The sequence below is a fragment of the Magnolia sinica genome, chromosome 15 (assembly GCF_029962835.1).
Source record: "Magnolia sinica isolate HGM2019 chromosome 15, MsV1, whole genome shotgun sequence".
NCBI classification, from domain to species: Eukaryota; Viridiplantae; Streptophyta; class Magnoliopsida; order Magnoliales; family Magnoliaceae; genus Magnolia; species Magnolia sinica.
In genome coordinates, this window is record NC_080587.1 from 67847727 (window position 1) to 67991905 (window position 144179).

The 144179-nt window shown below is 38.4% G+C and overlaps 3 protein-coding genes across 8 annotated transcripts in view; 2 read left to right on the forward strand and 1 right to left on the reverse strand.

The window, feature by feature from the left end:
* Positions 1–32541: 32541 nt before the first annotated feature.
* On the reverse strand, positions 32542–52725 carry LOC131227540 (uncharacterized). The gene is made up of 8 exons (XM_058223340.1): positions 52524–52725; positions 50392–50494; positions 44264–44343; positions 40657–40986; positions 39852–39928; positions 38852–38894; positions 38640–38708; positions 32542–33218 (listed from the first exon to the last, which is right to left on the reverse strand). Exons 1-8 carry the CDS (start codon positions 52575–52577, stop codon positions 33192–33194), a joined length of 783 nt encoding a protein of 260 aa, XP_058079323.1. The 5' UTR covers positions 52578–52725; the 3' UTR covers positions 32542–33191.
* A 5658-nt stretch (positions 52726–58383) lies between these two features.
* LOC131227803 (cyclin-J18) lies at positions 58384–94375 on the forward strand. 5 transcript variants are annotated; one of them, XM_058223627.1, is made up of 9 exons: positions 58384–58630; positions 58781–58857; positions 65943–66057; positions 66135–66233; positions 67604–67621; positions 67684–67754; positions 69292–69418; positions 69744–69804; positions 94105–94375. In XM_058223627.1, the coding sequence occupies exons 1-9, from the start codon at positions 58556–58558 to the stop codon at positions 94218–94220; spliced, it is 759 nt and encodes a 252-aa protein (XP_058079610.1). In that variant the 5' UTR covers positions 58384–58555; the 3' UTR covers positions 94221–94375. The 5 variants fall into 5 exon arrangements, with proteins under 5 accessions (XP_058079610.1, XP_058079611.1, XP_058079607.1 ...); XM_058223628.1 differs by having other exon boundaries at positions 94100–94373; XM_058223624.1 differs by lacking the exon at positions 94105–94375 and having other exon boundaries at positions 69744–70858.
* Positions 94376–129594: 35219 nt separating this feature from the next.
* LOC131226690 (65-kDa microtubule-associated protein 6) overlaps positions 129595–144179 on the forward strand; it is an 18055-nt gene continuing 3470 nt past the window's right edge. Inside the window, exons 1-12 of one of the 2 annotated variants that reach the window (XM_058222320.1) lie at positions 129595–130094; positions 131411–131614; positions 133010–133270; positions 134059–134274; positions 134372–134527; positions 135154–135313; positions 135450–135601; positions 136153–136240; positions 136362–136435; positions 136565–136639; positions 136722–137078; positions 137976–138395. In XM_058222320.1, the coding sequence (XP_058078303.1) occupies positions 130023–130094; positions 131411–131614; positions 133010–133270; positions 134059–134274; positions 134372–134527; positions 135154–135313; positions 135450–135601; positions 136153–136240; positions 136362–136435; positions 136565–136639; positions 136722–137060 (1797 nt within the window). In that variant the 5' untranslated portion in view covers positions 129595–130022 and the 3' untranslated portion in view covers positions 137061–137078; positions 137976–138395. Of the gene's footprint in view, positions 130095–131410; positions 131615–133009; positions 133271–134058; positions 134275–134371; positions 134528–135153; positions 135314–135449; positions 135602–136152; positions 136241–136361; positions 136436–136564; positions 136640–136721; positions 137079–137975; positions 138396–144179 lie in introns of those variants that run through there. The other variant, XM_058222319.1, reaches the window with a different exon arrangement.

Sequence of the window (144179 nt, forward strand, 5' to 3'; positions counted from 1 at the left end):
AAAATCCCAAAAAGAGAAGAAAAAGAAAAATGTGTTAGACCACTACACTAGTCTGATCTCCTGCTAATGGTTCAGATGAATCGTTCTAGACCACAACGCTAGTCTACTCTTCATGCAATGGTTCAGATGAACCTTGCTGTCTTGCTGGAGTATCTGGCATGTAAGAAAGGAATTTCATGTGTATGTTCAGAGTGTGTTTGAGATGGTTTGGAAACTCATCCAGGCCCAGTATATATATAGGCTATGGTAGCGGGGAGTAATGGTCCAGGGAATTTAATCCAAATGACCGTTTCTGGCTGTTGGGAGAAACTAGCCGTTAATGGTAGTTTCTGACTGTTCTGTATGTGTTATAACAACTGTTGCATGCTGACCGTTGTGAGATATTGGCTAGCCGTTTTTAATTATTGGGCTAACCACATGTAGTAGTTTCTGCATGGTCAGTAATCAATTGCATGAGGAGTTACATCTCCCTGCAACAGCTCTATTTCCAAACTCTATATAAGCCAAGGGACCTTATTCAGTCCTCTACACATCCAGCCACTCACAATAGCTCTCTTTCGCACCGCGACTCGCACTCGTCTCGCGCCAGTTGGCGAAGGAGCGACCCTCTGCGATACAATGCGGAAGTGCAAAGTGCAAAATGTGCTACTAGCACCTCTATAGTCACACTGCCTCACATGCCCACGCCCTCAGATCGGGCCTGAGCGTGGACGCAATCCCAATGCATCACAGTCCAAGTGAGTAAACATAATAGCACTCCACCTTTCTCAGATAACCACAAAACTTTTCTTCTCTTTTTCCAATGTGTGACTATTCCTGAAACACTAAAAAATGGATTTTTGCAAACCATTTTATAATATATATATATATATATATATAATATTTTTAATTTAAAATATATTAAAATCAATATATTACAACAATCTTTCGTTTCATTTTCTTTTAAATATGGATGGTATTCTTAAACGTTGAATAATTAAATCGTTAAGAGAGCTGGTCTCCCGCAAGCAAGACCACAAATGGCTTTGCATGTGAGCAAGATGGAGATGAGTTCACGTGGGCCCTACTATCATGTGTTTGTGAAATCCACTTCAACAGTTAGACGTATCTGACTATGCTAGGTCCAACCCAAGACTCAAAAATCAGCCACATCCGCAAATCAGGTGGGCCACATCAGTAACCCTTCGACTTAGATTGACCCATTGGTCTCAAGTACGGTCAGGATTCATCCAAGTCAAGAGTCAACTGCCCGACTCACCCAAATTGTAGGGGAAAAGGATTGGCTAGTGGTCCGTGTTCTGTGGGCCCCACCATGATGTATGTGTTTCATCCATGCCGTCCATCCATTCTTCCAGATCTATTAATGGTATGAACCCAAAAAATGAGGTTGATCCAAATCTCAAGTGGACCGCGCTGTGTTGATTGAATGGCCGCCAAAGTTTTGGATCAAGCTGATATATATTTTTTCACTTCATCCAAGTCTGTATGACCTAATCAACAGGTTAGATTTCAAATAATTATTAGAGTGGGCCCTAGGAGGTTTTTAATGGTGGACATTCAATCACTACTGTTTTCCCATGGTGTGGTCCACTTGAGATTTATATCTACCTCATTTTTGGGCTCATGCACTAAAATTATCTTTCAAAATGAATGGACGGCGTGGATAAAACAATACATCATGATGGGGCCCACGTAGCAACGACCACTAGTCACTGGCTGAAGGCAGTGTCATTAGCCAAACCGCGTCCACTTGTAGGTGACTCAGGACATAGCATCAGATCACATCCAGCCTTCAGGACTCGTCCTGTCCTTAAAACCATGGCTAGGCCCATCATATCAACAGTTTGAATTATCAAAATTGGTCCAAATCCAATGTATCATATTCTTACAATTAGTGGAGCAAACGTCATATGATATTGTACAATTTAAGAAAACTGTGACATATATTCTTATTATAAATCGCGACAGACAAAAATTATAATTTACCCTCTCTTTTATTTCTAAATTATTGCGTAAATTATTAAAAAATAGATATTATAATTTTATTTTATTTTATTTTTTGTAATTAAAATGGTCGTTACTGCTTGTTTAGTTAACTATCAAGATATATTAATGTTATAAAATTAGAGGTTTTAATTTCACACGCGTGAGGAGCCTTATTTGTCCATGTAGGTACAGGTGCCAATACGAAACACGTGTGAGAGATCTCAGCTTTCTGACTGGTTGTAAGTAATGATCATTAGATCTACCGCGTACAAAAATGGGGCAGTTTCATACGTTAGCTTCTGCACACGCATAAAAACTTTTTCTAGCCATCCATTTTTATTTGTAGGCTGTGGCCCACCTAAGTTGTGGAATGGCTTGATTTTTAGGTGAGAAGATCTAAATAATGCAGCCCACTTGATGGAGAGCTCAGATCTTGTACATATGTTTTAGATTGGCACATGTGCCTGCGTGCGTGTGGATTTACATCCTAGAACCTGTAATCTGATAAAATCATACCCTCTTACTGGAATCAAATTACAAAAAATTAAATTCCTCTGTCATGACGTGGCCCAAGCTGTATAGGGCTCATTGTGTTTATGTGTTTATCCATACGAGGGCATGGGCTCAAAAATTATATAGATCCAAAGCTTAAGTGGACCACACCACCGAAAGCAGTGGGGTTAAAAGCCCACCGTTGAAAATAAAAGTTTTGGATCAAGTTTATATTTGTGTTTTGCTATCATCCAGGTCAGTGCAGCCTTATGAATTGGTTGTATGGCAAATAAAACACCATAGTGAGACCTAAGAAATTTTCAAGGGTGGGAATTCAATCATAGCTGTTTTTTGCGTGTGGGTTCACTTGAGCTTTGAGATATGCAGTTATGAAAATTATTTGATTAAAAATATTTTAAATAAAAAAATTATATATAAAATGGGTTAGGTGGCTAGGTTTGAAATTGAGGAGTGCTGTGGTAAGAGATCTCTCTACCTTATGTAGGATTTGTAGAGCGGTTAAAGAGGCATGGTGTAACTGCTTATGTAGTAATTAGTCATACCATGTAGAAATTGTTGCATATGACTAGCCCAACAATCAAAAATAGCTAGTCACTGTGTCTAAATAGCTAGCCACCATGTCTAAACAGCTAGCATGTAGCTAGTCTTACCCATGCAAAACGGTCAGAAACTGCCAAAAAATGGCTAGTTTCTCATTAACAGTAACAAATGATCCATTGTATTTATGACTCTAAACTAAAACATTCAACTACCCTTGCCTATATAAACAGATCTTGACTGGTTTATTCCATCATCACAAACAATCAATTCATTCTATTATATGAACCAACAAGCTCCAAGTATTCTTTGATCAAGCCAGTGGGTTCAATACGAATCTGAGCCAGCCATTACTAGAGCTGGGCATTTTATACCCGAACCGGTGGATCCGACCCGATCAGACCTGATCCAACCCGATTCGAACAGAACCGATGGTCAAGATTGGTCAGGATCGAGTAGCATAATCCAGATCCAAATTATTTTTGGGTCGAATCCAGGTAGGCCCTGCTCCGAACTGACCCGATCCGATTGGAACCGATTTGGACCGGCCCGATCCGGACCGTTTGCAATTTCTAAGTGCCTGTGTATAATCCATCAAACTCCACCAGAGTATTAAACTTGCTCATAACTGCAACCCACGCTATAGCGGTTTTGAACAAAACAATGGGTTGGAAAAGCGATTTTAAGTTTCCTGTTTGAAAATTCAGACGTATTCGGTGTTTCTGCTTGGAAACTGGTCCAAATGGACTGGTTTAAATTTGTGGGTCCCACTGTGATATATATGATGTATCTGTGCCGTCCATCCATTCTAGCAAAACATTTTGAGGCATGAGCTAAAAAGTGAGGCCGATCTAACACTCAAGTAACCCACACCAAAGAAAACAGTGGCCCTAAAAAGTTTTTAAAAGTAAGTGTTTGATTTCCTAAATCCTATGGTGTGGCCCACTTGAGCTTTGGATCTTCCTCATCCTTTTAAAAGATGTCATAATTTTGGCTGAGATAATGGATGGACGGTGTGGATAAGACACACATATCACCGTGGGCCCCACATATATTTCACAGCATCATTGGTTTTAGTGCCAAAACAAGCAAGCGTAGTATCAAGCATTGGTACAGCTGCTTTAATTAAGGAAATCATCATTAACCATTTCCTGTGAGTTTACCATTGGTTTGGAGATCAAAGTTATATAGCCCTACAGTGATGTATTTATTATATCTACACCGTTGATATATATTTAGAGATCATTTTAGAGCATTATCCAAAAAAATCGATCATATCCAAAGATCATCCGGACCACACCACAAATAGCAATAGAGAATGATTTTCAGTGTGGTCCCACTGCTTTTTCCAATGTGGTCCACTTGATAGTCAGATCTATCTTATTTTTTGTCTCAAGCCTTAACATGAGCTCGCCAAATGGATGGACGGTTTGGATATAACACATATCCCATGATCAGACCTACATCACTTGGTAACATCAAAGTCATTTTTTCGTGGGCAACAAGTTACGGCAGTTGTCGTGCACAGAATGTTCGCAACTACAGCACCTCGAGCTCTGAGTTGTACGAACGGCTCAAATGATATCAACCTTATATGGGCCCCACAATTATGTATTTATTATATCCATACCGTTTATCCATTTTTCGTGATCATTTTAGATCATTTGAAGAAAAAAAAATCAAATCTAAAGCTCAAATGGACCACACCGAAAATAGCAATGAGATAATGATTTTCAACATTTTTAACGATCCGAATCGCACCCAACCCAATCCGACTCGGTTTCCTTGACCGAGTCGGACTCGGTTCGGGTCAGGTCAACCATGTGCCGGGTCAGATCGAGTCCTATGTTCCGGACTCGGTCCCGGATTGGATCAGATTCGGGTCAGTCCAGTTGGATTTCGGATCGAATCGGGTTAGCACCAATCCAATCCAACTCGGTCCGATGCTCACCTCTAGCCATTACCAGCAGATCCATAAGAATTAGACCGGTGCAGTAATCTAAGCTAGCAAAGCTAATCTTCTATTTTCTATTTCTCTTTTCATTTGAAAATTTTCTTCTTAATTTTCATTAACCAATAAGACTATCTTTACATAATTCTACCAGTGATTTTTTTGTGCTTGCAAAATATAGAACCACACATAGGCGCACAGTATCATAGAAGTTATTTGCATGCAACCTGTTAGCAGTATCAATTACTTCGAGAATGGACAGAAAACACTTCAAGGATAACATGATCACACGGCCAGGCTTCAAGGTATTCTTAATATTATATTTTATAGTTTTTAGTTTTCAATTTTCTTTTATTTTATAGTAATTATAAATTCATAAACTGATATTATCATATCTTAATATGTACGTCATTTTAGTGTCATCTAGAAAAAAAATAAAAAAATTGAATGGACCGCGTGGATAAAACACATACATAATGGTGACCCCACGTCGGGCCAGAGGGATATTCTTGTGGTGGGTGCACCAGCTTCCCACGAGAATTACGTGATGGTGCATGACAATGCAATTCATCACGATTGAAGTATCGGATGCGGTCCAAGTAGGCCAAATGGCCCACAATCATGATGGCATCCATCCTGTGGAAAAGGTGGACCCCAGCACGACACCTGATACAAAAACCAGATCAATCGACTCATCAGAAAGGCCGCACTGTAAAAAGCATGGACAGCCACTGATCTGATCCAAATCATACATGTGGCCCACCTGATAAGTGGATTGGCCTATTTTTTGCACTTGGTGATCTTCATGGTGGGGCCAACCTCTTGAACCAGTTGGATGTCATGCAAACGTGACATGTTGGCAACAAGTGATGGTTGGACTTGGAGGATTAATGGTCCAACGAGTTGGATATATTACCACCTCAATTTAAAATAAATATTTTTAGATTTAAAATAATTTTACTGTCAAATCAAGGGAGCAAATTCACCAATCACAAGGATCAAAGAGGACTGATTGTGTAGTCATCGGGACCACCCAAAAATATACTCTCGCAGGACCTCAACGAGATGTTCTCACCACGATCGGAACCATTCATCCAGTAGGCCCTACCATCAAACTGCGCGAAATTGCAATGGCTGAATAATCTGATCCAACGAACTGATTTTGCTCACTAATTTTAAACCGTTAAACCTCTAAATCTTAACGATCCGTCCAGTCTCAAGCCACAGGGTGGCCCATGGGAATCTCCAATAGGTATGATTTTTTTACAATGGTCCATCAACGGCAGGATCTGCAGAATTAACTGCTTCCATCTATATTGGGCATCTCATGGACTACAATTTGGAGTACTCCAGCAGCATCCTACCCAAACTCTTTTTTCTTTTCTTTAATCCAAACCATTAATTAATAAGGCCGGTTCCTCAACAGCCGTTTGAAATAACCTTATTTTACGAGTTTGGAACCTAAAATGCACTCAGTCCATCTTGTCAGCCCCATCATTTTCTCTATGGATTCCAAAAATCAGGTAGGTCCAAAACTCAGGTGGGCCACACCATGAAAAATCATATTTAAAAAATATAATCACGTCGTGTGGCCCACCTGAGTCTTGAAATGGCCTGAATTTTTGGTTGTACATTCATCCTAGTCTGATTCATCTTATGAATGGATTGGATGTCATGTAGAAAAGCACGACAGACTCCACATACAACCTACAATACTAATGGTGCCTGTCGTCATCCCAACTGTTCCCCGTGATGTGACCCCCACCTGTTTATGTATTGGATCGATCTGATTTTTGCCATAAAAGGTGTACTGTTGCGTCACCCACTTGTGTTTTGGATTGATCTGATTTTTGGGATAAAGGGTGAAATTGATGGGACCCACATGCCATCACAGTGGGCCCCACACAAGAATAATAAGCCTATTCTACAAATGGTGGAGAGTGACCGGCCTCTAAATGAAACAATTTTGCTGGTGCATGAAACATCATTTTCCCCAGACAAGTAGAAGCATTCAAGCTAAAGAAAGCAGGTACGTTGAATAAGCCCAAATGGTGGGCCCCACATGCATACGAGTGATTTTATTTTATTTGATGGTATCAACGTGAAAATAATTAAAATTTAAAACAGCCATTGATTAGACTTAATCCACTTACTAAAGTAATATTAATAACCACAGTTCACGCAACTTGTAGTTTTTTTCTTATTTTCTTCATGAGCTTAGCTAAGCGCACAGGCACGTGCAATGAAGGTCATGTATACGCTACACATGTGCCAACATGGCATGATTTGTTCAAGATCCAATCCATCCATCATAAAGGACCCACTATATGGATGTTCTAGCCGAATATTCAGGTCCACATAATACTCAGGTGGACCACAGTTTACATAACAAATTTACAGCTGTGAAAATCTTGGTTGAAGATTTCTGATATCGGGGTCCACATGCTGAGTGGACCAGATTTATTCCGGAGAAAACATGTAGCATGTCGTTACAACATCATGGATGGATTGGATCTTGCACCTATGTACCATGTTGGCTCGTGTGGGGGCATGTACAGGAGCTTTATTACATACGTGTGCTTAGCCAAGCTCTTTATTTTTCAGGGTTATTGAATGAAGTCATGCAGAAATATCTGAGGTGGGAAAAATTATTTTTAATACTTTGAGAGTAGAGTAATATGTGGTTCTAGTGAGCTGATGACTAGATGGCTCCAATCCATGAGATTCAGCTCTAGAAATGTGAGGTGCATGTTTATCTGATGGGACCCACAGAGATCAGCCATGGCTCAAAAATATCACTTTTCTAATGTAATAATTCTAGATGCGGAGGACGGAAAAAGAAGCTTTGCAACTGTCTAACTGAAAGTCTAATCAGATGGCTAAGATCATCTGATGCATAGCTTTTGGACCTTACACATACAGAGCACACCCCACCTGATAAACCGCCCAGATCGGCAGAATAAGGCACCACACGTCAGATTATGCATCGTGCACCTAATATATAATCTCTTCCATTAGATCTGAGTGATCAAAATCAACGGCCTGCATGTGTTAGCATGTTTGGCAATGGTTGGATTTGGAATTATCTGGCCCAAGTTAGGAACTGTGACAGGTGGGCCTTTCAGTGGTATACAGATGCTTTTGATTTTCAAATGAACGGCATGAGAGAGAAAAGGGATTTGAAGAGATAGAAGTAGAAGGAGATGGTGCCTCCATCCAGGAACCAGGCATTGTAGGTATAATCATTTTGGAGAAATTTCATTTTGGTTAATTTTCACATGTACTAGTGAATTTTCAGTTGTACTTAGTCAATTTTCACATTAACTCAGTTAAATTTTATATATACACGGTCAATTATCACATATACTCTATGATTTTTCACCTGTATTCGGTCAATTTTTACTTGTACTCAGTCAATTCTTCTATACTCGATCAATTCCTCTGTATTTGGTCAATTTCACCGAGATAGTGATATTCAAGGAGAACTTTGTCAATCTCACTTCGAAAAAATTCATTCATTCTTAATTCCTATCTCCGATCTATAGTCACCATTCTAGTGAAACACACGTGCACGAAAAAGAAAAAGACGGCAGTAAAAGTGAAACATGATTTTAAAATAGAAAATCATTATGTACAAAGCCTAAAAGATTTCGAGCGGTTTGAAGCAATGAACAAAACCCTAAGAAAGATTGCAATGTAAAATGATAATAATTAAGTATTCAACTGTAAATTTCACGAAGAAGATGGGTTCCGAATGAAAGGTATAACCTAAAAGATAAGGGTATTTTTGTTAAAAAAAGCCTATCCATACAGCATATATGGTTTTAGAAATGAAAATTAAAGTTTTGGACGTCTAATTAAGTTAGTCGGTTAAAAGTGAAGTTATCGAGAAAATTTTCTCAAAAGGAAAATTTAGAAATTTTATCAAAAAGAAAAACTAGCTACTTAAATGTAGAATTTACATTTCTGTAATTTTGTTTTAGTGCTTGAATGAAGTCATGAAAAATGTCATTTATGGGAAAAATATATATATATTTTTAATACCTTAAGAGTAAAGTAATGTGTGGTTCTGGTGAGCTGATGAGTGGATGAATTGAATCCATAAGATTCATTTCTAGAAATGTGATGTGGATGTTTATCTAGTCGGACCCATGGAGATCGGCCATGGCTCAAAAATATCAACAGTCCAGTGATCACTTTGCAACAGGCTAACAGGAAGTCGAGTGATCGGATGGTTAGGATCATCTAATGCATAGATTTTGGACCACGCACATACAGAGCATAGCCCACTAGGGGGGTGTGAAGGCGATAATTGCTTCGTAAAATAATAATAATAATAATAATAATAATAATAATAAAATACCCCACTAGGGTTGCACATGGAACCAGTAGAACTAGTATAAACCGGATCGGAACCGACCAAACCGCACGGTTTGATCCGGTTCTAAAGTGCACGGGTTTTGGTTCTGGTTCTGAAAATCAAAGAACCGATTAGTTCGGTTCAGTTCTCGGTTTGGAGTTTTGTATAATCAAACTGGACCGTGAATTGGACTGTAGAACCGAACCTGAAACCGGACCATCTAGTCAATAAATATTTTTTAAAAATAAATTTAGAAAGTATAAAATAAAATAAACTAATCCGTCCACAATATATGGTCTTGACCCAACAACCACCACCGGTCACGACTCCAGCTTCACGATTTATGGTTTTCAATGCGCCCTTTGATTGTTTCCATGTCTTTTTGCATACCTTCCACAATATCTAGACCATTCATCAAATGGATTATAACACGAATGAACATGGGCTTGATTATAAAAAGAAACATACAATTGGGCTATATTATAAAAATCCCATAACCGGACCAAACCGAAGTCGTACCGGTTTCTACGATCCAGTTCCGGTTCAGTTCTAGGGTGTAAATGATCTGATTTTAATTTTCCTTGAACAGTTAGGAGTGGTTCGGTTCCAAATTCATCCCAAAACCGGCCCGAACCAAACCGAACCACCCCTACACCCCATCAAATAAACCATTCAAATCAAAGTAAGGCACCACACATGTCGTTTATGTGGGAGCACTTAATTAGCATAATGCACAGTTCACCAAATATATAAGCTCTTCAATTAGATCTGAGTGATAAAGAGGAGCGGCCCGCATTTGTTAGCATATATGTTTGGCAATGGTCGGATCTGGATTTATCCTGCCCAAGTTTTGAACTGTGGTGAGTGGGCCTTTCAGTGGTGTGCAGATGCATTTACTTTTCAAATGAACGTTCGAAATCTTTGTTGTACAGTGTCATGTGTACAAATGAGAAGCTGTAAGTCCATGTACCATAATAATGAAGGAAAGAAAATTAGAAAATTCTACGGAGAGAGAGAGAGAGAGAGAGAGAGAGAGAATAATACCTTTTAATGAGAGAGATAATAATACCTTTTAATATAGAATTTACATTCACGTACTTAGTCTGCAAAAATGTCTTGTGTGGAAAAAAATATTTTTAATACCTTGAGAGTAGAGCAATTTGTGGTTGGAGTGACTCTTTACGTACTAGAATCCATGAGATTCAGCCCTAGCAATGTCATGTGGATGTTTATGATCCGGTCTAGGCCAGAGAGATCGGCCATGGTTCAAAAATATCACTAGTCTAATGAACCTCGAATGCAAAGGATGGAAATAGAAACCCTTCAACTGTTTAACTGGAAGTCGATTGATAGCTGGCTAGGATCATTGATGCAGGGAAAAGCGTGAAGAGATGATGAGAAAGATCGTTGTCTTCCTGAAGATCCACAAGGGTATTTTCTTGAATCTACTAGAAAATAAATTCAAATTTTTATTAATTAATAATTGTCTAATGTGTATGCATCTCAATTATACCATTAATAAAGAAAAAATAAACAAAAAATATTAATTATCAAAAATAGTAAAATTCTAACTCTAAAAGTCCTAATTCTAGTAAAACTCTTGTAAAACCTAATTTTTAAAAATAAAATTTTCAAATAAACTTGTGCTAGAATATTCCTAGCATGATTATAAGTTATTTATAAAGAAAAAAGAAAATTTAAAACTCTAAAAATAATGAAATGCTACAAAAATCAAAATTATTAAAAATAGTAATATTTTCTAAAATTTTGTTTTTGAGTTAAAAGTGTGTTTTCTTGCAAAACGGACAGACAAAGCCCACTTTGTGGGTCGATTCACCTCAGATGACCCATTACAGTAAAAATTAATAGGTTGTACATCCCATAATGATATCCGATATCCGAATCAAAAGTTACAGCAAATTCGCCGTTCACTTTCTTTTGGTCCAACCATGCTAGGATTGTTTATGTGCTATATGCTATGATCAATCATCTAATGCATAGCTTTTAAATCACACACACACACCACTTCCCACCAGATAAACCATTCAAATCAATAGAGTAAGACACCACATGTCAGATTTATGTGGGAGCACATAATTAGCATAATGCACAGTGCACGATATATATATATATATATATATATATATATATATATATATATATATATATATATATATATATATATATATATATATATATATATATATATATGCTCTTTGATTAGATCTGAGTAATCAAAAGCAACGGCCCACACGTGTTAGCATATTTGGCATTGGTTGGATTTAGATTTGTCTTGCCCAAGTTTTGATCTATGGCTAGTGGGCCTTTTAGTAGTGCATAGATACTTTTACTTTTCAAATAGACGGTACGAGATGTTTGTTGCTCAATGTCATGTGAACAAATGAGAAGATGTAAGTCCATGTACCATAATAATGAACAAAAGAAAATTAGGAAATTTTATGAAAATATAAGAAAAAATTCTTACCGCTATAAGTCTCGGTTGTGGGTCAGGTCAGAGGATTTATCTTTTTATTTTTATGTTATTTAATTTACTTATTTTTGCTTGATATATACAATGAATGATGTAGGTTGGTCACAAGATCATTGCATAGGTGCACAGAGATACTTTATGAAGAGATGATTTGGAAAGCCAAATTTGGAGAATAGAAGAGATGATTTGGAAGTCCAAATTTGGAGAATAGACGGTGATCTGTAGACCATTCAATCAAGCATCACTCTATCTCAGCGCCAGGGGTCAGCGATGTTCGGTTTGAATTGAACTGGAAATCAATTCTAACACACTCGCAAATCTCACGCGTGTACCTTGTGGCCAAATTCCAGACCAACACCATTTTACTATGCCTTGTAGGATCGATATGCGATTGTTAATTGGGCAATTTAACCTAATGAGCCCATCAATCCACAAAAAATAGTGGTAACATCAACGAAAAAGAGCTTCAAGTGTTTGGATAAGATCTGACAGCTCTATATCAATGATGTTGATATGGCCACACGGCACTTTTAATATATATAGAATTTACATTTCAGTGCTAATATTTTAGTGCTTGAATGAAGTCATGCAAAAATATTATGTGTGGAAAAAAATATTTTTAAACTTTGAGAGTAGGGTAATATGTGATCCTGGTGAGTTGATGGTTAAATGGACTGCATTCATGAGATTCAACCCTAGAAATATGATGCAGATGTTTATCTGGTCAGACCCACAAAGATCAACCATGGCTCAAAAATATCACCGGTCTAATGATCCCTAGATGCGTAGGATGGAAAAGGAAACTTTGCAACTGTCTAACCAGAAGTAGAGTGATCAAATTAATGGCTAGGATCATCCAATGCATGGCTTTTGGAATGCACACATACAGATCAGGCCCCACTGGATAAACCATTCCGACCAGCATATAAGCCATGACACGTCAGGAACATATATATAATCAGCATAATGCAGGGAATAATATATAACTCTATGATTAGATCTAAGTGAGGCCCACATGTCTTAGCATGATTGGCAATGGTCGGATCTGGAATTGTCCGGCCCAAGTTTTGAACTCTTACGACTGTGCCTTTTAGTGGTGCACTGATACTTTTACATTTTAACGAAATGTTAAAAATGTTTGTTGCCTTATGTCATTTGTACAAATGAGAAGATGTAAGCCCATGTATCATACTAGTACGAGAGAAGAAAGTTCGAAAATTTTAAAAACTACCTATTTAATATAGAATTTACATTTTGGAACTTTTGCCTTAGTGCTTGAATGAAGTAATGCAAAAATACCATGTGTGGGAAAAAAATATTTTTAGTACCTTGAGAGTAGACTAATTTGTGGTCCTAGTGAGCTGATGACTAGATGGATCCATTCCATAAAATTCAAGCCTAAAGACATGAGGTGGGTGTTTATTTGGTGGGACCCAGGGAGTTCAACGATCTAACGATACTCATATATGCAGAATACCGGAAAAAGAAACTTTTCAACTGTTTGACTGAAAGTTGAGTGATCAGATAGCTAAGATCATCTAATAAGTAGCTTTTGAACCATGGACATACAAAGCACGTTCCATCAGATGTTGAAATTTTGGTTTTGTAAAAATAAAAAAATTCAAAATTTTCGTTTTGCCGTCAAAACGATATTAAAATTTTCAAATGAAAAAATGCATTTTTTCTTTTGTCTTACATCGAAAATTAGAAAACAAGATTTGAGGTTTATATGTGGATGTGTATGTAGTATTCTTACCTGAAGTCTTGGAGGTTGAGATACTAGGGTTACGCACTGGAACACGCGCGCGCGGGCGCGGGCACGGATGAGGGCGAGGGCAGTATGACTGTAGTGGCACTAGTTGGCGCAACTTGCACTTCACACTTATGGCAAAGTGGTCGCTTCTTCGCAACCTTACATGAGACAGTGCGATTGGGGTGCGAGTGGTCTAATATGAGCCTAAGTTTTATAGGTTACAGAGAACAATCGGATTATTGTTCTGAAACATTCCGCTATTTTGAGAATGGCTGACAACCTTAAAAGCCACAACAATCCGAAAATGGACGGGCTTTGATGATCCAATCGTTAGATCTTTTGATCTAACGACCTGAAACGACCTAAATTAATGATTAACAATCAGAAGCGTTTTTCAAATGTTTTGAACCATCGATGGCCATCTAGCAACTGTCCACTCCCTTGGTGCCTATATAAAATGGACCATTCCGGTCCAAAATTCATCATCTCCAACAAATCTCTTCCAAACCATAAGATCTCACATAAAATAATCTCCTTCTAAGAATATTACAAATAGGTCCACTAATAGTGCTTGTCAAAAGATTGGTTGCGTTGAAAGTTTCCAAGTAGACCCTTCGTGATTGCTGCACACATGATCTAAATAGGCTTGTTTTATCATGAAAGTAATTCACCTATAACCCATTAGCAATTGATAAGGAGGCGAATCACGCTTTAAAGACAACGTAATTTTTAAGTGATTCAGCCTCACGAAGAAAAATAAATAAATTTACTTTAATTGTTTTTTAGTTTTTCAATGTTTCCAACATATTTCGCAACACCCGATAAATCATTTAGATCAGTATAGTAACATCATGTGTCAAATTTATGTGAGAGCACATAATTAGCATAATGTACAGTATATAACCTCTTTGGTTAGATCTAGTGATCAAAAGCAATGGTCCAGATGTGATAGCATGTTTGGCAATGGTTGGATTTGGAATCTTTCGGCCCAAGTTTTGATCTCTTACAAGTGGGCCTTTCAGTGGTACTTTCATGCTTTTACTTTTTAAATAAATGGTGCAAAATGTTTGTTACCCAACGTCATGTGTACAAATGATAAGATGTAAGTTCATGTACCATGGGAAGAAAATTTCCAAAATTAGAAAAAAAAAAAAAAAAATACCTACTTAATATATAATTTATATTTTACTTAATATATAATTTATATTTTGGATCCTTTGCTTTAGTGCTTGAATGAAGTCATGCAAAAATATCATGCGTGGGAAAAAAATATTTTTAATACCTTGAGAATGGAGTAATTTGTGGTCCTGGTGGGCTGATGACTAAATGAATCCATTCCATGAGATCCATTCCTAACAATGTGAGGTGGGTGTTCATTTGGTTGGACCCACATAAATCGGTTGTGGCAATATTACTCGTCCAAAGATCCCCTCATGCGGAGGATGGAAAAAGAAACTTTGCAACTATCTAACTAAAAGTCAAGTGATCAGATAGCTAAGATCATCCAAAGAGTAGCTTTTGGACCATCCACATGGAGAACACGCCCCACCAGATAAACCATTCAGATCAACAGAGTAACGAACCACAGGTTAGATTTATGTGGGAGCACATAATTTGTATAGTGCACAGTGCACCGAATATATAATCTCTTGGATCAGATCTGAGTGATCAAAAGCAACGGCTCTTGTATCTTAGCATGTTTGGCGATGGTTGGATTTGGAATTGTTCGGCCTAGGTTTTGAATTCTTGAGAGTGGGCCTTTTAGTGGTGGACTGATGCTTTTACTTTTCAAATGAATGGTGTGAAATGTTTATTACCCAAAGTCATGTGTACAAATGAGAAGATGTAAGTTCTTGTATGGTACTAGTGAAGGGAAGAAAATTATAAAATTTTAGTTTAAAAAAACTACCTAATTAATATAGAATTTATGTTTCCAAACTTTTGGTTTGGTGCTTGAATGAAGTCATGCAAAAATATCATGTGGAAAAAAATATTTTTAATACCCTGAGAATAGAGTAATATGTGGTCCTGGTGAGCTGATGACTCGATGGATCCAATCCATTAGATTTAACCCTAGCAATGTGAGGTGGGTGCTTATTTGGTCGGACCAACAGATCGGCCCGGGCTCAAAATTTTCGCCGGTCTAATTAATAATCCTCAAATGTGAAGGGAAAAAAAAAAAAAACTTGCAACTGTCTAACGATTAGATGACTAGGATCATCCAATGCGTAACTTTTGGACCACGGTCAGATGATTAGGATCATCCAATGCATAACTTTTGGACTGCGATCAGATGACTAGGATCATCCCATGCATAACTTTTGGACCGCGCACATGCAAAGCACGCTTCATGAGATATACCATTAAGATTCCCAAAGTAAGGCATAGAGCTAGGAACGGAGCAACTCGTTTAGACCTGACTTGATCCGAACCAAGTTGACTTCATTCAATCCGAACTCAAATTGAATTGAGTTCAGGTCACCTAGTTACTCAACTCAACTCAACCTGAAATCCAACTCAATACCGACTCGACTCGATTTGAAACTTGACTCATACATATATATTTAAAAAAAATTAAAATTTGAAACAAAATTTAAAAAAAAAAAAAAAAAAACACAGATTTAACGTTTCAAATATGAGATGTCGTGTAACTGTTGGAGAGGCTGCAATTCTGGCTAGTGCACCTAAGTTTTGAGTTGTGATTTCAACCCATGGATACCTGCTCCACCCGACCCAACTTGGTACTTGTGACCTGGTTAGACTCGGTCTGGATTAGTCTAGGCTAGACATGGACATGAATCGGGTAGGTATGCTGGACTCGATACTGAGTTATGTCGAGTTCAGGTCAGGCTTATTTGAAAACTGGATCGAGTCAGGTCAACCCTAACTCGGTCGGACTCAACTTGATACCCACTTTAGTAAGGCACCACACCTTGAGTTTATGTGGGAGCACATAATTAACATAATGCATTGTGCATCGAAGATAAAACCGCTTCAATTAGATCCAAGTGATCAAAAGCAATGGCCCACGTATTAGCATGCTTGGCAATGGTGGGATCTAGAATTGTCCAACCCAAGTTTTGAACTGTTGCGAGTGGACCTTTTAGTGATGCGGACACATTTCCTTTTCAAATTAATGAACGGTGGGAGATGTTTGTTGCCCAATGTCACTAGTACAAATGAGAAGATGTAAGAGCTCGCGTGCTATAACAATGATGGAAGAAAATTAAGAAATTTAAAAATAAAAATAAAATACCTACCCAGCATAGAATTTACATCACCCATGCTTTTGTTTCAGTGCTTCAATGAAGTCATGCAAAAATATGGTGTGGGAAAAAAAATATTTTTAATACTTGAGAGTAGAGTAATATGTGGTCAGGATTAGTCTATGACTAGATGAATCCAATCCTTGAGATTCATCTCTAGCAATGTCAAGTGGATGTTTTGTTAGTGCAAATTACATATTCTATAATTAATTTTTGTAAAAAATAATTAAAGAAATCCAAAAAAATAAGGACAAACTCAAGCACGTATGATCACGCTATTCTTAAAGTGTTATTCGCCCCTTCTCAAAATAATTGAGAATGTTGATAGGTTGTAGGCAAATAGCTTCTAGGTTACGACGAACCTGTTTGTGATTCTGCATTCAGCAAACACGAAGAACCACGAATAGAACTCTGTGTACACATTTTATTTTTGGCTGGTAAATAAACAAAAGAAAATTCTCATATTCAGAGAGGAGATTAGAAAAATTGTAGCTAATCAACCAAGCAAATGATAAGGTACTCCACACCTCATATATAAACACAGTTTTTTCTTCTCTCCTTTCCAATATGGGACTATTCCCAAAAACGTCAGAAACTGCAAGTTTTTCAAACAAGATCTTATATATATAATATTTTTCATAACAATCCGCTACTTAATTGAAAATATTTTTGAAAAAATATGTACCAGAATATAAATAGCTTATATGCATAAGAAAGATATCTTTCGATTTAAATCTTTCCTTAGCATTAGTAACTCAAAACTCTATCAAAATTTCTAGTAGCTACAGCTTTGAACCAGTTATTCCTAGATAATAGAGCCGAAGAAACCACACACATATTCACTTTTGTATTATTAAAATTTCGACAATCTTTTTCAGCACAATTAATAGTTATGTGCTTATCCTATTTCATAAACAATCCCAAGAGAAATCAAACTCTTATGAAAGACGGCACTAATTTTACGTTCACATATGTGAAATCCCTCCAGTGTCTTTATTAATATTAAAACACGTGTCCTTTAGACTGGATTTCATTAAAAGTTATAAGACTCAACCTTTTATCTGTAATGCTCAGCACTTTATCTATTATTGATGAGGTTTTATATAATTTTAGTGCTGAAACTTTCCACATTTCAGTAACTTGTTTTTATTCATTGAACCCAAACTTAGAGATTTTCTAATTTTAAGTTGGGTTTTCATCACTGGTGGAACTTTAGTTGAAATTTTTCAACCATATTCCTCTAGATATTGCATTTACTACCTTTTTTGTTAAAGGTTTAGTAAAATGGTCAACCAGGTTATTGTTCGATTTCATATAGGAAATTATAATGATTCCATCTTGAATCAATTGTCTTACATAATCATGTCGTAAACTTTTATGTCTAGACATTCCATTATAAGTGTTGTTGTAGGTTCTAGCTAATGTGGCTTCACTATCACAATGTAGTGACACAACCAGTATAAACTTTACACCAAAAGGGATTTCTTAAGAAAAGATCCCTAAGCCACTTAGTCTTTTTGTCTATTGCAGTCAATGCTATAAACTCATACTCCATAGTCGAGTGAGTTATGTAGGTTTGTTTCTTAAATCTCTGCACCTCCGAGGGTGAATACTCATCCTGTAGTGAACTTGTTATCCCCTACACTCAATATCTAACTCGCATTGGTATATCCTTCCAATATAGTAAGAAACTCTGAGTAAAATAGTCCTAAGTTTTTTATTGCTTTTAAGTAATTAAGAACTCTACTGATAGCATTCAAATGTTTCACCTGGGATTACTAGTAAACGTATTAAGTTTGCTTACAGCATATGTGACATCCGATCTAGTGCATTGTATTGCATACATTAGACTGCCTATAACATTTACATAATTAAGTTATGTAACTGCTCTTCCGTTATTCTTATTCAACTTGATATTTGGGTCAAATGGAGTTTTTGTTTCTTTTATATTGAGATGTTTAAACTCATTTAGTATTTTCTCAATGTAATGAGATTGACACGGCGCATAACCCCCACTATGTTTTTTAACTTTGATACCTAGGATGGTATCCACATGTCCAAGATCCTTTATTTTAAATACGAAAAATAAAAACTTATTTGTTTCAATTATACTTTCCATTTTATAATTGATTATTAACATGTTGTCAACATAGAGATAAATAATGATTACACAGTTACCATCAACTTTATAATATATGCATCTGTCAGCTACATTATGCATGAAACCATGAGATAGTATTTTTTTAATCAAACTTCTTATGCCACTGTTTAGGTACTTGTTTTAATCCATACGAAAACTTAATCAGTCTATTGTTCACAACCCCAAGTGTAGGGTCGCAATGTAATAATAATCTCGGTGAGGAGGTCAAATCCACAGGGACTAAGCTCGTGCGTATTCTGAAAGCAACTAGAAGAAGAACTAGAAAAAGATGAAAACCTAAATGTGGAAATATAGAGAGTAATTATGAGAGATTTAATAAAAAACTTAAAAAATTCAAAGGTGGGAAACTAGAGATTCCAAAGATCCACTTGTAGAGATCAGGGAGATCTATGCTTAATTCAAGAACACAACTAGAATCAAAGTCATATCTTCATCCAGTCGAAGGATATAACATTAAAAATCAAATCTGAATTTCCTTTGATCTAGTTTTCAAGAGATGAGAGGTATGAGAATTTGACTTAATTCCATCACAAAACCATGCCCATGAGACAAAGCAAACAATAGAACTTAGTCAATCCACATCCAATCTAAGAGAGTTATGAACGTTAGGAAGGGTTCCATCACCTAACCATGCCCATGAGGCGATGGTGAACAACAAGGCTCCCACATTCATAATCCTTATAATGAACAGAACATGCTCAGAGCCATCGCAGATCTATCGTAATTTAAGCCACAATAAACTATTAAAGACTGAAAATATTCCATATAATCAAAGAGAGTTTATAAACATGAATCAAAACCATAGAAAACTCCCCATCATGCTACAAGCTTCACCTCTTAGCCCTAGCTAAGAGGTTTAGCCTGTCATGATCATGCTAAAACTCTTAAAGAAAAGGAATAAACAAAACCAGCAAAAAAAGAAGGAAGAAGGAGGAAGTCATTGTCGCTCTCTCTTTCTCTCTCCCCACATCTAGCCTTCATGTTGAAAAGATTTAATGATCCTCCTTCACACCAAGCAAGGTTTCTTTTATATTTGTGGGGAGAGGCTTCTGGACTCTTCTTACAAACTTCCGACGCCATGCATAGCCCTTACGCTGAGCGTCTTCGCAGCACAGGACAAGGTAATCCACTACCCTGTTTCCTACAGGCGTCTGTTGCGAAACAAACCTATCTATGTTGTTTGATGGGGGCCACGTCTTAGATGTCTGGTAAATCCACACCTTCTATTAGATTCGTCACATCATCTTAACCTAGGAAGAGGTTGAATTGGTTTCTGCTAAGGTGGCCCATCGAGTTGAGCTTAGTGCGGTGAATCGAACGCTTGAATTGATGAAGGTGGTATTGAGCTCCTTCTTTGAGAAGCTTGCTAGGTTCTGGTCGGGAACCCCGTACACGTCAAATGGACGGTTAGATCAATTGTAAGAATCAAGATGATGGCCAACGAGTGATCATCCGCAACCCTTGTTTCAAAATCATGCCGCCTCTGCTACAGAATTACGTTAATTGGTGGGGCCTACTATGGTAATTTTCTAGAAAATCTACTCCGTCCATTGCTTTCCTTACCTCGTGCTGGCCCAAAAGCTAAAATATGAGGCTGATCCGAGTTCTAGCTGGGCCACACTGTCGAAGCGTGGAGTGAAGTTTACGTTAAAAACTCCCTTGCGTAACACGTCTTCGTCATCTACTGTTACAGTGTGCGAAACTCCCTTTTATTTTATTTTTTTAATTTTAGTGATGGTGAGCCCTGATGTGGTTGTTTTTTGAAAGATCCACAAATTTCACCACTTTTGTCATAATGTGTTGGCCCATGAGCCAAATTATGAAGTAGATCTGAGCTCTAGGTGGGCCACACCATCCACTGGTAACAAAGCAATGTCCATCGTGGAAGCAAACCTACGTGCATACATGTGAAGTTTGTTTATTTACAAATTTGTCATTCTCCCTTATAGTAACTTCTGTCGTTTGTTCCTCCCTACTGCATCATCCAAAAGAAATGAAATTTTACCACAAATCCTCCATTTTCAATATCTCTCAACCAGTTAAATTTGGGCCCCAATCTGCCGAGGATGGTTGAGATGCTCCTTTAGTGGCTAATACACTTCGTTGGACCACTTTGGCACTTCCACAAAGATCCAAGGGTTGCAACTTTACGTGTACGGTTACTTTATGATCTTCAAACCATGTATAAAGTTTCGAGCCAAACGGATGGTGGAAACCCTGTGATCTTGCATTCAAGACGATTTTCAGGCCCTTTTAACTTTAATCACTTGGTTTTCTCGGATCTTTGGCGTGTGAATTTTTCAATCTCAGTCCCCTAAGATCCATCCCTTGCCTTGTTGATTTTTTAGCATCAAATTCATGCCTTTAACACCCTTTTTAGTCAAGGTTCCTAAATTCACCTTGCAGCACAAACACGATTAAAATAAGCCGCTAAACAGTATCATGTTCGTAAAATCAGGTAATAACTGGAGTCTAATATGCAATATTTGATCCTCAACATCTACAAACTTTATTTTCATTTCTTGGTAGAATGAAATCTTCTGATTATTTCATGTATACCTCCTCATTGAGGTAATTATTCAAGAAAACAGTCTTTACATTCATTTGGTGGATGTGAAGAAGATGATGTATGTATGCTAGTATAAATAAAATCATAATGGATGTTATCCTAACCACTAGAAAATATGTGTTAAAATAATTTGTCCCTTCTTTTTGTATAAATCTCTTAGCTACTAATCTAACTTTAAAGGTTTGAATAGTCCCATTAGCATGATATTTCTTCCTAAATACTCACTTACAACTTATGGGTCTAGAACCTTGAGGTACGTTTACTAGTTCCCATGTTTAATTTGACACTATAGATTTTATTTCATCGTTAACGGTTTCCTTCCAAAAAGATGAGTCTATATAAGATAACCTCATTGTATGTTTTAGGGTCATCTTTTATGGTCATTACTATAGGTATTTTTCTGATAATATTTTTTTCTCCTTATACAATATGGAAAAAGATGCGTTAAGCGTCTATTTGATTTGTGTCAAGACTTTTTTTCTATTCTTACCATCTGCCTCTTACGAGGTTCGTTTGGAGCTTCCACTTCTTGTGGAGCTATACGCACTAGCTCTCTATTAGGAGTTTGAACTTTATTATCCTTTGACTCCAAGGATGGTGAGTTCTCAAAGAACTCAACATCTCTTAATTCTATAATGATATTAGACTCTAAGTATAGGAGTTTATAAGCTTTGCTATTTTGCGTATACCATACAAAGGCGCACTTTATAGTCGTGAGTCTTAACCTAGTTTTTTTAGATTAGGAGTCCTACAATAAGCAAGACACCCCCCATACTTTAAGATATTATAAGTTAGGTTTTCTACCTTTTCACATCTCATATGATGATGTTTTATTTTTCTTAAAAGGAATTCTATTTAGAATATGATACGCTGCAAGCAGTGCCTCACTCTATATACTCAGTGGCAACTTTGCTTATATTAGCATTGAATTGACCTTCTCTATTAACATCTTCTTCTTCTTTTCTATTATATCATTTTGCTGCGTTATGTATGGTGCAATACATTGGTGTATTAATCCATGTTCTTCATAGAAATTAGAGAATTCATTCGAGAAGTATTCTCCCCCTTTATCACTGTGGAGAATTTTTATTTTCTTATTTACTTGATTTTCTACTTCTACTTTATATATTTTAAATATATTTAGTACTTCATCTTTGCTCTTTAATAGGTATACATACACGTATCTAGAGTAATCGTTAATAAAAGTTATAAAATATCTTCTACATCCACGAGTAAAAATATCGTTCAACTCACGGATATCACTATGCATAAGATATAATACTTGAAATGATCTCTCAACACTAGGAAACGGTTTCTTTGTCATTTTGGATCGTATGCATACTTCACATTTATCATTCTCATTATCTGTGTATGAGATTAAATCATTATTAGCCATGAATTTTAAAGTATTATACCATATATGTGTTAATCTTTCATATCATAGTCCAACATATTCAACCATATACACGGAAGTGTTACTTTCATTTAATAAAAAGTTTATCATACTATTACAAGCATATCCCTTTCCGAAAAAATTCTCATTCCTTGACAAAATCAGTTTACCTGACTCGTAAACCGCCCGTATTCTAGATTTTCCCAGAAGATCCCCAAAAACTAAGTTTCGCCTCATGTCTGGGACATGTGGCACATTTGTCAATATCACCTTCTTTCCAGAAGTAAACACTAGTTCCACGGTTCCTTTGTTAACGACCTTCGATCGAACTTCATTACCCATTTGGACTTCTTGACCATTGGTCACATCCTCATAGGTTTTGAAGGTTGATCTATCGTAATAGACATGTATTGTTAACTAAGAACTTTTCCTTGGATTGTGTTAACTTCAATCATCATTGCCACTATATCGCCCTATACCGCATTTACTTTTTCTTAGATTTTTTATAACGGCAAAAACGAGTATAATGTCTAATTTTTCCACAAATATGGCAAGGGCCTTTGAACTTTTTATTCTTATTCTGTGTTTTCTTGAATTTTCCTTCGTTGGGTTTCAGAGAATCATCCTTCTTGGGATTCTTGTTATTGGTATTTTCTATTGTATGTACTTTGGATGATAAATTCTTATTTTCAAATTTTTTATCGCGGTTGCGGGATTCTTCCTCAATTCGAAGATGTTTCTACATTTATTCTAGTGTTTAGTCATCAGTCTTATGCAGTAACTTCTTTATCTGGTCCTTCCGCATCGGGGGCAATTTTGCGATAATAGTAACGACTTGGAATGATTTAAGAAGATCAATTTTAATAGCCTTAATTTTATTTACTATTAGTTATAATTCTTGGATTTGAGATAGCAACGGTTTATTATCTACCATTTTATAGTCGAAGTACCTGGCTATCAGGAATTTATTGGTACCTTCTTCTTCAGCCTATATTTGAACTCTAGGATGGTCCAAGTTTCTTTTACATATAACGTTTTGGTGTACAAATCATACAGTCAGTCGGAGAGTGTGTTCAGTATGTGTCCACGGCACAGAAGTTCATTTTTAACTCGCCTGTTGCGGGCATCAATCTGTTCAGGTGTGTATCCTCGTCGGTTACTTCACGCAGATGGTACATATTTTGATCTAAAATATAATAGATCTTTAAGGCCATCAGGAAAAACTTTATCTTGTCTTGCCAACTTGTAAAATTGGTTCCGTCAAACCGATTAAGATGAATCAATTCTAATTCATTAGCTTGATGGAAGATACACTTTCGGTTTCCATTCGGATAACGCTTTAAGATTGTTAGTGCAAATTACATATTTTACCATTTCTGTAAAATAACTAAAGAAACAGAAAATATAAGGACATGTTGAAGCACGTGTGATAACGATGTTCTTAAAACGTTATTCTACCTTTCTCAAAATGATTGAGAATGTGATAGGTTACAAGCAAATAGTTTATAGGATACGACAAGCCTGTTTGTGATTATACATTCAGCAAACACGAAGAACCATGAATGAAACTATATACACAGATTTTTTTTTTGTCTGACAGATAAACAAAAGAAAAATCTCATATTGAAAAAGAATATTAGAAAAATTATAGTTGATTTAGACCACTGCTTTGATCTGTTTCTTGAGGTCTTCTCGTTAAGGTTTGTATGAACCTTGTTGATTGATCAGAGTACAATATTGCTCTTCTTGTTGGGTTATAAGTGAGAATGGTTCGAGTGTTAGTGATGGTTCAATTAACCACCCAAGCACTGTTTATATAGGTCATGGTTGTTGAAGTGTAAAGTGTGCCACTAGCGCCTCTACAGCCACACATGCCCATGCCCTCGCATCGAGATCATGATCGTAACCATGACCGTGCCCGTGCTCGCGCGTGGGTGCAAACACGCAAGTCCCAGTACTCCACGAATCAACCAAGAAAATAATAAGGTACTCCACACCCTATATATAAATATAGTTTTTTCTTCTCTCCTTTCTAATATAAGATTATTCCCAAAAACACCAAAAACCGTAAGTTTTTCAAAGAAAATATTAATTTACATATATTTTTGTAAATATTTTCAATCAATATTTTTCACAAGATATTTATCTGGTCAGACCCACAAAGATCAGCCATGGCTCATAAATATCACCCATCTAATGATCCTCACATGAAGGATAGAAAAATAAATAAATAAAAACTTTGCAACTATCTAACTGAAAGTGGAGTGATCATATGGGTAGGATCATCCAATGCGTAGCTTTTGGACCACGCATATATAGAGCACGCCCCACTAGATAAACCATTTAGATCAACATAGTAAGGCACCACGAGTCAAATTTATTTATGTGGGAACACATAATTAGCATAATGCATGGGGCTTTCAATGGTGCGCTGATGCTTTTACTTTTCAAATGAAGTGCATGCACAATGTTGGTTGCCCAAAGTCATGTGTACAAATGAAATGATGTAAGTGTAGTTTAGATGGTTTTGGGGCAAGTTCATTGTGATTGAATGGTTTGATAGTGACATGAATAGTTAGATTGCTAGATCTAGTTTAATTAATTATCTCTATAGTTAGTTTGATGAATCAGCAAGTATATGAGTAAATATGTAGGTCAATGAATGAGTGACCTAAATTTAATGATGAAGTTCGGGAATTTGTAAGTTTTAGTTAAGGATAAGAATCGAGGCATTGGTTTATCTTCTTGGTTGGATTGTTTTGGACGATTTAGATACGTTATCACATTTCTCATGGGTTTATCTAAAACATCGATTCAACAATCATTAGTGATGCAATTCTATGGTAGAAATCATGAGTTAAACAAATGTGGATTGATCTCTAACTTCACTGGTTTGCTATAGGTTGGTATAGCTCAAGGTTGAAGAGTTTAGGGTGGGCTGATTTGATATACAAAAGGATAATCTATTTGGAAAAATTTTAGTATAATTATCGGGTCCTAATTGAGAGGTTTTGGTACATAGATCATGGGTCATAATTAAGTAGGTTTAATGTATGTTCAATGGTTAGATTTGAGTTAGTTTATACATAAATGGGTTGTTATGTAGGTATAACTATATAAGTGGTGAGCGTGAACATACACATGTACATACATATATTATACATGAAACATACAATTACTAATTTTATAAATCAAGGGTAAATACTAAACAAACCGATCATATGTATCAACAATCACACTTTCTGTAGATTGATAGATGTATGTGTGTATGAATGCATGAATGAATCGATGAATCAATATATACGTATGTATGGATGAATGCAAGTGCAGATGTATGCATGTATATGAATGCACACCAAAATCCCGGGTGATTACACTTCTAGACCTGGATGGTAGTAAGACGGTCATGGAAACATAGACATCCATGAGACAGTGGTGGTTTAGTCAGCAAGATGTGATAGAAAAATCACTGAGGACTTAGTGATTTGGGGGATACAATAATGGGTCGTGGATATTTAATAAATTAAATCTAACTTGTTGTAGGGATGCCCCGAACAGAAGTAGAAAACTAAACTAAGCTACCTAATCAATCCGGACTTGCAACAGTATGGCTCTGGACATAAGTGAAGAGGCTAAATTAAGCTAAGTTATGCTATGATAAGCCTCTATGAGGAAAGAAAAGATTGATATATAACGTTGAGCCAAAAATAGTTGTGTTCAATTGGATTGGATAGAGCTTGGAGCTCTTCATTATGTGTTTCTTTTATAGACTTGGGTTAGGCAGTAGCCTTACATTTGGCCCCTTGGCTTTCAGGATCAACATTCCGATGGGTTAGTTGCATTGGCTCAATATGCTTCTATTTTGAGATGGAACCAACTAACCATTACATTGCCGTATATAGTGGTATTTCTATTTTTAAATGGCTTTCTCCTTTTATTGCACCGCTTAGCGATCCACGAGTGTATATGGCCAATTAAAGTCAGCCATATATTATTGTATATCACTACCTTAACCTTGCACCTCGTTACGCATGCTTTCTAAGTGTTTATTTATACGTAGCTTATACTCACTTACCATATGTCGCCTAGAGAATGACTGCCTTTAGGGTTTTGGTTTTGCATTTGTTTATGAACATCCTAGCCTTCTGGCATGACATGCATCTTCTGGACAGATGTATTTAAGATCTGACAATCTCCTTCTAGACTCCGTGAGTGCCTTCCTTTGCCTCTGCACGAGTGTGTCAACATGTGGAAGCATCTTATTTGTTGAATCTAGATATATAACAAGTTAGGTGTAAATCGGATCATCCAAAACATGGCTTTTGGATAGTGCACATACAGGGCACACCCACCAAATAAACTATCCAGATCAATTGAGTAAGGCACCACATGTCAGATTATGAGGGATCACATAATTAACATGATGCACAATGCATTAAATGTATAACATCTTTGATCAGAACTAAGTGATTAAAAGCAACGGCTCAAATTATTCGGTTGTAAATGATTTATTCGGTTGTATTTGGATAAGAGTAAATGTTTGGCTTGAGTAAATGAAATGCATTTGAAATAAAAAATTATGTTTGGATGGGAGTAAATGGGACGAATAGAAATGCATTAGAATTTTTTAATATATTCTTTGGGAATATATGACAAATTCCAAATTAATGTACATATGTGATATTTGATAGAATGATTGTAATAAGCCTACTGAAATATATACTTCAGCCAAAAATGAGAAAATTTTGAGCCTCGGGTGAGCCACAAACATAAAGATCACAAACAAGCAATGTACCAATGTTTTTCAATCATGACCAACTGCTGGACGGTTTCGAACCAAGTCAACATATGTGATATTTGATAGAATGATTTGCATTATGTAGGCTATAGTTGGATTGTGTCCGAGTATCATTGGTGGGTCAGGCGTATGGCGGACATGTGCATAGCCACACCTTAGTTCACTTATGGGAATTTTCATTGGAGCACGAAAAGGTATTTCATCCCCGTTTACTTCCAAATCTCTCCTCCCTGAGGGGATTTCATTTATAGCCTATATATTCCCATTTCATTTTATTTTCATGCATGTTCTCATATCCGAACACACCTCAAAGGTGATTTACCTCTATTTGCGCCTAATTCCTTCCATTTACTCCCATCCAAACAGTCCTTAATAAGCAATTATCACTGGAGTACCTTCTTAATAATTTTTAACGAGAGTTAGGGTTTGACTGTCGGAACAAAGGAGTAGACTACTTGAGTAGTGACCACTATGATTTTTATGTGAAATCTACCCCAAAAACTAAGTGCATCACCCCTTGTTAGGCCAAGGGCCCCAAAATCAATCACAATTAGGGTTGTACATGAACCGAGTTAGCTCGATTAGCTTGCTCGGCTCGACTAGACTCGAAAAAGCTCAATTCGACTTGGTTCGAAATTGAGTTCGACCCCAGTCGAGCTAATTTTTTGAGCTCGAAAAATTTTCAAAGGGAGTTCGAGCTTGCGATCTTGACTCAACTTGGATCGAATCCCAACTCAAATCAAACTCGGATCGAACAAGTTTGGAGACTCAGTTACTTTGATATTGATGTTGCTCACCAAGTGTTTGATGAAATGGCTCAACGAAGTGTCAGCTGGTGGCAAGGAAGGTATGTATATGAAACAAATACCCTTTTTTTCTTGATTTTAATGTTACATACAAGGTGTTTGATGAAATACATGTAAACGATGCTGCTGTTTTACATATAGTAAGAAATTGAAAGTGCATTCTATGTGTTGGTGAAAATGCCACATAGGCTCGATCTTGCCTCGAACTCGGCTCAAATTGGCCTCAGCTACCGTCCGAATCGAGCTGAACTGGCCAGTCAGGCTCGAGGATTGAGCCGAGCTGAATTCAAGCTGGGGTCAGCTAGTGGTCGAGCGACTCGGCTCAACTCGTGTACACCTCTAGTCACAATCATGTTTTAGGTAGACTACAAAATTAGAAACAGTGTACAGAGAGCCCTCACCACCAAATTGTTTCCCTTAGTATTGCCCACCTGAATCACGAGTACAAAATTAAAACCAGTGTAGAAGGCAACCCTTAATCCTAAACTCTTTCCCTCAGCATTGCCTACCTGAATCACAGATGAGCCTGATGTTTGTCTCCGAGACTACATTTTAGTGTTGCATCTAACAATTTGAGTGGATTTCAGATATTCATCATGGCAAGTCCTGTGAAAAATAAAAATGGATGTCTTTCTTCCATTTGTTTTCTTTGATGTGGCCCACGTCAATTAGAGATTGGCTGATTATTTGGCCCTAGGCCTAACGTGGTATTATACATCTAATGATTGGAGTAGATCTTAAACAGACATCTTGGCAGACTGTCAAAAATCAGTAATGTTCATGTAAGATCCATTACAACCATTAGATGTGTAATTCAGCTTTAGGCCAAAGGCAATTCCACTTGAAGCCAAGGCCTAAAAATCAGGGTAACCAAGAAGGAAATGACTAGGAAAAACGTCCACCCTCAATTTTTATAAGGACCACTATGTTGATTATATGAATTCCACTCCAACCATTATATGCATCAGGCCCATTTATGATTCTGGTGGGTCATACCAAGAGAAACAGTTTCGAGAATGAGGGTTGTCATGTATATTGTTTTCAACCATGTGGTTCACCTAAATAATGGATGGGGCTGATTTTTGGGCATTGGGAATAACATGTGCTGATGCACTTGATTGTTGGAATGGATTCACATAAACATCATGGTAGGGCCCAGCTAAGCAGCCAAATAAACTCTGTTATAAAGGGTAACCTCTAGCCAACTTATAAAACTGGAGCTTATTTGCTGCTTTTTAAATAAATAAGCACTCTGATAGTACTTCTACTAAACAATTTAAAATTTATATTTTTTTTTTTTTTAAAAAAAAAAAGCTAAAAACTCTTCACTGTAGAGATGCGAAAAGCCCCTTAAATTAAATGTGCTGAAAAGCTTTTTAAAAAACGTGGGACCCAACCCCAGCCAGATATCTGGTGGCAAAGCTCTGTGGGCTCCACCATGATGTATGTGTTTTATCCACACCGTTCATCCATTTTTCCATATCATTTTAGGTTATGAGACAAAAAATAAGAAAGATCTAAAGCTCAAGTGGACCACACCACAAGAAACAGTGGAGATTGAACGCTTGCAGTTGAAAACTCCTTGGAGGCCCACTGCAATGTTTTTTTGCCATCCAACATGTTCATAAAGTCAAATAACTATGGATGAAGGGAAAACACAAATATCATATCAGCTTGATCCAAAACTTCCGTGGCCCCAAGAAGTTTTCAACGGTAAGCGTTCAATCCCCACTTTTTCTTTGGTGTGGTCCACTTGAGATTTATATCTTCTCATTTTTGGGAGAAAAAAAATGTATGGACGGCGTGGATAAAACACATACATCACGGTGGGGCACACAGAGCTTTGACACTATCTGGCTAGTGTTGGGGTCGTCAACCAAACCGCGTCCGTCTATGCTACCTCCGGTTTTCAGTTTGTAGAAGTGGAACCCACGGTTCACTACCTAGGCCGTTGATTGATGGACCATTGCCATGCATGGACCGGACCACAGAAGCCTCCCAGGCATGAGATCCTTACCGTCCAATCTTTGGCCTTTTCAGTTGACTGTGGACGTCGATTTGCAGGTCACCAATGTAACCGTTGGGATTGTCCTGTGTGGGGCTTCTGGGGCCATCACCGGTCCACAAAATCTGAGGCCAATTTTAAAATGATCCATGTCCAATCTTTTTTGAGGCCCCCACAGTCCTTACTCTAACAACGAGGCCGTCCTACCTATGGACTTCCTACAGCTGCATATGGAATATCGGCTATCATTTCCTTCCAAACATCAATTTGCATGGATCCTACTTTTTGAACGGCATCGTAGATCATCCAACGGCCTAGCTTTGCTGATCTTAACCCTTTCGTAATCATATGATGCGCAGCCCCCATATTCAGAGTACAAAACATGGAGAGGCCTTCAATTATGACATCGAACCGTGGTTTGGTAATCCAGACCGTTGGTCTTCAGCGTCCCACGGTGGATGAATGATGCCTAACAAATCTCTCCGTATTAGAATTTCCTGAGGCCAATGGCATGACTTCTCTCAGTTGAATGTCTACCGTCTCTATTTCTTCCCAACCGTCTATATGTAGTTCAACAATTGAAACTGTTTTAAGATTGTCCAATCAAGAAGTTTCAGGGCATAGTCAATCAATTGTCAGATGCAACGAACCAATGGTCTGGATTACAGAACAATGGACTCCACATTAGTCTATTTAAATCTCTATTTAAGTAATTAAGGGTTCAAATCTCTATAAAGCAAAATAAACAACAATTGCATTAATATTCCATATTAGATCTATTTAAGTAATTAAGGGTTCAAATCTCTTCCCCATTAGTCTAATTTTATTAGAGAAAAAAGCTAGATAACCATCGCTGACTGACTCGGCTCGAATACTCACCACACCCAGTTGACTCAATCGAGTTTTGAGACAACTCAGCAAGCTTTACAAATAAAGTTCAAGAACCCATCTCAGAACCCAACCCCACTAAAATTTCGGTTTGGTCCAGTCGGGTTAGGGTTGAACCTGACCCAAGTTGCACCCCTAGCTCCCGCCGAAGGTTTGCACAGTGCCATTCAGGCTTTCAGTTGGCACAAGCAGGGTGCATGGTTCAATCTTCCAAGAAATGATGGGCCCCACGCCCTCAATGCAGACAGCCGATCCGCCGAAGTCCCCATATTGGAAAAAGTCCTCACCCCTCAATATAGGTAGCCAGGAAGAAGATTACTGAGTAAAGAAACACAACAACAGTTCAGGGTCCACATTCCATCAAGGAAAGACTAAATATTCCATGGCTAGGATCTTTAAATATGGGGCTTTTTGGTTCATGGACACATGACCATCATTGTAACAATGGTTAGGATCACCGAACCATGGGCACACCTGTACAAACCATTGGGCTGAGAACTAGAGCTGTACGCGAACTGAGTTAGCTCAGTTAACTCGCTCGACTCGACTCGGCTCAAAACTGGGTTCGAGCCGAGTCAAACTGATTTTTTAAGCTTGAAAAAATTTTGAGCCAAGTCCGAGCTAGAACAAACTCGACTCGACTCAGCTAGGAACTTGACTGAAAACATGACTTGGTTTGAATCGATTCGACTCAGATCAGGTTCACTTGGTATAAATATTTTGTATATATTTATATATTTAAATAAATTATATATTACATATTATATATTATTTATAATATAAATAATATATTATATATAGTAAAAACTATAAAACCTAAACTCGAACACAGCTCATAGGCTTGAATTCGAACTTAGCTCAAAAGATCGAGCTCGAGCTGGCCCAAGCTGCTAACTGAGCCAGGCCGAGCCAAGCTGCCCAGTCAAGCTCAAGGACCAAGCCGAGCCGAGTTCGAGCTAGGGTAACCTGCTGGCCAAGCTCGACTCGTGTACAGCTCTACTTGAGTGAAAAACCTGTATGACAATTCCTTGAAGTAAACACCTACAAAAACCCACATCTTTCAATGTAAGCAACGATCAATACTCATATACTACGGATTAAAGACATTCAGCAAGAATACATAACTTCTTTCTATCGTATTACAGAGCTATAGCCTTGAACAAACAAAAAACCCTAGCTGGAATCACAAAGAATAACAAATCCAAACCAATCAAAACCATTGAAATTTTCTCAAGGAAGAGCCCCAGTACTGTCAATATCATCTTAGTTTGTTATCAAGCATTCACTATCCATTCATGTGGTAAATGTGTATTGATGGACCTTTTCATCCATTGGGTGCAATAATGGGTGGGGCATACCCCAAAAATCACAAAGATCAGGTGAACCTAGCCATTGATTAGGAGAAAATTGAAGAATCATTATTTGGGCAGTTAGGAAAATCAACATTCAACAGGCAAAAATCCTCCAAGCATTGGCTAGGATCATGCGATTTGTATGGCACAATTGATGAACAGTCCGGATCTGGCAAACATGTGCCACATGTATGGAGAAATTTTGGCACTGGATACTTCCGCAGAAATCATTTGTCATAGTTCGATCATTTTTAAAGCCTCTTGTAGTTCTTTTCAAGTAGTGCGCGTCGTGAAATCAAGTGACTAATGAGAGAACCTCGAGAAGCTTCATAGCGCCTCCAAAGCAGCGATCGACCAGACATTCAACCATCACCAATGTAATTGTTCTCCTGCAAACATAAACCACTTTCTTGTTAGCTAATCGTGAGCTTTTTACAAGCAGATTAAAATAATTTTAAGGGGGGGATTTGGACACTCAATTGAATTTGAGTTGCGACAATCAAATTACTTATGTGGGATTGGCCTCACTACCTTCATAGCAAGGGACTAAGCCGCAAGAATACCAATATGACCATTTCAAGCCCAAATTGAAATGGAATTGCAATTTCATGTTTAGCTGTCTTCAGGAATTAAAATGGGTTTGTTCCTACTTTTATTATTGCCTCTTTATTCCCAATCACAGTTCTAAATTCGCTGACTCGACTCGAAACTCACCCAAGTCAACTCAACTCAGTGAGATTTCGAGAAAAATCTCTGAGAAACTCACTACTGTGCCTGATTCGGCCTAGACTCAGGGAGACACATCAAGTTGACCCAATGGCTTGGTCGAATCAACACAACTCAGTGACTCAAACCAAGTCACTCACCTTAGTGGCGGGACTTTATTAGAAAAGAAATGTGTTGGGAATGAGATTCAAACTCTCAAGTCCCAACGTCACCCAAGGGAATCTACCTTAATTGGTGAGGTGAGGTAACTGTAGTGTTCTTGTTTTGAGTCAACACTTTAAATTTACTTATACGAGATCTAGCTATTTTTAAATTTCTATTAGCAATCCTAATCTTTTCAATTTGCTCTCATTAAGTATTGAGTTGAGACAGGTCGAGTCTTCAAGTCAACCTGACCCAGCTGAACATCGAGTTAAGTCGAGTTTTCAGGTTTCTGAACTATGTTCACAATTCAATACAATTAGGCTTCCAAACAAACCCATAAATTTCAGTTTAAGTAAATGATTGTAATTTAAAAATCAATATTCATTAGTAGGACCACATACACAAAATATCAAAATGCATGTCCAATATATTGCAATATATTGATACATTGAGATATTTTTCCAAAAACACTTTGTAAAATTCTCCCGAATCATCGATACATGTGATACATTGCAAAACATTGTTATATGTATCAGCGATACATTGGGACACATTCCTTCAACAGAAAATTGAAATAAAAAAAACTCACAAAGATACATTTTCTCCGAAATTTGTTTAGGGGAATCATTTTTCATATCTGTATGGTGTGATTTATGGCTTATATAAACTCATTTTGGATATAATTGTATCACTTGTGTTAGATAGCACATAGTTTATGATCCTATACAAAGGAAACTAGCTTTGCAAAGTTGTTTTTTGTTTTAAGTTCTAAATGCATAATCATGTCTCTTTCAACAAATCCCGAAGTTTTATTGAAAAATTCCATCATTTACCAATGTTTTCCTTAAACAGCTATATACTCCCCAATACATACGATATTACCCATGCAAACCAATATGTTTCCACATTCAAAGGGTGTGATGCATCGATACTGATATTTAAATCACTGGTAAACAGTATACAATTGTGTATAGTCTACAACTATGAAAGAAGATTGTCCTTGTGGAACATGCTTCCCTAGTGCATTCTGTCAGCCCAATTTGGAAACAGGAAAATCCTGAGCTTTTGGATTGTTAACAAAAAGGACTGGAATCCAGAGAATCCAATGCCTCGTTTCTCCAAAATGTCCCAGGCCAGAAGTGCAAACATGTGGAGGAGCCCCTTCTCCAATCAGTTTCTTCTCCCACTTAAAATGAAACAGATAGGGATTTGATCCTATCCCGTTCAATCTGCATGCAAACAGGCCCTTAAGGCCATGTTTGGATAGACAGAATCAAGAGTGTGGAAATGGAAAAGTTAATAATTACATAATGACCATTGCCATTGTCAATTACTTTTCAAAATAATAATAATAATAATAATAATCATTTCCATTGTGGTTTGCGGGTGGCTAGCATCATGGGTTTGCTCCCCACAGATGCGAGTTCGATTCCCCTCCCTGTGCTTTACCCGAAGCATGCGGTTTGCAAGTGATTGTGTGCATCCACAGGGATTAGTCTCGCCTTAAAAAGGGGGTGGGAACACCCTGTTGTCATCGAAAAATAAATAAATAAATAATCATTTCCTTTGTCAATGTGCAAAAATGGATTCCATTTACACGATTCACGTCTATTTCACAAGTGGAAATCCCAATATCCCCGCAATAATGACTACATTCATTTATCCATAAATGTGTATTAGGGTATGGATGGAAATGTTACATCGGAATCCATGGTTTTCATCAACATCCAAACATGCCTGCATGTCAAACCAAGGGAAAACCTTTTCCTTTTCCCTAGGATTCCGTCTATCCAAACATGCCCTAGTTTCTTCATCGAATATGGGAATTAATGCGACATGATTTACATTTTTATCGTTAAAGAGGTAGTCAAAACACTTAGGATGGCCCAGGCAAGAACCCCTAAGACCTACCACAAGAGAACATCTAATCATACAAATAAGATGCTATATATTTATTTTTATGCTTTGTCCATTATAAAATCATACATAAAAACGAAGATGTGTATCAGATCAAAAGAAGGAATATGAGGATCAACGTGCTCATTTAAGACTTGAGGTCATGATACCAAAATCAATATGGTTTCAACCTGTTCAGTTCATTAAAGAAAGGTGAACAGGTGCTTTTGGGCGTTTAGGTGGTGAAGAAAGAAAGCTGGAAGGCCCAATCACCTACAACAGGTTATAACTTAAGCTACAACACACTCCTACGGTCATTCTACCCTTGAAGTATATGATATTTTCAAAGGTAAAATTAGAAACAAAAACTGTGGCTAGAAAGTGGCCATGAATATGGAGGGGGAATAGGTAGGGGCATCAAATGGGCCTAGGACAACAATGACCAAAGTGGGTACCGCCCCATTTTACACCTTGGGTGCATGTCTACAACCATCCCTAGGTGACCAAGTGATCACCTAAAACATCGGCCAATTGCCAACACCTATGTAAACCAATGTATCGACAATATTGGCCAATGTTACTGATATCCAATGGTACTGATACAAAACATAGGGGGTTCTCACAAAATACCTTGTATCAACAGTGATATCATCAATACATGCTGATATATTGTTATCTCACGATGTTCCCAAATATCGTGCAACATTTGGCTATTTTAACAATACATTGTCAATTTTTGGGCACTATTTGCAATATTTTGACTGAAACTAGGTAAATCAACAAAATCAGAAATAAATAAATTATTTTTGCCCAAATGTTTTTTAGGGGGATTTTCTTTGTAGTTGTGTTTTAACAACTACAGTTGAGTTGCTTCGTATCAAAACATGAATTTGATGGAGAACTGTGATCAGAAAGGGCTTTTTTAGCATAATTTTGTCCCTTAAACAACGGGAAACTATTGTGCATAGTTGTCCCTTTTTTTTCCTTTTTTCTTTTTCTTTTGAGGTCTAAGTGTGTGATCATGTGCCTTTTAAAATATCCTGAAGTTCAACTGAAAAATTCCACCATTTTCCTAAAGTTTCCCTAATGTTTCCCTCAGAATGCAATACATTATGCGATTCATGCCATATTTCTGATGTTTCCCACAATATTTTCCTATCTCGAGGGTGCAATGCATTGTGCAATACCAGTAATTAAAGCAGAGTTCTGCTAAGCACACGCATGAGCAATAAAGCTCATGCACACACCAAACATATGCCAGCATCGCACAGTAGGTCTGAGATCCAATCCATCCATCATAATGGCACCACTATAGTGATGCCCTAGCCCAAGCATCAGGTTGATACACTAGTGAAGTGGGCCACAGTTGCAAAATAAATATACAACTATGAAAAACATGGCTGAAGTTTTCTAATCCCGGTTTCCAACATTGGGGCGCACGTGCTGAGTGGACCAGATTTGTTTTTGGGAAAAAAATGTAGAATGTCAGACCAACCTGATAGATGGATTAGATCTCGCACCTATGTGCCATGCTGGCACATGTGGGGTGTGCATGAGCTTCATTGCACACGTGTGTGTGCTTACCAAAGCTCCTTGAAACATTGGCCTAAGGGAAATACCTACTTTGGAGAGTAAGGTGAACCATTGAAACAGCCATGATCATTATATAGCATATTTCCACATGCAAGCAAGTATATTTACGTTAGGGACTATAGCTAGCAATTTTGCTACCATATTTAACTTCCACTACAGTCCTTTCCTAGACCATGACTTACCAAAAAAATATTGTAACTAGCCAAACTCCTACCATTAAGAATGTAACCTGCCTAACCATTATCAGAATACACCATGACTTTCCCTCAATCAACAGGCAGACCTAGACTTGTGGCGAGCCATTCTCAACAATATCCTTAACCTTTTTTCCTCAAAAATCTCAAAAAACATGCCAAGTCACAGACAAATTCAGCAAGAAATAGGTCTTTATTCGCATTTGGTTGCCTTTGGAACTTTGGATGTACAAGTAAATCGAATAACAAACATTCACTTTAAACAACAGGAACTGACCAATTTGCGAGGTGTTACCAAATACTGATTAGGAACAACCCCTCAACATGCAGTTTCATTACTTTCAGGCAATCGAAATTTAGAGACCAATTACTCAATGTTACAATAGGCAATTGCAATTCCATCATTTCCACTTTATTATGCTAATTATTTGCAATTCTATTTGACAGTGCACTCAAACGCGCTCATGTGCATGTACATAAATGCATCGTATTGCAAGCCCATGTAAAAATGCAACTATGATTGTTTGCATGTAATGCATCCAAAATGCACCCTAAGGTATTTTCATCATTTAGCAACAATGTAATCATCATTTTCTTCTCAGCCTTCTCCCAACATTTGATGGTTGGCTTTTAAAAGATAGGTCAGCAAAAAGTTTTATGATCAGCTGCCCACCAGACATCAAGGTTCTTCTTTTACCCAGGATCTTGGAAACCATGGAGCGACTCACAACCAAGGTATTCAAAAATGGTTACGTGATGACTGTAACGGCATTACTTTATGTGATACAGGGCTGTAACGCCCAATTCGAGAGGGAAAAAAAAAAAGGGGCCCATATGGACCTTCTAACAGCCCGATACATTTCTTCCTTTAAAAAAGTTTCTGACCGCTAACGGTCATATGGCTGGCTGTGACGCCGGCTGTTACTGTTACAAAATACCTTGCTCACAAGGTAAATGCAACATATATGCATGTAGATGAGTAGACATGTGCATGTATGTGTGCACACAATTGCACGTCCATGTACAAATGCAGCTACACATGCTTTTTATTATGATTAGAATGCAAGCATGCATGCTTGCAAGTAATCAAAAGAAAAGATGGAAAAAGAAAAGAAAAGGAAAAAAAAAAAACAAAAACAAAACAGAGGTTTTGAATTTAAAAAAAATACAGTTACCGTATCGGATTGTGAAAATGCAGAGGGATATATACACATGCATGGAAGAATTTTTGGGACTGTAGGTTGGTAAGAAGCATACCTCCAATTTGGCTTTGGCCTCTTCATCAAATGCTTTGCAAAGAATCTCATAGCTTTTCTCAACTCCTATCTGCAAACAAATGGCAAAATCTTAAGTAGCATTTCGAGACAGAAAAGAAAAGATGCATACAGATTTGGTTACATCAAAGTTTATAAAGATCAAGTTATATGAAAATTTTCAAGGTTTAGGAAGTAAAGAAAAGAAAGCCATACCAATGGCTCGACTCTTGATGGTGAAGTGGAAGAGATCATGTATCTGCATTGACGATCAACCCCCAAATTAAATTTCAATCCTTGGACATGCAATGACAAAAGATATCATTTTTCAGTCTAGTAAAAGGAATCCTGCACATGAAGCAGAGGATGTTCCTCGCAGCACACACGACCACATGGTATGCGTGTGCATTGATCCTGACCATTTACCGGTCAGGACCCTCTATCAACATGCTGCTGGCCAAAAATCAAGCTGGTCCACATGTGCACGGTAAACAAGCGCAAGTTAGCAAAATCCTTATATTTTACATATGAGTGTGGCCCACCTAATGAGCGGACAAGCTGATTTTTCGGTGGCAGGGCATGTTCACAGGATATTTCAAAAACTCAAGAACTCAACATCACAATGCCTAGTCGGGTCAGGTCAACTCAAACATTTAACTGAGTTTTACGTGACTTAACTTGGTATTTAATAATTAAATTAATATATTTTTTGTGCCAATAAAAATTAAAATAGTTATCTAATGCTTAAAATTATGAGGAAAAAAATAGCCATAGGAGTAAAAACCCTTGGTTGTTCGCTGTTGATTAGGGACTGACTTTCATAGGGAAGGTCGTAGGTTTGAACCACACTGGTATTTTGACTTTTTAACTTTTCACCAAACGAGTAACTCATCCCAAGTCAACACAGAGTCTCATGGAGTTGGCAGAGTAAACCAGCTGACCTGACAAGTCTTATGGAGTCAATAACGAGTCAGCTATGGGAGGGAGTTTCCTAGTGACTCGGCTCAACATCTTGCTGAGTCAAATTAGTCTCACAGCCGAGTTCTCAGTTAAGTCACTGATTTTTATAACTATGGATCACAGTAGGCCCCATCTCACAAATGGCCCGCATTTCACACATATCTACCATGTTGGCAGGTGTGCCTTGAGCCTCCTCTCCATCTCACATGCCCAAGTCCCATTCAAATTGCATGAGGCCATCAAGGCCAAGGTTTACCTTAACTTGCTTGTGTAGAAATTCATGGCTGATAAATTCGCTTTTTGGACAGTCAACATCACAGCACCCATGCGGTTCTGCAAAAGACAGTGCAAGATTCGGTCCCCAATCAAATTAGTATCCAGTCAATTAATGTTGAGCTAACCAAAAGCTAGTGTTCAGTAAAGAAAAGAGGATGTCACAAATGGCCTTGATATTGCATGGGTAAAGTGGCAGGATCCAGCATGCATCCAGTACTGTTTAGTGCATGGTATCAAACCTCTAACTGGCAAATTTGGTTTTGGTGAATATGCTGAACAATCTGAACCATTCAGCTTATAAACCATATTATGGATGGGAAGCATGGTCAAATTACAATGATTATACCTGTACCTAACCATTCGACTTATGAAGTCTTTACCGGAAGGTTGCTCTAAACTCTTTTTTTTTTTAATCATCAGGACTGTTGCTCAAAACTTATCTTGACCATCCAATTATGAACTTCCAACTGGCACGATTTTGGCCTATGATCATCCATAAGGTTGAACACTAATTGGACAATTCAGATTCACCACCCAAGCATGCAATTCAAGGTTTTCCATTTACAAAATGGTAGTAGACAGACTAGATCCCTACCCTAAATGCCACAAGAATGTGGTTTGGGCAGCATAACATGCCACAAGCTAATTATAAGTTGCAATATGCATGTGTGCATATATGTGTGTGTGTGTGTGTGTGTGTGTGTGTCTCAAAAAAAAAAAAAAAAAAAAAAAAAAAAAAAAAAAAAAAAAGAAGAAGAAGAAGAAGAAGAAGAGAAATTTGCTACCTTGCGAGCAATAAGCTCAATCAGTTGCATTAGAAATTTCCCTAATCCCTTCCTTTGAACACAATGCTCCAGCTGGAGCTCATATACATACACAACAGGTATATCTTCCTCTACAATAAAACGGTATTGTACAAAACCGACGACAGGGTTCCCATCACCCACCCAATTAGTACAAGTTGCAATCCCCTCCATCGTTGAGGACATGTCATCAACACTTGTTTTTGGAGCTTCTCGGACAAAGATATAACGTGCTTCTGGAGCAACCATTTCCCTCCTCTTTACCTTCTCTTCTGTCCGCCATTCTGATCCATATGGCCCCTCCATGTTAACCTAGAAATTGAAAGCAGATTTAACTTCACATAATTATACCACTGTGGATCAAAGCATACTTCATATCCTCGGTGCGTAAACTTAATGTGTGTTTTAACCTTTTCTTAAATTTTGCTGGTTGAGAGAGAGAGAGACAGAGAGAGAGAGAGAGAGAGAGAGAGAGAGAGAGAGAGAGAGTCTAGGGAAAACGACATACTGTGTTAGTCCAATGATTAACAACTACATATTATGTAATAGACATAGGGTACACCAAAGGAGTAGAAATATTAGCATACAAATGCACATATATTTCCCTACATTCCCCCTAAATCTGAAGCATGGATATCAATCATGCCCAGCCTGAAACACGCCCAGCCTGAAACACATGCAAAAGAGAAAATGACAATCATATTTATGATATGACATGCAAGCATTCTTCAATGCCACATTTTCATGGATAAAATGACAATCAACCTCAATATGCCTGGTGCGCTCATGATAAATTGGATTAGAGGAAATGTGAATGTGCGCGCAAGATTCTCACAATGAGTCTTTTTTTTCTTCTAAAAATGTAACAATGAAGAGTGGTGGGAGAAGAAACCAGAAGACTGAACTCAATCAACAACATTTTCAACCAAACAAGTTCACATAAACCATGAGCCATAGCCCGATATTAAACTTCAAGACTAGAGCAGGCCACAACAGACTACTTTTTACTTTTCCATGTCACAAGATTCCCACTAACTAGAGTGCCGGCAATCAGAAAGAGAGCCAGCCCAATCCACATTCATATAGGCCTCAACCTGAAGATGATTACAATTAGAATAGAGAATACCTTAACTTAGTGACTCTAAGAAATTTCAAGATACGATAGACTAAAGTGACAGGTCCGGGGGCATGCATGAACTAACTCACTACACTAATTGCACAAGCAATATCTGAGCAAGTAATAGTCAAATAAATGAGTTTGCCCACTAATCATGAATAAATGCCCACATCAACCAAAAGTTTGCCACTGTCAAGTTGGAGGTGGTGACTTTATTATAGGAGTGCCAATGGACCTAGTTCCAAAAAACCCAGTGACAGAGAAAATCAAGAGTGTACTTCCTTTGGGAGATCACATGCCACACTTGGACCTGGCAACCTTGACTCCCAAAAAATAACTACATGAGACAAGATCTTTTACATCAAACTCTGTATTAAGAAGAGATTTCAATGACTGAACAGCTTCAATATTGTCTCCATCACAATGATATCATTCATACAGACAATGACAATAGAGAGCCCTATGGCACATTTGAAAGAGAGAGAGAGAGAGAGAGAGAGAGAGTGATTGGCACAACTCTACAAGTATTTAGACTGCAACAATGCATGTTGAAAGCACTCGAATTAAGTACATGGGGATTGGTTGAGACCATAAATGGCTTTGCATAGCTTACAAACCCAGTCACAAGGAGAAGGTATCACACATACTTCTTCACAAAGGTCTCAATGGAGGAAAGCATTTTTGCATCAAGTTGATGATGAGGCCCTGAGAAATTGACAACCAAAGAGAGCAGCAAACAGACAATTCAGCTGGGTGACTAGAGCAAATGTCTGAGTAAAGTCAACACACCCTGGATCTCATTAAATCTTTTTGCCAATAGCACATCACTCGAACTGGTGGATGACAATATAAAATGACATAAAGTTTCAATAGCTGAGAAAAGGGCTAAAAACGCCCCAATAGCATACCAAACCACTCATCACTGTTCACAAATGAGCATACATAGCCCATCACACCTTTGCAACTCCAAATAACGGAATCCACATAAAATCAATAAAATGATCCCAAAAATAGGACCATATGATAGGTGCATTTCACCAAAAACTTCATATCGCTCTCAAATCTTTTCAAGTGATTCTAGTTTCTAGATGTTAAAATCGGTGTTTTAAATACCAAACAGCGTGTACCATAACATATAACCCTCTGAAGCATAAGCGTAAGCTACATAGCGTGTAGCTTGCTACATGCTACTTCTAGATTTTTAATTAAGGTTGTACCACCAAATTAGACTAATTAATAATGAAATTTCATGATATCAAGTGCAACCAAACACAATATAGAATAACAAGAAAAATAGGGCAAAAATTAACTATAAAGATAAAGAAAGAGCAATAGAATTGGTTTGATACTGTTACTTTTATTGATTTTATTAAGATCACTGTAAAGATAAAGTGATAAACTAATCTTTCAATAAAAATAGAAAAATGTAACAAATAGCTACGTAGTGAAAAATAGCTTGTAGTGTAAGCTATGTAGCATGTAATGTATGTTAATTAGCATTGTAGCATAGGCTACAAGCAACTTAAGCTATTTTCATGAGCCATGTAAAGTCTAAGTAATGTAAGCTACATGTTACATAGCATAGCAATTCATCAACCTTGGCAAACCCATGCAAAGAAACTCCTCAAAAAATCCAGTAAAAAAAAAAAAACAGCTCGAACAGAGAATTGAATTATAATTTTTTTTTCAATTTTTCTCTTAAAACTTGGAAAAATCACCACAAATCCTCTAAAATCATCATCTTTCATATCCCCTACTTCCTTCATGGAGCGATCCTACCACACTCTATTGAAGTCACCCATACAACTGATGACATCAGCAGGTCCCACCAAAAACACCTCCGATCAGCCTAGAAGCTATGCTCTGATACTGAGTAGAAAGGAGAGGGGGTGTTGCGATGGGGTTTAGGGCAAGAGACTTGTTGTGTTAGTCCATTGACTAACACCCTCATGTTAATATGTGATAGATATAGGTACATTATAGGACTACGAAAGATATATACACATGCACAATATATGTGTGTGTGTGTACATACATATATTTATGTATGTAGATATATATGTATACATATACATACATAAATGTATATATATACATACATATATACATATTTACGTATGTGTGTGTGTGTATCCCTACAGCATACATGCACACCAATCCAGAACCCCCAACTTGTGTGGCCCTGTTATGCATAGAGCATAATCTAAAACCACTGTTTTGACAATTTTAAGCATATGATACCAGACATTGAAGTGCACCACTGACTATTTTCTTCTGAACAGTCCACTTGAAGAACAACCAACAGAATTGTTACGATCATCTAATATTTCTGGGAAATGCTCTATCTATACAATTTGGACAGTAAAGATCAACATACATTCATGCCATGTCTAAATTGTGCAATGAATAAATCACCGCCATTTAAAAAGAATTGATCGATGGAATAAAAGAAGATACGGGAAATTCCATTACCTTAAGAAGGTTTTGAATGTATTGCTTCATGGGTGAAGATAGATGATCTCCAGAACCAGACTCCAAGTATACTGACAAGCCTGGTCATTGAATGACAGTTAGTTAAATTTCCCCTTTTTATTCCTTTCCTTCCCTTTTCTATTAATAAGCCTATAGTATCTTGAAGAGCTAGAAGCCATGCAAAGGAGATGAAGCAGAATCACAGGTCTGACAAAGCCCAATACTCAATATACTGAATAGATGCAAAATTGGATAAAATGAAGACAATGTGAAATGACCTCAACAAATGAAGACTGCAAGCTGTAATTGATTGGACAATGAGAAGAAATCACATAAAGTCCTGCGCCTCATAAAACAGATAGCTTTCGGAAATGCAGGATACATTGTACAGCAACAGTAACCTTTGAACTGATGGCTTACCATGGATGAGGAATAGTTCAAAGGTATCACAGGTTGGAAGATCCAAACATTCCAACCACTGGCCTTTTTCCCTGAACATAGGTAGTTCGTATATTTTTCTTTCTTAGCAGTTTATATGGAGATCAACAATCAAATGTTAGGATCTTACAACCAATGTTTTCAATATCTTGCGAAATCACCGATATATCCCATGATATATCAGTTATCCCAGCTGGGCGATACAAAAATCAACTTTAATATCCATTTTTCATGGTATCCTGCAATATATCGCACGATATGGCAATATCATGTAATATATTCACACTCCCACTTTATAAATTCTTAATGTATCATGCGATACATCAACACCGAATGCAATATCGAAAGGGATAAAAGGAAACCAATGCTGTTTTGTCTAGAAAATCCTAAAAAAATCTTCCAAGTACATAGGAAGGTGATTTCGACCAGTCCACTCTAATTTGTTGGAAGAAAATCTTCTAAATTTCTCTGAAATCGCAATCGAAAGCTTCTTGGGGCCGGATTCTAAAATATGTGCATTTTTGAGTTCTAATTCGTTTTTTCGTTTTTATATGTTGTAAGTAGTGTCAAATGGTAAGAAATCCATGATTTTTCATGTTTTGCATGAAAAAATTATAGATTTAGAGCTTCAATTTTGAGATTTCGGGTAGATGGGCCGAGTTGCGGAAAATTGGGGAGAATCAAAATTTCTGCATTTTCTCCCAAATCTATTGCAATCTTAGTGTCCAAACATAAAATCAAACATAACCTAATCTACATATTCATGGCGAATTAGGAATTTTTCATAAAAAATAATTTAAAATGTTTTTTTAAAAAAATTTCAAAATCCACAAGTATATTTCTAGTTTTCTACTACTTCTTTTCGCATTTGAATGTAATGCTTGTGTTTCCATACATGTCTTCTAATATTTATAAATTTTATGAATTGACTTTGAACATAGTTGCACTAGTTCAGTCAAACAACGCATAGACTAAGACCCTATGCAAAGGAACCTATTATGTGCACCTTTTTTGAATTTTTTTCTAAGTGTGTATTGGTGTCTTTTTTAACAATCCCTGAAGTTTCATTGAAAAATTCAACCAATTTCCCAATGTTTCCCCATGTTTCCCAACAACAGCGATAAATTACGCGATATGACCGATATATCTCGTGCGATAAATGATATGTATCCATATCCCAACGGTCTGATACACAACGCAATAACGATGCGGAAAACATTGCTTACAACTGGGATATTTATGGGCATTCCCCATCCCCAATGGGGCCTGCCAGATCACTGTACCATGGACCACACATGTATGGGATCCTAAAAATCTGTGAACTACATATTCGTTGTGGCTCAGGACCTTGTACTTCCTCACATGTGGAACATGTTCTCTCTTGGACAACAAATGGAACATGTACTTCGTTTTTAAGAAATAAATTTCTTCTCATATTACAGCCTTTGAATTTGATTTTAAGCTTCTCAATGTACCTTGAGAATGGCATAAGAAGTATTGCTTTCAAAGAAGCATTAAACCAATTAAAAGAAACAAAAAGAAATTCAGTTATAAAACAAATTCTCAATGCAAGAAGAAGAAAATATCATAACCATTAAACAAAGAGATTATCTAGAATCAAAACATTTGCAATTATTTGACATCCATATTTTTAGATGCACTTGGACATACATAACTAAAAATTAGAAAATCAACAAAGATTATTGATGTAGCGTGATGGAACAATCCTAGGATGCAAGATAAGAAATCAATATACACATTAATTTCATCAACATGTAAAATAAAACATATTCATATATTAGATTTGGAAATTCAGATTTATAACACGAAAGTCCTAAGTTATCACATACGCGGTGCACGAAAATATAAATAATTCAAGAGTAGCCCACTTGGAAGGATGGACTTCCAATCTAGTATGAGTAGTGCAACAGCCACGTGGATAAACGATGATGCAATCAAAATTACAATTTGAGAAAAGTTTCACAAAAAATAATATTTTCATTAGGGTTATGGATTCATAGATGGAGATTTAGGATTGGAATTTTTTATTTTTATTTTTTTTTTATTTTTTTTGGGGGGGGGGGGGACGGGCCCGTAGGGACGCACGTGGTCCACACATGGCTAGGTAAAAGGGAAGAAAGAGATGGAGGATTGATTAGGGGTTTGATGGGTCGAGAAGATTGTAATGAAAGGAGGAGGAATACAAAAGAATAAGAAAAACACCTTTTGAGGAAGAGAAAGATAAAGGATGCACCTTGGGGAATCTACAACCAAACAAGCCTCTACCCCCTTCCACAATTCAATTGGAATGAAGGATTTCTCACAAACCCTAAAACACGAGGAAAATTCCTTCTCACAAGTGAGTTTCTCTCTTTTTTTTCTTTCTTCTTAATAACTCCATTAGGGTTGGACGTCCCCCTCCCCCCTTGCTTTTATAATCATGGTGTGCCTTAAAGGCCGTTACGTAAAGTTAACAGTGGCAATCGTTACACGTTACGGGGTCGTAACGGCCATAATAGCCATTATGGCAAAAATTGACTCGTAATTGCCGTTAACGGCGCGTTACATCCCCTATAAAGGCCATAATAGCCCGTAATGGTCTATTACGAGACATATACATGTTTTTCATACTTTTTAATCAACATTACGGGGCAAATACAAGTTATTCGGGAGTTTTTTCAATAAATAAAAAAAATAAAAAAGAGAGACCATAACGGCCGTTACGAGGCCATAATAGCCGTTATGGCCCGTATCGTAGAGGTAACGATGGTGGCCGTTACGGCCACCGTTACCATTACGAAACACCTTATTTATAATTAAAATTTTGAAATAATTACAACTATGTCACTCACTTAAGTGAAATATCCCATCATCCAAAATAAGAAAACTGAAACATTTATTATCAATTCCAACCATCAAATAAATCCAAAAAATAACAAGAAAACATAAAAGAAGCAAGGTCAAAGTCCAAAGGGCCCAGGTCTGGAAGACATGGCGGCCCGATGTCTTGATCTACAAGATCCAACAGTCGAATCGACACAAAATAAAATTCATATGACTAAAATGGTCTCCAAAGCAGCCCACATGCATCATCCCAAAGTGGGATCTTCTTGATGCACGTCCAATGCATGTGGGGCCTTCAAAATAGCCTGACGGGACCCATCTGAAATTCTTCTCCCATCCACAAAGAAGACTACGTTGATGTGGGTGGTCATCTCCATCTCTGGTACACCCGAATAGGTCCTCTTATGTCCCCATCATTTACATTCCACTTACACTAAACTTCTTATGTCCCTATCATTTACATTCCACTGACACTAAACTTAAAACAAGAAATGGTAAGTCCAAATAATAAATAAAGGGAAATATGATGAGGAAATCAGAGCACCATTCAGGGTCTATCAAAGGAGGAGATCATCACCGGTTTCTCTCTAGATGGATGACCACTACGTGGGCCTAAGTGAGCCGAGTGGACCATTTTGAAGACCTCAAATGCATTTGATGCATCTTCGAAGGTCGTACACTAAGAAGATGCATAGGGTTGCATTCTTGAGGAGTCTTGACCATTGGATTGAGTGCACGCGTCGATCGAACAATTAGATCGCCCATATCTGGTCGTTTAACCAATTTTGACAGTGGCCTACCTCGATCGTGGACACTTTAGGACTCAAGTGTCTTGGTTTTTATTTGACTTTATTAGGATTTAGTATATTTGACAATTTAGACATTTTCTGAGCTTTGCTTTACTTTTTGTTCCAGTTTTATGACTATTTTAGTATATATAAAAAATTAAAAAATTAAAAAAAAAAAAAAAAAAAACATTAAGTATGGCTATTTCTGCAAATTTCTACTCTTCAAACTATAAAAGAAAATGGAGGGGGGCGTGTGAACCTCTAGATGCTATTGTTTCATGAAATTTCAAAGTCCATCTTATTTCTTCATGCGATTTGAAGGTTTCTCCATGCAAGTTGGAGATTAGGTGTGGTTTGATTCCATTCATATTCAACGGAGGTGTGAGGCTTCCATCTATCATCTTTTTCTTGTTCTTCTTTCTATCCAAAAGAGGTATTTTCTTCAAAACTCCATCTTCTCTTCTTTCTTTCCCATCCAAAGCCATCCACATCATTTTCTTCTTCTCATCATCCAACCTCAACCCCAACCAAACCCTGGTTTGAAATTCCCAAAACCTAACCCAAACTACCCACACATGTGGCTGCACAACCATATGTGTGAGCCCGAGGCAGGCTATAAGGACAGCCCTTCGATCCCCTTAATTCCCCTTTGTTTTTCACCATAAAAAACCCCTTGATTCAAAATTCTCTAACCCTAATCGAAACCCTAGATCCCCAATTTCCAATTTTTCCCAATTTCTAAAAACTCTAATTCCAAATTTTCCAAACCCTAGAATCCCAATTTCCTTAATTACCCTAAAACCCCAAACCTCCAACCACTTAAATTCCTAATTCCCCTCAAGTAATACCCAAGCCCCAAAATCCCTTAGCCAATCAAACCATCTAAACCCTAATTTCGCCTTTTCCCAAAATTCCTTAAACCCTGGGTTAGCCTACATTCTAATCGAGCAAACCCTAGGTAACAATAGTCCTTCCCTTTTGAAATATATTTATTCCTATGTTAATTGGGTGTTCTTACATACATTAGATCCTAATTTCTAGTATTCAATGATCATGCATGGCGTAGTTTCTTGATTATGGCCTAGACTATTCATAGTTTCATGTTGGATTCTTGAGATACTTGATGATTTTGGCGTGATTTGTGATTTTGATTATCTAATTTAATTTGTTGATTGATCTCATTTCACCGCTTATTCACATGCATATGTCCTGCATCAAAATCCTAACCTCCCCACGTTCATGGAGAGGTTAGCAACGTCCTTAAAGCTATTGAATGGCACATGGGATGACCAATCATCAATTTGGACAGTCCATTTATTCATATAAATAGGGGCTACCTATGGTGCAAAATTCACGCCAATCAGGTGTTCCTAATCATCCGATTAATAACAGGAAAATGGACAGTCAAGATTGAGCAAAGACACTAAGTAGGTATCATCATTTTTTTAAGTAGGTATCATCATCTTCAAACATATATATGATAGATCCCACTTCATATTACTTATGATTCCAAAGTAGCATTTCAGTTTGATGTTTCTAAAATCTAAACATGATCTAACGCTCATAAGAAAACATATGGCTATAACAAACTTGCCTCATTCAAAGCCTAGGATCATCCGATCTACAAGAATCTTGCACTATGGATTGCTCCCAACGCTACTATTGAATGAACCGTCTGGATTGATGATTAGTTGTCTCACGTGTCCTTTAAAAGCTTAGGGGACATTGCTAAGCTTCCCATGAAGGTGGGGATGCTAGCATTCTTCATAAATAAAAGATAATTTCCAAGTGGCGTAAAATCCTACTGGCAATAAGTGTGAGGGGAAGCGAGAGCACATTCAGATGCTGGAGCGAGTAAGCATCTGCTTCAACATGTTAGCATGTTTAGATGCCTAAGAAGTGGGAGTATGAGTCTGAAGCAGTAACTAACAGGAGCAGGAGCAAGAACGACACCTTGGGTAAAAGGGTCTTGCAAATAAGCCTAAAATTGCAGCATTGATAAAGCAGAAAAAATTATGCATCCACCCAAATTACCAAGGTAGGAATTCTATTACTTACCATTCCTATCGTAGTGGCGGAAGGGCAGAAAAGAAGCTAAATGGTCCTTTACAGAAGATGCGGCTTTTATAGCTTCATCAATAGCCTTCTTCTTTCCCAATACCTACTCCATCACAATAAAGATTCACTTGATCATTATAATAGTGCTCATAAGAATTCTCGTAGATGCAACTGCTCATAAGACCACTTAAATCACTCATTTACAAAACGTGAATGGCTGGATGTGATAAATAGGCCAAAACCCATAAGGCTGAGCAATTTAGGTCATCCATCCCGCAAAATGAAATAGCAGGAAATGCTAAATGTAACCATCCACAAGAGCCACCCCAAAAATGAGAATATAATGATAAAACACCACATTCTCATTCCAAGGTGGCAGACACATTCTTTAGTGTATATGCCCAAAGTGGTGGCAACTTGACATGTGTGTCTATATGCGGGCAATAGTGCCTCCTTCAGGAGGTTCATCCCTTCCTGGAAATTCCCTCAGCCAAGCTAATCTTCAACCTGTTGCAAAACCAAAATGCCATTTTGAAGGTTTTCTTCCTGATTGTGATCTTCGGAAATCTGAACTTTGGTGCCTGAACAACCTCCATGTGGATCAATCGGCAACAACGAAAGAATCGCGATCAAGTTTGTGTGGCAATAAACAGTCTTGTGGATGACCTCCTTATCAGGTGATTCTTCAAAGCACGACATGCTATAGAGAGCCCTAATAGACTGGCTCGCAAGGATGACCAAGTATACTCTGTTGTTTCTTAGCAGGTCTCAAAGCTTGACTCTCTCTCCTACTATAAATCAATTGAATGACCATATTGGATATTGCCTCACCAAATCCCATAAAAACAAGGGTACTTGATTTTGGCTTTGATGTCAAAAACCTACCCAAGAAGAAGGTTATATTACCATCGTTCTAACAAAAAGAAGAAGACGAATAAGGTTACTATCAAAACCCATTTTTGAAAAGCATTTACAAAGACCAAGATGTATTCCTTGGTATGTGTGTGTGTGTGTGTGTTTTAATTTGGATCATTAAAGGTTGAGGCTAATATTAACCACCGCCATTTATTTTAAACCATTGCAGTGTAGATTTCAGATATTGATAGTTTCACGTAGAACCAAAAAAGGAGCCAAACATTCTGTAGCTGGGATCTTCCAATCTAGCGAATGATTTTGGGTACATGGGCCATCGAAGGTGAATTCAATCATATAATCATTCAGATCACAAAGCCATGGGCCCCACTTGTACGCACTCAAAACTCAATGTACAAGCTCTTAACCCACCATTGTGCACTTCCTCTTTCAAAATGACCTACTTTTGTGAATTTTCAGCATCAAGCCAAACACAAGTACGCTTTGGTAATTCACCTAATCGATTGTATCAACGGTTCAGTCGTTCGGATCACTGAGCCATGGACCCCAATTGTACTTAAAACTTGAACATATTCCAACAGCCCTTCACCAGACCATTGTGTTATCCCTCTCCATTGCAACAAAACCATAGATGAATTTTTAAAAATTTAAATTTAGCCCCTCCCCAATTGATAGATACACCCACATTTCTACTTTTGTTAATGTACTAGTATGCCACTGAGAAATGACCAGAAACAGGCCTGCCAACATGCCACTTGTGTAGAACATCCAAGCCACACAAAAACCGGGCCACGGCGGAAGACCATGGATACCTCCTGGGCAAAACATCCTGGTCCACTCATTCTGGGGGCCACATTGTACAAATGATGAGCTGACTCAACAAACAGGTGTGGCCCACCTAATGAATGATCCATCCTGATTTTCATGTTGGATAATCAATTGCATGGGTTGGATGTCCTACACAAGTGATAGGGTGGCGGAAAGGAGACGAGGCTGTGTTTTGTGAAATTTCGCATACAGTGATCATTTCTACTAATTATATTACCAAAAGTAGAAAATAAAGGGCGTGTATATAAATTAGTGGGTGTGGATATCAATTCCTTGAGACTCCCATTTCTACTGTCGAAGGATGAATGGTAGTCCAGAAATTCCAAAAGAAATACAGGGATAATCTAGTCATTTCAACTTCATTCGAATCCTAATTTCGTGACGGAAAAGAGCACATAAGAATAATAAAATAATGAAATGAAAGAAAAAACCTCTCTTCTTTTGATCTTTTTCTCTTTGCTGCTGTGAAGTCTCTTGGCTTCCATGGCTGCAACTCTCTCTCTCTCTCTCTCTCTCTCTCTCTCTCTCTTACATTTGTTTCCAGAAATACCCACGGAGCAAGAGAAGTAACCTCTGCGTTCTCAGGCATGCATGGCCCTTTTTGCCCTTTTGGAGGGCTTGAAAGGGATTCGTAAAGAAGAAGTGCGAGTATACCTGCGCTCGAGTAGGTTATTCCACTTTGGGAGTTGTTTGGCGGCACGCGGATTGCATATTTAGTAAACTCTGTGGGGCCCACATGGTATTTATGTATCTTATCCACGCCGTCCATCCGTTTTATCAGGTATTTTTAAAGCATGAGCCCATATCCAAAGCTCAAGTAAACCACACCACAGGAAAAAAGTAGAAACAATAACGTTCATCCTTTCTAGGGCCCACAGTGGTTTTTATTTGTCATCCAATATTTCATGAGGTTGGATGACAAATATCAGCTTGATTCAAAAATTTTATGGCCCAAGTTCTAAACTTTAAACATTCAATTCACAATTCTTTTACTGTAGCGTGGTCCACTTGATCTTTGGATATGCTTAAATTTTTAAATCATGCCCTATACTTAACTGATAAAATATATACAACACATTAGATCAGTAGAGTTTACCCCACTCACTTTTCTTTGGAAGTAGACTAGCACCGGCCAGCATCTTATTTTGCCATATTGTTTTGGCGTATGGATTAAAAAAAATGAGGTAGATCTAAATCTAGGGAGGACTGCACTACAGTAAATACACCGTTATATTTATTTGTCATTCAACTTGTTAATGGGTAATATTACCCTACCAAGGAAAACACAAATTCCAGCTTAATCCAAAATTCAGATCACCTAAATAAGTTTTCATGTAGAGCATTCAATTCCCACTGTGTTCCTATTGTGTGGTAGAATAAGTTGGCAAAATGTATGGGCTACATGGATAAGACACATAACTAGCTGCTGGTGTTGGGATCACGCCAAACCACGTCCTTCCAACACTGGGCTTAGTGAAGCCATGGTAGTGGGACCCACCCTGATATATGTGTTACGTAAGGCAAATTGCATACCAACATTACCGTTAGTGATTCCTGCTTAACAATGCTCTATGTCCTCACCATGATATATGTGTTTCATCCTTGTGATCCATTTATTTTGCAGGGTTACTTTAATGCATTAGCTAAAAAATAAGGCAGATCTAAAAGTAAATAGACTACACCGTAGGAAACAATGATAATTGAATGCTTACCATTAGAAACATCTTAGGTCCTTTATAATACTCATTTCTTTTCATGCAAGTTGCATCAGGACTGGATGAAAGGAAAACACAATTATCAGTGTGGTCCAAAACCTTTGATAAGGTCATAGAGACCTCCACAAAGGGAAAACATTTATAATAGGGCCTGTTTGGGAGCCTTGATTTAGTACCCCATGGATTTGAAATCCTCCTATTTTGTTTGGCACCTAGATTAGGAATCAACTTTAATCCAAAGTAGCTATACATGCTATATTTCCAAGGGTTTAAATTTAATTACTAAATAAACTATAATATTTCTAATAAGTGACGTACGTAATGTTTGACACTTTGGTTGTAATAAGCCCATTCAAATATATGCTGTCTTAAAATGATGAAATTCCAAGTCTTGGATGAGCCATGGGCATGAGATAATGTCCGAGTGACTATTCAAAAATTTTTAACCGTTGATTTACATGGACAGTGTTTGGATGGTGTTGATCATCATATTAAAGCATTTATAGTGATGCAGTTGATAATCTAATTGTTTTGGGATATCATTAGTGGGCTATATGCCTAATACACACATCTTTACACATGCAACTCTTGATAGGATTTTGGAAGTAATCCAAGCTCTCACTATGGGTTTGAATCCCCCAGTTACTTTATGATGCCAGACGTCTAGGGGATTTAAAATCCCTCCAAATTCATGGTGCCAAACAACCCTTTAGCTTGGTTCAAAACTCTCACAGCCGTAGCAACTTTTTAACCGTGGGCATTCAATCACCACCATTTTCTACCTAATGCTTCGCTTGAGATTTGGATCTACTGTTTTCCACCTAATACTCCACTTGAGATTTAGATCCAATTTATTTTTGAGCTATTACAGTTAAAAAATGAACAACATAGATATACAACACATATATCACGGGTAATAATCAGAGCCTCACCCATCAAGCTATCACCCCTACCCTACCTAATCCGCGTCTACACTATAGTGGCAGTTCAACAGTTTTCCGTTGAACTTCCACACGAGGTTTGCTATAATGCATCACAATCCAAATGGAATAGTATGAGCGGAGACTTTTAGCCTCTGAATATGGAGCCATATCTTTCCGGGTTCCAAAACCATTGATGTGATAGGCGTTGCCTTGTACATAAAAAAGCTACGAAATTGGATCATTTTCCACCTTTTGATAATCCGGCTTTTTAGTTTTGAATACAAACGGTCACCATATATCCCTTGGATAATTAAAGAGTTGGTTGCTCGAGCTTTATTTGGGCTTGGAGCCCTACCACATTAACAGTTTGGATCCTTTAAAAAAATCCAAAGCCAACGGCAAAAGTCATGGCGTATTGAAGAACACTCAAGCGCGTTAGCATAGAAAAATAAACTGGGAGTACGAATTTGGGGAGCGGATTAGGTGTCACCTAGTAACTATTATTTAGGGCTAAAAGTCGGGCGGATTTGGTTGGGTTGGGATGTGTTGGTGCTCAACCCTAGCCCAACCTGAGGTTCCTATACCTCAATCCTAACTCAACCCAACCTAACCTCGGGTTGGAAATTCTCAACCCAAGCCCAACCCAAGTGGTTTCGATTGGGTTGGTTGGGTTGGTTGGGTTGGTAAGGCAGATATATGCCAATATTTTCGTTATTACATTAGTCTATTATATTACTATACATGTCTTATTTTTTTGTATATTTGATTTTATTAATTATATATGTAATTATTTATCATAAGGAACTTCACTTTTTATAAATAAACAAGCTAAAATATCAGACAACCACTCCTTTAAAAGTTATGTTGTGTAGCACACAATCTATATGGGAGAGAGAAATTTGGCATATTTTGTTAGCTTGGGTCATCGGAAATAATATGGACTAATAAGATCCGACGACACTGGAATTTCTCATACCTTCAATATAGACGATCCACACTCAATTATATATCGATCGGATTCGGGTTGGTTCAGGCAACCCGAGACCTCAACCCAAGCCTAACTTAAGTTTTATCGAGTTGGTGTTTATATAACTCAAGCTCAAGACCAAACCCAATAAATCTTGCTTGAACTCAACCCAATGTCAGGTCGGTCACGGGTCGGTTGGGTTGAACCCGCCCGACTTTCAGCCCTGATATTAGTGGGTGTTACGCCACCACGTGGATCCCTAATTGATATATTTTTTGTATATTTACTCTGTCTACCTGTTTTTCCATATCATTTTAGGATTTGATTACAAAACTTAAGGTGATGAAAACTCAAGTGGACCATACCACTAGAAAGAGTGATGAATGACCATTAAAAACTTCTGTAGACTACATAAGTTTTGAATCAAGCTAATATTTGTATTTTAGCTTCGTCCATGTCTTTTTGACCGTGCAAGCATGTTGGAATAAAAATAAAAATTAAGTTGACCTTATGATAGGCCCTTCATAATTTTTTTATGGTGAAGCACTCCTCCACCATTGTTTCATGTGGTACGATCCACCTGATATTTGGATTTATTTATTTTTTGGGACCACATCCTCAAATGTGCTCGAGAAATGGATGGACAGAGTGTATATACAACACATCACCAAGATGACCCCATGGTAAAGAGTCATTTGGCACTATGAATTTTGGGAGGTTTGAGGGGATTTGAGATATTCAAATTTCATGTTACAATTGGCACCCGTTTCCTCTCAGAGAGGGTTTCAAATACAAAGTGAAGTTTGGATTATGTCTAAAATTCTTCCAAGAGTTGCATGTCTAACATGTGTCACTAGACTATTAATTCATTAGACACATGGCCTTGAATAATATCCTAAAACAATTAGATTATCAATTGCAACATTCTAATTACATTAATATGATGATTTGTGCCATCCAAATATTATCCATGTAAATCAATAGTTAAAAATCATTAGTTAATTACTAACATATAATATTATGCTTGTGGCCCATCTATAATTTAGAATATCATCATTTTAGGCAAAGTATATATTTCGATTGTTTTATTACAATCATCATGTTAAACATTACATACGTGCAATGATTAAAGATATTAAAGTTTATTTAGTAATTAAATTCAAATTCCTATGAATATATTATGCATAACTACTTTTAGATTACTAGGGAATCTAAATCAAGGACTTAAACCCAACGAGAAGATTTCAAATCCACACTCTCAAAATAGTATGGGTTACACACGGTAGGGTGTTACCAGGGTAACACCTGAGCTGCTCCTACCATTGACGTAATAACCTTTTTAGGGAGCCCATTGGGTGTTACTCGGGTAAACGTTGAGCCTACTTGGATGATTTTCTGTATATCCACACCATCCATCCATTTTTCCAGCCTATTTTAGTACATGGTTCAAAAAATTAAGTAATTTCAAATCTGAAGTGGGCAACACCCCACGGAATAGTAGTGATTGAACACTCACCATTAAAAACTTCCCAAAGTCCACTGTAATATTTATTTGTCATCCAATCTATTGATAAGGTCAACAGAAACTGCATGAAGGGAAAATACAAGAACAACTTCATCCAAAACTCGTGCCTTCAATTGCTATTAGAGTTGCACACAAACCGAGTTAGCTTAGATAACTTGCTCAACTCGACTCGAAAAAGCATGCTTTGACTTGGTTAGAAATTGAATTTGACCTGATATTTGGAGCTTGATAAAAACTCGAGCTGAATTCAAGCTTATCCAAGCTCGAATTGACTCGAATCAAACCTCAACTCAAATAGAACTCAGATTTAGATCAATGTGACTGAATTATTTTGATATTGGCATTATTCACCAAGTGTTTGATGAAATGACTTAATGAAGTGGTGTTTCGGGTGCATATATTCTCTGTAGGATCAACCAGTGATAAGGAAGGTATGTTACGAAACAATTCACTAAAAAAAAAAAGTATATTATAAAACTACTCTTGTATTTTGATTTTTATGCTATTTAAACAAATTAAAAAAAAAAAAAACATTATAAAACAACTCTTATATTTTGATTTTAATACTACCTATCAAATGTTCGATGAAATGCCTACAGACTGCTGCCATTGTTCCATGTCGTGAGAAATTGAAGTGCATAATCCACTTGTTTGAGAAAATGTTCTGGTGGCTTGAACTAGCCCGAGCTATTGACCCAATCGAGTCAAACTGGCTAGTAAAGCTTGAGTACTGAGATGTGCCAAGTTCGAGCTGGAGTCAAGTCAAGCTGTGCCAAGCTCAACTTGATTCGACTCGTGTACAACTCTAACTGCCGTTGATAGCGGTGTGCTCCACCTGAGATTTGGGTCTACTTAAGTTTTGGGGTCACGTCCTGCAATTACCATGAAAAATGGTTGGAGGGCGTGGATATACACTCCCCGTACAGTGGGCCCTTTATTCGACCATCTGCTCGTAGGACGGTGATAGAATAGAATTAGAAGATCTTCAGGGTATCCCCTATCCACTTTGGGATCCATGAAATCAATGGTTTGGATTATCTAACAATGGACCGCACTCACCTGGCTTGACACATCAGGAAAAGTTACGGTGCACCTAAGCGGGTCACTTAAAATAGCCAACCAACTACAAATGGAGGATAACGTCTTACATGATCGCCCATCTACAATGAGAATCACCAGATGAACGGTTGTCCTGGTTCTAGAGAGCTGAGAAACTAGTCATGAAATGGTGGAAAACGCACACAGCAGATTGCAGTTAAAAGACGAGGGAAGGAAGAGACGCGGGAGATTTCAAATTTCCAAGACCCCACGAACTCCCTGAGAAAAACGGGAGATGGATTCCTCCGTCTCCTCCATCCCTCCTCACGTGCGCGATCACGTGCTGGAGTTCCTCATCTTCTCTTCCATGGTATTCTCTCTCTCTCTCTCTCTCTCTCTCTCTCTCTCTCTCTCTCTCTCTCTCCATTCAAAATCACCAAAATACCCTAACCCTAACCCTAAAATATTCTCCTGCTTCTCTTTCTCGCTCACACATTCTCTCTCTTTTCTTCTCCAACAGCAACTGCGTCTAGCACCGATCGTGAAATACACAGCATTATCGCTCTTCTCCGATCGATTCTTCCCATCTCTGCAAAGGTAAGTGAATTCCCGGCTTCCAAAAAACCCTCAATCCCAATCAAAATTTACACTATTCCTGGATGTTTTGCAGACTTAAATCGTAAGATTTTGATGTTTTAGTACATTTCTTGCAATTTACAATTTAATTGCACAAAGTCAAGGTAGACGAGGTTGTATGGTTATCAGTGATTCTGCACCGTTCATCTGTTGGGCCCTACTATGGATAAGCTGTGGTAGGAAAACCACAGAATACACCCTATCCTAGCTATTGATTTGTGGGCGTTCAAAACTAAAAATCTGTCTACGGTTTAGATCTTATCCTATTAATTATATGCTAGTGTTACTTAATCACGGTGGGTTTTTGTATGATGGACCATCCATAACACAGGCCGAAAGTTGGACGGTCCATATCCACTGATGTAATGAACAGAGAATGGGCCATTGCTCAATGAAAAATAAATCTGCTCTTGCCAATATCATACAGTGTTCATGTCCAGTTTGAAGTTTAAGATGTTTATAGCATATTAAATTTCCGACATCTGCCAGGGTGATAAATTATCGAATTAAGGGCTCCATCGTAATTAGAGCTGTACACGAACCGAGTTAGTTCGGTTAACTCGCTCAACTCGACTCGAAAAAGCTTAACTTGACTTGACTCGAAACTGAGTTTGAGCTGTTTTTTTGAGCTCGATTTTTTTATTTTTTGAGCCGAGACCGAGCTCGACTCGACTCGGCTCAGAACTTGACTCAGTTTGAATCGATTCGACTCAGATCAGGTTCACTTAATGTAAATATTTTGTAAATATTTATATATTTAAATAAATTATATATTATAGCTATATATATATATATATATATATATATATATATATATATATATATATATATTAAAAACCCTAAAACCTAAACTCGAACTCAATTCATAGGTATGAACTCTAACTCGACTCGAACTCAGCTCGAGCTAGCCAGAGCTGCTGGCCAAGCTGAGTTGAGGTGGCCAATCAGGCTCGAAGACAGAGCCAAGCTGAGTTCGAGCTGGGGTAGCCTGTTGGCCGAGCTAAGCTGAGCTGTGCCAAGCTCGACTTGGTTCGACTCATGTACAACTCTAATCATAATGGTTTCTTGATCTTGGATTGTATGCCCCACCTGTTTTATTGGCACACATGTGAGATCTGGGCCATTTATCAAGAACACCCCATGGTGAATGCATGAGGAGTCGGGGACAAAATTTAAGCCAGTCCTACTCATTAGGCAAGTTACTCATATATGTCGAACACAGACCATTCGCATTCTTTTTTATCCATCCATTTTTATAGGCACATTCTGTTGCGTAGCATGCCAATAATGCAGTGAATCGAGATCCAATCTCCGGTCTCACCCACAAACGATAAACAGAAAGCAATATAATCTAGAAGTAGAATCAAAGCATACCAAACAAACCACAAGACACGATATATGTAGAAAAACCCCAAACAAGGGTAAAAAACCATGGGTGCAAACTTCCACTATGAAGAAAATGAGATTACAAGTAATATATTAACCTTCTCCCTTAGATGTATCGAGAAAACCCTTTGCCCACACTTTAGAATAACTCCCATTACCCTAGAAAAGCCCTAGGGACCCCTATTTATAATTTAGGCAACTTCCCTTTTGCACCTCTGCGAAACCGACACAAATTTCTGCAGTCCGTATCAAATCCGCAAAACTAATCTGCGTAACCTCGACTGGTCGAGCGGACCCTCAACTGGTTGAGCAAGGGCCTCGACCGGTCGAGTACTGCGGACCCAAAAAATCATAGCTCGCTGGACTTTGAGTGGAGCCAGCCCTCGACCGGTCGAGTGGGCCCCTCGACTGGTCGTGCAGTCCACTCGACTAGTCGAGTGGCGCTGCTCAGACTCCACATCTCAACAATCTCCCACCTGGAGACACATCGCCATAAACCTTTGTCTTCTACGTCCGGAGTACATCACCTCCCTGTCTTCAAGCCTGAAGACTAATCAAAGCTGAACAGAGCTTCAGCTTCTCTTGTGTGATCGCCTTGGTTAGCATATCCGCAGGATTCTCACTTGTATGAATCTTCTCCAGAGCAATTGATCCATTTTCCAGTAACGAACGTATGAAGTGATATCTGATGTCAATATGCTTGGCCTTTGAATGAAATGCTGAATTCTTAGCCAAGTGTATTGCACTCTGACTGTTACTTACAACTTGCAATCTGCTTGCTTCTTAGCCAACTCTTCCATGAAACCTTACATCCACACCATCTCCTTGCACGCTTCTGTAGTTGCAACGTATCCTGCTTCCGTCGTACTGATAGATACTATCTTCTGTAACTGAGAGGCTCAACAGACTGGAACATTATCTAGAGTAAAGATATAACTTGTAGTGCTTCTTCTGCTGTCAATATCTCCTACCAAATCCGAATCTACGTAGCCTTGTAGCTTGATTTTCGATCCACCATAGCACAACCCTATATCCATAGTACCTACCAGGTATTTGAGGATCCACTTCACAACTTTCCAATGTTCCTTCCCGGGGTTGTTCATGAACCTGTTAACAACTCCCACTGCTTGAGCAATGTCTGACCTTGTACTCACCATAGCATATATGAGACTCCCAATAGTTGACGCGTATGAGACTTTAGCTATGTAGTCCCGTTCCTCTTGCGTCTTTGCACCTTGCTCCTTAGAAAGCTTGAAGTGGTTGGTTAATGGAATGCTAACTGGCTTAGCACCTCCCATATTGAATCGATCAAGTACCTTGGCTATGTACTCTACTTGTGACAAAACCAGTTTCTTGTTTTCCCTGTCACGCTTTATCCTCGTGCATAGGATTTGTTTTGCAGCTCCTAAATCCGTCATGACAAATTCTCTAGACGATTGTCTTTTGAGATCTGAGAAGTCCTTCATGCTTGAACCGGCCCAAGCATATCATCAACGTATAAAAGAAGGATGATGTACGACGTATCAAACTTCTTCAAATAGCAACAGTGGTCTGCATGACATCTCCTAAAACTGTTTCCCGATATGAAACTGTTGAACTTCTTGTATCACTGCCTCGGGGCCTGCTTCATGCCATATAGACTCTTCTTCAGTTTACATACCTTGTTCTCCTTTCCTGGTGCCACATATCCTGTCGGCTGATGCATATATTTCTTCTTTAAGGTCCCCATGAAAAAAGACTGTCTTAACATCTAGCTGCTCTAGATGTAAGTCCTCTGTAGCCACTATACTCAAGACCATACGAATCGTAGATATTTTCACCACTGGTGAAAATATTTCGGTGAAGTCGATACCTGCCTTTTGTTGGAACCCTTTTATAACCAATCTAGCCTTGTACCATTTTGAACCATCATGCTCCTCCTTCAGGATGTAAACCCACTTGTTATGAAGAACTTTCTTACCCTTAGGTAGAGTGACTAGCTTCCATGTACGATTTGACTTAAGAGAGTCCATCTCATCATTCATGAGCTGCTCCCACTTAACCCATGTATCTGACTGTAATGCCTCTTCAAAACACTCTGGTTCACCACTATCTGTCAGCAGTAGATAATGTAAAAAGGGTAAGTATCGGACCGTGGGTCTCCTCTCTCGAGTAGCCTCCTCACAACCGGTGTATGTGGCTTTGCCTCATAATGCTCCTGTGCATGATCATCTTGTGGCACTGTAACACCTGTGTCCGGTAACTCTTCCAACTCTACGAACTCTTTCTCCTCGGCCTTGTTTTACTGCGCACGATCCTTATGCATCACTTGAAGACTACATCTTTGTTTCTGATGATTTTCATGTTTTCTGTATCCCAAAACCTGTAGCCAAAATCATGCTGCCCGTAGCCTATAAACATGCACCTCTTGGACTTCGCATCCAGCTTGTTTCTGTGCTCTACATCAATGTGAACATATGAAGTGTAACCGAACACTCTGAGATGTGCAAGGTTCACTTCTTTCCCAGTCCACGTTTCTTTTGGTAGCCCATCATCCAATGATGCTAAGGGACTTCTATTGATGAGATATGCAGCAGTATTCACAACATCTGCCCAAAACGTCTTGGGCAACCTTATATATAACCTCATGCTCCTAGCGCGCTCAAGGATGGTCTTGTTAATATGCTCAGCAACACCGTTCTGCTGCGGTGTCCCTAAAATCATTTTCTGATGTTTAATTCCATTTGCTGCACAATATTCCTTAAATATCTTATCACAGTATTCTCCCCTATTATCTGATCTCAGACATTTTACTGTTTTACCTGTTTCGTTTTCTACCATTACTTTCCACTTCTTAAATACATCAAATACATCAGATTTATGCTTTAAGAAATAAACCCACGGTTTTCTACTAGCATCATCAATAAAAGAAACAAAATAATCTGAGCCACCAAGAGATAATACCTGTGCCGATCCCCATACATCAGTGTGTACAAGCTCCAACAGATGTGTCTTTGGAACGCGTCCTGTTTTCTTGAAACTTACCCTTTTTTGCTTGCCATACACGCAGTCCTCGCAGAATTCCAAGTCAATAGACTTCAGCCCTGGTAGCTTCCCTCTTAACAATAACACTTTTATTCATTTCTCACTCATTTGTCCCAACCTCTGATGCTATAACTGTCCATTCACTCCAGTTGATGCGACTGCGAGTAAACTATACGATCCTAAAGTCACGTACAAAGTTCATTCCTTCTTGCCTCGAGATATCACCAAGACACCTTTTGTGATCTTTCAGGAATCACTAGTGAATGTCGTCACATATCTGGTATCGGTCAACTGCCCCACTGAGATCAAGTTCAGTTTCAAACTCGGTACATGTCTGACATCCTTCAATTTCAAAGCCGTTCTGTCTTTCTGATTTATATGAACGTCTCTCTTTTCAACAATACTGCACGACTCATCATCACCTAAGTAGACTCTCCCAAAGTCACCTGACACATAATCACGCAGAACTTCCTTACACGAAGTGGCATGAAATAAAGCACCCGAGTCTATGACCCAAGACTCATTCCTCGCATCAAGAGACAAGATCAACGCCCTTGTGTCACTCTCCTCAGATAGATTCACTGAATCCTTCCTGCCTTGAAAGCTTCCTTCTTGTTTCTTAAGCGCCCTGCAATTACGTTTCATGTGCCCCTTCTTGCCGCAATGCCAACATCCGTCTTTGTCTTTCGGTCCCTTGGACTTCTTCCTCGACTTAAAACGTCCGTGTTTATTGCTTCTTTTGTTCAGCAATCTTCCTCTTCCTTTAACGTTTAGAGCATTCCCTAAATCCCTTGAAACTCCTGATGCCTTTCTTTTAGATTCTTCGCTGAGAATTAGACCGGCCACATCATCAAATTTCAGCTTTGTCGACCCTGAAGAATTGCTCACAACAATCACCAAACCAACCCAACTGTCTGACAAACTGGACAAGGTCAATAACGCCCTGACCTCGTCTTAAAAAACAATGCCAACGGATTCCAACAGGCTTGTGACTGTATTGAACTCGTTTAAATGTTCAGCCACGCTCTCACCATCTGACATCTTCATGTTGAATAGCTGTTTCATAAGATAAACCTTATTGGATGCTGGAGGTTTTTCATACATCCTAGCTAGGGCTTCCATTAATTCTTTTGTAGTCTTTACCTTAGATATATTGAAGGCGACGCTCTTAGACAAAGAGAGTCGGATCGTTCCTAAAGCTTTCCGATCCAATAAAGACCATTCATCATCTGTCATCTTTTCTAGTTTCTTATCTTTTCCTCCTAGAGAAATATAGAGGTCCTTCTGATACAGATAATCCTCTATCTGCATCTTCCAGAAGGCAAAGTTTGAACCATCAAACTTCTCAATTCTAGTCTTTCCTTCTTCCGTCATCACTCCCAATAGAACTAAACCAATAACTCTGATACCAGTTGTTGCGCAGCACACCAACAACGCAGTGAACCGAGATCCAATCTCCGGTCTCACCCACTAACGATAAACAGAAAGCAATACAATTTAGAAGTAAAATCAAAGCATACCAAACAAACCACAAGACAAGATATACGTGGAAAAACCCCAAACAAGGGTAAAAAAACCACGGGTGCAAACTTTCACTATGAAGAAAACGAGGTTATAAGCAATATACTAACCTTTTCCCTAGGATGTATAGAGAAAGCCCTTTGCCCACACTTTAGAATAACTCTCATTACCCTAGAAAAGCCCTAAGGACCCCTATTTATAGTTTACGCAACTTCCCTTTCGCACCTCTGCGAAACTGACTCAAATTTTCACAGTCCGTATCAAATCCGCAAAATGAATCTGCGTAACCTCGACTGGTCGAGCACCGCGAACCCAAAAAATCATAGCTCGCTGGACTTTGAGTCGAGCCGGCCTTCGACCGGTCGAGCAGCCCACTCGACTAGTCGAGTGGGGCTGCCCAGATGTGACTCCACATCTCAACACATTCATCCCACCCAATGGGTACACTGGACTGATCTTTGGGCAGGTAGATCCACATCGGTCACTGGGGCCACCTGATGAATGACCTGGACATCACATGTGTGCTGCATTGGCATGTGTGGAGCACCTTTACTTGTTGTATTTACAAATGAGGTGTTATTTGATACACCAGCTGTGTATGACGCTTGATCTGCGGGGGCACTCGGAAATTGCATATGAGGCACAGATTCACTCAAAATCAGGTTGGTTGAACAACCACAACCTCTGATTCCTGGACACTTGTCTGTTGAAAAGGAATATATTCTGCTTTTAACCATCCAATAAATTTCCACCAATCAGATAGGAGGATATTCAAGTAAGCATAATTTTGGTTCACAATACATCTTATGCTGGACCCATAATTTGGACAGTTTACTTTGAACTACTATTCCATGTATGCAGTTTCTAAATAATTTTTATAAGTGACTGCTTATCATCCATCACACTGCCAGAGTATCAAAGCTTTTCTCTTTGAAAATAGACATCAGCATGTAGCATTCCTCACCCAACATACTTTCTCTATCCTTCTCTTAAATGTAGACTTTTGAGTTCTACGAATTTACAGGTGGCCTTTAATATGTGCCGCTCTCACATTTCAAATAAATTGTAATATGATCATTATGTCTTCTTTTCACGTTTGTTCTAATTTATGCCAGCAATAGGAAAACCAGGTTTCTACAGGATAATGACTCAGGAAATTGGCTTCTGCAACCTTTGAGAGAGAGCAATTTGCAGCTTTTTGCACTAATTTCTATATGGATCTCAAGTAAAGTAAGGGTCCAATGCTTTTTATGTAGCCACCTTACTATCATCTTTTGCGTCCTTGTGATTTTCCTTGCGTTTTTCAGATGCACAATACTTGTCCTCTATCTGTAAAAAGTTTGAAGTCTTTGGGTGACGAGATTATTAAGGACCAGCATTTTACCACACGAGATTTTGCAGAAGCGGTAAGTCAGGATGTGTTTAGAGGCATTATTGAACTGAATTTCAAAACAACTAGCTCGATTAAGTAGAAATTGACCAAATTGTAGTTACTGATCTCAGTATTCATTAAGGGCCTATTAATGTTTGGTAGCCACTTATCAATGAATTCATCTCATTTCAGACCCATTGCTGATACTTGGTAACAGTCAAAAATTTGTTCCATTTTTCATGATCTTATGCATGGATTGGATATATCACGGCAAATTCCTCAGAAAAAAATGTGGGCGATTCTTCCGCAATGGAATCTAATAAGTGAGATTTCAAGTAAGTGTTTATAGAATCTTCTTCTGTCTGAAGGGATGAGTGCATTGAAATAATGAGTTACCTGTTCCATTGGCATGGACACATCTGAGATCATCAAATGGTTGGGAGTTCCTTTGTCCAATCCCTTTCCTTCTTCTTGTTGCTGGATATCTCGTTTGTACACATCTCTCTTTGTATCATATGTCCTTTTTTGTAAGGATTAAAGTAATCCTAAGAACCAACAATTTATATAATTTCTAATACATAATTAATATTTAACTAAAAATGAGATTAACTCATTCTTAAGCCGCTACCAAACAGGTCCCAAGTTAATTTCAAGCTGCCCTAGAAAGAACATAACTGCCACCAGGTGTTACTTATTTTGAATGCTAAAAGCAACATCACAATTTGATAATCTACAATTGATTGAACTTGTGTGTAGTGGGGATTGGTGAGTCTTCTCTTTTACTCTTTCGTATTTTGTATACATATTTTGGTGCTCCCTTAGCACAACATATTTTGTAATAGGGTTTTGTTAATAAAGAGAGAAAAATCACACTAACCTTAGTGAGAAAGAACAAGAACGAAAGAAATGAAATGCAATAGGAAAGTTGAATAATAAGATATCTTTGTTTACTCTTTCCTCCATCCCATCCATATTCATACAGATAGAATTCTTATCATGATTCATGAATTAATGCAGTGTCTAATTATTTTTTGTAATCGAAAGATATGGGTTGAAGTAGCTATTCTAAATATTCAAAATTCATTTCAGTCGTTATTGAAAAACTGCCTTATGGTTTGAATTGTGATTGTTAGTCTAAGATAGTGGAAGTAATCAAACTCCAAATTGTAATTTGGGTGTGAAAGAAATGTAACTGCAATTTGAGGTATACTTACCTCAGGAATGCTAGGGCCTAGGAAACATCATTACTTGTTATTTCCTCCTGATTAAGTTGAACATGCACAATTCAATTCAGTTGTGCATCCAACGAAGCCTTAGTTGCTCTTTTATACTGAAATACAGAAAAGGCTTTTTCTCTGTTTTACCATCTCCATGATGATTGATGAGGATAAATTTCTGCCGCAGGAGCTGGTCTTCCTGAAGGTACATCTCATGCAGATGAGGCAGTTTCTCATATTATTTGGACTGAACCGAGTACTTTACAGGTGTTGAGGTTTGAGATTGGAGCTTCAAATATTGCTTTTGTCTTCTTGGAAGAGCTTCTAATTCAATTCAGGTGAATTCTTACATCTTTTCTCTGTTCTAGCTTTCTTTATCTAGTCATACAGTGTTGAATCTAGAATCCCGTACATGAAGGCCATGGTTTGGGGATCCAAACTGTTGATCTGTTGGGCCTCACTGTTGATGGAGGATGCGTTAAAATCTTCCAGATTGGAAGATTCTAACCTTTTGATCAATGGTCCACGAGTAGACTGTTAGGGAGACAATATCAGCATGGCCCATTCAATGGAAAACGATGCAACAGTCAAATGGATAAGATCTTTCTATCTTGGAAGTTTTCATGCCATCCATTATCTGTGGTCGAACATATTGGATCGACAGTTTAAGTCACTGGGCCATGATCCCCAATGTATGGAGTCCTGCATGTCAGCAACTTGTAGAAAAATATGAAACAGTGATTAATGCAATACACACACATATACAAAATAAAAATAAAAATAAAATCATAAAATGGATTTGGGAGATGTTTGTGATCCTTGATGTGAATTGCATGAAGGATGTTGACAATGATTCTCATTTCTTGAAGGAATACCAGTTCCAACCATTTCCAATACTTGACCTCCAATGGCATCCAATTGCTACGCAGTTTCCAGCAAACATTCAAAGTTCCCAAGGTCACAGTTCATGAATCATTCATCCTTGGGGCTCATGGTTTAGCGACCCAACCATGGATGGCCCATGCACCAAAACTTTCCTAGATTGTAAGAAGTAAGAAGACTACCCATTTAATAGGTGACAAGCAAATAGACAGTTCAGAAAGCAAACACCACAATTTCACATTCTAACAAAGAATGTCTAAGCATTCTATAGTTAGGATCTTCCCAGTTCAGGGAGTTTGGGTGATGTCCGATCCTTCTGTGAGGTGTGGCCCATTGTATCAACAGTTTGGATCACCGAACCAGGGGCCTGACTTGTACAAACTGAATGCCTGGATGATATTGTACATTGTACAAACTATCGGCTCGAGCATTGCAAAGCATAGTTCAAAAACTCAAAAACTCAACTCGATATCTAGCTGGGTTGGGTCAACCCGAAGACTCTTTATTGGACTCAACTTGATATTTTAATAATTAAGTTTATAACTATTCAATGCTGCATCAAATACTTAATATATTTGGAAATAGATATAACATATGAAATACCCTTATTTGAACACAATTGCATCTCACATCACATTGGTAGTACACCTGAACTCCTTGGAAGAGGTCAATATTCGACTCTTCACTTGTTGTCCCTTTTTATTTAAAAAAAGGGGTGGGTGATGTGATCAAGTCATGCTGAGTTGCATTAAGCTGACTGAGTTTTTAAGTCGCGACTAAGTCATGCTTGTCAGCAAGTTTCCAAGAGAATTGGCTTCAAATCTTGTCAAGTCGAGCTGACTTGGCCAAGTTTTCAAGTCCAGACACCAAGTTTTATATTGTGGATCTCAGCCTTGGTAATTCTGGTTCTTTATATTTTTGTACATTCAGCATCCCACATGATTGTTGTTTCCAAATAAATCTTTTTTTTTTTATTTCCTCTTCCTGAAATAGGGCCGTTGCAAAGGTGGGGGATATTCTGAACTTTGATGTTTGCATGGATATCATGGATCTCCTCTATGAAACAGAAGAGACATTGATTCTTTATACCACTCCTCGTTCTCTTGCTGCGTCTATTCTGGTATGTTCTTCTACTAGAATCTATGGATGATCTTTACTTCTTTGCTTATCCGACCTGGAAATAGCACCAGCATTACCCGCCTTTTGGTAAACTAAGCCATTCATTTGGGGGCCACATTAACATGGATAGATTAGATGGTTAGGATCAACTTAGTGGAGGGGATATGGGTGTACTTTCCACCCACCATAGGGCCCACCTTATGGACAATTCAGGAAGGTGGGTCTTGCATATGCAGTTTGTCAGGCCAAACAAAAGCTTGATTGAGCAATTTACATTGCCTCTTTCACCACTATTGCGTAGATGTGAGTTTTCTAATTTTGTGCAGGTTGTTTCATATCTTGTCACAGTCCCTAAGCAACAGTGGGAGTTTCCTCTCCTCCCTTGGGGTAAGATTCCATCCATCAGATTGCTCATTAGCTATGTTTACTTGATGGGTCTTTTGATTGGCATGCAATCAAATGGAGTGATCACATCATTTAAATGTACAGCGATTACCATGCATTCAAGCTGGGCGGGGCACACTGTGATGTGTGACTGATCTGTAACTTCGGGGGACAACACCAACTAGAACAATGGGGGACATTGGGGAGGGAGAAGCTCACCATAGAAACTTTCAGATGGAATGTGGGGTCCACCATGTTGTTCATATGTCATCCAATCTTGGCGTCACGTCCCCTCCGTCAGAATTAAGGGATACACCAAAACTCAAGCCATCTCAAAATTTAGGTGGGCCAGAACAAGTGAATATATAGGTTCTGACCATGATTGTACATTGCTCACTGTGGTGTGGCCCACCTGAGTTTGAGGTAGTGATGAGGTGCACTAGATGCTGTTAGGACCTTACACCCTCAGGCAACCTGAATGTGAACCACCGCTGATCTTACAGGTGGCAATTGGTCGGTCAACCTGTCGATCAACTGGCCCAATTGGCTTCTAAAGCTGGCTTGGGCCAAGCAAAATGGGTAGCGGGTCAAGCTTGGGTTAGAAAATATGCATGTTTAAATAATGGACCCTTAACCAACCCTATCTGTCCATATAGCTTATCAAGGTAGGCTAGATTACTCAGCCCAAAACCCAGAAAAGATTAATGGACAACACACACACACACATGATGCATGCATTTTTATTTATATCCACTAATTGGGTAGGGCTGGGTGTAGCTTTTGCCCCATATTCAATTCGTAAACTCGTGTGTGTTGTGCCTAGTTGGGTCGGGTTGGGTCGGGCTTGGGCTTGATAAATTTAAGTGGGTTGGAATGGGCCGCAGTTCAATGGGTCACTGCATCATTTATTACCATCACTGTTCTAATACTACATCAAGTTCAGTTGATTTCCCTGAATTTTGTCTTGAGTCACCACGCACCCTGCTGTTGAACCAATTTAAAACAGGAAAAGATATGTTCATTCAAGATTCTTTTAGAAGATAGGCATTTTCTTGTACATATGCTTCTTGTAATGCAATTTTATTTTATTTTTTATTTTTTTATTATTATTTATTATTATTATTATTATTTTTTAAGTATTGCATTAAGTCCGCTTCAAGTTTATTTACTCAATAGATATAACACTTTAGAGTATTAAGTAAAATAACAGGTTAGCTGCGCGCTTGTTGAGCAACGGAGTTTTGCGCGTAGCAGATTCGATCAAATCGATAAACAGGTTATGGTAGTTATTGATAGATATATAGAGAAGGTCTAGTTATATTAAGTTCATGTGATATCCCACCCTTCCAATAGGTTGGTGCCACTATGAAGATCATGTATTGAAAAATTCAGGAATATCTGCTCATCATGTTGGCCACACCATAGCAAGCAATATCTGCCAGTTGATAAATAGACAAATACAAATGTATTCTACTCGATGATTCGATATGGTTGATTTTTGAAAACATGATCTTGACGGCGGGAACGACCTATTGGACGGGTTGGGTTTCACATCCCCTAAATGATTGGAAGTTATCTACTAGGTAGACAGTAACATGTGGTCCCAATGGTTGGACTTGAAACCTTTTCTTTTATATATATATATATATATATATATAGTTAGTTAGTTAGTTAGTTAGTTAGCGGTTCACAATAAGGCAAGAGGTGGACCATTTTCATGACTCACTATGTAACGTAGGGGCATTTTCACACTGGGCTCGAGTGTGGTGGCCTATGCGATGCAGGGGCACTTTCAGGGTGGGTAGCTCATGTGAGGCAGTACCCATGTGATGTGGGGCCTGGACTATGAGATAAATGGATTAATTTGCGATGCTATGTTAGTTCTAGCTTTTAAAGCAAGTGGTTAGTTGTCCTGCGTCATTATGTCTGGGCTAACAAATTCAAACCCAACCCCTGTAACTTCCGGTTAATTAAAACACAACCGAACCAAATCCACATGGGAAATGTTCAACTAGAACTTGTACTTTTTGAGTCGGGTAATACCTTTTTATTAATATAATAACACTTTGACACATGGGTGACTCAGTTTGAGTCGACTTGATAAGTCTTCTTGAGTCATGAACGAGTTAGACCTAGGACCTAGTTTCCAAGGGGCTCAGCTTCTAATCTCACCGAGTCAAGTTGACTCGGCTCGGCTGAGTTTTGAGATATGAGTTTACACTATGGGTGAAGACCAGGCACCCTAACCAGTAAGCCAATCAACCCATTCTGGATAAAAAAAAATGAAATAAAGATAATTATACGTGGATTTTTTTTTTTTTTCCCCGAACCTTGCATCATCAGAAGTTTGTGGTGCCAAACGAGAAGAAGACATCATAGAGTGATGTTTGAAAATTCCATGTTCATCATATGTAAAGAAGGGCTTACGTAAGGATTATATGAAAGGCTAGTGTATGGGCAGGACTCCCACATTACTTTCGCTAGGAAAGACCCTTAAAACATGAAAGGGGCCTAGATGCTTAAAGGCTTACTCCCCTCATAAGAACCTAAGTAGAAATAAGGCAAGCTAGGTTGTATGGTCATGCGTCATGCCATGTGTTATGGACATGGTTTTAACTTTTAAGACTCGAACAAGTTTGAGGCGACTCATCCGAGTTAAACCGGACTCGGTCAGACCCAATCCAGTTCAATACCTTGTGTCACCTTGGGCGATTCATGATGGAATTACTATGGATGTGATATCATGCATCTTACCATGTGATATGGTTATGGTTTTAGTCCGATGCCGCTCGTCCATGTCAACTTGGACATGGTCGAAACTGATCTGCTTCAGTATTCCTAGTCACCCTTGAGTCAGGTGAGTCTGAGGAGCCCTGACTCAACTCAGGACCAATGATTTGGTCCAAGTTGCCTATGCTTTTTAACCATGAATGGGATGCGCTCATGTTTCCTAGTCTTTTTCACTTGCTAAATTTTTGAAAGAGACGGCTTCAATAGAGTTTTCCTGTCATCAAACTACCTAGTACCACTGTGGTTGAATCAACTGATCAGATAGGCCACCAGGTCTCATCCAATTTTTTCTGTATGCCACCCAAGTGGGCCTTATCATCGTCGGTGTACCTAATAACGGGAATATTGGTGGGGCATTCCATAAAATTGGTATTAAGCGGGTCCCATGCACAACCTTTGCTTAATTGCAATTATGGTTTTCTTTTTCTTTTTTTGGGGTCCAGAAACTTTTAAGATCACACTCATGCAAAGGAAAGTGCCGCTTTAGTGCAACGAATCTGACTTTTAGGTAGAGCTGTACATAAGTGAGTTCGCTCGGTCAGCTTGCTTGACTTGACTCGGAAAAGCTTGACTGCTTCTGCTTAAAACTAGATTCGGACTGAGTCGAGCTGGTTTTTGAAGCTTGAAAAAAAATTTGATCAGAGTTCAAGCTTACCTAAACTCAACTTGACTCGGCTTTACCCTAACTCGAATCAGCTCGGTGATTTAGTCATTTTGATCTTGATGCTGCTCACCGAGTGTTTAATGAAATGCCTCAACGAAATGTTGTTTCTTGGACTGTCCTCGTATTAGGATATTCTTGAATTGGGTATTCAAGGTAAGATTGAATAAATAAATCTTCGCAACAAAAAAAAAAGTTTATATTGTAGGACTGCCCTTATATCTTAATCTTGATATTGCTCGCTGGGAGTTTGATGAAATTCTCACAAAGGGCTCTTACTGATTTGCATTATAAGTGTGGGAGATTGAAGATGCAATATGTGTTTGAGAAAATGTCGTACAGGCTCAAGCTACTTACCAAACTGAGCCACGCTCGAGGACCGAGCAAAATTCCAGTTGGGGTTAACTGCTGGCCAAGCCAAGCCGAGTTGTGCCGAGCTTGACTCGGTTCAACTCGTGTATTAGGGCATGGGGCTCACCAAAATCAAGATTAGGCTTAATTCCAATTTCCCTGAGTTCCCTACCCAAACGGACCCTAAAATGATGTTGATATTAAGAAGCATAGTCATCAATGGCAAGCTAACCATCTAAGAGTGGCTACTGTACTGGCTTGGCATTCTATCCGCCACCATTGATGTTTGGGGCCACAAATGGTCTGGGCCTAAGCTTGTTGGTCCCGGGAATTTTAAACTTTTTGGGCTGGGTCTATTCTAAACTCTGATTATGTGCACTTGTGGAATAGGTTGCGCCGCCCATATTGACAAATCCTGTTCTCCACAGATCCTTTGGTTGAGATTTTGACGTTTGTCCCCTAAAATTATTGGAAATTCTTGCTAAAGACAACATATAAAATCATTATTTTATTATAAATTAATAAAAAAAATTATAGAATTTTAAATATGTAGGTATGATTCCAAATCATTTTAACATTTAAATAAATTTATATTAAAATCATGATACTAGAGAGAGAATATTAAAATTAATAGGTTTTTATTGCAAATTCCTCAAGAATTTGGATTTTACTGAATTATGAGTGGGCAATCGAAAATTTTGAGTAGGCTTTTTAAGGGGTTAAATGATCAAAATGCCTTCATTTATTACGTTATACTTAAAAAGAGATAAATTAGAAGATTGTGAGGAACCTGTATATGTATGATATGCAGCTCGTCCAAAAGGTGTACTTGGTCATGATGATGAAAAGAACTAAAATTCTGCCGGATTCAATCATCAGATTGGCTACACCATAAAAAAAACAACTTACTCTATCCAAAAACAAACAAATTCATGTGTGGCCCATCTGATGATTTGATTTGGATGCATATATCGGATGGATGTGGGGCCCAAAATTCTAGATTTTGTCACCTTTCGAAAGAAAAATTAGATGGGTATTTTGGTAATTTCTCCCTTCAAAAAACCCTGCTCCTGAATTTTGACTAGCGGTGTACAAAAACTGAGTTAGCTCGGTTAGCTCACTCAATTCGGCTCAGTTCGAAGCTGAGTGGAGCTGATTTTTTGAGCCCGAAAAAAATTTCAAACCGAGTTTGAGTTCGCCCGAGCTTGACTCGACTCGGATTGAACTCGGATCGAACTAGTACGCTGACTCGGTTACTTTGATATTAACGTTGCTCACCAAGTGTTTGATGAAATGACTCAACGAAGTGTCGACTGGTGACAAGGAAGGTATGTTTATGAAACAATTATCATTTTTCCTTGATTTTGATGTTGCCTATACTGTCGTTGTTTTACATACAGTGAGAAATTGAAAGTGCACCGCATTTGTTTGTGAAAATGCTGCAGGGGCTCGATTTTGGTTTGAATTGGCCCGAGCTGCTGATCGAGCCGAGCTGACCAGTCAGGCTCGAGGACCGAGCCGAGCTGAGTTTGAGCTAGGGTCAGCTAGTGGCCGAGCCAAGTCGAGCTGAGGCCAGCTCGACTCGGTTCAGCTTGATGTACACCCCTAATTTTGACTCCGAGCATGATTTGGTAAAAGCTTGATGAATTGTTTTTGCTGTAAAAATTACTTCATTTATCCAAAAAAATCAATATTTTAAAAATGTTGCTAATATTTGTTGGAATGGCCATCTCAGTCTATCAACGAGAGAGTGCCACGTGTCACAACATGACAAAGTGCTGTTGAATGCCTGCGTGGGTTATTTGGTCATCTGAAGCTTGAAATGGAAAATTCAGCTCCTTGAATAAAGAGTTAGGAAAAAAGGAAAAAAGAAAAAGAAAAAGACCCTATGATCTTATGGTACTGCCATTGTTCGAAACATAGCTTTCAAGGCCCTGTTCTTAGAAATGACAAATATCCTAATAGATGTCGAGGAATATCATCCACCCATTCTTTAAAGTTAGGCTTGATTGCCCTTTTGAAGTTGAGAGACAAAGCATGGCCCACCTCCACTAGTGGACCGTCCTTTTTTTCCATCAGACTGTTAAGTGATAGCAATTTTCCACTACTAAAGATTTCTTTAAGAGCTACCATTATCAAGATTCCCTTAAGATGGAAAGCGATTTAGGCCTTGGAAGTATTTTTGGGTCTTTTTTTAAATGGTTGTAGGTACAACCTATATTCAGTGCTTAAAAAGTATACAATCATGGAGTAATCAACTGTGTTATGATAAGATAATCTCATTGTATAAAAGACGACCTTAATCCAATCATGTAATGATAAGATAATCTCATTATTGTTGTGGTTTGGGTGATAATAGTAACTGGTAAATACAACTGTTGATCGAGGAATATGGGGCCATTGGTAAATAATGTTGGCAGGATTAGACAATTGAAGGCATTACTGTTGGAAGATGAATGTGGTCACTTGACTCGTGGAAGAAAAATGATGGATTGAGTCATAGTTTTAAAACTTGCTGACTTGACTGCAAAAGCTAGTCAAAATGAGTTGCGTGTGATATGGATGAATTTGTGTAGAGTATTTAGAGATTTTTTGGGATATACAAAAAGGATTCTATGGTAATACAGCTGGAGCGCATCGTGCGACGCCACATTATCCATTTAGTGGTTGAATGAAGATTGATCATGCAAAAGCGGTTATAGGACAAATGGCACGTCATCCACAGGTTAGATGTTTTACTCATCTCACAAGTTAGAAGTTATTTGATGAGTGGACTATGTATTATATCCAACTGGTTGGACTTGAGAGCTACTTTTATATATATATATATATATATATATATATATATATAGGAATGCTCACCTGCGCGCACTAATTCTCATGAGTTCTTGTTAGCACATTTTCGGAACTCATCACCTGTGATATGCCTCTCACTTTTTTGAAACAGTTTCCTCCTTTGAATTGCCCCTCTTTTGCCATGACCCACCAAAGTTTTAGATCAGGATGAAAGTTGGGCCCTGGGGGTTTCATCAGGTGCTGCATCGCATGGACGATTCAGATTTTGTACTCAACATGGGAGATGAGATTTGAAAAGGTTATCACAAAAACCTATGAGAACGGGTGTGCAGGTGTGTGCACCTTTACACACGTGTTATGAATGCAAAATCTGAATGGTCTATGGGATGTGGCATCCCTTGAAACTCAACGGGCCCGATTTTCAGCCTGATACAAAACTCTAATGGGCCATAGCAAAGAGAAATGCAAATCAAGGGAGGAAATTGTTTCCTTTTGCCACGGCCCACTAGAGTTTTATATCAAGTTGAAAGTTGGCTTGTGAGGTTTGAAGGGGTGCCACATCACGGGGACAGTTAAGATTATGTGCCCATGACACATGTGCAAAGGTGCGTGCCGGTGTTCAGTTCACATGAGAAGGTGCACACGTGAGCATTCCTCTGATATACACATCAATCCTCTTTAGGTCTCGTGAGAACTTTTTCAGAACTCATCTTTGGTAATATGAGCCCAAAATCTGAATCATCCACGTGATGCAGTACCCCATGAAACTTTTAGAGCCCAACTTTCACCCTGATCCAATACTTTGGTGGGCCACAGAAAAAGAGAGACAAATCAAGGGAGGAAACTGTTTCCTTTTGCCATGACCCACCAAAGTTTTAGGTCAAGGCGAAAGTTGGGCTTTGAGGATTTTATAGGGTGCTTCATCACGTGGACAGTTCAGATTTTGGGTTCATATAAGGGGAGGTTAGTTTTAAAAAAGTTCTCATGAGAACCGTGGATAGATTGTAGGTGTGATGATTTACTCCACGTATGCAACTTAGCTGGACTCTGGAACCATTGATGTGGGTGGGACGTTGACCATGGGGCTTGCCTCCATGTATGTATTGTATGTTCACTCTGTTCATTTATTTGGCTGGCTTATTTCAAGGCATGGTTTCAAAAATAAAGCAAAGGTAAATTTCAAGTGGACCACACCACGGGATACCGTAGTCATTGACCATGGGCTACGAAAGTTTTGAATGAAGATGATATTTGTTTTTTCCCTTCATCCACTTGAAATGTATATATGCTTCATTTTTAGGATCATGCCCTAAAATAATGTAGAAAAAAAAAAAAAAAACAAACAGATGGACAGTGTAAAATATACAAAGCATACAATACATGGAGGTGGGCCCACGGTTAGCGTCCACGGTTGCAGCTAAGTCGCGCCATTACTTCCCCACGAGGGCAGTCTTTAAATCTAATCCACAAATAAACTTAAAGAAGCGTATGGCTTTTTCCTGCATTGTACACCACACTTGAGATTCTGTACCTGTCATCGAAGTCAGCCATTAAGTACAAATCACGAGGATGGGGACCGAAAGAATGCACTGAAACCAAACCTGCCATTCCAAAATTTAAGTTTGCCTTAATAAATATATACAGAGGAATGCTCGGCTGCACACCTTTCTCGTGAGAACTTTTTAGAACTCATTTCCAGTGATATGAGTTTAAAATCTGAACTGTCCACTTAATGAAGCACCTCATGAAACCCCTAATGCGCAGTTTTTACTATGATTCAAAACTTTGGTGGGCCTTCTTGAAAGAGAGTCAAATCAAGGAAGGAAACTATTTTCTTTTGACATGGCCCACTAGAGTTTTAGATCAGGGTAAAAGTTGGGCCCTAAAGGTTTCATGAGGTGTTGCATCAGGTGGACGGTTCAGATTTTGGGCTCATATCACCATAAATGAATTCTCAACAAATTCTCGTGAAAGCTCGTGATATATGAAAGGGTTCTATGCGGTCGAGCTCATGGGAACTTCCAATGAGGTCGAGCTGTGTGGGCCCCACCGTCGTGCGTATTGAACATCTACCCCATCAGTCAGATGTACTATTCCATGGTGGGCCTTGGGCTTCAAAATCAAGTGAATTGATGACTTTCAAGGGCCACACCACGCACAAAAGTTGAGAGGGGTTACCCTCTCATTAAAACATTCATAATCATTTTTTTGGGCCTATCAAGGTGTGGTTCACAAATCCAACCCATCCATTCATTGTGTCCCACTTGGATGAAAGGTTTGACCAACTTTCAGATGCATCCAAATTTTAGGTCAGCCCTACCAAGTACTTTTATATGTTTTAGGCATGTCTTCACATAATTTTAGATGGTATGGCCCACCTGAGTTCGGTATACGACTGATTTTTGGGATATCCCATAATTTAAAGGGGACCCATCAAATGCACAATGTTAATGTTCGACATGCATCATCATGGTGGGGCCATATATCTCGACCTCATGGGAAGTTCCCATAAGCTCAACCGCACGGAACCATTTCTCCAGTGTTAATGTTTGACATGCATCACGGTGGGGCCACACAGCTCGACCTCTTGGGAAGTTCCCATGAGCTCGACCACTCGTAACCATTTCCCACAGGGAGAGAGAGAGTGTGTGTGTGCGCGTGTGATTTGTCTATTGGTCCTTAGTGGTGTGTACCACCTAATTTTTGGTAGGGAAGTTTCTTGGTATGAAAGGTGCCTACGTTGATACTGTTTGGGTGCTACAGGCACATCATCGATGGGTCCTGCACGGATTTAACATGTAGCAATTACCATGCGGTTGGGATGTATATATCATTCCACAGTGGTGGCTTAGCTGGCAGTTGTTGACTGCCTAATAGATGGGACCTACAATTTACTTCTCTATACGGATTGGGGTGCCACTTTAGCATTTGCTCCTACTCATATTTTATCAAAATTTATGGTGATGCGTGCTCACTATATTTTGGTGACCCACCTTGACTGATCTAGACCATTGGATCCGTAGGCCCACCTTGGATTGCACATGCCCCAGTGTCTGTTTCATATGGTCCTTGTTTTTCAATTGAGAGTACAGTCGGAAAGTAAAATCTACCAATGGTTCACGATCAACGGCCAGAAAATGAGTGACTTTTGGGGCGTGGGCAACTCGAGGTGTGGCCCGTCCATCCAATACAGCCGCAATATGCATTCTCTCATCTCTCTGCAGACCAAAACAAAAGGTACCGAAAATGCTGGTTAATTCAACATCATCCACACCCACGCACACGTGCCAATATTAACACGTTTGACATCCATCACTTTGAAACGATGCTTAATCCCAGGGGAGTGATCATATACACTTGAAAATTAAGCTGTGTGGGGCCTTCCTGTGATGTGAATATGGAATCCAAATGGTGCATCTCATGTTCACCGTACATCCCATCCTGATCATGGCCAGTGTGAGTTTTTGAACGGTCTAGTTTCGAGCTCGTCCTTTCATCCTTGTGAGGCCCACTTGATGAGTGGGTTAGATGAGATATACATGGTATGGTGGACCATGCATTCCATCTAGAAGTTGGTGGCCGTCCCTTTCCCAATGTCTCGTGTTTTTCCTTATGCTGTGGCTCACCTGAGTTATACAGATCAGTCTGCATTTTGATATCTAGTGGGTACATCAAATAGACTGGTGGGTCCCATACAACTTGGACCTCTGGTAATTACCATCCATTGGAGCGTATGATCATTTCGTGTTGTATAGGACAGACATCCAAACATTGCAGCTTACTTGATGGAAGGCTCGGATCTCCCACACGTGTTCCATGTTCGCACGTGTGGATGAGAATGCGTCATCAGGTGTGATAGCACAAAACCCCCCTTTATCCGTTTATCAATTATTGGCTGACTAGTAAAAATCCAAAAATAATGTGCGGCTGACACGTTTAATCTAGAAAACATTGCAAGTAGGATATCTTGATAATTATGGCCGGATGTTTGTCTTGATATTTGGTGGGGTCCACGTGATGGACGGTTCGACGAAGATTTATTTCCTAGGATTTCACCTTTTTGAGCGTAGACCTTTTGACAATTTTAACATTTTAACCGTCCATACATAGGCCAGAAGTTGGACGGTTGACTTGATCTGGGTCCAGCTAATTGGACCGTCAATCTAACGGCGGTGTTATCTGGCATATTGCCAACGAGTGCGATGTTATCATGTTAATGTCTAACTTGGTGTAAGAGCCCTAAGCTTTTTAGTCACATGGGTTGAAACATGGGTAACGATGTTATCCTGCTAACCTCGTCATACTTTATTATTGCTTCTAATGCACAAGTCAAGCTTCCGTGAAGCCTCCGTAAGAATTACTTTCATAAGTATGTCGGTCAGGATTATGCTTGTATGGATCTTTTTTAAAGTTACACCATCTTCTTTGAGCATCTGTTAAAAAAAATGATGACGAACACTAATATACTTAGTACGTGAGTAATAAATAAAGTTCTTCACCAAATAACAAACTCCTTAATTTATAAATTTTATTATTTTTTTAAAAAGTTAACTAGAATATATTAGAAAACAGGGGAAGAACAAAATAAGACTGCTGAGATAGCAGGCCAAGGCTACAAGACAAGAAATAGAAAATTAAAATATTTAAGACATGGGACAGCAACCGCTCATTTGATTAATAAATTTTTAGCCTTAGTTCCCACATAATGCGGTGAGGATTGAATGTTATTGAAACATCTGTCGTTCCGCTCTTTCCAGACCACCCACCAGATAGCGAGGATAGACATTCTCCACACCTGTGTTCTGATTTTTCCCAACTTGAATCCATGCCAATAAGCGAGCAAGGAAGAAGTGGTAGCCGGAAAACACCCGCTGATATTAAAACTGATAAAGAAGTTGAAGAGAATCTAGGAGATGAGGGGATAGTGGATCAGAAGGTGATCAACAGATTCCTCGTCGCCCATACAACATAGGCATATGTTGACTAGCTGCATTCCTTTCTTCTTGAGATTATCGATCATTAGGATCCGATTCTTAGCCGATAGCCATTCGAAACAGATGAACTTAGGAGGGGTAGAGTAACGCCATATGAAAGGAGTAGCCAGAGAGTCTGAAGAGGGAAGAGGGGCAATGACTGTATAGCGAGATTTGATCGAAAAGCGGGAGGATTTATCCTTCAGCCAGATGATTCTGTCAGGTTTGAATTGAGTCGGGCTCGCCCTTGAAAGACAATCTAAGAGTTGAATGTAATTGCTGACATCCCGGTCTTGGAGATTTTTCTGCACGAAATGTCCCATACTAGACCCGAGTTGAAAATAGAAAAATAGGAAGCAACAGGACTGTTTTTCTCCAAAGCCAGATTGTAGATAGATGGGAATCTGTCCTTTAATGAGGTCTCCCCTAGCCAGATGTCTTCCCAGAAACGGATCGCTGAACCGTTCCTAAGGACAAAGCTAATGTTCCCAACCACAGGATTTTTGGACTGAAGAATACCTTTCCAGATGTAAGAGGCTCGATAAGCGGAAGAGTTTTTGGTCCACCATCCTCCCGGGGAGCATCCATATTTTCATTTAACGATGATGTTCCAGAAGGCGTCTTGTTCCACTCCCAGTCTCCAAGACCATTTGCCAAGAAGGGAACGATTCATCGTTTTCAGGCTCCTGATACTCGCGCCTCCCTCCTGAAAATGGTTGCAAACTTCCTGCCAATCCAAGAGGTGGAATTTCTTTTGGTTATCCTTGACACACAACAAGAAGTCCCTTCGCAGGTTATCTATCCGGCGCAAAATAGAGGAGCGGCATTTAAAGAGGGACATGAAGTATATGGGAATATTGGATAAGGCAGCTTTAATGAGGGTGAGCCTACCCCCCAAAGATAGATATCTATACTTCCATGTCGCCAGCATCTTCTGAACCTTTTCAATGACCTTGTCCCACATAGAAATCGGGTTGTTAGGAATGAAGCAACAGAGCAACCCATGGACTGAGCGTATTCAGAGAGTTGTTGCGCAGATATGTTGACTCCCAAAACCTTAGATTTAGCCGAATTTATTCACAGGCTCAAGACAGCTTCAAAACACTTTAGAGCTGTGTGGAGATTGGAAATGAAGACTGGATCTGCTTCAGCCATGATTAGGGTATCATCAGCGAATTGAATGTGTGTTATTGGGTGAGATTCCTGGCATGGATATGCCTCAAAAAATACCAGCATTTTGACCCATAAGCAACATCTGAGAAAGGGCTTCACCAATCGTCAGAAAGAGGAGGGGAGATAAAGGGTCTACCTAGTGTAGACCTCTTGAGGAAGGAAAAAATCCCTTCGGAACTCCGTTGAGGAGGACCGAAAAATGAGCTGATTCGACGCAAGCCTTGATCCATCTTCTCCATTTAGCACCAAAGCCCATTCGAAGAAGCATGTAATGCAAAAACTCCCAATCAACATGGTCGTAAGCTGTCTCAATGTCTAGCTTGCAGAATAAACTTCTTTAACCATACCTGTGACAAGAGTGTAGCACTTCATTTGCTATCAAGGCACCATCGATAATTTGCCTGCCCTTTAAGAAAGCATTCTGATTTTTGGAGATTAATTTCGCCATTACTGAAGCGAGCCTTGTGGACAGAATTTTAGCCAAAATCTTGTGAGGGCTGCCAATGAGATTGATGGGCCTAAAATCTGAAAAAGAATTAGCACCAACGACTTTGGGAATGAGGGCAATGAAAGAAGCACCGATGCCTTTGGATAGTTTGCCCCTGAAGTGAAATTTGGCTAAGAATTCCTTGACATCAGAACAGACAGTGGTCCAGAAGGTTTGGTAGAAAAGAATAGGAAAACCATCAGGCCCAGGGGCTTTGTCTCTTGCCATCGCGTCTAGAGCTTCTTTAGTTTCCTCTTTCGTGAAAGGAGTCTCAAGAAGGTCTACTTCCAAACTCAGCAACGAACGAAAATGGATCTCGTCCAATTGAGGTCTGGTCCATCCTTCAGAAGAGAGGACAAAATTGAAATGAGCAACTGCACGGTCCGCAATTTTGTCTTTATCATCGATGGTGATGCTGTGGATAGCATTTGCCCTGGCTCTCATATTAGTTAAATTATGAAAGAATTTGTTATTCTTTTCACCCTCTGAAATCCATTTGGCTCTTGATTTCAGCTTCCAAGACCGCTCATCTTCTAAAGCTCTAGCAGAGATAGCCTGAATGATCTGGATTCTTCGTGATAAGACTTCCATCAGGAGAGGATCATCATCGGGTCTGTTATCAATGTGTTGAAGTTCTGTGAATAAAGCCTCAGATTCAAATTCTCTCTTTCGGAATTCTTCCATCTTCCATTTTTTGATTTTGGTCTTTAAATTTTATTATTTAACCCCTTTCACTTTGAACTCTTTTGGTTGCTTCATGTAAATATGATATTTCAACTCCCCATGTAGGAAAGCAATCTTCACATCTATCTATTTCAATTTTAAGTTGTATTGAACAACCAATGTTAATACAAATTTGATAAACACCTACTTGACCACATGTATAAAAATTTTGCTGAATTCGATACCCTCCTTTTGTGCATATCCTTTCACGACTAATCTTGTCTTGTATCTATTCTGCTTCTTCTAGTAAATTTACTTATAACCTATCGCTTTACGTTAAACTGGAAGTTCCACCAGCTTTCATATATCATTCTTATGCAAAGAGTCAATCTCGTCATGCATGACCGTCATCCACTTTTCAGCATCAGGGTCATCTAATGCTTTTTAGAAGGTATACAGATCCCCCTCATCTGTAATAAGGGTGAATGCAACATCGAGTTATCTCCGTATCTGGTCGGTAATTTGTGATCTCTCGATGGATTCCTTTTGAGAAGTGATTGCTCCACCTACTCATGTACCTCTGTCTACAGCATGGGTTCAGTCCGTGTTTCACCCTTTTTAATCTCAACATTAATAACTGTTGATTTCTCTGATTTCTTGTGTTCTTATTTACGGAACACAGAATCCTCATCAAACCGGATGTCGTGGCTGAAAGTGATTTTCTGAGTGATAAGGTCATATATCTTGTATTGTTTCATGTCATCATCATAACCCACAAAGGTAAGTTTCTTCATCCTTTGGTCTAACTTATATCTTTCAAACTAACAGTACATAAGAATAAGCATCTCAACAAAAAATCCGCAACTGCGAGTAATTAACATTGTGACCACTCCACATTTATTATGAAATCTTATAGTCTATTGGCGTAGATGGTGATTGATTCATCAGGTAATAAGCCATGTTAACTGTCTTAGTCCATAACTCCGTGCCCAATCTAGCATTGCTCAACATGCTTCAGGCTCTCTCCAGGAGAGCTTGATTCATTCGTTTCACCACATCATTTTGCTCAGGTGTATCATTCACTGTATTGTGCCTCACAATCCTACCATATTTTAAAAATTAGTTGAATTCCTTTGAAGTAAATTTACCTCCATTGTTTGTCCTTAGAACTTTCAGTTTCTGTCGTCTGCTTCTCAACAATTGCCTTGCACATTTTAAATGTGATGAATACATTGGATTTATTTTTTAAAAAATAAACTCACACTTTTCTAGAGTAGTCATAGATGAATGAGACATAAAATGCTAACCCAATACATCTAAATGCACATACTCAAGCAGTCCCTTACATGCATGTTTTTCAGTCTTAAAAGTTATTGGTGATTGTTTACCATATATATAATGCTTACATATATAAAAATTAACATATTTAAAGTCAGGAATCAAGTTATGATCAGAAAGTACATACATACAATAATTGCTCATGTCGCCATGACGTGCATGCTATAATCGTGCCGATGCAGATTCTGCTATAAATGCTGTAAATTCACCCGATACAGTATTCCCAATTAATCAATTTATAAAGGTTATTACTTTACTACGCTTTCATTAATATGAGAGTCAATTTAGAAACTTTAAGGATCCGATCAAAACCAATAAATTTGTACTCAACTGCCTTTAATGCTCTAAGAGAGATCGGGTTTTTCTTGACGTCTGAAATGCATCGTACATTTGTTAGAATATACTACACCCCATAGAATATACTACACTTGATGCGCACCGAACGAATGCTAACCACCTTATATGCAATATTATTGCCCATAAAAACCTGTCCACCATTATACTTGCTTTAAATAGTGAACTAATCCTTGTGAGAAGTCATATGGCACGAAGCCTTAAAATCCAAAATCCAGTCGTTACTGAGGTAGCCAGATTTGGATATGGCAAGACATCACCACCGTCCTCCTCCTCACTAGATCACGATCTATTGGCTTCCTTCATCGCATTCCAAATTTCTCTCCCTTCTGTGCCTTAGGATTCCAATAATCCTTCTTCAAGTACCTTGTCATTTAATAATTCTAACACTTCATATTCTCATTCGCTTTCAATTTAGATATAGACCGAGAATTTTCGTTTTCCCATTTAAAATTCCTTTCTATAGTAACTAATGCATCTGTAGAGGTATACTCACCACAGTCTTTCATTCTCATTTACTTCTCGTGAAGGGCTGAGATGACGGTTTCAACATTGATGGTATCCCTACCGTGGATTAGAGTGTTTACGAGATTATCATAAGACGGTGGGAGTGAATTCAATAGAATTAAGGATTTTATCTTTATTATTATTATTATTATTATTATTTAATCTTAACCTCTACATTCGTTAGTTTATAAAGCAATTCATTGAATGTGCACATGTGTTCATTGATATTAGACCCATCTATCATCTAAAAGGTTATAGAACTGTTTCTTAAGGTATAGACGACTGCCCATGAATTTCTTCATGTGTAAAATATTTAGTTTCATCTATTCCCCTGTGGTGGTCTTTTGTTCTAGGACATAATAGAAAATATTATCCGCTAGACACAATTGGATCAAAGTTGTAGCTCTCTCATCAAGTTCATCATACTCTTCATCACTCATAAATGCAAGACGCTTTGCCTTACTAAGGAGAGCATATTGCAATCCTTGTTGAACTAGAAGGCCCATCATCTTAATTTTCCATACTTTAAAGTTATTTTTATCGGTGAATTTCTCCGTTTCATACTTCATGTTAGACTCTTTTGTCGACATATTTCATATTAGAACTCGTAATCTCAATATTTGCTCTGATACCGCTTGTTGGGGATAGCGCGATAGCGAACTTGAATTCAATCAAACAAGACGAAATCAAACTTAACGCAGACACACAGAGTTTACATGATTTTTACATGGAAAAAACCCTTGTAAGAAAAAACAATGGCACAAAGCGATAATGAATCCACTGTGAAAACGAAATTACAAGAGATGGATGGACTTACTGATCCGAACAACCCCAAAATCCTTTCATAAAACCTTTGCTTTGCTCTCTCTCTCTCTCTCTCTCTCTCTCTCTCTCTCTCTCTCTCGCTCTAAAAGCTCCTTGTATGTGATTAACCCTAATTCTCTCGTTTACAACCCCTTATATAGAGTTATAATTGAATTAAGAAACAAATTATGCATTTTCACAAAATCGCATGCATCTGTCGATAGGAACTTCAATAAGATCGATAGGCATCGAGGGTTTGTCGATGGGATTGAAGCCACCTTCAATGGGATTGAGTAACACTCCAAAAACTGTCCAACGAGCAACTTAAATTTTTTCAAAATTTCTCGATAGGATCGAGTACACTGTCGATAGGATTGAATGGTTTGTCGATGCCATCGATAGACTTTGTTTCAGATAGATTGAAGACATCTGACAACAATTGGCGCTTACATGGAATCCTACCTTTACCTTTAGCTCTTTCTCCATTTCTTCTGTGCTCTACATTTGAGGTAAGTGGTATTTAAAGCCTTTGTTTTTAAAAAAATGCTATATAAATAACTAAATAAGGAATTAGGGTCATTACTCTTACCCGGGTGGTAGACTCCCAAGAGTTTCAACACCGGGTCAAGGTTTTGAGTACCCATCAGTGGTGAAATCCCACGGCATGCGTGTGTGGGGTGTGTGTGCGTGTAAAAAAAAAAAAAAAAACTAAATAAGGAATTATTACAACAAAATTCCTTAGAAATTTGCATTTTAACAAATAATGCCTTTACTAAAGGAAATTTAAGGGAGATGCTTTTGTAAGAGATGAAATTACTAAAATGCTCATGTATTTTTTTTAAGAGTAATTTTATAAATTACCATCTAATTAATATGGAATTTACATTTTGATACCTTTGTCAAAAAGGTTTTCAAACAACTACCTCATTAGTCTATAATTATTATCATTCCACTACTTTCCGTTATTATTTGATTTTTTCGGCTGGTTGGGTTGGTGTTTGAGCAAATGTTCGATTGCTTGCGTATACCACATTATGATGTTTATGTAAAATCCATCTTGACCACTTGTGTGTCACCTTATGTCAAGTCAATGGTCCAAAAATCACCCCCATTTATGACTTAGGTGGATCACATGATTGGAAACATCGTACTTGGCAACAATCACCCTTTAAATGGTTTCCCTTGGTATAGTCCATCTGATTTTTGTGTAGCATCTAATCGTTAGAGTAGATTTCATTTAATCATCATGTTAGACTCTCTAAAAATCAAGGGTGAGCATCTCTCTCCCAACAATTTTCTTTGGTGTGTATCACCTGAATCATAACTTATCTTTATTTTTTTCTAAGGCCTTAACTAAGATTACACATCTAATGGTCGAAGTAGATCTTACATAAACATCATGGTGTGCCTCGGCTAAAATAAGTCCAGCATCCCTCTCAAATGGTACAAAGAGTATAAAGATAAAAGATGGAGTGGGATGTACCTCTTGATTTCAAGGGTGCCCATTAGAATATTTATATAATATCCACCCCAATCATTAGATATTAAGTCCAATATTAGGCCCAAAGGCAAAATCAGGCTAACCTGTGATTCTGGTGGCCCAAACTCATGGAGAGTTGGGAGAGAGATGTTGGCTTTTGTTTTTTTACTGAGCTTACCATGATGATTATATGAAATTCACTCCAATTGTTAAATTTAACACAAACATTTAGGCCCATGTCGCAAAAATAATATCTAATAGGGGTTCTCATGAGTTACACTAACGGCAACATTTTGGAAGGTAAACATTACCTTGTACACTATTTCCAATCAACTGGTCCACCTGAATCTCAGATAGAGTTGATTTTTCGGATTCTTGTTCTAATATGGGCCCACCGAAGCCATGCACTCATTGGCTCGTGAGTGTCTTTTAACTAGTAAAATGATAATCATATTGGTTAATGAGGTAGTTTTTTCAAAAAGTATTAGAATATAAATTTTATATTAATTAAGTACTTCTATAAAAATAATAATATTTATATTAAAAGCTGGTGAAGTTGAGAATTATAGAGCCACTGTGGTATATGTATGACATCAAATCCATCTGACGTATGAAATTGGCCATTTACACACCCAAAAACCTGACTGATCAAATCACCACCAGATAGGCTACACATGAAGTTTTTATATTTTTTTAGTGGCGTGTATTAGTTTTTTTGAATTGTCCCATCTTATCAATTGATCGTTGGAGTTTTGTTTCCTCTCGTAATGATGGTATGGTGTATATGTCAGACGGGTTGGATGTCAAACATACACCTGCTGGGCCCCACATTTCTCCAATTACCACTTTTATTAAAAAAAAAAAAAAAAAACAAAAACCAAAATTTCAAGGTAACCATTTCATATTTACCAGCCGATTTCTTGTGAACGGTTGTGGCTCAAATGCCAAATTGAAGTTTGGGCCAGGACTCTACATGATCTTCTATGATGATCGGATTGGATCATTCACACGTGTGAAAGCAGGTCCTCGGAGAGTGCATGGACCCTGCTGATCTGGACACGATAATTGTACGAAATGAAGTTGATACGCGTGTGTACATTCCACCCATGTGCCAGCATGGCCTTTGGGTCCAAGATCCAATCCATCCATAAGAGGGATTGGATCTCAGACCCATGTGCCATGCTCGCACACGTGTGACTTGTACAGGAGCTTTATTGAACGCGCGAAGCACCGATATAGAACTGCTCGAATGCTGTTAGAGTACTTATAACTTATGGTGCTCCTAGTTGCATCGATTCACTTAATCATATGCAATCCATGACGGGCCCTTAGGAAATCGATGGATCAGATGATTGGATGGACGTATTTTTGGAAAGGATTTTGACCGTCCATATTAAAGGTTATTGATGAAATTGTAGCCCATTAATTGCGTGGGCCAAATGAATGGTCTAGATCATTGGATTGGACGATCCAAGTGTTCCTATTTATGAAACAATGACATTTATGGTGTAATTCATTCATTAAATAGAAAAATGTCACGTAAAGGTTTGCTAGTTCCACCCGCGTGTGAAGGCTTGCCCGTCCACACATAAGCACATGTGCCAATATGGAACACGTGTAAGATCTGAACTTTTACATTTGTTTAGAAATGAGGCTTTATCATCTCCCTAAAAAATAGGACAGTTTTAATATTCAGGTGGGCCACAATGGTCGAATTAAACTGACGGTCCAAACATTTTTTTCTCCAATTTGTTTTGCATGCTGGGGTCCACCTTGGGCGTGAAGTGGCCTGAATTTGATTTCCCACACGTTTTCTACGTTGGCACGTGTGGATTTGCAGGGATCCTCACACGCTTGTGGAATTAGCAAACCTCCCTAATCTCATAATACTTTCAAAGCGTTGGTTAATACATCAAATCGTTAGGATTCTTCTTATCAGTAACGTGACATGAAAAATAATCTGCATTGGGATTGATACCAAACGGGTCATATGTCAAATTCTATCTGGTGGGCCCCACTACAGGTGGGCTACGGTTCAATTACGTTGATCTAAAGATCTTAGCCGTTTGGTAAGTGGGCCTTCACCTTTTGAACGTGTAGCCTTGCCTGTTTCCTATTAAGCATGGTTCGACCGTGTGATCTGGTCCGTTCAATGTGAGCTTGGCTATGGCTAATAGAGAGATGAGGAATGTTCTGTAATTCCTTTTATATCGGTGTATATTCTCGTGGATAGCAATATCAATTTGCAGCCGTCCGCAAGAACTCTTTTTTTTGGGTGGCCAACCAAACAGCTGTATGTGGGGTCTGAAAAGGTTGGTCAAGCTTACGTTGGAAGGTCAGCTTGGACTCATTCCAATAGGCCAGCTAGGGCTTTCTTTTCTCCCATTATTAGGTAGGGTAGGTTGAGAGACATACATCTCATCTGACGGTGTTGATATACGGTATGCGTACTACGCCCCTTGTGCACTGTAGTTATGAACGCATCTTAAATAAAAATAATGGAAAGGAAGAGAGAAAAACTTTGTTACTCTGGCAGGAGGTGATGGATGATACACAGGCACTTTGAAGTTGCAAATGAAGCTGTTGGATTAATGGGTCTCAGTTTAGATGTATCATGGACTATAAATTACACTTGTTTGGTAACCTGAATATCAGATTGGTGAACGTTTATTGGACGGTTAAAAACGAAAAGCATCTGATGGTATATTTCAAGGAACAAGTGTGCACGTATCAGAGGTTAGGATTGTTCAACGTGTCTGATTTTTAGATGGTGACTTGGGGACAGTGGGGCCTGCGATTTAAGCGGTTTAATATATGCCTCCAATTTCTGATTGCCTGCGTATCAAGTATCGTACTTTGCCGGAGTATCAACTCCACATAAATAAATGAGACGTAGATTGGTGTGTTGCAGGACCACCTACGAATGGGAGATCTCACTTTGTAAATAGATAGCTAAGCACATCGAACGAAACAGTTGAGGTGGGCTCAATGTGTGGTCAATATCACACCGGCCACTCGATTTTAACCGTTGGATTGGTGGTTGGAAAATGGACGGTCAGAACAAAATAGCCAGTGGTTAGCATTCAACGAGCATCCAGCTGGGTATATTGGTGGGACGGTTAGGATTCTCCAATCAGTGTGACGGTATGCGATCTCTCTGTGGTGGGGCCCATGTACCAATTTAGGTGGTCCAGACAATTGTTTTCTATGAAATAAATACAAGTTAGTAGAGAAAACGGTAGGAGGGAAGAGGACAAGACGGGCTGCAGCTGTCTGTTGAAAAATCGCAGTCAACACGTGTAAACTCGTGTAGGAGGATGGAAAAGATGATATCCAACCTGTATGTATTATGGCTCGTCCTTATCCGGCTGCTCTGATCAATTGATGATGAGTGGGGCCCACCAACCAATGTTTCTCCCCCACATTTTTGTTCCTTTCTTGGGGGCTCTCCAATCGCCGGCAATTCCTCCGTACCTCTCTGTAAAGCCTCAATGGTGTTGTGGGCCCATCATTTTTTGTGGGCCTACTATTGTAAATGGGCCAAATTCATTTTATAAGTGTTTGTATTTGAGGCATATTTGTCGAATTTCACACGTGAAATAATGGTTAGATTTTGAAAACACTTCGGTTCTTTATGGCACCTCACGAGTATTATCTCAACGTTTTAAGACTTAAGGATTTGGTGTGGTATCAAGACAAAGATCAATGTATATGTCAAACGTTGCGTTGAATGACCCTAGAAGGATCTATTTTGTAAATGCTTGTATTGGAAGCATATTTGAAGCTGTTGAATTCCGTACATAAAATAATGGTTAGATTTCAAGTATACTTAAGCTCTTTATGACACCTCATGAATATGGTTTCAACATTTTAATACTTCAAGACTTGCTTGGTTTCAAAACAAAGATCAATGTATATGTCAACTGGCAAGTCGAATGACTATAGAAAGATCTTAGGTTAGGTGCTTTTGAAACATGACATTAAATGTTTAAGACGCATAATTTATAGGTTAAGTTCATTAAAGTTCGGCCAACCTAACTTCAGGTTCAATTAGCTGGACTTTACTCGGCTTAGTTGAAGTTTACAACAAGACTCATAAAATCTATTGCAAGTTTAGCCGGCCCAACTTAGCATTGGGCCAGCCTAAAGGTGTCTTGAGTGAAGTTTTCAGAAGTTTCTAACAATGGAACTTTTAGATTTTAAAGGGATTTTGACTAGTCGAACCCTGAATTCCACCAGTTGAATTTTTAGTAAATGTTATCTCGCATAATTTGATAGTCATTGGAACGAAATCATTAGAATCCGACCAGTCGAATCTATTTTTAGGCGGATCGAATTTTCAATCCCTTTGGCTATAAATAAAGATTTTCTTTCATTCATTTGTATAATGAAATTTTGTGATAAACCTTTCTGAAGTTAGAGAGAAACTCAAGTTATTTCAAAGTTATATGTGTGGTAATTCTTATTTATTTTATCTTATTCAATTCATTTTTCCATGTTATTTTTAAATGCAATTAGAGAGTAATTTATACTCTACTTGATAAATAGAGAATTGAATATGCAACAGTTAGAGTTTATATTATTTGAATAATATTAAATCCTTATACTCTTTTTGATTGAGTATATATTACTTCATCGACACTCAAAAAAGAAAATCGCTGCTTGAAACCTCGACTACATTTTCAAAACGACGCTCTGTCTTTTGAAGATAAGTACTGTTAATATTTTATTCCATTTGGATTTGTTGAAATAGCCTAGAAATCTTATTTGGTTTGATTTGTGGTAAGACCATGAAAATTACAAAGGAGGTTGTTGATTTGTTATAAGCTTATGAAAATCACAAAACGAAATTTTATTGTGGTAAGCCCGTAAAAATTACAATAATTCTGTTAAGGTAAACCTGTGAAAACTTTGATGTAATGTAAAGTCAAAATTACGAGGATAGTAGTTTTGGAAGTAGAGTAGATGTGTGTTAAACATCAAACTAGTATAACTTATTGTACATTTGTGGTGATTGATTTATTTGATTATTTATCATTTACTATTTTGAAAGAATGATTCTAAGTATGTCGTGAAATAAGGTTATTTTGTTTAAAAATAATAGGTGAAATTTATCCTACAAATTGATTGGAATCTAAGTTTTAATACATCATGCAATTGATAATATATTTCCTGCATTTTATCATAAGAAATTGATAATGTAGTATTCACCTCCTTTAGAACATATGTAACTCATCTTTTACATTTACGAACCATAGAGTATAGGGTGATTAGCTTTTTATGTGCTCGTCATCATTGTTTGGGCCCAAAAGATAAACTGTTCCAATCATGAAGATGGCCAGCCCTTATGAATGAGCCATGTTGCCTATCATTTAAAGATCTATTTGTGGGCCGTGGAGTATCCGGTTTGTCCTTCTCATCCATATTTGGACCCACGAGATAGACGGTTCCGATTATGCAGAGCAGGTTCCATAAACTGTGGAGGTCCACGTGATACTGGGTGGTCCTGCATTCTATCAATCATTTTACCTCTTGAATGGTTTATTCTCACCTAGAGAAATGCTTATTTTTTCCTTCTCGTGGATTCGCCTTATACGTGGGTGCGAGTCACGCGTGTGTGAAATCAGACCCGCTTGTCAGTTGATCCTCACCGTGCAGATTCCATTGCATCCAAAAGATCATGCAAATATCATCATCTGGCGACCCACTCATGCGCAGATAATCTCAACCACCAATCAACTTCTTTCCATCCGTCCGTTTCTTTCCCATTTTTTTCATTCCATTGTGCCCCACAAGATGATCATACATGCATGGTTTTCACTCTACGGAATCTACACGGTTGGGATCGCCTAAAGAACGGTTCTGATCTCTCACGCGTGTATCTTGTTCCCACGTGAGGCGATCGCACGTTGCTTTTGCAGTGAAGTATGTGACTTCGTACGAAGAAGACGAGATTGGAGAGCACGTGAAGCGTATTTTGGAACATGTACTGAAGATTACAAAAAATGGGGTTGGATTTCATATGTAACTTTTCATTTTTGATTTTTTGTATTGATATCTGCACCCACCTGATTGATAGATACACCCACACTTTCCACTCTAGGTAATTAGCGGCTCCCTTTAAATCTCCTTTCCGAGACATTGTGGGACCCACCACCTTTTAATATCATTGGTTGTCACTAATGAGAAATGACCCCAAATGATGGCAATGATACAGTAGATATGTGTTCAAGATCAGATGGTGATGGGAAGTGGGCCCCACCTCCATTGGCTCTTTGAATCTGATGGGATCAAGTAAAGATCATCTCCCCTCATTGTATGGTCTTGATTGGGCCATCCACGAGATTGGATAATGGGAAAACGTGGGATTGTGTGTTCCACTTATTTGAAAGATCATATAGACGGTTGGATTGATGAGTTCTATGATGGATGGAGGGCCTCAGAATTCTCTCAGACTGGTTGATCCTGACCGTTCAAACTTTGAGCTGTCTATCCTACACTTGATCAAACGGTTGGAATGGGTTAGTTCCTCTAATCAAGTGTCATCGTAACCACTCCATCAATGATACAACCGCTAGTTCAAAAAAAAAAAAAAAAAGGACACTAATCATTTTTTGGAATCTCTATAATTTTAAATTATTAATTTCATGGTCTGTAGCTTTTTCTTTACCATTATTATTATTATTTTTTAATTTTATAGGGAAAAGCATCCGATGCTATGAGTTGTATTTTAATGATCATGCACTTGCATTTGGTGCCATGGATTTTGATTGTTTACAGATGGATGTTCCTAACCACCCATTAGAAGATTTGATCATCACATATGGTCGGCTAGGGAAAATAAAGTGGTCCCAGTGGTTGAGATTTAGTGGCCAAAAATCCCTGATTTGGCAGCTCAGTTCCAATCATTTTTTGGGTTATAATCCATCCATGACTGGGCCTATCAGATGAACGGTTCTGATCATGTTTCTGTTCACACATTGCATCAAGACCATCAAATAACAGCGGACGGTGATCTTATCCTAAATTCCAAACTGGGTTTTTTAAATAAAACTATAATTTGGAATGCTTTCGGGATTCGGGCCAACCATTTCAACGGTAGGAGATATGTGCGTACCGAATTCTGGTACCGCACTGTGCGTATTGAAATTGTGCTTGAAAAGATAAAAGGGTTGGATTCTATTCTCTTTTTCGGATGTGCATTGATCACGTGTGGCCCAGCAACAGTTTAGACATGTGGGCCATCATGTCAACGTCACTGGATTTTCTTCCCCACTCCATAATCTGGTATGCCCTTTCAACGGTCCTGTGTTTCTCAACCTCTATATTCTATGGTGGATGCAATGATTAAGATGCCATGCATCGAAGAGGAATTACAAGGTTTTGGTGCACCTAGTCTATACAAGTGGGGCCATGTTTAAGTGATCTGAACCGTTCATCTGATTCATCTTATGTTGTAGGTCGTCTATTGAGAAGGTGATCTATATGATGTCGTCCATATGTGACACATTGGTGGGAAAGGTGTTGTGTGCGAGGGGAAATGGAGACCTTCCTTGGATGATTGGATCAGTTTGTGTACGTAGCTCATGTAGAATGAAATAGGGACGGTAGATCTGGTCAGGCCTCTTCCTGTACCACATGATGATCTGGACCGTTCATCTAGAAGCACTCGTGGCATATACATTCCGCATGGAAAGAATCTCCATTACATGAGATCACGACCTTTCACGTAAGGGGTTGTTTAGGCGCGTGTAATTGATGTGATTGGTATGAATCAGTGGCAATTAATGTCTTTGGAAGAGTGTATTTGATAGGCATGATGATCCGGACCGTTCATCTAGAAGCCCTTTTTTGAATGGAGTCTATTATTTGGTAGTAATTTTGCATGGTTGGCCGATGACACGGGGCATCTAGAGATGAATGGTCTGGATCATCACAAGGCGGCACAAGAGAGCCTTACTTGCAAAATAAAACATAAATACTCTGGCTCTACATGATGGTTGATCCTCATGTACTTAAATTCTCTAAGAATTGGACACGTGCCATACAAGTAATTCACATTAAAAGTGTCTAGCTTATGATTCAAGGCTTCACTAATCATAATTAAAAATTAAATAATAAAGCTCTACTTGTTTAATCACATGTCTATCTGATTGATGGAAGGACGTATATAGACAGCCAAAAAAGAAAGATTACACTTATTTAATCACCTAACTATCTAATTGATGGACATTTATTAGACAACTAAAAAAAATTCTAATGGTATTATTTCAATTTATATATGACAACATACAATTTTTGAGTACCCATACCATTCCATCACAAGGAGTGCGTGTGAAGCTTGATACCGTGAAACTCAAAATTTGAGTATATGGCACGATAATTAGGAGAAGGGGTGTGCACGAACCGAGCTAGCTCGGTTAGCTCACTCCACTCAACTCGAAAAAGCTCAATTCGTCTTGGTTCGAAGCTGAGTTTGAGCCGAGTTGAGCTGATTTTTCGAGCTCGAAAATGAGTTCGAGTAGGCCCCAGATTGACTCGACTCGAATCGAATCCAACTCGAATCGAACTAGTTCGGTGACTTGGTTACTTTGCCATTAATGTTGCTCACCAATTGTTTGATAAAATGACTCAACGAAATGTGGTTCGTAGCGAGGAAGGTTTAATTACTGGCAAGGTGGCAAGGAAGGTTTGGCTGCTGGCAAGAAAGGTATGTACATAAAACAAATACCTTTTTTCTCTCTCTATTTTTTTTTTAAAATTATTATTTATTATTTATTTTATTTTTTAAATGTTACTTAGAAGATGTTTGAGAAAATACTTATAAAACCATTGCCTCTATTTGTAAAACAGTGAGATTTTGAAGTTGTAGTTCAAGTGTTTGTAGAAATGCCTCAATGGTGAACTCGGCTCGATCTTGGCTTGAACTTGGCCCGAGCTGCTGACCGAACCAAGCTGAGCTGGCCAGTCAAGCTCGAGGACTGAGCCGAGCCAAGTTCGAGCTGAGGTCAGCCACTGTTCAAGCCATGTCGAGCTGAGGCCAGCTCGATTCGATGTATACCCCAAATTAGGATATATAGGATAATTAATGATGTAGAGCGGGCCACATATCTACTAATGGCATAGCTAGATTAAAAGAAGTCTAAACAAAAGTAGTAGTTTGTAAGATTTAGGCCCAATCTTTTGTAGGGCATACTCTAATTGGATTTAAGGTGCATCTAATTTGAAGAAGTTCATTTCGGATTAGGAGAAATTGACTTTTGAAGTGTGAATTATAAATCATCTGTAACTTTTGATGGCGGTATTGTTATGGGACACATGGCTTATAAATTTTTATTGTCACAGGTCACTCTAGGTCAACCAACTCACGTAATGGATCGCGTATATCAATTTCATAAAATAATACTTAAAATTTGAAATCATACATATAAAGGAATCATCCTAAACAAGTTTTTATTTGGATTTTCTTAGGAATATCTTCTAATCATGCTAATTAAAGCTTTTTATTTTTAGTTAAAATTATTATTTTGGTGAATTCTAATTTAATTGAATTAAAATTCCTAATTAAAGTTTTCTACTTTTAATTAGAAAGTTTAAACATTATTGGATAATAAAATTTCAAATTTTCCCTTTCTTATTTTTTTTTCTTTAAAAATAAAAAATAAAAAAAATCTTGTTCTAGATTTCATATCATCCTTGTTATTTGACCTTTACTAGAATACATTTTGTTAGGTTGTAATAGGACACATCTGGATTTTAGTCCTTAGATTGGTGTCCTTTCCAATGATCTAAACCGTTAATATTATATCTAATCCGTAGATGGTGAATATCCCAATAAAAAGATCAAAATACTTATAACTTTGATTATTCAAATGTTAAGGGAACCATCCATGCTTAAAAGAAAGAACTAATTATCTAAGATCTTAGAAATTTTCAACTGAAAGTTTTTATTTTGAGGCAATTCCCCATCTAAGGTGAGGCCCATCATCTGAACCGTTTGGATCATTGAATGATGACCTCAGATCCATTGATAACTTTCCCACGTGTAGCAATTTGTGGCCATGCAATCTAGCAAACCCCACAGTAATTTCCGTGCTGAATCACTGATACACATGTATTGCATGATGCCCAGCTGGCAGCTGGATAGTTTCTACCGTACAGTCGGTTTTCGGTTTGGACCGGCGAGGACATGATTCAGTGATCCAAACCGTCCATATGATTTGATCTACTCGGTCTTGAATGTGCACAAAAATCATAATGGGAAGCTAGCAATGAGAAGGAGAATGTAGCAATGGCCAATACTCAGCCAGAAAAAGTATATTTGTATCAGCAATTTCTTGTTCATGGGTCATTCACGGTGGGACCCATCATATCAACGGCTTAGATTTCCTAACATTGGATCCCACTTGTGCGAACTGGTTGTGGGTCTACTCATCCGGCGAGCTAATTGTGTAAGATGATATAGACACTTCACTCCAGGGCCGATAAGTTGATCAAGTTGGATAAAAACTCTAAACCTAATCTAAATCATATCTCAAACCCTAAACCCTAGCTCAAACCTTAATTGTAATCTAAGCCCTAAGCCAAAACTCAATCAACCTAGTCAGTCAAATCCAACAAAACCCTAACCCTAAAACCAAAACTTAATCATAGGAAAAGCCTAGTCAAACTTGATCAATTCACTAAGTCAGCTCACCAAGTCAACCCGCTGAGTTGACTTACCCAGTTAGCCTACCTAGTTACCCAACTTGTAAAGCCTAAAGTCTACCATAAACTAATCTTATTCGGAATCTAGAGCAAAGTGGAATCCCACACCCCTAGAAGTAGAGCCAGCACACGTACAAGGGAGCTCACCTGCCAAAGCAGGAGACCCCGTTTGTAACTATCGGCCCCGGGGGATGCCAGCCATGTGGCAGGTCTCCTGTTTTGGTAGAGGCTCTACACCCTTAGTTTTCCTCCTTTTGCAACATCTAAATGTGTGGCAATGTGAAATAACTCTGATGCTCATCTCTTGTATTTAAAATTACGGCCCATGCCTCCAATCCAGCCATAAAGATCATGCCATGTGGCGATCTTGAATTCCAGTCATCCAAGCCTTTTTTAAACCTCAGACTTTGTAAATTTTACCAAAAAGTTGGGTTTGGGGTCTACAAATAGCCCCCTCCCCTTCTTATTTCAATCATCCCCGAAAGTCATCGAATCTAATTATCTAGTAATTAATCTCAAAAACCTTTAAACCTCTTACATCCATTCCATCCATCCACCAAGGAGAGGAAACAACAACAAAAGAGAGCATGGCCCAAGTTTAGCATAATCCAGTTAGATCCCTAGCCTCCCGAGCAATCTAGGCCCATATCCAAGCTACTCAGTCCAATCCTTGTGACATTACCGTATGTCCAATTAGCGACTTATTTTGAAGTTCAACTAGAATTCCATGAAGTCGATTTTTTTTTATTTTTTTTTGGCGAAGCGTCTACGTAATGAAATAAGGTTTATTGAGCCACCCCCTATCAAAAAGTCCACTTACACCATACATGTGTTAAATTAACATGTATGTGGGAATTTATCCATCTATTAAGATGAGCCCAACCATATAAATGTCCATATATGTTAGAAATCTGCACCCGACACCAACTCGGGTTCATGAGACCCGACTCATTGATAGTTTGACATCGAATGCTTATGCGCATAGAGAACTCGAGAGCATGCTATTCATTTTTTAAAGGCGTCATTTGTAGTTTACGAGCTACATGAAATTGCAGTCTGTGGGACCACAACCACAAATAATCAACACCTTCATTTATTATGTGTATTTTAATAAATCTATGATAGTTTGGAAAAGCTAATGTATTAGTTTGGTTTTTGTCTTTGTTTGATTTTTTTCCTTTTGTGATTTTCTTTAGTCCCATATTGGATAGAATGAGAGAAAAAATAATTTATATATCTTTGTCCAACATAGACTCTTGGCAAGTGTGTTAAATTATGTCCAAGTTCTTATGCACGCATAGGGGGTGCAACTGGTGGAAACCTGGCATGTAAACCTTTAATTATTAATGTACGCGCATGCACACTTGCGTATACTCATATATAGCTTTCTTGATTATAGTCTTGATGGGTTAGGTTTTGTCCAATTTTATAAAATCTTTTTTATCCGTTGGTTTTATCGTGACCGTTGGATGTGGTCTACTTGATAAGGTTGTTTCCATAGTGCAAAAAGTGTCTCAATTATTTAAGCATGTTAAACATCGCGATCGTTTCTCTTTAACGAGTCTTTTTCGAGATGTGGATTCGTGGCTTTAAAAATGAATTAGGGTTAGTGTAACATCCTGGATTTTCATTGTTTTGGATTTCCAAAAATCTTAATTTTTTTTTTAATGTAATTAACTTATAATGTCACTTACTGACCGTTAGCACTCAATATTAGTTTAAACATGGGTAGAACCAGTAAAGAACCGCACAAGTCCGTTTAATCAACCGTAGGAAGCCAACAAATATGCCCGATCATTTGAACATCAAGTTTAACCCCATGATTTACTCACATAGGGCCCAAATCTAACCGACCTATCGCTAATTAATCAAGACAAGCATAACAAAATTAAAGATTCAACCGAAGCGGAGTCAAACAAGGTCCGAATATTGACTAATAGATCAAATGAACCTCGTTACTCTTTTAGCATAAAACCAACGGCTTAGAGTAATCATGACCAAATCTCCCCTTTCACTAGTTATAAATAGGCCATACTATGAACATAGTTAATCCAAACCCTAATCAGTGTCCACGAGAAACTTAATACCTAGTTCATTTCAAAATTGTCCAGATTTTTCGAACAAGCTCTAGACCGCTCGTTGGTGGGCCACTAGTTCCAAAACTATAGAATAATGTCCGTCTTACTGGGCTTGACGTCCATCGCAAGAGTCGGACCTAGGTACTATCCAGAACTGCTCAACTTGAGCCCAAGGACGAGTGCATAAGAAGTGCAAATACTCTAAAAGAAGAAGCTGAAACTTAAGTGGATTAGGTCGTCCACTCTCATACAAAGTTGAGGATTTCGGACGTCGGTTTGCGAACAAACTTCACAGTGGAGTAAGGATATTTTCCTGCTCATATCCGTATATCCGGGGCCCCGATCAACCATCGGCAATCGTTGAACAGACTTCTCATCACATCTGTCGATCGGCGCATCCAAATGGCGGGCCGAACATGTCCATACGTAAATCATCATTCGGGCTAACTATCCTACGGTGTATGTCAATAGGTACACCCCATAGTGGGCCCTAGAGGCTAGAAAAACCCTCTCATAGGGTTAGTATAGTAAAAACTCAATACTTGAGGCCATTTGCACCAAATCTGGCATTATAAAAGGAGCTTTTTTTGGGCACCCCTCTCCCCATACGAATTTGCCCTAGAGAAAGGAAAGAGAGAAGAGAGAAAAGGGAGAAAGAAGAAAGGAAGAAGAGAGGAAGGGAGAGTGAAGAAGGGAGAGAAAGTGGGCCATAGTTGAAGGTGGGGCCCAAGAGAAGTCGATCCTTACAACTCTTTCCTTCTTCTTTAAGAGATCCCACACCCACCACTCTAAAATTCAACTTCCAACCGATTGGAGAGGTAATCACCCATCTTCTTGAGATCCTTTGTGTTGAGCTAGATGTTGCATGTAATCCTAACATGCAAAGTTCCTTTGACTCAGGATCTCTATGTATTCACCGCGAGTTTGGCAACCCTAGATCATTTCTTAGAGCTCTCAATGATTCATAGGCGCAGACTATTATTCTTAGGTAACCTAGCACCAATTTTAGTATGAATCTAATGATTATGCTTGATTGGGTGATATATTGAATAATCTAGAGAAAACTTAGGAAGGACCTCACCTTTGACCTTCTCAATCAACATGGAATGTTATAGACTGTTGTTGTCTCTCACATGATTGGGTATGTATTTGATGATTGCATATTCATGTCTTGATTGATTCTTGTACTATGTTTTCCTTATAGAATGTGTGATGCATCAGCCCTTGTACATTTTTGTGCTATGAGATATATAAGATTCTTGGTTTTCTCACTAACCCACACAACACACATGCACATTTATTTCATAGTGTTGTTAGTAGTTACATTTATAGTAAATTCTGAATTTATATGTTTAATGCATGATTACACGACATCACTTATATAAGATGTAATTCCTAATTTGTTGAAGTGCTATTGAATACCATCAAGTCCCTAGGTTGGTCAGGAACTGAGGTGAGAGAAGGTGGCCCCATTGGTAAGATTGCCTTGAGACTAGGCCGGCGGATTTGGGCGGGTACGGATAAGCGACGGTAGTTGGACTACGTGGGTTGTTTGTAACTGATGTCGTCTGTCTTGTACACACCTGGACTCGCAAGGTCTACTCCACGTACTGACCAATCGTGTTTGTTAACCATGTTTACCCATGTATGGAACCTGGAACACCCTTCAACCATTGGATCCCATTGATAACCACTTGAAACTGATCCACTGACTTGAGAGCTGGGTATAGTGGAATGAGACACTGTGTCCGAGCTGTCCGCGTATGCTGGGATGACGAGCCTCCCCGTAGTGACCTTGAGATATCCCTTTTCTTAGCACTCCCCATGTGCTTGAAATCGGGGATGGGGAACCCGACGGGATCAAAGATCGCGGGGTCCTGGCCTCGCAACTAGTTGAGGGTATTGATCCGTGGGGTGTACCAGTTTTTCCAATCTGCTGGATGAACTGAACTAACTAAATACCCGGTTAACATTTCTCATGCATTGCATTAGCTAGGAATTGGCGACTCGGCAGTTGAGGTCGCAATAAGGGAGTATTGGTCATGTGCAATCGTTAGACAGAGTCACTCGAGGGAGTGTTGTGCAAGGTCATGCATTAAATCATTTATCATGCATATGCATTAATAAGATTAGTTAAGGATTTATGAATGTTTGCCTTTCATTAAGTTCATAATATAACTGCTGCTTGATGTAACTTAAGATTAATAACACCCACTGAGTTGATCACTCACTCTCACTCTGAGACGGTATTTTAAAACACCAACCAGACCCTTTACTAGATGCAGGTGAGGCGAAGCTCGACGAGCCGAACGAGGTGAGCAAGGATAGGGAAGAGGAGCTTCCCTTCTTCCAAACTTTCGACGGATTCTTTTAGTTTAAGTTCGGGCTACTGCGGGGTATGAACCAGGGCCCTAGTTACTTTGGATTATGTATGGGTGGGACTAGATCCCTATTTAGATGATTTTGGATTCGTGGTTTGGATATTTTTATATTTTAATAGCAATTGATACTGCTTTATGACATATTTATGCTTCATGCCTTGCTAAATCATCCGGTGTTTATAAGATTATACAAATGTAATTAAAATATGAAGCCCATTAGGGCACCCATGACACCTGGGAATTCGGGAACCGAGTTCTTATACGGCCCCTGAAAACCCGGGGTGTTACAGTTAGGGTTTTTGTATTGTCGAAAAAGGAACACACATTTCTCCATTCTCCAAGATCTTCTCGATTTTCTTCTTATAAACAAAAAAATGGCTTTTTACTGAAAAAATGAAAAAGATTGTACAGTGTTGTATGGTGTCGTATTGGTGTTGATTTCCTACCAGTGAATGCACGCTTTGTGAAAACATTACTGGTAGTTGTATCCTAGGAGATAGCAACGTCGATGACCTTCTGCAACGATTCTCTATACCGAGGGGTGCAAACTATCTCAAAGATAGTGACACGTATGCATCTCGACCCAGCACTAGTGCATATTATTAGTGATCTGATCATGCCAACTTCAAATATTTGTTCAACAGGTGTAGGATTCCTTTGCATGGATTTCTTTCTATCAACTATTTCAAGTTTATTGTTATAGTGATTTTAATAAGTTTGAGATAGTTTACGTCCCCTGACTTCATAAGATTTGAATGTTAAATATGTCCGACCCGGGTGCTTTGATGGTCAACACTTTAAACGGTAAAAAAAGGTCTTCTACCTAACTACCCTTAAAGTGGAGTACGTTATCAATAAGCCACAGTCATTGGATTTACTTGAGTCAGAACTAGTTGTGGCTCGTAAAAAATGGGATGATGATGATTATCTCTACAAAAACTATATTTTTAGTGCTATGTTGAACCAGTTATATGATATGTATTGTGACTATGATACCTTTGTTAGGATTTGGAAGGCTTTGGCAAAAAAGTATAAGACCGAAGAGGTAGGCGTGAAAAAGTACATCATCACTCAATACTTTGAGTTTCAGATTGTTGATGATAAATCAGTACATCAAGCAAATGAGTTTAACCTCGTAGCCCATGAAATAATGTCTAAAAGGATCAAGTTAGATGAATGATTCTAACTAGATGCTGGCATTGTGAAACTGCCACCCACTTAGATAAGCTTCAAAAATTTCTTTTGACATAAAACCAAATAATTATCGATGGAATAATTGATCCTTCATCTTCGAAAAGAGGAAGAATTAAGATTTCAAGACTATAAAAGAGTGAAAAAAAACTGATGTATCTAAAGTTTTAATGGTTAATGAAAAGCATAACAGAATCAATAGAAAGGAAAGTCCAAACTCAATAACCTAAAACTGAACAAAAAAAATAGTTTAAAAAGAAACTTAAAACTAAGGGTAAGAACTAGAAAAATAATTAATAAGAAAAATCATCTGATTGTTGTGTGTGTAGCAAAATAAGTCATTTTACAAGAGAGTTCTATAAGCAGAAAAGAAAGTCAGCTCTTGCATATCAAGCAAATGTGATGGAGGAACTTGAAATTACGGCTATACTTATAGAAGTTAACATGGTTTGCATAGAACCGTGTGATAGTTGGTGGATCGATATAGGTGCTAGCACACATGTGTGTTACGATCGCACCTAGTTTTAAAAATACGAGGAGGTTCCTTCTAGTAGAAAAGTTCAAATAAGGAATGTTGTTGCATCAATTATTATTAGACAAGGAAATGTTGAATTGGTGTTCACATCTAGGAAGACCATTACTCTAGCTAATGTTCTTCATGTGCTAGATATGTGCAAAAACATTGTTTCGGGTCATCTTTTGAACAAAGCCAGTCTGAGGCAAGCTATTAAGTTTAATTAAATTATAATAACAAAAAATGGCTCCTTTGTTGGTAAAGACTATGCTGATCATAGTCATTGTATGTTTAAACTGAATGTTGAATCAAATAAATTTTCTTCTTCTGTTATATGTTGTGTATTGTTTCATTATGACACGATAGACTAGGTCAGGTGAATGTTAAGTCTATTAGAAATATATCTACTAGTGGTATATTACATCATCTAAAAAATAGTGAATTTAAAAAATGTGAATCCCATTTCCAGACGAATGTAACTAGGAAACCATTCCCTAGTGTTGTAAGAAATTCAGAGTTGTTAGGTTTAATACATTATGATATTTGTGATCTTAAAGAGAATCTTATTAAAGAAGGTAAGAAATACTTTATCACTTTTATAGATGACAATTCCAGATACATTTATGTATATCTGTTAAGATCAAATGATGAAACATTTTCTAAATTTACTGTTTAAAAAAGAGAGTAGAGAATCAAATAAACAGAAAAATCAAAACCCTTATAAGTGATAGAGGTGACGAATACACCTCAAAGAATTTTAATAATTTATATGAACTTAATAGTATAATTCATGAGATTATTCCTCCCTAGTCTACACAACATAATGGGGTGGCATAACTGTAACGCTTCGAAATTCAAAGACCGAGTAGGAACTCGGCTCCCGAATTCCTGAGTGCCACGTATGCCCTAACGAGCATCATTTGCATATAAATGTAAAATATCATACGGGCAATGAAGAATTAAATCAAGCATAAAGTAATATTAAACCATACGGAAAATTAAGTACTACTAATGAAGTAAATATCCAAACGTAAATTTAAATATCCGAAACATCATCCATCAGGGGCCTAGTCCCATCCATACGGTAATCCCAAAAAGACTAGGGCCATATCCCAATCCCATGATCACCAACCGAGCGAGAACGACCCGCCAAAAGTCTGGAAGTACGTCCGCTCCTCCTTGTCGTCCACACCGGCATCCTCCAGTGCATCCTGCTCCATCATCCCTGCATCTATGACAGGTTCTAGTTGGTGTTTTAAAACACCATCCCACAGTGGGAGTGAGTAGCTAACTCAATGGTACCATTAACAATAAGTTACACAAATTATCATACATAAGAGTAAATTTAGTGAGCAACATACATTATAGAATCCTAAATATTCTGGTTAATGCAATGCATGATTTAATGACATGATGCATACCTCTCACCACAACACTCCCTCGAGCAACAACATCTAACGATCGCGAATGACCAACACTCCCTCAGTGCGACCTCGACTGTCGAATCGCTAAAGTAAATAATGCAGTGTCATGTAAATGTTAACCAAGTTGATTAATTAGGTTCATTCATGCAACAGGTTGGGGAAATCAAAATACCCTTGTCGAAAAATATTGCCCTAATTCGATCACGCAGCTCTAATGGCCGTATGACTCTTGCGATCCTTAGCCCTCGTGGGTTCGTCAATCCCATAGCTCTTAAGTTCATACGAAAACAATTGGGACTTCAAGATCCTGCTCACGGTCACTACAAGGAGGTTGTCACCCCAGCATAGGCCAACAACATGGGTACAGTGTCTTATACCACTGTCCTCGGTTCACGAGTCTTAGTACTCACTGGGCACTATGGGGAGGCTTGTCACCCCAGCGTAGGCTGACAACATGGGCATAATGTCCCATACCACTATCCCCGACTCATGGGTCTTGTGGGCCGCAAATCATGATTATCAGTAGGCGCAAATGTCACAGGGTACCTCAGCTTCAATCAGGCGTGCACAATCATGATTAACATACAAGGATAACCAATCTGTGGGCTAATATGGCCCCACAAGTCGAACCACAGACTGAATGGCCTAAGAACGATGCCTCCTGTAGTCCAACTACGACCGACAATTCGCGGTATAACTTAGTCGGGCCAAACTTGCTCATGGACTGACCTAACGGAAAGGTTACCCAAAGGGATTCCGATTGATCAGCCGATCCATAAGGGAACATGTGCACAGTTAGATAACATATATTTAACAATTTCAGGGTCAATCTCACAATGGTAAGCATATATCAACATTACAGTAATATGGACAACAACACACTAGAATCCACCAAAACATCCGCATGTGAAAGAGTTAGCATTTCAATTTCAGAAGCAAATAGAGCTCAAGGTCAACACATTCCAGCAATTCAGCAAAGATTGACAGCCATACACCCCTTTCTCAACAATTTAATTTGTATGTGCCAACATAAATCACACAATTCAGCAATTTAGCAATTAGACGACAATTCACCCATTTTACACCTAACAATTTGCATGCGACAAGGTTCAAGATACTAAATCAACAATATTTGGAGAATTGGATGCTTAATTCCCTAAGTAGATAAACAAACCGATATTCCACACATCCGCGTGTGCTCGGGACCTAAATCCCTCTCCTAATTTTAGAGCAATCCTATGTCCACGTTCTAAATCAAGAAGTTCCAAAAATTCAGCAACATGCAAGAACAATACACCACATAAATTCACTAAAATCTATGCTAGGCACGATAATTGGCCACCTAAAGGTAATAGCCCGCACGTATTGTCGAGCGGAAGCTCTTGCGAACACTCTAACGGCGTCGGGTCCGCAAATTCGACGTGTCGGGGCCTTGCATTACATGAAAATCATGGTAAGATGCATGCATGTGGCTTGTTGCTAGAGAGAGATGGATTGGAGTCTGAATCTTAACTTGGATCGGACATAGCTTGTTTCTACGGCGATCGGGTCAGTGTTTCCGGTAATGTAGGGGTGTGGGTGCGGGAAATTTCAATCCCTAAGCACCACATACGCTACACAACTCTCCCTATCCTTCTCTCTCCTCTCTCTCTCTCCCTCAGCTGCTGAAATTTCAGTGGAAATGAGAGAGAGAAAGGCTTAAGAGCTTATATACCAAGAAATTTGCTCAGTTGACCCTGGGTTCTGTTAATTGCTTCAAACGGCCTTGTGGGACCCATTTTTAGTTTTTGGGGCGACCCTGATGGCCCCCTGGCCCATCTAATTTGTGGGACAGGTGCCCCATGGCTCGATGAAGGGCTGGGTGAAGTTTGATCGCAAACGGATGCGGGGTTTTGCCGCAATGGTCCGATTTGCGATCAACGGTCACCGATTCTCAATCAATGGTCAGATTTCATGGGCGAGTACAGAGAAATATCTTCAGCCTTCGGTGTAAGTTTAGAAGAGATCTGACGGCTGAAATACCCAAATTCACTGACTCAAGTAGCGGGGCCAATTGATTTAAAATTTCAGTTTTTTATTCCCTAGGCAGGGCGACTTGCGTTTTCCAAGTGCCGACCGGACGACACAATTTGTCCATTTTCGGGTGTAGTCCGAGTCTGTTGTCCGTGATGGACCACAAACCCAGTGAGGCCCATGGCCTCCCAAAGTTTCAAAATTTTTAGCTCTTCATTGGGCGGTGCACGGCTCATACGGACAGTTGCCAAGTACAATTAAGCTGTCTGACTCCACCGCTCGTGTTTGGCCCAAACGCAATTGGATTCAATCGCATTAGTAGCTTAATCCAGATTAATTTACCGGTAATAAATTCACATGCGCGATCGAATCATGTGGTCCTACGTCAATTCACATGTAGACGCCTCATGACGTTATTCCGATTGGGCTGGGTGTTATAATAACCTAAAGATATGACTCTTATTAATATGATGAATGCTATACTATTGAGTTTAAGTCTTAAGTCTTTGGGGGAGAAGCCTTATGTGCAGCCTATTATGTACTAAATAGAGTGCCTAGAACTAAATCTAAAATAATACTATATGAGTTTATAGAAACGCTGAAAACCAAATCTAAACTATCTTAGAGTTTGGAATTGTCATACATATATTGGGCTTACTTATCCTAAATTACTTAAATTATGACCTAAAACTTTCAAGTGTGTACTTGTTGGGTGTGCATCTCATACTAAAGCTTATATATTCGTAGATATTAATGAAAATATCATTATCGAATCTACAGATGCAGAATTTCATAAAAAAAATTTTCTATATAAAGTAAAAAACAGTAGGAGTCAAACCAGTGAGGGTTCTACTTCTGTAAACGTTGATGAATATTCTTGCTCTCACCCTAAAGACTTAGAAGATCTTGATTTATAAGTTTTTTTAACGCAATTAAAAAATGATCTCGTAACATTCGGAGAGGTGATGTCCTCTCATGATGCTACTTTTTGGTATAAATCAATCAAAGATGAAATAGATTCTGTTAAATCTAATAACACCTGAAAATCATTTAACTTACCTCTTGAGGTAAAAACCTTAGGCTGTAAATGAATATTCAAAAAGAAAAGAATGGATGATGGTTCAATTGATAAACATAAGACTAGATTAGTAGCCAATGAGTTTAAACGAAATGAAGGTATTGACCACTTTGATACATATTTCATTGTTTCGAAAATGACATCAATTTGAATTTTTATTACCATTGAATCAGTGAATAATCTTTTAATTCGCTAAACGGATGTTAAAACTGTATTCCTAAATGGTGAATTAGAAAAGGAAATATATAAGGAGCAAACTGAAGGGTTTATTGAATCAGGATAAGAACATAAAGTCTGCAAACTTTAAAATCTTTATATATACTAAAACAAGCTCCTGGACAGTGGCACAACAAATTTAACATTGTGATGATGTCTAATGAATTTATGTTCAATGAAGGTGAGAGATATCTTTAGTGTAAGATGTCTAATAAATTTGAAATTATGGTATGTTTGTATGTTGATGGTCTTTTGATATTTAGTACAAATGTTAAACTGATTAATGAAACAAAATCTTTTGTATTCTCACTTTGATATGAAAGACCTTGGAGGTAGATGTTATTTTAAGAATTAAAATAATTACGGGTGAAAATTGTATAACTCTAACACAATCACATTACGTATAGAACGTTTTATGAAAATATAATCAGCTTGATTATAAACATATATATACTCCTTTTGACCATAGTATGAAACTAGAACACAATACTGGTGAAAGAATATCTTAGATTGATTATACTAATATAATCGGTAGTTTGGCCTATGCTATAAATTACACTAGGTTCAACATTGTCAACAAATTAAGTAGATATTCTAGTAACCTAAGTGAGATGCATAGAATTGCTATCTATAGGGTCCTGAGGTATCTTTAAAAAAAACTTGAGATTTTGGGCTTCATTATTAAATATTTTCAGTCATAGTGAAAGGATACAGTGACACTTATTGGAATTCGGGGTCAGATGATTACAAATCTACCAGTGGCTATATTTTCACTAAGGAATGTAGAGTTGTTTGATGGAAATCTTAAAAACAAACTTGTATAGCTTATTCTACAATGGACTCTAAACTAGTTACTTTGGCAGCAGCTTGTGAAGAGGTTTAACGGATAAAAACTTTATTAATAAATATACCTTTTTGGGTGAAACCGATACCACCTATATTCATTCATTGTGATAGCCTGATTGTCATATGAAGAGCCAATAACATGTATCATAATGAAAAATCCAGATAAGTCCGTCTAAAATATGGTTGTATAAGACAATTGTTAAAAAAATGGTGTACTCACTTTTGACTTTATAAAAATCCAAACAAGCCGTTTAAAGTATGGTTGTGTGAGATACCTGTTAAAAAATAATGTATTCACTCTGACTTTATAAAATCCAATGTAAATATTGCAGATCATTTAACAAAAGATCTACCTAGAGAAAGAGTGTGGAAAAGATCAAGGAAGATGGGACTTAAGTGCATAGAATATTGAATTACTATAAATGAAAACCCAACCTAAAGACTGGAGATCCCAAAAATTAGGTTCAACGGGAAAACAAGTTTACATTTTATTCTTTAGATGAATTGCGTTACATTTTAAGAGAATTTATTTCTTTGTCCCTCTCAAAGATAATAGTAATGCAAATATCTGTAGTGAATTGAGGCTGGGTGACTCCCATAATGAGTTTATAGCCTTGTTTAAGTTGGGGTGATGGACATTACAGAGACACTCATGATAAGCTCACCTATATGAGTGTGGAAGTGGAGCCACTTCCTATGAGAATTGGGCTAATTCTCTAGAGCGCTCATGAAAATCAGGATAATGCACATGATCATAACGTGCAACTCTTAAACACCTTCAAGTAACACTTAAATTATTGTGTGCGTTTCATGTACTATCTATTTTGAAAGAAATTTAGTTCACTACTTTCTTATAGTCCAAACATGATTGACTAAGTGATTTTCAACACATTTTGTCACCATCATTTATGCACATCAGTTCTTATTTTTCTTTTGCCCCCCAAATTTGTTTTAATTGAAATAAGTGTGGATTATTATGTGTATTTCAACACATCTATAATAGTTTGGAAAAGATAATTTATTGGTTTGGTTTTTATCTTAATTTAGTGTATGTATTTTTGTGTTTTTCTTTAGTTCCATATCGAATAAAATGAGAGAAGAAAAATTGTTTATATTTGTCCAACATAAACTCTTGTCAAGTGTGTTGAACTATGCCCAAGCCCATATGTAGTCGTAGGGGGTGTCGACCGTAGGAAACCTAGCTCGGAAACATTTAATTGGGCATGTGTGCACACCTGTGTATACTCGTGCACAAAGGGGTGCAATCGGATATCGGGTGGCTTATCAAAGTCTTAATGGGTTAGGTTTTGCCTAATTTTATAAAATCTTTTTTATCCATTGTTTTTATCGTGATCGGTGGATGTGACCCACTTCATAAGGCCATTTCCATAGTGTGAAATATGCCTCCGTTATTCGGGCATGCTAAACGTCACGATCGTTTTTCTTTAACAGATCTTTTTCAAAATGTGGATTCGGGACTTTAAAAATGGATTAGGGTTAGGGTTTCTGGCATCGCCGAAAAAGAAACACACCTTTCTCCATTCTCCAAGATCTTCTTTTTGGTTTTCTTCTTATAAATAAAAATTGGCTTCTTACTATGTAAAATGAAAAGACTGTACAGTATTGTGTGGTGTCCTATTAGTGTTGATTTCCTACCAACAAGTGCACTCTATGTAAAAATATTGTTAGAGAGTTGTATATTGGGAGATAACAATGTCGACGACCTTCCGCACCTATTCTTTGCACCAAGTGGCATGAGAACTATCTTTAAGATAGTGACACATACGCGCCTCGATCTAACGCCAATGCTTATTATCAGTGATTTAACCGTGTTAATGTTAATTTCAAAGACTTGCTTAACCGGTGTGGGGTTCCTTTGCAAATATTTCTTTCCGTCAAATATTTGAGGTTTATTTTTGCTGTAGTTTTAATATCATTTATTAGAAGCATTCAACCGTTGGGACCTACCATGGATGGCCCAAAATAAAATTTCAGAGCAATTAGAAAATCCATACCCACTAATGGACTTTGGGTCCATGAATATGAACGGCTGCCCTTTTATTTATTACCGGTTTGTCCACGGTCAACAACATGTCCCCTTGGATCAACATATAGGAGTAAACCAAGATGAGCTTTTCGATCACAGAGAGTGGACCCCATGTTGAGATTCGAGGGGGACAGCTTGCGAAGTACCATTTGGGGTACTCATGCGAACTACATTTTTGTTTCTCATGTCAACAGAACAACAGAACACTTCATACTACAACATTGACAAAAAAGCAGAAAGAAATGGTCTGTTTATCAACCAGGGTGGGTGTCAGTATCCATTACCAACCCTTTGTTTTCAGTTGCAATCAATCAACACCGTTCATTGTCTTTCATGGGTTTTGACGGTTGAGATGAAAGCTTCCTAAAGAAGTGGTGGCCAAAGCATTAGGTTCTTTAATCACATGATTAAATCTAGTTTGGGTCCTTAAGCAATCTTTTACTAACTAATATAATCATGCTTGGCATATCATACCTTTGTTTTTTGTTGTAATTAATCAACACCGTTTATTATCTTTCATGGGTTTTTACGGTTGAGATGAAAGCTTCCTAAAGAAGTGGTGGCCAAAGCAATAGGTTCTTTAATCACATGATCAAATCTAATTTGGGTCCCTAAGCAATCTTTTACTAACTAATATAATCATGATTGGCATCTCTTACCCTTTGTTTTTTGTTGTAATTAATCAACACCGTTTATTGTATTTCATGGGTTTTGACGGTTGAGATGGAAGCTTCGTAAAGAAGTGGTGATCAAAGCATTGGTTCTTTAATCACATGATCAAACCTAATTTGGGACCCTAAGCAATTTTTTAATAACTAATATAATCATGGTTGGCGTCTTCATTTGAAGGTGTCGATGTGATGGTGATGATGATGGTGGTGATGGATGATGATGGATGGATGACCATAAAGGACATGTCATACATGACAGCTATGGTTGGTTTTGTCATTGTCTTTGAAACCATGGCCCATGCTCCCATTAATCAGCTACTGCTTCATGTCTTTTTGTTTGTTATTTTAGTGCCCTGCTGACGTGGCAGATTTACATGGGTGTCAATGGGCCGGACCCGGGCTTGAAATATCTGAATCTTTAATAGAGCCGCCACGATGGCCGGGCCCGAAACAGTTCAAAATCCAGGCCGAGACTTACCTCAGGCCCGGCCCGTTGAAAGCCATCCTTCACTTAATCCACACAGGAGGTTTGCTACAATACATCGCGATGCATTGCCACGGGATACGTAATGAGTTCAGATTTTGGATATTAGATCATGATTTTAATGATCCAGACCGTTTATAAGATGGGGAAAAATGGAAACTGTAATATTGGAATATTTCGGACCGTTGGTGCTTTCATCTATTTTTGGTGATATGGATGATGTCCATAGCCTGTGAATAATCAAAAGTTTTGAAAGATCGTATATGAGATTTTTTGGATACCGCCCATCTAAGTTGAGGTCCAGCATATAAACGGTTTAGATAATTGATGAGGATCCGAATCCAACGGCTAAGCCCTTTGCATATCATATTGCAATGTGTAGGGTTGATTCTAGCGAACCTCCCCACCACATAACTGCTCCACCATCCTGCCTCATACGTGTGGAATGCTACTTGCACGTGCTCAGCTGCAAGCCCTCCAACTTGTATGAGATCCAGGGCCGTTCATAAGTTTTTCTGGCCCACTTTGACTGTAACTGGCCCAAAATTAGGACCGACCTGATTGGACGGCCGGAAATGGATCACCAGTCGAACACATTCGTTTACATGTGTGACCCACAAAATAAGTGGGTCAGCGTGATTTTTTGGCCCAAGGAACAATCACCAGGGGCCCATCAAATGAACGGCCTTGATCTCGTTGATGTGCACTAGTTCAGCACGTGTGGGTCGCCTGCAAACGCGTGTCTACAATGAGCAGTTCCCAGGCCACTGCAAAAAATCCAGCAGTTTTGAATGTGGGCCCACATGCCCATCACGAAATCCGACCGTTGATCATTCCATCAAAGTATTTGATGGGTGGGATTTCTTTTATCCATTGTTGGCCATCCAAAAAAATGGATGGATAATACAATGGTTAGGAACATCCGATCAATACGATTTTTAGGTTTGGCCTATCGGACGGATGAGCCGTGAGTTGGACGGTGGATCTTGATAATCACATGGATCCAACGGTGGTGCTGGTTTATACTTTATCCACCAAGTTGTGAAGTAGTGGACATGGGGCATACATTTACCTCAATGCCATCAGTTCAAATCATGGGGCCCACCGCGGATGTAGGGTAGCCGAAAATAACACGTACGGAACAATCCTGACCGTCCAATTGGACGCTGAAAATTAGACAATTAAAGTAAGATTCCCGATCCACTACAATATCCTCTGTGGGGCCCACCATGATGTGTGCATGACATTCTGTCCGTACCTTCCATCCTCCACCATACCATAGGGAGCGCAGTTGGAGAAGCCCCAAATTAAAAACATTTCTCATTGTGCGTCGGTCCACCCTATTTTTCATATTACATCCTATCCGTTAAGAATACAAGGCCCACTAAGATGAATGGATGTCTCAGAAATCAGGCCATTTAAAATCTCAGGTGGGCCACACGAAGTGATTTTAGGGGTTTTAGGCATGGTTTCACGTGGTGTGGCTGACGTTAGTTTCCAATTGGTGTGAGTTTTGGGATCCGGGGAGAGCATGATGGGATTTACATGATGGACGGTTTAGATGACCTCCTGCTGTACGTTAAGCAAATCCTTGCCGTGGATCCGGCTTTGATAGATAAAAGGGTCAGAGGTCGACATCAGATGGCTCAGATGATCTGATCATTGCTATTTTTGGGCAATGATCCAACGTACAAATGAAGTAAGCAACACAGGGATCTGATTCCCTCTGCCAGCTATTTTCAGGTCGACTTCGGTAGTTTGACAACTGGCTACAAACCATCCTGGTGGGACCCAACATATCAGTGGCCTGGATTACTCTCACTTCTCCCATTATCATTTCAGTCATCCCGTGGTGTAAGATTCCTGTGATAGTTTACCTCCGTTTTGAAAATGGTGGTGGCTCATCCTCCTCACACGTGGGACTCACATGCATATTTGTAGACCAGCCAAATTGTGGGGTACATAGTGGACGACCCACATCTCTTGAATCATTCTGATCAAGAAATTCTAACCGTCTAATTCATGGTTAGCAAATGGATAGTTAAAACTAAATAGTGGGTGGTCCAAATTCCAAGGATAAAATGTGTGGCTACTATCATCTTATCAATGTAATTTTTTTTTCTAATCCATTCAGGATTGGGACAGGAATTTGGACGACCTGGATTACCCTAAAACCACTTCATATGTACGGCTTGAAGAATCACCACCATTTTTGAAAATGACTGTCAACTATGTTTGGAGAGTTGAACGCGAATACAACTTCTACGCATTGCTCAGAAAGCGTAGTCCTATGGTAATTTTGCACCATTTAAAAACGGTGGTGATTCATCTTGGCACACGTGCCACTGATGTAGGGCTATCCAGATCATCCAGATTAGTGGTCCCACTGTGGATGAAGCATACGTTTGAAATCACATTGATTAAGTAATCCTAACCATCCATTAAATATTCTATCAAATGGATGGTTAAAAGTCAAGTAGCGATTGCTCCAAATTTCAAAGGAAAAAGCATTTAAGAGACGATTCATCCCCAGCTGGACTAGTGATTTGGACGGTCTGGATTCCCTTATAACTATTCCATGTGCACGTTAGAAGAGTCACCGGACGCAGGGAGGTTGAGTCCCTAGAAACGCTTGAAGATGCCGTGGGCCGCATGACACGGACGCCGATTGCTACGCAGCTAGTAGCAAGTCGCTAATGGACGGTGATATATGAGCCCCACATGATGTATCTGTTTTATCAGCGTTGTCAATCAAAGTTTCCGGTCAATTTAGGGCATGAGCCAAGAATAAAAGGGTCAGGTCCATGCATGAGGTTGACTACACCGCACGAAAAATTGGTGATTGATCACCTACCATTAAAAGCTTAGGTGGGCCACAAAAGTTTTGTATCAAGTCAGTACTCATGTTTTCCCTTTGTATAGGCCTGTGCAGAGCTATGCATTAAGTTACATTGATCTAAGTTAGGGCTAACTTGACTCGATCTGGTTTTAAAATAGGCTTCACTAGAATTTGATCAAACTTTATATCAAGTTCAGCATGCCTAGCCTGATCTGAGTCCAGTTTGACCTAGGTTAATTTGGACCAAATACGGTCGAGTCAAAAGTACAAAGTTGAAATGAGTTGACATCGAATCAAATAAAGAGAGAGAGAGAGAGAGAGAGAGAGAGAGAGAGAGTTTGGAGGAAGGTGGTGATGGTGGTGGGTGGTTATAAGACTTGGAAGGGAGGAGAGAGGAGGAGGAGGGTGGTGATAGTGGTAGGTAGCAGTGAGGCTGAGAAGAGGAGGAAGATGAAGGAGGGAAAGAGAGCCCGGTATTGACCTGGGGTAAAGTCCGGTATAGGGGATAAGGTTAGAGATACCTTAAAAATTAAGAATTTTTATTATTATTATTATATATACTTGAATTTGAGTTGAATTTCAGATCAAGTCTAAGTCCAGTTATCAAATTGAGTTTTGGGTCTAATGGGTTTTGGGGTCCAGTAGATTTAGTTAGTTACTGTGTAAGTAGGCCCTATTCGGTTTGAGTTTGGGCTGAGCGAAGCCTGTTCGGTTCAAACTGGCTATAGCTCAATTTGAATAAGTCACACGAGCCGGATCTTTACTCTTGCTCGGGAGGTAGACTCTCAAGAGTTTCAACATCTAATCAAGAGTTCGAGTATCCATGGTGTGAGTGTGTGCATTGAGAAAAAAGAAAAGAAAAAAGTCAGACGAGTCTTAGTCGTCTCATACCCTAGGCCTGTGTGACGTTGTCAATATGTTGGATTGAAAATAAACATTACATTGCCGCGGGAAGTTTTTAATGGCCTAGATTCAATCACAATTGTTGTTTTCCTGAGTTGGGGTCCCCCCGAGATTTAGATTGCCCAATTTTTTGGATCATGCTCTAAAATGATATGTAAAATGTATGGACGGCGTGGATAAAACACATACATCAAGGTGAGGCCTACATTGGACCGTCCAGTTAGGACTCTCTACTGGCACTATCAACTATCAGCATGCAATTCGCTTCCGCATGACACGGATGCGAATCTTCAAGCGCCATACGCAAATGTACCGAGAAATGGACGGTTTTGAAAAGCGATGACCAGCGGTTATGATGTGTTGCTCGCGTGATGATGCAGGCCCACCTTAATTTTGGTAGAGAACACATGAACTAAGTGGGCCATCAGATGAACGTCCTCCATCCCATACCACTCGCATGGCGCGTTTGTGTTCGGCGCTTGGCGATAGTTGCGTTGGGATTAGCCTGAGCACGGCTAATCATTTCTGTGTGACGTAAAAACCTTGATACTCTGCCAGAGTATAACAAATGATATACAGGCACTTAGAAATTACATGGAAATTGCGTAAGCATAATACAATAAACAAAAAATAAACTTCTAAAATTATGGTTCTAAATTATATTTATAATAAATAAAAAATTAAGAAGTATTTTAATATCTGATTATCGGATTTGTGGACATTTATTGGATGGTTAAAATTAAAAATCCAATGGTCCTATTTCAAAGAACAATAATCCACTAATAAAAGGTTAATATGGCCGAAAAAGTATTATTGTGGACTGGAAATATAGTTTTCCCACGTTTAGCCCGTTTAATTTGAGGTAATATGTGCCATGTATGCAGCTTTGAGTGCCTGAGTATCAAGCGAGATACGCTGCCGAGTAGCACGTAACTGCCCCTTTTATATTGCGTGTGGAAGATAAGAAGGGCGAGTACATGCTGACAAGCACCTGCCCTCTACCAGTTTCATGGTCCCACGTGGCATTCTAGTGGGGCCCATTTCTCATGCTTTGCATGATTGCATGCCCATGCATCGTATGTTGTCTTCCACCTCGAGACATGCATGCATGTTAACTGACTCGGTTACTTACAGGTTGAGTAGTGAGACTCGCTACTGAAGTGACGTCACCAAGTTCTGTGGGCCCAACTATGCTGTATGAGTTGTATCCACACCGTCCATATATCTTGAGATATCATTTTAGGGCATGATCCAAGCAAGAGGCAGATCCAAGTCTCTAGTGGACCCCACCACAGAAAAAAGTGAGGAGAGTGATGCCCACCGTTGAAACCTTCCTAAGGTTCTCCATTATGTTTATTTGAGATCCAACCTATTCATGAGTTAACAGAGACACGAAATAAGGGAAAACACAAATATCAGCTTGATTGAAAACTTCTATGGCCCCTAGGAAGGTTTCAACGGTGGGCGTAAGCGTCACTCTCCATACTGTTTCTGTGGTGGGGTCCACCGGAGCGTTGGATCTGACTCCTTCTTTGGATCATGTACTAAAATGATCTCTCCAAATGGATGGACGGTGTGGATACAACACATACATCATAGTGGCCCACAGAACTTAATGACGTCACTATGTAGCGAGTCTCGCTATCGGTAGCTAATCCGCGTCCGACTCGGGTCGCTCTCTCGGAACTCGGAAGCAAAAACACAGGTGTTGGAAAGTTATTTGATACTCTGGCTGACTATGATGCTTGATATGCAGGCACTTAAAAATGGCCACGTGGATAAATTTTGGAACTCGCTGTCGCTGAGATACCATTAAAAATCAGGTTGGTTGAGCCATTCCAGCCGCGAGTCATGGACACTTTTTGGTTGAACCAAAATCATTGTTTGTTTCTCTTTAACCGTCCAATAAAATCAAACAAGCCTAGTTTTTTTTTATTCATATTACATTTAAAGTTTTTGGACGGTTTCATTTAAATTACTTGTATTCCAAGCACACATTTTCTAAATACTTTTTTTTAAGTGCCTGTCTATCATCTATCACATATTACAGAGTATAATAGTTTTTCTCAAATAGCTTTTACATGGGGACAGGTTGTTGGATTAAGGTTGATAATTCAACGATAGAGATCTTTGATGGGATCATCTTCACCGTTCAAGTGAGATGCCCAAAAAATTCTATGGTGTTGGATTATTTCAGCCTTTGATCATTTTAATTTTCATCTCAATACAAGGACATGTCCTTTTATTCCTTTTTGGTTGGTCACAGACAGGAGAGGTTTTGGGTACACGTGCATGCATAGACCCAATGTGACAGATGAATTTTTCCACTAAGTGGGCCATTTTTTTAGATCCTGATAGATCCATACAATAAATTAATGCCATAGCATGTTGGGTGGGTCATAAGCTATCAAAATAAATGAATTGGTAGATACAATTTCTAACCATTAATTTACTTGAGTTGGGTGGGTCATAAGCTATCAAAATAAATGGATTGGTAGATAAAATTTCTGACCATTAATTTAGTTGATGCTTTATGGCTGACTTGAAGATTAAAGTATTGATGTTTTTTTAAGCAAAAGATTTAGATATTTGAACACTCACAGGTTGTTGCTATGGAAGTGATGTGCAGTGCATTTTCAATCATAAAAAATCGTTAATAAATATTTTTTAATCATCCACCTTGAATTATTTTTGTGCCTGAAAATGCAATGCGTGTCACTTGCCATGCAGATGGACCGTGGTGATCTATTCTTTTATTTTTAACATTGTCAATAAGGGTTGTCTGGATACCATTAGATAAGTTACTTTTTCTACTTACAACAGTAGAAAAGTAACTTATTTTATAGAAGTAACTTCACTAGAAAAGTTACATTTTCTACTTACAAGTAACTCTTTTACTTAAATGTACTTAATCATTTTAGTTAATTTTTTTCTTTAGCCTTTCTACTTTTCATGAATTGTTGAAGAGAGGAAGGAGAGAGACAAAAGACAATAGAAGCTGATCAATGTTGTTTACCAAATATACTTATCTTCTTAGTAAGGAGAAACTACAATAAGCTACTTATAGGATAAGTAACTTATCTTAACCAATTTATAATCCAAATGGGCATTCTGTGTATATTTTATGCTTCTATATTATATGAAATTGATTTTCATATATATGAGATTTATTCGGTTTCGAGCAAAGTTGTGTCGTGATTAAGAAAAATTAAGCTTCAATTTTTTTTTCTTCTTTTTTTCTTTTTTTTCTTTTTACTAATTATAAAAAGAGTATTTGACTAGTTGTTTTATCCCTTATTTGTCCCACACTCTTGAACTAAGGTGTAATAGGTTATGACATGTATAGGGAGGCTAAAAGATTTCTTGCTAGCAAATTGACATGCGTTGCATTCTTTAGTGTTTAACGGTTTATGATGTCACATGTGGGATGCTTGAATTTGGACGGTTGCACACGTAACATATTTAGAATATATTATATATGTGCATTAGTGAGAGTATTTCTCATGTATATTATATACGTGCACAAGTGAAACTATTTAGTGTTATTAAAGAATAATTTCACCTTTTTAGTAGATATAATCATTACATGCTTTAGCGATCTTAAGCTACTTGTGTAAAAGTGCTCAACTTACCGTGCACGAAGAGTCATGAAAAATTACTTTTGTCAATAACTACTAATCAATGACTTTTAATTCACAAATCCAAATAGCCCCACGATGCTTTTCACTGTGGCCCTATAAAAAGTAGTAGTGAAAATTGACTTTATATCAAATAAATACAATCGGAATGCATTGCAACAATTACCATGTGTCACACAAGATATTATACTTTCTTATTATGTTTTTGTAAGCTCAAATTAATTAGAGCATGTTTCATGTCAAAAAGTGATCCTAAAGACTAAAAGATCCTATCAACAATTTTTTAAAAGAATTTATTAAATAAATGCTAAACATAATTTAATATCATTTTAGTTAACAATAAAGATCTATTGGATAAGAAAAGGATTATATGAGCCGTTTGAATGAAAGTATATAGAGGTAAATATAGGAGAGGAGAGACTGGGTGTAAATAGAGGTAAACGATATCTGAGGTATATTTAGATATAATTAAGTAAATACATGAAAATGAAATGAAATGAAAGTAAATGAAATCATCTCTCTAAGGAAGGATTTGCAAGTAAATGGGGTGAAATGCCTTTTTTAGCTATCTCGATGAGTTGCACAAGTAAACAAAAGTGCCGCTACACACCTGTTCACCGTACACATGCATGGCATGTTAATGATACTATGAAACAATTTAATTATCTAATACTTCATTAAAATCACATCCATAAAATGATTTACATCATCCAATGGTTGGCCATCTAAATGGACGATTAAAAAATATTGGTAAGTTGCTTGTTTATAATTATTATATTTGTATTTTACTTGAGATTTGAAATTTTCTCATTTTTTTTGTAAAAATATATTTTTTTAATGGGCTTATTACAATAATTTTGTTAAATATCACATATGCATACTATTTAAAAACATTAAAGATGATTTAAGAATATCACATCCATTCTCATGAATATATTTAAAAATTCTAATGTATTCCAATCCCTTTCATTTACTTGTATCCAAGCAGAATATTTAGATTTCAAATGCATTTAATTTACTCACATCCAAACACAATAGAGTAAACGACTTACTTTTAATTCATTTACCTCCAATCATTTATATAAAAAGTTACATGAACTCATTGTTAGGCATCTACCAAACATAAATTATACATTTCACACTACATGGGCCACAAGTTGAAAAGTACCATATGAGCTAGTGTCCTATTTTGAAACCAGCCCATTGGTCATATATGATGATGACTTTGATGAAAAGTAGTCAATGGTTTGGATTCAATAAAGGCATGTACTTTTAATAAGAGGTTGGAATGATTCCATGATTGTAATATTGAGTTATTATTATAGTCTATGTAAGTCCCATGATTTAAAATGTTTAACTTAAGTTATTTGTCATTTGAATGTAAATTTTTAGATGCTTGAGTCTAAAATATCATGCGCTATCATAAGATTAGAAGAATTATCGCTAATAAGGGACCAAATTAAAGTGATTGTTCATGAATGTACATTGCTTGTGATATATACCTATAACCTCTAATGCAATTAGCGAAAAAACATCATATACATATATCAAATGCGAGCTTATAGTAGAAAGGGTAGAATCATAACTTCACACAAAGAAACTTTCACTTTTCATTAGAATGCATGTACAAGGGGCACTTTTTCATTGGGTCGTATTAAGCGTCTAAAATTCTCATCACATGCAATTTACATCAATGTTTCATCACTCCATTTTAAGCATTGATGTATCATCCACCATACATTTGGCACCGGCGTACTCCCCAGCTAGATTATTGAGCATGTCCACAAAAAAGTGGACGGTCTGAATTTCCTCAACCAGGGTGAAACATCAAATACAACCTAATCATAGATAAAAACATATAGTCCACAAAAAAGAAAAGAAAATATGATAATCAGACAATTTTGATATGCCTTTTAGTTTTAAGATTTTGTTTGAAAAATTAATGAAAATTTTCATTCCTAAAACAACATTGTCATGGGGAAAATGGACCGACCGATAAAAGGAGGTCAGGTCGAGACCCAGCACGTTTCGATGGTTAAAAGAGGCAAGAAACCTAATGCCCGTCTAAGGAGAAAGGTTGGGAAGACCAAGGTCGTCCCAAAGGTCAACACTACCCATAATGAATTCTCTAGGGAAGACAATGAAGAATTTAAAAATTATAGAAATTGGAAATCATGAAGACATCACAAGGACTTTTGATCGGTTTAGTCAACGGATTATACCAACCTTTTTGTAGATCGGTCGGCATATCCTTCGGCATCGTGACTTCCACCAACTGAGCTTAGTTAAAGCTCGGACAACTACGTCCCGATCTTCAGACGAAGACCAACTTAATATGAAGGAAGACCTGTCCGATTGTTCATCCAAGGATCGCAGAAATTAACTCTTGATTAATTCGGAATTTCGAAATCTTCACCAAGGATCTTGGAAGATTTCCTATACATTAGGAGTTCCAATCCAATCATAATACACACCTATTAAACAAGGACGATCCCTTTACGATACGATCTCCCCATTAATATAAATAGGAAGACCCCTAATGGTGAAAGGTACACTCACACCATATCTATCCTTATACAACTTCTACAAAGACATAGATTCGTGACTTTGGCATCGGAGGGTCCCCTACATCAACTGGGGTCTTCCTTATTTACTCTCTATGCATGTATTCAAGGTCTAAGAAGGGTTAACAGAAAGTAGCATTAACAAATATTATCTTCCCACGGAAAATCCAAACAATTAAAAAGTGAAATAGGTATGGAAAACCTCCATTTTCTTTGGTATCCAAAGAACTCAAAATGCCACATTAATGGGAAATAATTTTGCATTTTCATTTATTTCAATGGAATTAATAATATCCAAACATGCCATTAATTGAATAAAATGGCTTCATTTATTATGGGAATTTAAGGACATCTACATGGGTATTTTGGTCAATGCAAAGAGTGTGCCACCAAAGATATGAATGGCCCACCAAGCCGTAGTATGTTATTGCCACGTGTCAAAGCAGTCCAATTTGCATACAGAATTTAATGCAAGCAATTGCACCTGATCATTCTTCTTTATTTTGATGAACTGATTATTCTTCTGTGCTCTGATGCTCTCAAACACCCTTTCTGGCTACCCGCACGTGTACTTTTTCCTGGCGTACTTTTGTGCGTCCTGAGAGCTGAGTATGGTAGGCCCGACCTGTTCATGATCTACCACAAAGGTAGCGGATTGTGTGGTGGCCCTGGTGGTGTGTTGATGTGGTAAAGTTGTGGGCCTCACCATGATATATGTGTTATATCCACACCATTCATCTATTTTGTGAGATTGTTTTAGGGCACTAGCCCAAAACTTAAGTAGATCTAAATGTTAAGTGGACCACACCAGAAAAGGTGACATCCACAGTTGAAACCTCACTAGGGCCCACCATCATGTTTATTTGCCATCCAACCTGTTCATAAGGTTATATAGACCTGGATGATGGGAAAACATAAATATGAGTGTAATCCAATACTTCCTTGGCCTCAAAGAGGTTTTCAACGGTGGGTGTTCAACCCCCACTTTTTTCTGTGGTGTGGTCCACTTGAGGTTTGGATCTACCTCATTTTTTGAGCTCATGCCCTAAAATGATCTCCCAAATGGATGGACGGTGGGGATATAACACATTCATCATCTTATGGTCTACATAACATTGCCACGTCAACACAACGTGGACTTCGCTGGTGTGTGGCACACCTCGCAATCCGCTTCCCAGCACAAAAATAAGGTTGTCCACTCGGTTGGATCGGCCTTATCTGATACAAACCGATGGACGGAGTGGACGTGACACATCAGGCGGCCTGACAGAGCTTTTTGTGGCACGGCCTCCCGATCGCTGCTTTGGGTAATTCACCTACCCTCAGGTCGGACCCCCTATACAATGCAAAACAATCTTATGTGGTCCACTTGGGCTTTGGATATACTTTATTTTCTCAAAAGAATCTCTGAAATCATATATTAAAAGCGACGAATGAAGATAAAATACATAATTCATGGTGGCACCACATTGGTGGTAGGTGGTGTCACCTTACACAGTGCAGTGACAGTGATGAGTTGGGTGCTGTGTGCCCCACCGTTATTATCTGTTTTAAATCCACACCGTTCATCTGTTTTTCCAACTCATTTAAGGTGTGAACACAAAAAAGAAGCAGATTAAAAGCTTGAGTGGACCCATCACAAGAAAGAGTGATCGAACTCGCATTATTGAAAACTTCTCAGGCCATCAAAATTTTGGATGAAGCTGATATTTATGCTTTCCCTTCGTCAAGGTCTGTGTGAGAAGGGTGGCCCCACGAAGGTTCCAACTGTGGGTGTCATTATCTCTTTTTTACGTGATGTGTGGTCCACTTTAACTTAGGATCTACTTCGTTTTTGGATTCATGCTCTACAATGAGCTGATAAAACGAATGGACGGTGTGGATTTAAAACATATGCATCACAAAGGACCCAAAGAATAGTGACGGTTGGCTACTGAACAATCGGGACCGTTCATATAGTTTTCCGTGCCTTGGAAGGCATGGTTCAATGCATACATCCATCAGATGATCTACTTATACGCAAAGCGTCCTTCACTGAACCTGTATTGAACGAAAGTAATGAACGGTTAGAATTCAACGTATTAAAGTGAAGAATGGTGATGGATGAGATTGTCTAACGTTGATGGTGTTTAAAATGTAGACCATCCATGACATGCATCAGTAGATGGACAGCTCAGATTAATGCGTGACCCTGCCACGTGTACTGTAGAAAGATGGCTCTACCATAGTTCCCTTCATTCTCTACCATATTACCGTGGGGCCCACCTTGATGCATGTATTCTATATCCGCTCCGTCCATACGTTTTTGAAGATTATATTTAGGGGATGAGGAAAAAATGAAGCAGATCACAGTCTCAGGTGGACTATATCATAAGAAACAGTGGTGATTGATTATTAAAAACTTAGTATAGGCCACAAAAGTCTTAAATGAAGCTGATGTTTGTTTTTTCCCTTCATCCCAGTTTATGTAACATTATCAGCAGATTGGATGGAAAATAAAAATTACGGTGGGCCCTAGTTAGTTTTAACGGTGGACCGTTCAATCACCACTGTTTCCTATAGTATGGCCCACCTAAGGTTTGGATTTGCTTTATATTTGGAATCACTCTCTAAAATGATCTAGCAAAATAGATGGACGGTGTAGATACAGAATGCATATATCAAAGTGGGCCCCACGGAAAGGGCTGCACCTAATCCGCTCCCACTTAGAGAGGTCTTTTTCTCTGCCCCGTGCGGATAGAAAAACAACCATGCTCTCTATCTGCCCTACACGTGGCCGTATTGACTGTGATCCTGATGCCTTCCTGTGGGCCCTACAGGAAGGTTTTAACTTTACATTTAACGGGTGAAAAATCATTTGATCGTGCGGTTATAATTTGGTCAGTGAGACTTCAGATCATGGATAATCCATGGTGGGCCATCAAACTGACCGTGCAAGTAGCGAGATGTACTATGCATATCTATCGGGAACGGATTGGCTACTCCCCCTGACACCAGCCCCGTGGCTGGTGTTCGGTGGTCTGTGGGCCCCACCATGATGTATGTGTTTCATCCATTCCGTTCATCCATTTTTAAAGATCATTTAAGGGATTCATTTTAAAATAAGAGGAATATAAATGTTAGGTGGAATACACCACAGGAAAACAATATTGATTGGATATCCATCATTTAAATCCTCCTAAGGCCCACTGTACTGTTTATCTGACATCCAATCTGTTGATTAGGTCATAAAGACCCAGATGGAGGGAAAAAAGAAAGATCAGCTTGATCCAATACTTTTATGGCCCCCAAAAAGTTTTTACTAGTCGACGTTCATTCAACACTGTTTCCTATAATGTGGTCCACTTAATATTGGGATATAGCTCATTTTTTGTGTAATATCATAAAATGATCTATAAAAATAGATGGACGGAATGGAGGAAACACATACATCATTGTGGAGCCCACAGAGCAATCTGTTTCGATATCTATCCATGCTCGACTGACAGAAAACATTACTGTTTTTATACGATCAGATCCCTGTTGAACACTTTTCGGTTTTTTGATCAGTTTCCTTCGGCTCTTTTCAGTTTTCACCAAACGCGAACGAGTTGGTGTTCCCTATGTCGCGACACAAAAGTTATTGTATGTTGCCACCCCACTGAGGCCCACGTGCTGAGATGGTCCGATGATATGAACCGTCCTTTTTTCTTCTTTTTACCATAAGTAAGATATTTTTTCATAATCATGCTTCAGAGATGATCCTGTTTTGGGATTTTAGAGCTGAAGGTGTTCCAGTAAAATTTCTTTCCATTGTTTTAAATTTCGTATACACTAGCGACAGTCACAATAATCAGTTAGGTGTAAAATATCATTAATGACATTTTAGAATATGATCCACAACATGGACGGTTTCGATCTCCGGAAATCTAATAGTGTGGGCCCCATGGGCAGCGACACACACTGGATTCTTAGCCGCGACATAGAAAAAAAGGAACTCAACAGCAACAGTTTCAGCGTTTTGCAGCTTCTTTTCTTCCTGCTCTCACAATAAATATACTTCAACGGTGCACAAGAGGAACTGTGCACTCATATCAGTTCCGTGCATTAATAACTTATTCTGAAAGATCTATACCGTCCATTCTACGGGTTTCAAAATGGATTGTCCGTAGATGCAAAAATTGCATGGATAAGATAATATTTAAGGTCCTGATCAATTAAATGTTTTCAGTCGTCTGCGACTACAGCACGATTTGTCTTTTTCTTTTTATGCTATCATTAGATGGTTAGGATAGTCCAGATAGTGGTCCCACTGATGGTTGGACCCAGAGATTTGAATGGTCTGGATTAGGGAGGATTGCATGTACCAGGGTGTGCGGGATCCACAGAGACGTCCGTGACAGATCCACTCCGTCCATCTGTTTTGAAAGATCACAACAGGACAGGATTTTAAAACTCAGGCAGATTCAAGACTCAGGTCAGCCACATCAACGTCCACCGTTGAAACCTTCTCGAAGATGATGATGTTCTTATGACATCCAAACCGTTCAAAGAATTATTGCCACTCACATAAACTGTAGGAACAAATATCATCCTCATAAAAACTTCTGTCACCGCCAAGCGTTCAATCCCCACCGTTTGGTGTGGTATGGCCCACATGAGTTTTGGATCACATGATTTTTTAAATTATATACTATTGTCGTCTTTCAAAACAGATGGACGGAGTGGATTTGTCACGGACATCTCTATGGGCCCCACACCGGCCCGAGCACAGATATATCTATGTACCACGGGTCACTGGCAATCTGCAGGATTCTGACGGCATCTGCGTGTATAGTGATTGTGTTGCCGCATGGTGCATTGCTTAGCAATTTTCCGCAGGGATAAAGAGAGGATTACGTGATCCTCGGCTGAGGACATCTGCTTGCCAAGTTTGGAACAGTGGGGCCCATGGTTTGGGGATCCATACATCTGTTCTTATGGGGCTCGTTGTAGATGGACCATGCCCCGAATTAACCGTTGGATCCGTGGATTATACAGAAAATGTGATGGAATACATCAACGGTCCACTTCAACAGAAAAAAAAGGGCCAAAATTTTTGTGGTCAAGATCTATTAACTTTTTAACTTTTCCATCCAAGGTAGTGCCAATCAATCAATGGTCTGGATCACCGAAAAGAACCCTACTTGCACGATCTAAAGGCCATGCTATGCCTACTCGCAAATCAGACATACCAGCACTTAACGTTGGCCTTATGTATACTCTCAATCCGTGCTGTCAGTACTAATCTTACCGTCCCCATCTTCGCTCCCGTATGGAAAGGCACGTGCGGCGTGTGGCCCACAGGCAGCGGCACGAGCGTGTGAGTATGATTAATTGGCTACTCGCCTGAGTATATTTATCCACTTTCCATTGCACTCGTCTCATTTTCCCTGCACTTTCACGACAACTGCAAAAGGCGATTCGCGCAAGGAGAGATGGAAGATATGAATCTAGGCACTCGTGACAAATATTCACACGCATGTAAGATCCTAGCCGTTAATTATGTGATGAAACTATAGAAATTCTCAGGTCCATATGTCAGCCCAAAATTCACCTGAACTAGTACAAGGAAAACAACGAACGGTTGAAAAAGATAACCAACAGTATAGATTTGAAATAATCTTGTCACAAACCTAATATATGTTCTAACACAGATCCCACCAGATCTATGGATCAGATCTATCACATGTCTGTCAGATGGCACGTGTGCCGCGATTCAACCCTTCAATATCTCCTCGCGCGAAGCACTACCATTTCTCTTGTCTTCACTTCCATTCTCTCTTTCCCTGCACAGTCCTCTTCAACAACCATTTCTCCTTCCACAAAAACCCCTGTGTCTCTCTCCAAAACCCTAACCCTCAAAGCTCTCTCTCGATCGGAGCTGGTCTTTAATGTCGATTTTCTCGTCCATTTCGTCAGCATTTCATGTCCTTCTTCCAAAATCCTAGAAATTCCGTCTTATTCTCTTCTTCTCGTTTTTTCGAGCTCTTTCATGGCTTCACCTTGCTGCAAGTTGCCAGATCTGACTCTACCTTGACCCATTGACATTAATACCCTCCCACTTTCCCCCTTTCTAGCTCCACTGTTCTTCTTTTCTCGTGCTTTTTACCTCGAACTTCGATACCCTCCTTTTTCTGCGTTTCCAAGAGAGGTAGAGAGAAGTCGAACTAGGGTTTTCTTGAACTGGGGTTTGCTTCCTTTTCTTCTTTCTTTGGGCCGTACAGAAAAAATGCAGGTTCTTGGGAGCCCTAGAAGCTTCCTAATGGATACCAGCTGTGGAACTTTGCTCAGAGAGCTTCAGGTCTTCTTCTTCTCCTCTCTTCTCTTAAGACTTGCAGAATGTTGTTGTGATTATTTCGAGGGGAGAGGGGTGACATTTACACCCTTCTTTTTGAAAGTACACACCTTTTTTTTTTTCTCTCTTCTTTGGTGAAGCTCATGTCAGTTTTTACAATTTGTCTGCATGGGGTTGGGCATAAAACATTTTGGGTCTTTTCTTTTCTTTATCTTTTTAGTAGTTCCTTGTTCTGTTGTTTTTTCCCATCAAGATTATTTATTTATTTATATAAATATATATTTATCTTGCTCTCCCTCCCTCCCTCTCTCTCTCTCTCTCAGTAGGGTTTCTATCCTTCTAGCGTTTTTTTTTTTTTCCTACTGGCAAAATGGTGTGGCTAATTTTTTTACGGCTGCTGATTTTTACCCCCCAATTTTTGATAGAATGCCCCTTTTGTTGAAGTGCATGTTAAGCTCTGTTTTTTTGTTTACTTTCTGGATTTTCCTTGCTGTAAGAGGAAAAGTAGTCTTTCAAAGGAGCACATGCACCCCTTATTCTCTTTGCTGAAGTGCATACCGATTATTGAATTGTGATTTTATTTTTCAAGATGGTTCTTTTTCTAATGCGGTTTTACCTGTTTTTTTTTTTTTAATTATTATTATTATTATTTTTAATTATATTTATTTATTTATTTATTTTTATTTTTAATTATAAATGTAGTTTTTAGTTATTTTTGGATTCGGGGTTGATACCTCACCCTGCTTTTCATGCTTCTCTTGTGGGAATTTGCTTTTCTGTGTTGGGGTTTCACAAGAGAGTTTGTTTTTTGTCTTTTCATTTTAAGGATTTGATTTTTTTTTTTTTTTATAAAGAGACAATATTGGAGTGTCAAAGACATATTTCTGGAGTATCTTTAAAAAAAGGCATATTTCTGGAGCATTTGCATCTTCTTTTTCTTTTCAGTTTTTTGATGCTTTCGAAAACAGATTTCAAAATAGATGGATTTTTTGTTGCTTGGAAAGATTTCTCCTTTAAAAGGAGAAAAATCGTTGAACTTGGTCAATGCTTCACTTTTCTTTCTTCGATGATGGGTTCTCCAAAGCCAGTGTTCCATTACTCCCCACTCCAAATGTCAACATGGAAATCTGAGTTCTTTTTCTCGATGGGTTCAAGAAGAAAGTCCCTTTATTTTCTTTTTCTATATTTGTAGTGTATTGAAGAGGACTTGGGGCAATGCGTTACAAGTGTGCCTTTTCTACTGCCAGATGCATCTTTATAAAGAAACAATAACAAATTTAGAATTTTCTCAACGCTGGTTATGTTTGTTGTTGTGAGAGCAGCACATATGGACCGAGATTGGTGAGAGTGAAGCAGACAAGGACCGTATGCTGTTAGAGCTAGAGAAGGAATGCTTGGAAGTTTATAGGAGGAAGGTTGACGAAGCGAGCAATGCCAAAGCAAGGCTCCATCAGTCTGTTGCAGTCAAAGAGGCAGAGCTTGCAGCACTCGTGGCCTCCCTTGGAGAGCTTAATCTTCATTCCCAGGTGAGCTCTCTTTAGGTCCAAAAAGATGTGTGTCATCCATTTATTTCTTATTTGGCGTGAAAATATTTGCCATCCAATGTTTGGTTTATCTCTTATTGCTAGAGTAAGGACATACCAGGTCATTTCAATTACCCATTAGATTGAGCGAGATCAGTCCCATTGAAAATCTGATGAATTTTCATCCTTTGGCTCATTCTGTTTTTAAGAAATAGATAATTCTTGTTGCATGGTTTTGATTACAATGGAATTGTGAATAGTTGATGATAAGACAAGGATAACTCAAAACTCTTCATTTGCAAATTATATTGCAAGTATTTTTCGGTTTATTTAGCACTTTCGTTAATCAACCAAAAAGGTTTTCTTTTGGCACGTGTATAAAAAATGAGTTTGATTAGTAAGTGCTTTCATGGTTTTGTGCCCAGTTTTTTATCTATCTCTAATTGGCATGTCTGCCATTAGGTGGTTGGTTCACAGGTACAACCTTTATAAATTCAGGTTTTGTTGGGATACATGGAGTACTTGTGGAAATGGGAATCATTTTCCACTGATAAGATGGTTGGCCTGTTTGGCTTCATGGATTCCACAGTAATCATTACTTTTATCCACAGTCAGAATTCTCTGGCACAAGAAACAGGATTACTGTCATCTAGTGAATTTGTGGATTCCCATTGTTATCCAAACAGGCACCCCATTTCTGGAATCTTATTATCTCTAGTGACCATGGAAATGATCATTGTGTGATCATTATGTTGCCCACAGAATCCAAATGGAATCCATGTAATGAAACATGTCCTCATGGTATTCCCATGAATTGGCCAGTTCCTAGTTGGAAGGCTGCAATTTCTTAACCGCTGCTAATCGGTTGAGAAACATGTCCTCATGGTATTCCCATGAATTGGCCAGTTTCTACTGCTGTTAATAGGTTTAACACAAGCACTATGGAAACATGGATTCCCATTTTAGAGTTCTCATATTACACTCACAATTATCACCTAGTTTCTTGCACCAAGCATCCAAATTATGAAGCATTGTAATGATTGCCTTGGAAAACTATCCCGTTCTTGGCTATCCAAACCAGTGAAATTGTCACATCAAAGGAAAACTCTTTTCCATTTCCATTGTTTAGCATGGAATTATGGTACACGAACATGGCCTCAGCTAATGGCTGTTAGACTCATCATGTGGTAACTACCAGACATTCCTTTTATTTGATCATTTCTATGATTCATCATGTTTCCAGCATGGAATATTTTGGAATGCACTTCTAGTCATCAGCTCTTGTGTCCTTTGCATCCATCTGAATCATTATGCTTGGACTTGAATAGTTTATCATGAACCATTGGTCTCGCTGCAGCTCAAATATATATATATTTTTCTGTGGGTTTACATTTTCAGACAGAGAAAAGGTTGGCATCCCTGAAAGAACAACTTGCGTCAGTTGCTCCATTGGTAGAAGATCTGAGAATAAAGAGAGAGGAGCGCATCAAACAATTTGCAGAAATAAAAACACAGATTGAAAAGATCAATGGAGATATTTCTGGTTACTTCCATTCAAATGATGTTGTTGCCAATCACTTTAATGTGGATGAACATGACTTATCATTGAGAAAGCTTAATGAGTTTCAGACACATCTTCGTACCCTGCAAAAGGAGAAGGTAGGCGTGGTTATCAATGCTTTCTTTCAGCTATTCTTTTGGTTATTGTCTATTGCCACAGTAATTGCCTGTATTACTGATGACTTTTCTACCATGTATCTCTCAATTTACCTGCTTGACCACTTGGATTGTAACTAATCCCATATCAGCTCTCGAAGAATAAATTAAATTTAGATAATAGAAAACATGAATGATTGAAATTGTTACTACGTCCTCTGTTTGATGATGGGGACACACACACACAAGGAGGCATGAGGGCGAGAATAATACTATCAAAACTTATTTCATGCAATCTTTTCACTGGGCCATGCACATCTATTACCTAAAACATGCAACCTTTTGGCCAATTTCCATAGCCACACAAGGAGGCATGAGGAGGAGGAGAATACTATCAAAACATATTTCATACAATCTTTTCACTGGTCTGTGCACGTCCATTGCCTAAAACATGCAACCTTTTGGCCAATTTCCATAGCTAACAAATTATTGTCAAAGTTAGTGCTATTTTGTAATTCAACTTGGTACCAATTTCGTTTTATTCAGTCTATTTTGGAGCATCATACTTGCAAAAGCATGAAGAAGAAAATTTTACATGTATGCATGTAAGCACTTGCAGCGCAAACTGCACACACATTCAGTTATGATGCATGGATGAACACATATATGATTGCAGAAGTAAGTGCATGTGCTCGGCTGCACATGTTCACTCATGCACGTGTGAATGCATCTATGCATATGTGCATTGTCCTTAACTCCCTCACCCTGACATTGGTCTCCACTCTTTACAGTCTGACCGCCTTCATAAGGTTCTGGAATATGTGAATGAAGTGCATTGTCTATGTGGTGTGCTTGGCCTGGATTTTGGGAAGACTGTGAGCGAGGTGCATCCTAGTTTGCGTGAGACAGGTCCAGGGCAGTCCACAAACATCAGTAATGATACATTGGATGGTCTAGCTCAAACCATTCTAAAGTTAAAAATGGAGAAGAAAGACCGTGTTCAGAAGGTAAGGGTTACAATAATATCTGTCTTTGTTTTGGTTACGATCATTTGTCTTTGTTTAGGTTTTGCACATGTAGTTACATCTCTGTTTGGAACTGCAGCTGAAAGATATCGTGGCATCTCTTTTTGAGCTGTGGAACCTGTTGGATGCATCTGAAGAAGAGAAGAACCGGTTTAGAAGGGTTACTTGCATCCTTGGTACGTCAGAGCAAGAAGTTACAGCATCTGGAGTTCTTTCGCTAGAGATAATTGAGCAGGTTTGACAGTTGGTTCCCACTATAGCTTCTTTTGAAAAGTATTGGAATATCAGCCAATGTGTATCTTATCAGTCTTTTTTTGGATGTGTGTCTTGTTATCACTGACACGAGATCAAATTGGTTGGAATTCACACCTATAGAATCAATAAGTTTTTTGTTTCACTTATATTTACCAATGCTTACTGGTTTTAGAGCTGGCTAATATTGGCTCTATGCCAATATTGTTAGCCTTTTAGGAAAAGGAATACTGCATATGGGTGCTCATTGGCATGAACAGAAAGGAGCCTGTTGCAAACTAGCACGTGTCAAGTGCCAGAGAAGTTTTACATGTGCGTGTGATCTGGACAGATCATCTGGCAATCCTGGTGATGGATGTGTACTTGTCGAAAGAAATCAGGCTTTTCTGATTGTCAGGTGGCCTGTAGTGTTTGAAAAAAAGAGGATAGAAAATGAGACTCATAAACATTCAAAGTACATGTGTGGTCCACCTGATGGATGGACTGACTAGATCTTTTGACTACAGAATATTCAGTGTACGGTCTGCCTTTTATCTGGCGCTTGCACATGTGTCTGCAAGGGGCACTCATTTAAATGATACCTGAGATCTCCATGTGTTCCACGGACAGGCAGCTGCAGAGGTCGAAAGACTGACTAAACTGAAAGCCGGTAGAATGAAAGAGTTGGTTCTGAAGAAAAGGTCAGAGTTGGAGGAAATATGTCGGAGAGCACACATAGAACCAGATATGAGCACAGCTCCTGAGAAGTCATGCGCGTTAATCGATTCTGGTATAATTCTTTTCCTCCACGCAGTGGCAACATGCAATGGATTCTTGCATTATTATATAATTCTTGTCCTCCATGCAGTGGCAACATGCAGTGGATTCTTGCACTATTATCTGACCAGGTTCTGGTTCTCATTCAGGTATTGTCGACGCTTCTGAACTGCTGGCAAACATGGAGGCACAGATAATGAAAGCTAAAGAAGAATCTATGAGCAGGAAAGAAATTATGGACAGGATAGACAAATGGCTTGCTGCTCGTGAAGAAGAAAGTTGGCTTGAAGAATATAACCAAGTAAGCTGGTCTGAATGAGTTTTGGTAAGCCCACATGCTGCAACTGTGTGTGCAATTATCCGAGTGGTCACCAGGTGTGTAGATGACCTGGCCCAAAAATCAGGAGGGTACATTATCAGGCAGGCAACATGTGTGCGCTGAATGTGGATTGCTGGGGAATTTTTTTTTTAAGCCACTCATTGTTACCGTGAAAGGACAAAAAAAAAAAAGAAAAGAAAAAGAAAAAAGAACATTGCTGTCGTGCATGTTTGGCAACTGTTTAGCCGTTTCTTTGCTAGGTCATCTACATAGTGGGGACCACCTGATGCACTTTTCAGCTGCTCCACAGGTTGGCACTTGTGGGCAGTCTTGTGGCTGCTTGTGGACTCAGCCAAGCTCCATCTATATCTTTTTCACCTTATTTGCACACATCAAATGGGGAACAAGCTGCCGGGAAGTTGTGATGTTGTTGATGTGAGGCATTTTTTGTCAAATATAATGTGGACATAGATAGAAGGCTTTAATTGCCTGTTACAAATCAATATTTTCTAAGTTGCCCCGCTGGGATGCAGGATGAGAACCGCTATAGTGCAGGAAGAGGCGCCCACATAAATCTAAAACGTGCAGAACGAGCTCGAGTGACTGTAAACAAGATTCCTGGTATTTTTCTTATTTCCTAAAAAACACCATGTTCCTTGGGTGCTTCTGTGCCTACAAATTTTTTTTTTTTCATTTTATTTACTCAGGTTCCTAATGGTTTGACTGGGGGCGGTCTTTCCAGGTATTGTAGACAATCTGATGAGCAAAACATTTGCCTGGGAAGACGAAAGGAATACGCCGTTCCTATATGATGGGGTGAGTTGGTGTTTCTGGGTAATCCTTCACAGCTTCTTCTTCTTCTGTTTTTAAGTCCTCCAAAAGTAGGCATCTGCTGCTTTTAAGTGGTGAGTGATTTTTGAGCCGGTGGACTGCTGTTATTTGCAGGTCCGTTTGGTAGCAATTTTGGAGGAGTACAAAATCACCAGACAGCAGAGAGAAGAGGAGAAGAGACGATTCCGGGTAATGGTTGGCTTGGCAAATAGCAATGTCTATCATTGACTATTGCTATCAAGTGATTTATATGTCTTCCTGTTTTTGGCAGGACCAGAAGAAGTTACAGGATCTGCTCCTTACAGAGAAGGAAGCCATGTATGGGTCCAAGCCGAGCCCGAAAAGGAGCAACAGTTTCAAGAAGGCAAATGGGATACGTGCGAATGGAAATGGGTCAATGACTCCCATGCCTCGGCGAGTTTCTATTGGCAGTGCCACACCAGAGCTTCTGACTCCACGGTCCTATTCAGGACGTCATAACGGATACTTCAGGGAAACAAGAAGATTGTCGACTGCACCGCTAAATTTCGTCGCACTATCAAAGGAGGATACCATCTCCTTTGCTGCATCAGTCTGTGGTTCTGAACCAGGATCTCCTCCTCAGGGTTAAATCCTCCCGCCCGCAATGGTATATTCACTCTCCCCATGCTTGTTATTTTTCTTTCCAATTTCATACATGGAACTAAACTCTGGCACCATTGATTGACATCACCACTATGGATGCAACTCAAGCGAGTTGGGTTGGGTTGAGGGCACCCAAGCCCAACCTGACCTCAAGAGGACCCAACCCAAGGTGCCCAATCTGAACCCAACTTGAAGTCCTCTAGACCCGACCTAACTTGACCCAACCCAACCTGAGCCAACCTCAACCCCATCTAAATACATGTGATTATTCATTATTCCCAACCCAACCTAACCCAACCCAAAATTCAAATCGGGTTGCCGTTTTTCAAGCTGAGCCAAACCCAAACCTGAGGACCTTGACAACCAGACCCAACCTGACCTGAACTAGGGTTGAATCAATTGGGTTAGAGTTCAACCTAACCACGACACCTGCTTCTTTGATCACAGTGGTATGTAATTTCTGTTCTCTAGATTAGAGCACGATTTATATATTATGATTCTCACTGTATTACAAATCGTGTGCAAGTTCTCATGGGTACATGTGAGAGATGTGCAAGATATGGACCCCTTGTCAGTGGGATCGACTATAGTTGTGCTGTGGCCCAGGGATTGTTAGGAAAGTAAGTGTTCAATTGGGAGCTGACTGTTGTCCTCGAATCTAAGTGGTTTAGGATTGTTGGAGGCATGATCCCAATGGCTGGCCCAATTGGATTGACAAGTGGTCTGGATCCTTTTTACATACATAACACAAGATTCCATTGGAACTTAAATGCACATAATAAGCCGTATATTCAATTGTGATTGCATTTACCTTAGGATTTTAGGCAGCAAAGTCTTTTTGATAAAAACCAGTGGCCCTTGGGCCTGGCCTTAATATTATTATTATTTTTTTCTTTTGCAGGCACATGCAACGGCCAAAATGGCATATCCACTGTAAATTGGATTGATGGAGAGAAGGAAATATTGTGAATAAGAATGTACACTAGTGTTTTGATGCGTGCTAGTTAACATTGACAGGCTTGAATTTGGGTCCCAATACTAGTTGAATTCGGTGGGCCACCGATGACTCAGTGGCTGGGTCCCACCACTTAACATTGATGGGTATCATGTAGAAATTTAGGTTCAAAATGCGAAAGTGCTGACCAGAATGGCCTTGGTGAGAATTGTTGAAGTATTGTTAGTCTTGTGCTCTTCTAAGGAACACGTGCTTTTCTTTTGCTGTGTTTGTGTACATATTTTACTGTTTTATATTTTTTTTTGGTGAGGATCATAGTTGCAGTTGTAATTCGTTGTAATGCGAGAGTTCAAGCTTGGATCCGTACTCGTTATGCTAGTGTCTGCTGGGTTCATGTGTGTGAGAGAAGGAAGATGGTCTTCGCATGTGTCCTCTCTTATTGCTGATGGGTTTTGGTGTATGTTCAAATATACAGTTGCCTCTGTTGTGAACTGCCAGGAGTGCCAGAGATCTGCCTTTGCCTTTGACCATTTTGTGTGATTGGATGTTACACGCACATAAATGAATTGCATGTTGTCTCTGGTGGGCACAGCCGCCTCATTTGTTAGCAGGACATTTACAACCGCGTTGCTTTCATGGGCAAAATACTAGTATGTTTCCGGATGCACTGATTTAATGTCTTGTTTCCATTGCTATGTGATCCAAATAATGTTTAAACATACTTTCTTGTATACAGGAATGTGTTAATGATGATTACCTTACCTTGAACAACAGAATTGGGTGTGGAAAATGTGTGGGAGATCTGGACAATATGCTAGGTGGTTCTTGTGAAGTGAATGATGCTTGGTGGTGAAAGCTGGTGGTCATTGGCAACCGTCCATTTCCCTCGTTGGACCATGACCTCCCTGATATGTGCCCTAACACAATTCCTAATACGATGTGTGGAAGATGCTGTAATTTGTAGCATTTTTGTGTGGAGTAAGTAGTATTTTGGGATTTGCAAAGGGTGTGGATGTTTGATGGGGCTTTTGATCTTACGCGTATATTGGCCGACTAATCAAGTAGGTGTTTACGGACAGTTGATCATTATGATCTACACCGTTGCTTGCATTAGCAGCACTACATAGGATACATGCGTACTAATCAAGCAGGCGTAACAGACGGTTGATCATTATGATCTACACCGTTGCTTGCATTAGTAGCACTACTTAGGATACATGCGTACTATATACATAAGATTACATAAGATCGACTGTGTCTAACGGGTCATCACATTCTTGTCATGGATTCTAAATTTAAGTCAAACCCAACACCAATCATGCCTAAAACCTCTAAATTTCCATTTTGTCACACAGAGTTTTGGAATGTCTTGATTTCAGGGTTATCCATTTATGTTGGTGTATGAAATTTAAAATACATTTATCTTGGTGTGTTACATTGGATAACATTAGACCTCTGAATGTTTGATGGGCCCCTGTTAATGCTGGGTTCAGGTGGGTTTGATCAAGTCTATGTTGCGTTTAGGAATTTGTAATTGTAATTGTAAATTTTTTATGTATTTAATATGCATTTGAGTATTAAACCCTGTATTACACCCTAATCCATAGCTCAAGTGGTAGACCAAGTGAAAGATACCTCGTTTCACACTGAGGTCTTGGTATCGATCCCTAGTGGGGGTTGCTAACAGTGAAGTGTCAACTGACAGTGGGGGGAAAAAAAAAAAAAAAACCAAGGGTGTGCTAACCAGCTAATTAAAAAATAAAATAAAAATGCATTTGATTATTCTTGCAAAAGAAATGAGACTTTCGTCTAGGTCTTCAAAAACTAGATCCAAATCTGTACCATTAAGATGATGGATAGATTAGATTGTGTACACGTGCCACTTTGACATACATGTTGTGTACACTGGCTCTATTACATATGGGTGGCTTAGTAGACCTTGTTTCTTTTATTAAGTAATAGTTGCATATTCAATATATAATTTTCCTATTAAAACTATTTGGACCCAACCAAGACCCATGTGACCTGAATTTAGTTAGCACGATGGATGAGTAGGACTCCAAACCCAGCTGGCCTAATTTTTTAACCGGGTCAAAAAAGGTAAGACCTATTAACCTGTCCAATAAGTTAGTCCATTATGTGTTAAAATATTTTAAATAATAATAATAATAATAAAAGTTTGACAATCAAAACAAATCTATTAGGTGTTATATATACAATAAATTCAATCATTTTGTTAGAGAGTGTTATTATCGTAAGAAGAAAAAATCAATCCAAGTGCTAATGCATTAAGCAAATATGATCGAAGAGTTTAAAATAGTGAATGTGGTCACAAAATAAACATGACTCAATTTGAACTGCATAATGGATAGTGGATAGATACAGGTGTTAATGTGCTTATTTAAAACCCACGAAAAGGTTACAAACGGTAGGAAAGTTCAAATGAGTAACGCAATCACTACAGACATGGTTGGACATGAGAATGTGGATCTGATGTCCACTTTAGGAAAGATTATCACATTAGCCAATGTTCTTTACATGCAAGACATCTATATAAATTTGATCTAGGGTTATCTCTTAAACGAGACTGGTTTGAAATAAGTTTATGATTTTAACCAAATTAGTATAACTAAGAATGGATCTTTTGTTGGAAATGACTACACAAATTATAAAAACGACATGTTTAAAAAGAAGGTAGAAATGAATAAAACTTTTCTTGTTTACATGGTGTGCAATGTCTTTTTTAGTATGGTAGATTACGTTATGTGAATGTTAAATCCATTAAAAACATGGTTGCTTGTGAAATAATTTTTACTTTAGGAAACAATAAATTTAAGAAGTATAAATTATGTTCATGGTCTAAAGTGATCAGAGAACCCTTTCCTGATATAGGAAGGATTTTTGAGTTACTAGGAGTTCGACATATGCCATTTTAAAGAATCTCTTATTAGAGGAAGTAATAAATACTTTATTACTTTTATTGACAATCATTCCAAATATGCATATGTATATCTATTAAGATTAAAGAATGAAACACTTTCTAAATTCATAGTTTTCAAAAATGAAGTTAAAACCTGTTAAATAGAAAAATCAAGATTTTATAAAATGATAGACGTAGTGAATACACTTCGAAAGACCTTAATAATTTTTTTGAATCTAATTGAATTATTCACAAAGTTACTGCTTCCTATTCTCATTGGCAAAATAAAATAATATAAGATAAAATTAGAGCCCTGATTAACATAGTAAATACAATATTATTAAATTGGGCCTTTGATCATTCACAGTGGCATGGATTGCTTATAAGCATCAGACTAGGAGATCCATCGCACCCAAACTTGAATATATATATATATATATATATATATATATATATATATATATATATATATATATATATATATATATATATATATATATATATATATATATATGAATTGCATCAAGGTAGAAAATTGAATATTAGTTATCTTAGAGTGTGAGATTGTCTAGCTCATATTAGGCTTGTAAATCCTAAAAGACTTAAATTAGGAGCTAAAAACTCTGGGTATATTTGTAGGGTATGCATCTCATAGTAAGGCATATAGATTTTTAGACCCAAATTAAAATATTATTATAAAATCTAGACATGCGGAATTTTATAAAAACATCTTCTTATCTAAACAAAAAAATTGTAAGGGTCATCTGAGTGGGGGGTTCCTTTTCTAGAATAAATGAACAATTTAACTTATATCATGTAGACTTAGAAAAACCTAAGTCTGAATTTGAAGTTAACTGAAGTAAATGGCTTAGGATGGCCAAGGACTATGGTCGAAACTTTCATGTACTTTTAGCTCATTTATAAGGTGACTCTTTAATATTCAATGAAGCTATGTCCTCACATGATGCCATTTTTTGGAAAGAGGTGGTCGCGAGTGAAATAGAGTCCATTAGGACTAATAACACATGAAATTAGTACAGCTACCTCCTGAGGGTTTTTTTTTTTTAAAGGTTATAAGTGGATATTTAAAAAGAAAAGCAAAGTTGATAGCTCAATCGAAAAATATAAGGTTGTGCTAGTAGTAATTTTTTTAATACAAAACGAAGGTGTATATCACTTTCATGCATGTTCACACCCCAAGTATAGGGTTGTGATGTAGTAATAATCTCGGTGAGACCGAGATCCAATCTACATGGACTGAACCTTGTACGTAATCTAAAAGTAACTAAAAATAAAATTAGATGAAGATGTAATCTAAATCAGAGGAATCTGAGGAAATAATTGTAAACTATTTATCTAGAACTTATAGAATTCAAAGGTAGGAAACTAGGGATTCAGAGGATCCACTTGTAAAGATCAGGGAGATCTACGCTTGATTCATTAACTCAACTGGACTTCGGGTCCCATCTTCATCCAGTTGGAAGATATATCACTAAAGCTCAATCTAAACTTCATTCGATCTATTTTTCAAAGAGATGAAATGTATAAGAATTAGAGATGATTCCATCACAAAACCAATCAGGAAGATGTATGAATGTTAAAAATGATTCCATCATCCAACCATGTCTAAGGGGCAATGGTGAACAATAGGGCTTCCTAACTTCACAATCAAAATAATGAAAAAGAAATACTCAAAGCCATCACAGATCTATTGTAATTTCAGTCACAACAAACCATTAAAAACTAGAGGTAGTGGATTTCTTGTTTAATCCAAGAAGTGGCTCGAGCAATCATGACAGATTTTTGGTCGGGGGGTTTTTCTCTGATCTGATGTTCGTAGACGGCTCAGATGGGTCACAGGGAGCTTGTGGACCACCGAAATCAGCCTTCGGATGTGCTCTGTCGGTTGGTTTCGCAACACAGATCCGCGCACCTCTGTTCTGCGTAGCGAAGAAACGCAAAACTCGTTGCATTTGATCTGTTTTTCAGGGAAGGTATGAAAAGGCCGAGCAATGTGTCCTAGGGGGGAGGGTGAATAGGACTATGCCAAACAAAAATTAATAAGTGGAATATAAACAACAGATAGCCAAAAAGAATGCAAATAACAAAAGGAAATAACAACCTCAAAAAATAAGTATTGAGAGGTTGATACAAACTTTTGGTTCTAAGGACAACCTAACACTAAAAACCAATGGTTTATGGCAGGACAACCTTACTAGAACATGGTTGAGTATCAAAAAATTAAACTCAAGAGGATATGAAAAAAATAGAAACTAATCTATTACAACATTCACCATACAATGCTGAAATATAAAGATTACAACATTCATATCCACAAATATATCCCACAATCTTAAACCATAAAAGATAAAGAAATAAATCACACATCCACCAGACATAGAGAACTATAGTGGTTCGCTTGTGTGTATACCAACTGTTAATAAACAGCCACACAATTACTCCACTCCTAATATTCACTCTCTCGGGATATTAACGTTCACTAATCAAAATAGGTTTTTCAAGGTTCACCTAAAACCTTTACAATTGTATCTTTAGATGGGCTTTACACAATTCAAAAAACTACTTGCTCTGAGATTTTTTGGATCACCTTAGACAAAACCAAAATAGAAATTTTCTGGAACAATCTCACAAACTAGAAATGAATTGAATACAGAAAAAGCAAAAACTTATCTGTATGACGATTCTGAAGCAGCCCGGTAAAACCAACTTGATGACGACGTATATGTTCAACGTTCAGTCTTACAAGTGTATAGAGTTCTAAATCTAGATGATTGTTAATTAAATCAGCAAGGGCTTTGTATTGATTTTGATCTCAAGGAAGGGTAAATCAAATATCCCTTTTCAAAATGAGAATAGAATAGAGAATCAAAATCAAAATACAAGAGTTACTTTAAAGAATCTTAAATATGCACAAAATACCCTAGAATGTACTCAAAATTATCTCAGAGTGATTGCTTAAGAATGATAAGAATTAAATAAAAAACTTTGAAATTTGAGCACTATTTATAGGTGAAAAATCAGTTCGTACGACTGACCTTTGTTTAGTTATGACTGGCATTATCCAAACAGATTTTTAAAAATTCTGGCGCGATAAGATTTTTCAGCTGCATGACTGGCCTTGTAGGTCCTATGACTGGTCAAGTGGCCTGCTCGACTGGTCGTGGAAACCACATCATTGGTCATGTGAGTCCAGATTACTTATTGGAAAA

Bases quoted from the DNA above. Each gene is read 5' to 3' on its own strand.
- LOC131227540 (XM_058223340.1), bottom strand. From the start codon at position 52,577: ATGGAAGCCAAGAGACTTCACAGCAGCAAAGAGAAAAAGATCAAAAGA. The intron at 50,495-52,523 runs GTTTTTTCTTTC...GTGATGGAGTAG, and splicing joins AAAAGATCAAAAGAAGAGAG to GTATTGGGAAAGAAGAAGGC. The intron at 38,709-38,851 runs GTATGGCTTTCT...ATTTGTTTGCAG, and splicing joins CATCAAGAGTCGAGCCATTG to ATAGGAGTTGAGAAAAGCTA.
- LOC131227803 (XM_058223624.1), top strand. From the start codon at position 58,556: ATGGATTCCTCCGTCTCCTCCATCCCTCCTCACGTGCGCGATCACGTG. The intron at 58,631-58,780 runs GTATTCTCTCTC...CTTCTCCAACAG, and splicing joins TCCTCATCTTCTCTTCCATG to CAACTGCGTCTAGCACCGAT. The intron at 66,058-66,134 runs GTAAGGGTCCAA...TGCGTTTTTCAG, and splicing joins CTATATGGATCTCAAGTAAA to ATGCACAATACTTGTCCTCT.